The sequence below is a fragment of the Oryza sativa genome, chromosome 3 (genome assembly GCF_034140825.1).
Source record: "Oryza sativa Japonica Group chromosome 3, ASM3414082v1".
NCBI lineage: Eukaryota > Viridiplantae > Streptophyta > Magnoliopsida > Poales > Poaceae > Oryza > Oryza sativa.
The window spans coordinates 26,903,589-27,044,212 of record NC_089037.1 but is presented as its reverse complement, the minus strand read 5'-3'; the positions used below and the strand labels follow the sequence as shown (position 1 = coordinate 27,044,212).

Sequence of the window (140,624 nt, the reverse complement as noted above, 5' to 3'; positions counted from 1 at the left end):
CGGAGCAACCACAACAGCAAGGGACTGCTCTTGCTCCCCTAAACCCTTCTCTTCAGTCCCTTTAGTACTATCGGCCATCGTTTCAAACCTCTAATATAAAAAAAGAGTTATCGTCCACATTTTGAATTACTCAAATTAGTACAAATAACTTTGTACAAAAATAAACTGTATATTAACAATATGTCGTATGAACAAATTTAAATTCTCTGAGATTCCCAAATTTAACTATTATGCTAAATTAATTAGTACAAACAAATTTAAATTGCGAAATATTATTTATTAGTACTTACTATTATGCTAAATTAATTAGTACTTACAAATTTAAATTGCAAAACTAATTACTACTTACTATTATGCTAAATTAATTAGTACAAACAAATTTGTACAAAATTTGATATGTTATTATCAAGTAGTGCACTAATTGACAATTACATTTCCTCGACATGTTTAAAAAAAATAAAAAGGCAAACATATCCTCCACATTTTTTTTAAAAAAAATGTTAACATACCCTCCCACATGTTATTAAATTTTTTTGACAAATTCACATATCCTGCAAAATTGAACATACTCTTCCAATTTCATTCACATATCTCCCACATTCCCAAATTCACATTCACAATCAACATATAACCCCTCATTCACATATCACCCACCCCTCATGCCCATTCACACCCACATGCACACACATATATACCCCCTCACATCCACATGCACACACATACAAAAGAAACATCCACATGCACACACGTCCGTGGACAACGAATGGCCGACGACGAGGTTCGGCCGTGGACGACGAAGGAAGGGCCGACGACGAGGTTCGGCCGTGGACGACGAACCGGCCGATGAAGCCGTTCGGCCGTGGACGACGAAAGGCCGATGAAGCCGCTCGTGGATGACTGCGAGAGAGAGAGATGGCAGTGGCGGCTGTGGAGCGGCCGGCGGCGGTGGAGAGGTCGGCGGCGCGGTGGAGGGGCCGGGGGGGGGGGAAGTGGCCGGTGGCGATGGACGGTGCTGGCGGTGGAGCGCTAGCGCGCGAGCTTGCGCGCGATGGACGGCGGCGGCGGCGCGGAGCGGTTGAGCGGCGGCAGAGGCGGTCGGTGGAGCTCGGCGGTGGAGCGGCCGGCGGTGGGAGCGGGCCGGGCGGCGGTGGAGCTGGATCGATAGCCGGCCGGCGGCGCGGTGGAGCATTAGCGGCCGGCGCGAGCTCGAAGATGGGCGGTGCGCGGAGGACGACGGTCGGAGGGTGAAGGTCGCAGGCGGGCGGTGGAGGCGTGCGGCGGCGAAAAAATTTGGCAGCCTGACGGCGCCAAAATTTCTAGGGTTCCCGCCTGGACATAGAAATTTTGGCGCCGCGGGCTTGCCCTTATATAGGGGAACGATCTTCGCAGGCGGGCGGTCCGACTACGAAGATGATCTTCGCAAGCGGGCGGTCCGCCTGCGAAGATTTTTACAGGAATGACTCTATCTATTTCAGAATTATTTTAAAATCATTTTTGTGATTTGAATATGTCTACAGTAGTTGTAATAAAAATGGTAATTGTACATACAAATACAAATAGATATACCTTAGTATTACTACTTTTCAAATGTAAATATTACTTAAATGTTTCAAACATTAATATTACTACTTTAAAAAAACATATAGTAGCAATTTTATATGTGCACTTACCATTGTTCTAAAACTTTTTAAGATAAGTTTTCAAACAATGGTAAGTGAACATAACAAAATGCTACTAAAATTTTAAACCTCTTTTAAAAAAACTTTTAAAAAATAAAAAACTGTAAATGTTATCCTACAAATGGTAATTGCACATAAATATTAGTACAAACTAATATGCAAAATGTTGGGTGCAATTGTTCGTCAATTTGCGATATGATCACACATCACCTTACATACCACCATTACATAACTACTAACTTCTTAGATGCTTACATGCGACTCAACAATCATTACCCTTTAACATTTTTTTCCCACACCGTCCGTGCGCATGTATGGCTTCACGGTCTTCTGAGTAGATGTCTCGACATTCTTAATCTTCTGTACAAACTGACTATAAAGTGGCATACTATCGTATTGATTGTAATCTTCGACATCTTCAACCCCATCCACTCCCAATATCTTTTGTTTCCCAGGTAGCACTATATCTTTCTTCAAATTTGATGGGTCTTTCACATAAAACACTTGTGCCACGCGATTGGCAAGTACCCAAGGGTCATCCTTGTGACCCACACTCGCCAGGTCAACAACAGTAAGACCAAACTTATCAACATTGACCCCGTTCGGGTATTTTACCCACTGGCACTTAAATATGGGGAATTGCATTGTGTGCCCATAGTTGATTTCCCATATTTCTTCAATAAACCCGAAGTATGATTGTTTTTCCCTGGCTTCATCAATTGCCTCCACACGGACACCGCTGTTTTGTGTACAGGTCTTATTATCTCGGGCTCTTGTGCTAAACGAGTATCCATTAATGTCATATCCCTGCCAAGAATTTACTGTAGTTGATGGACCACAAGCCAACCGCTTCATAGTTATTTCATCGGTAGTTTGTCCCTCAGGTAAGTCTAGGTCTCGCAACCAATCTATGAAGATACGCTTGTGTTCTTTCATTATCCACTCGGTGGTACGACCCTTATTGTTAGCTCGTATTAGTTCGATATGTTGATCGATGTACGGCTCAACGATAGCAAACTGATGAAGCACGCTGAAGTGAGCTTCTTGGAATGATTTGTGATCATGGGTGACGAATCTCTTCTTTCATATCGCTCCCCTACCACTCAATCTGCCCTCATGTCGGGGCACAGGTACTCCAATTGCATTTCCATCTTTGAGGTAATCGATACAGCACTCGACAACCTCTTCAGTACTATAACCCTCAACCATTGATCCCTCTGGATGTGCACGATTTCGGACGTAACCCTTCAAAACCGCCATGTAATGCTTGTATGACCACATTTGATGGAGGTACAATGGGCCAAGCGCAACCATCTGTGGCACTATGTGAACAATGAGGTGCTCCATCATATAAAAAAATGACGGAGGGAAACACATCTCAAGTTGGCACTGTGTATCATGTGCGAATGTACGGAGATTTCCTAACTCTTCGAGACTAATGACTTTCTGTGACACTGCTTTGAAAAAGTAGCACAACCTTGTGATAGCAACCTTTAAATGCTCTGGTTTTATGGCCCTTATTGCAATTGCAAGAAACACGGTGAGCAAGGCATGACAGTCGTGTGAATTATAACCAGATACTGACAAATCTTTCATTGAAACTAGTTGACTAATGTTTGATGAGAAACCTATGGGCACTATGACATCACGGAGTGAGTTGCAAAATGACTTCTTCTCCTCAGGTGTCAGTGTGGAACAGGCTGGTGGAAGATATACTTTGACATTCTTTTCTCCTTCTTGAGGGTGTAACTCTTCCCTGATTCCCATCTTGACTAGGTCCATCCTTGATTACAGACCATCTTTAGTCTTCTTCGGCATGTCCAACAATGTTCCAACTATGTTGTCAAACACATTCTTCTCTAGATGCATGACGTCTATGGCATGCCGAACCTCCAGATCTTTCCAGTACGGGAGGTACTTAAAAAATATGGAATGCTTCTTGAATGGGGAAGGGAGTTTATCATCTGGCTTCGAACTATCATCTTGCTTCTTACTATCCCCTTGTTTCGTATTCTTCTCGGGTTTCTTGCGCTTTGTCCCCTTTGATAGTTTCTTAGTCACTTTTCCAAACTCGCAAACAATTTTCTCTGTCATTGCACACACCTTTTCTTCTGATGTAGGTTTTGGTGAAGGATCAGTCTCTTCAGTGCCATCGAACTCCGCCTTCATCTTGCGGTACTTGTGATTTGTGCGTAGGAACCGCCGGTGCTGCATGTACACAGTCTTGTTGGAACCCGGGAGATACCTATAGTACGTTCCATTCAAGCAGATCACACATCCTGTTTTACCTTTAATTTGACCTGAAACTGAAAACATTGCTGGATAATCATTAATGGTCACGAAGATGATGGCCTTCACTGTGAAGTATTCCCTTAAGTACTCGTCCCACACTTTCAATCCCTCTTTCCATAAATCAGCCATATCTTTCAACAATGGTTCAAGAAATACGTCAATATCAATACCAGGCTGACGAGGTCCATGTATGAGGATACAGAGTAGTACGTATTTTCGCTTTTAACAAAGCCAGGTAGGAAGATTATATATGGTGAGAAGCACTGGCCAAGTACTATGTGAGCTGCTCATGTCTCCAAAAGGATTAACTCCATCAGTACTCAGGGCAAATCTAATGTTCTGTGGGTTTTTAGCAAACTCTCTATACTGAGCATCAAAGTTTATCCACTGACGAGCATCTGCCGGGTGTCGAATCATCCCATCCTTCTTGCGCCCTTCTTCATGTCAGCGCATTAGTTCCGCATCTCGCGGGTTTGAGTATATTCGTTTAATGCGGTCTTTGGCAGGAAGGTACCACATCACAAGCTGTGGGATTTTTCTCTGTCGTCCCTCGGTTGTGTCAGATGGTTCTAGGCCAGTATTGCTATTCGACTTGTACTGGCTAGCACCGCATGTTGGACATTCATCTAAAGAAGCGTACTCTTTCCTGTACAGTATGCAGTGATTTACGCACGCATGAATCTTTTCCACACCAAGTGAAAGGGGGCATATGAGTTTCTTTGCTTGATATGTGCTGGATGGAAGTGAGTTAGGCCTCAGGAGCATTTTCTGCAGAAGTTCTAAGACTGTCGAAACTGGTATCAGACCATCCATGTCTCGCCTTTAACCTCATAAGTTCAAGAACTGACCGTAGTGTTGTGAACTCACTGTCACAGCCCTTTGACTCATCATACAAAACTTCCTTTGCTGCCTTCTGTAAAGCTTCAAAGTTATTTAACACTCTAGCCGACCCCATCAGCACCTCGGGTTCTGCATGACGTAACATTTCCTCTAGGTCGATTTTGTCCTCAACAGAACCATCGTCATGCACCTTGTCTTCAACTTATGTCGGAACTACATTTTCAGGCCCGTCCACTTGTTCTTCGCCATGACGTGTCCATATTTCATTCTCGTCCATAAATCCACGAGTTACTAAGTGCTCCTTCACTTTAAAAGCATCGTCGAAGTCCCAGGCTATTTCATTCTTACAGTCAGCACATGGACAAATTATCTTCCTCATATTGTTCTTCTCAGTGTGTGCCTTGGCAATACTAATAAATTTAGACAGTTCATTTCTGTATGGAGTCAAAAACCTCGGCCAATGATACATCCATTCCCGACTTTCCATATCTCTAAAAAAATGAACATAAAATATTTGCACAATTAATAGGGTTTATTGAAAAAAACTTATCGCTATTCAAAACTAATTAACTAAAGGTTAATTGTAAATTAATAAAAAAAGTTTATTTCAATTTTTTTACACAGACATGCCAAATTAGTACATTAGGAAAATCTAACAAAATCATATCATCGGCATATTACAAACTACTATCTCTATTTTTGATTGCACCAAATAAATAGACATTAAAAATTTTATTCTCTCTCTATATATGACAAGATCTAGATCTAGATCTAGAACTAGGAGGTGGATGTGATAGCAAAAATAAAAAAAATTGAGAATTTATGTTACCACGTTAAACCACTACAACATGAGGCATCAAGTATTACACATACATCTAACATCAACATATCAAAAGAAATTAAATTAAAAAACATGGAGCTTTTCCTTCACAATTTTGCATGCATAAATCCATCACAAATTGAGGTCTAAAAGCTTAAAAAATTACATACCTAGTGTGGAAATGAGTAGATCTAAGCACCGTAGAAAAATCCCCCGAAGATTTGAAGTTCAAAACCTCCTCCTTATCTTTAAGTCACTTTAGGAAAGAGAAACTTCGGGGAGAATGAACAGGGCTCGGGGAGGAAGAAGACTATATAGGGGCATCTTTGCAGGCGGGCCATATAAGCGTCGCCTGTGAAGATCGATCTTCGTAGGCGCACGACGTCTACCGCCTGCGAAGATCTTCGCAGGCGACGCTTATATGGTCCGCCTGCAAAGATTGATCTTCGCAGGCCTCCTCCACCCCAGGTACATTTTTTGCCAGCGGAGTTTTAGCTCCGAATTACATGTCTGTCTGTGAAAATCGAACCCCAACGACACCGAAAATGAGTTTTCTAGTAGTGGCTCCCACCCTCGGCTCCTTCTCCATGGTGGAAGACGATGACCGCCTCCTCCACCTGACGGCTGATGACGACATGGCTACGGTGACAGCGCCGACGGCCACTTCGTTGGCTAGGTTTTTTTTTCCGCTTTTTTTGTTTGGATTTCCTCTATCAGTAACGGCTTGTGGATTTGAGCCTTTACAGATGAAACGAGCATGTACACATATGTAATTAACGAGCCTCCAGCCATTACAAATGACAGTTGACATATGTAACCGATGGTTTGTAACGGTTGGCTGGAGTCGTTCTGGCAATATTGAGCCATTACCCATACAGACGAGGTGGCAATCTTAGGAACTTGCAGATAGGGAGGTGCTAGCGAGAGTACACATGTGGTACTAGCAATATCCGGTACTACTGCTTATATGCGGCAGAGACTTGCTCATACCAAAATGACAAGACAGTGGGATAACCCTGAAGAAGGGAATCTTTCCCCATTTCTCAAAGTGCATCAGTGCTCTGTTGATTGGGGTCATTTTTAGGCCCTGTGATGTGATATCTGATTCAAGTTCTCTCACATCAGCAATTCAATTTTCTATAGTACTCCTACTCCTACTCCAGTGTCGCAATTGTCCATTGGATGCTCCTCCATTCACAGTGCTATACTCCTACTCCTTGGAAGCGATATTTGCATCCATGGTTTCAGTGCAGATGGCCATTCTTGACTGATGTAGTACTGTCTTCATATCCAGGGGGCAGCCTTCATAGGAATCTTTCTACACATTGTTTCAGGGGATGCTTTAGATCAGGGTGTAAAGTTTTAGTGTATCACATCACGCATTATATAGGGTGTCGTATGGGATGTTTGGACACTAATAAAAAATTAATTACAGAATCTGTCAGTAAACCACAAGATGAATTTATTAAGCCTAATTAATTCATCATTAGCAAATGTTTATTGTAGCACCACATTGTCAAATCATAGAGCAATTAGGCTTAAAAGATTCGTCTCGTAAATTAGTCGTAATATGTGCAATTAGTTATTTTTTAGCCTATATTTAATACTTTATGCAGGTGTTCAAACGTTCGATGTGACAGGATGAAAAATTTTAGGGTCGGATCTAAAAAGGGCCCAATACACTGTCCAGTCACATCAGAAATTGATTCATCAGAAGCACACCACAGGCTGTGTTTAGTTCCACGCCAAAATTGAAAGTTTAAAAAAATTGGAACGATGTGACGGAAAAGTTGAAAATTTATGTGTGTAAGAAAGTTTGATGTGACGAAAAAGTTAGAAGTTTAAAGAAAAAAATTTGGAATCTAAACAAGGCCTCAATGAAAAATGTGGAGTAGAGATTGATAGAGGAGCTAGCACAAATTTTGGCTCCGGAATAGTTTGAACTGAATTTTCTTCTCTAGGTCTCTTTTTTTTTTCAGCTGAATGGATGATGGATTATTTGATTTTTTTTTATAACATTCGAGGGCACAAATGAATGAATTGATCATTACAAAACAGAAAAGTTGTTTTAGAAAAATATTGTAAGAAAATTATATATAGAAATTGTTTGTAGGAATCACACCATTTGGAAGTTTGGAAAGCGTACCACTAATAATCCATAATCTGTAAGAAAAATAACAGAGCGATGCAAACCAGTAACCTAGTAGCTCCTAAATCCCATACCCTCTTTAGCTAATTAACTGACTTGAAATTCGCATTTGATTTCGATCGAACACCCGGAATTACATCACATAAGTTTGATAAATTAAACAAACATGTCAATGATCATCGATCTAGAAACATAGTACACATATATGCATGTCAGCATCCTCTCTCGTTGTAACTAGCTTGCTGCACAATGCGACGTCTGGTCCCCATCTCCTCCCCTTGGTTTTGTCATCCACATCTCAATGGAAACAAATGTGGCCTAAAATGGTCCTCTAATTCAGCATCTCCTCTTGCTCATCGGCATGGCTTCAAGAGATGTCCATCTCCTCGATCGATTCTTTCACATACGTACATTTCAAGTTATTTATTATTTTGATGCAACAATAATATTTTCCAAGTTTTCAACAGCTAAATGTATCAGTTAATCCATGCTGAATTGTATGTTGAGATCATGACGTGGTGAGGTGACCAGCTAGCGAAAGTTGCACCCATTGCGCTTGGTCGGGTGTACGTACCCATCATCATATCGATCGATTGCTAGCTATAGCTAGAGTGTGGAGTCCTGAATTTTACAGAGCCCATGGCCTGAATACTAGATCGATGCTGTGGCAGGCAGCAGCATATATAGCTGGCTAATGCTAAGCTACTCCCTTGCTAGTACAAGTAGACAGTGTCTTAGGAATACCCTCTCTCGTTCATATTCATAGTACTAGAATATTCAATTCAATTATACTCCCTCCATTTTAAGAAAAACGAATTTAAGATTGGATATAACACATTCTAGTCCTAGATTCAAAATACTAAATATGTCATATCCGTTATTTTTTATTCACGGAGGGAGTAAGTTATTATATTTTAGGATATAGGGAGCGTAGGCGTACGTAAGTACGTACAAAGACGCTGAACGTAGTCCATGCATTATTGACATGCATGTACTAGCTAGTGCAGGAGTATGGTGTTGTTTAGATCCTACCTCAAAATTTTTTATTTTGTCATATCGAACGTTTTGAACACCTGCATACAATATTAAATATAGACTAAAAAATAACTTATTGTACAGATTGCGACTAATTTTGTGAGATGAATCTTTTAAGCCTAATTGCTCCATAATTTCACAATGTGGTACTACAATAAACATTTGCTAATAACGAATTAATTAGGCTAATAAATTCATCAAGCGGTTTACTGACGGATTCTATAATTAGTTTTTTTTATTAGTTCCTGAACACCCCAGACGACACCCTATATAATATCTGATGTGACACGTTAAAATTTTACACCCCTGATCTAAACACCCCCTATATATGAAACACCCCCTATATATGAAGTAGTTGGCAATAGAACATGTGCGATGACTGATGCCTAAATACCGTGGCATTCATCAGCTACGTAGTAGTACTAGCTTTTAATATTTTCTTACTTAGAGCAAGTTTAATAGTGAGCTATAAGCCTACTATAAGCTTATGTGGAGGAGAGATGTGATAAAAAGTTAAGGGTGTTGGCTCTCATGCAAGAGCTAGCTTAACACAAGCTTCTAGACAAATACAATTAATGTATAAGTGAGAGATAGAGAGAGGAGAAGAAAATTGTAGCCAACCTTATAACTAATCTATTATATGTGTTGGCTTTAAGATTGGCTAATAGCAGGAAGTCGGCTCTATTATTATTATCCTTGCTCTTACGAGAGTTCAGAAGAATCGCATGCAATTAGTTTTCTTAATTAATTACTGTAGGAGTAGGACATAATCCACGGATGGAATCATGGAATTAATGCTCTCTGGTGTGATATAAATGTAAGGACCATATATGCACACGCCCTAATTATAACGATGTCAAGACCGAACCCTCATTTGGTTGCCGACTTCTAACCATTCATGATGTATGATCATTAGGAAACAAGGGTGCTCACTAATCCTAGGTTGTGACAACAAATTAAGGTATAAGATAGAGCTAGCTAGCTACAATAATTCAGGTAGCTGTCTGATTCTTCGTCCCGTGTACTGATTGGGACAATTTATATTAACAACACTGTACATGTACACTGATCACTAAGACAGCAAACTTATAAATATATGTATATATAATAGTAAGCATTAAGGATTACTCTCATGATCAACACATGACATCATGACAAGTAATTAAGTGCGTTGTTTTACTGGGTGCTCACCTTAGTTGATCTGTGGGTCATGGTGGCGACATTTTGCCTCATCTTTGACTTACTAGAGCACTTTGCACATATAAGTTTACTTTCTGGCCAGTGTCATGAGCCATTGGCATGCATGCATTGATTGCATCTACTCATCCTTCAACAACATGAGACATGTATATGCAGGCATATTCAGTAAAAAGATAGCATGATTAATCCCCATGCATGCATGCACCTTCATAGTTTCTCCATGGACCATATGCATGGTTGCATGTGGACTGAAAGATTTGGCTACATAGCTTGCTCTGTGCCTTTGTCCAAGAAACCTTTTACCACTGTGCATCCATTCATGCAACTATATATGCAAAACCACCTTTTTAGTCAGAATTACCTTTTTAATTTCTTGGCATCTTAATGGCATGCATTGGGTGGATTCTTGTGATAGGTTTGTTCATATGTAGGCTTAAGGTTGTATGCCCCTACCTCTGGATCATGTGGTGTTTGCTTGTTGTGCATGGTTTTTCTTACTTTTTGGTTGATATGGCTTTTTGTTAGCATTAGACATCAGTAGCCATATTGATCCTAATCCACTTGACCTAGCTTTTGTCCTTGCTGGCCCTACCATAAAGCAGTAAGCAAAAAACACTAGATAAGACACCACTTGGTGGTAGTCACTGTATGGTGCCCTATCCCTTTTTTGCTTCCACTAGAAAATAAATAGCTCATGCTAGGGCCATAGTACCTTCAGATCAGCAGCAAGATGTGCAGCATCTTTCTATTTCCTACAGAATTGTTGGGTCTCACTCTTGCTCTCTGTTGTTGGAGCTATTGCATTCTTGGGGTGGAATGATGTGGAGAATTGATGAAAGCCCATCACAGTGCCATCAGATCTTACAGATCAATAAGATTCAGCTCTTTGATCATTATGGTTTTTTACTGAAAGCACTGGTTAAATTAATTACATCATGTTAGCTAGCTGTTCCTTAATTATGAGTTTAATTAGAGCTGCTAGCTAGCTGGGAGTATATATACGAGCATATGCAAATGATCTCTTGTTTAATACTACTATATGGAACATTTTAATCAATTTGGTAACATGCATGCAGGCATAAGACGAGGAAAAGGTGCTGATATGACAACTAATGCGCTAGCTATTCGTGTATATATTAGTACATAATTTAAAATATGCAGAAAATGCACAAAGCTAGAACAAAACAACTAGCATCCCAACAGCATATGAATTGCTAACTTTCTGCGGCACAAAGCATGTGAGCTTTTCCATTTAGACAGTGCATTGTGTGTGTGAGAGAGTTATAATAACATGTCTGTATATAGGCTATACTAGTGCAATTATATAAACCAATGCAACAAGCACTGTGCCGATAAAGTGGTTTGCAATATTTTTGTTGCTGTATAACCTACATTAAAGTGGTACAGCTTAACCGCATATCTCACTGTAATGAATAATCACATTAGTTCTTTCATAAAGAACCAAGAATAGTTAGTTCACTAACTTGTCAGTGTCATTCTCTGAGAAACAATAATTGATAGTACTACTTCATTTTCGAAAAAATAGTTTATGCCTATAAGCTTGTTGATTATATAGCCCCAATAGAAATGATGTTGCCCCCTATATATACATACTACTCCATTCACCTTGCTAGCAGTAGACTAGTACTAGCGTTAGTCACTACTCCCTTCTCGTCCAGAATCGTTGTACTAGGATGTGTCACATCCAGTACAAGGGCCCTGTTTGGATTCAAGGGATATTTTTTAGCCCTCCCTCAAATAGCCCAAATAGCCCCAAAAAAATCCAAAAGGGTGAGCTATTTGAGGGTTATTTGGAAATAGCCCACCCAAAAAAACTATCCCACCCAAGAGATGCTAATTGGAGCTATTTTGGGTGGGGCCCACTAAAAAAGGTGGCTTTTCTCTCTCCCACAGTCGCACGGGATCAGAAAAAAGGCAGCGCATCCTCTCTCTCCGCACGACCGTGCGCGCAGGCGTGTAGCATTTTCGCCGCCGCCTCCTCCACTCCTCGTCGGCGCCGCCTCCACTCCTCGTCGGCCCCCACCAGCGCCGCCGCCCCCCTACCAGCGCCGCCGCCTCCCCCCACCAGCGCCACCGCCCCCACCTCCAGCGCCGCCGCCTCCCCCCACCAGCGCCGTCGCCCCCACCTCCAGCGCCGTCTCCTCCCCCACCAGCGCCGCTGCCTCCCCCCACCGGCCCCCCACTGCTAGATTTGTTTTCTTCTCCATGGAGGGTGGTGGCTTCGATTTCTTCTCCGAAGATCCAAATCCAAGCGTCTGGCCGTCGCAGCCGTCGGCGACCGGCCCCGGCCACGCTCCTCCTCCCCGTGCCGGCGTGGATGCGTTGGACCTCAACTCTCAGGTGGCACCCGGCGAGGATTTCCCTCATCTGCACGACTACGGCTCCTACCTCCAGGGCGACGGCGAGGATGGAGCTAGACGCGGCAGGGGCTTCGGTCTCCCTCCCACTCGCGCACCGCGCACTCTGGGAGTGCCGAACTAGCGTGGGGGAGGGTCCGGCTGGGCGGCTAGGGGTGCACCGCGCGCCCGCCATCTGAACTTCGGCACTTCGTCGTCAGCGGCAGGCGGGTGCGGTGGACATGGCAACGCCATGCCGTCGTGGCCTGCCCAGGGCGGAGGCAACGGCGGCATGGTAGATGCAGCCGGCCATGCAGAGCACTGTCCATGCAACCGGCCACACCAAGACACATGCGCAAAGGATCCAGTGGAAAAAAAGAGTAAAGGGGTAGTTATGATTGGGAAAGTGTACTAAAGGTCAAATAGCTCTTGCATCCAAATACCTCAAGGGCTATTTCATTGGAGAGCTATTCCTTGAGCTAAAAAATAGCTCTCAAAATAACTCTTGGCTACTTCTCTAAACAGGGCCAAGGTTGCTATATTTTGGGACGGAGAGAGTAATATAATGTTTAGGAGAGTGTAGCACACATTAGTCCTAGTATAATCTCTCTTTTTTTGGTGGACATCAGTGCCTGGGAGTTAAATGAAATGCTAGCTACCATCTACCTCTACTGATGGTAATGTGTGTATTGTCCGTACTTGAGATGTAGTAGTGTGTGCAGCACTTTATGCTGTCCTTGCATAAACAGAAGTCTATTTAAGGTGGTTAATTAGTATAATCATCCTACTTTGTCTACCTGCTCTCCCAACAGTATGTATGTGTCCTGAAATTCTTCATATATACAGCGTGCATGCGTGCAATACCCATGGCAGTTCTATCTCCCAATTATCGTCCTAATTAGTACCCCCTCCGTCCCAAAATAAGTGCAGTTTTACACTATTCATATTCAACATTTAACCGTTCGTCTTATTTAAAAACTTTTTATGATTAGTATTATCAAACCATTGCAGTTGACGCCACATGTGCAAGCTTTTGGTCATAACCGTCCAAAGCAGTGCTAAGGAAAAATTCCTCCGTTATAAATAATTGAGGGTGTAAAATATTTGGTATTTGAGTTCATGGGGTAATTTGGTCGACCGCGATGTTTTAGGGGTTGATTTGTATTTTTTTCTATATTATAAAACATCCGAAATGGCCGCGTACGAAAATATAAACCGAGGTAAAGCTCGCCGTCCGCTTGTGAAAATCAATTTTTCTAGGCGTACCTCTTAAGTGGTCCGCCTAAAAAAAATCATATCTTATCCGCCTGCAAAAATAATACCTACAGAAAAAATCTAAGCCCTATCCCATTCTTATCTTCTCCTCCACATCTTATCCTCTCCAGCACCACTCCTTTCCCTCACCCTTCTCTCTCTCTTATTTCCAGCTCCCTCCCCTCCCCTCCCAGATCCGGCGGAGGGGAGGGGCGTCGGTGGTGGCGCGGGCAGAGGGGTCGGCGGCGGCGTGGGCAGAGGGGGTCGTCGGCAGCGGCGCGGGCAGAGGGGGTCGTCGGCAACGGCGCAGGCGGAGGGCGTTGGCCGCACGACGACAACGGCGCCTACCGTGCGGGACAACGATGGCGCCTACCGCGCGCGACGATGACGGCTCCAACCTAGCGCGACGACGACGACTACCGCCGGCCGCATCGTTGCCCCTCCCCTCCCAAATCCGGCGTAGGGGAGGGGCATCGGTGGCGGCGCGTCCGGAGGGGAGGTGCGGCTCCGCTCCCTCTCCTCTCCCTCAGCTCTACTCTCCTGCGCCGCTGGCCGCGATGATGACGACTACCGCCGGTCGCATCGCTGGCTCGCTCCCCCTCCCCTCCCCTCCCAGATATAGACGGAAGAGGGGAGCCGTCCGCCGGGGCGGCAGAGGTGGTGCTCCCCTCGGGCAGCGGCTGCGGACGGAGGAGGAGAGCCATCGAGGGGAGGGGAGGCCGGCGGTGGCTTTTTTTTGTTCACTGAAAATATTTTCGCAGGCGGGTGGATCTACCGACTGCAAAAATAGATGTTGTCTGCAAAAATGATTTTCGCAGGCGGGCTATGGACCCGCCTAGGAAAATCATCTATTAACGCAGGCCTTTGCTAGCAGGTGGAACGCTCGCCCGCCTAGAAAGACGGATTTGGCCCGCCTGCAAATACCTTTTTTCTAGGAGTGCATGCTCATAGATCCACACGAAGAAAGTCCATAATTTAGTACTATCTCTGTTTCAGGTTATAAGACTTTCTAGCATTACCTACATTTATATATATGTTAATGAATCTAGGCATACATATATGTCTAGATTCATTAACATATATATGAATGTGGGCAATGCTAGAAAGTCTTATGATACGAAACGGAGGAAGTAGTACACTTCTAGTAACTATTGTAATCACTTTACTTCTTCAAGGTATTTAATTAGGGAAATTTAGTAAAATAGTAGTAGAAAAATTGTAATGAGACCAATTTTACTATGTGACTAGAAAAATTAGCGCGCCAATTGGTGTGATGTCTTTTTAGCCTGTATATATAGAGCACATAGTTTTGTATATTTTCTTAGAACTTCTTTATTTCCTACTAATATTTAAACTTTTACAAAGATCGACATTTGAAAGAACCATTTAGTGGGAGTATCTTGTGTTAATTGACATACATGTTTAATTTGTAACAAAATGAATATTACATGCATGTGTATTTTTTTATGAAATCACTAAAAGAAATTTATGTTTTCTAAGATATCTAACTAAATCTAGAGCTAGCAAACCGATAATTTCCATAAAAGAATATTTGTGCCGCTAATTTTGTAGTGCCTGAACCTGAAATTGATTATCCTTTTTCCCCTTCCCCATTTGTGCCTATTTAGCACTACAAGTCCATCCACATTGCTTCTCGTGCCCGAGCTAGCTGCAGGTATCACGTAGTGGGGCGCCAGATGCTTCTGGATATGTGGATATATGGTTTTGGATTTCTTTTCTTTTTCATGATGACTCGAATTTATCTTTAAAATCAAACGTCACATGGACTAATCAGATACCGGCATAATAGCTACTACCCCGTTTCAAAATATAGCAGTTTTTAGCTATGAATCTAGACACATATGTGTCTAGATTCTGTTAACAACCAATTTTAGTAAGCTATGAACCAGGTTTTGATTTATTAGGGTATCTCCATCCAGGCATCCACCTCCTCGTCCTCTAACCCATCATATTTCTTTTATCTAAATTACCTATACACTCCTCAACCACCTTCCTATCCCACTTCCCATCCTATATTCAGCTCCCTATCCACGCCTTCTCCCTCCTCAAATATAGGGAGCTGAAAGTTGTTCTTATGTGATGGTTTCATTCTCTTTTTGAATTGTACAATACTATAAATGTAAAATACCGATGGGATATACGAAGAAAATTTAGCAGCTCGCTATAACACACGAGAAGATATGAATACCGTATTGATAGGCCAGAAGGCTCTATATGTATAGTCCTCCACAATAATATAGAGCTGGGATGGAGATGATCTTACTTCATAACTCAATTAGGGCCTGTTTAGTTCGTGAAATGAAAATTTTTGGATGTCACATTGAACGTTTGACCGGATGTCGGAAAGGGTTTTCGGACACGAATGAGAAAACTAATTTCATAACTCGCCTGGAAACCGTGAGACGAATCTTTTTAGTCTAATTAATCTACCATTAGCACATGTGGATTACTGTAGCACTTATGGCTAATTATGGACTAATTAGGCTCAAAAGATTCGTCTCATGATTTTCTCCCTAACTGTGCAATTAGTTTTTCTTTTAATCTACATTTAATACTTCATACATGTGTCCAAAGATTCGATGTGATGTTTTTGGGAACTAAACATGGCCTTACTACTAGGACTACTCAACCATCCATGTTTTATTATCTAAAAAAACAACAATGTTTTAAAAATTCTCAATTTCAAGGGGGAAAAAAACAAATCTCAAACCATGTGGTGCAGTTACTACTCCTCCATGCAACAAGAAAGAGATGGACGGCGGGCAAGACCACACTAGGCGATGTGATGAGATGGGAGGCGGCCACTCTAGCCTGCGATGCCTCCTCACCTCACCTCCCTGTCTCGTGGACAGGCAGCATTTGCCCTCTCTGGGACGCATACTTAAACCCCCCCCCCCCCCCCCCCCCCCCCGCGGCGCTGTTTAATCTGCTCCGGAATACTACGTACTACGCGCTCCGGCAGCGTCTCCCGTGCCACCCCATCCTCCTGCACGGATCCAAACACCCAACACCGCATCCCGCCCAATCGCCGGTCTCCACGTGGACCCCTTATCCGTCCGACCCAACGGCCACTGACATGTGGGACAGACGTCTGTGGGGCCGAGGTGTCTGTGGGAGTAGTACACGGTGGGAGGGAGTAAAAGATGCTGCGCTGCTGCACGGGGGCCCGCTGTCTTGCTTCCACCCGACATGGGATATTTTGCAGGTGAAAGCAGGGGGCTTTAACTGAGGACGACGCAGTGCTCTTTTATCACGACTTAACTCTCGTGTACTCCCTACGTAACATTTTAAGTGCGGCTATAATTTTTCACGTTTAACTTTGACTGTTTGTCTTATTTAAAAAATTTTAAAAAAAATAAAAACATAAGTTAAGAGTAAAGTACTATTTATGTTTTATCATCTCATAACAACAAAAATAGTAATTATAAAAAAAATAAATAAGACGAACGATCAAAGTTGGATGCGGAAATTTATGGTTGCACTTAAAATGAAACGAAGATAGTAGTACGGGTTCCATTGTTTCCTTGATGGCATGGAGTATTTCCTCAGTCTTAAAAAACCAAGTCCTAGCTATCTATCTGGATATGATATATGTACAGATATATAGTCAGGAGTTGGTTTTTTTTTTTTTTTACAGTTGGAGTAAGTCAAAGCTAGGACTTACTAGTCAGGAATCGATTTTAAACTCGGGTTACAGTTTGCAAAATACTAGGCTGAAGCGGTATAATTTCACCTATTACTACTACATTTTTGCCAGATTCAGTGTAATCGATGAACCTACTTCATCTTTATGAATTAATCCCATTTCGGTTAATACTCATTGTCGGTTGGTTAATTGGCTTATCCGGACATAACTATAAGAGTGTGTAAGATATTATATTTTGGAGTACAATAACTTAAAGTTGTCATTGATTGTTTTCTTCTATTTTCAGCCTTGGCTTTTCAATAATTGATAGCATAGTATAATTATTTTATTGCTTCGTTTATTTTTTATTTGCTTATAAAAAATATAATTTGTAGCTCCACCATCAAGAACCCCACGATCAAGTCTTACATAAGAGAAAATATATTTTTAAAACCTAATATAATTACAAAATTATAAAGTTAATTTTCATGGCATATAGTTTACGAACTTCTATGAGTTCAACTTGATAAATTTTTTTCCCATAATATGGTTACTTAAAACGATGTGTTTTTTTCTCCAAAAGGGAGAACCATGTTTACGGGATCATTGAAATAATTATTTATTTTATCCTTTAAAAATATGTTCTCTAAAAATACTTTTGTTGTAATGCTCGGACCACTTGTTTCAAGGTAATATTATTAAGTTTGTTTCTAAAATATTTAATATATCCCTATAATTAAATAAATAATTCTCAGCAATAATCCACTTGATAATCTCACTCAAACAGGGCAAGACTCGTTCGGAGCACATGGATTTTACAAGTTTTCCTAATGAACTAGTGATTTAGTTCCCATAGAAATCATTTAGAGAAAAAAGGCCAAGCGAAAGCACACCACCGGAGACGGAGCTAGAGTATACGAGGGGATGCCTAGAAATTTGGTCAAGAAAATTTTTAGCTATAGCTTAGTATCTATTTTTATCATGTGTGCACCCTCTCAATACAAACTTAGTTATCCGTGTCAGCTTAAATTCGATTCAAAATAGAGTAAATTAAGTAAGTGACACCCTTCTCCCTTCTCCATTTCGTTTTAGCTCCACTCTTACACACCACTGGACCATCCTGAGGGTGTGTTCGCTAGGAGATATTCCCAGCAAGGAACACGCGTAAAACGGAACAGTCCATTAGCACGTGATTAATTAAGTATTAGCTTTTTTTCAAAAAATGGATTAATTTGATTTTTTTAAGCAACTTTCATATAGAAACCTTTTTGCAAAAAAAAAACGTATCGTTTAGCAATTTGAAAAGAGTGCGCGTGGAAAACGAAGGGAGGAAGGGAGGTTGGGAAGAGGAGGTGCCGAACACACCCAGCCAGCTCCACTGTAGTACAGCTACTGTCTCTGGCCATGCAGAAGGCGTACACTAATAATCGTTCATCCCAACAGTGTATAGGTCTCAGTAGCCGTGCACGCTGAAATTTCAACTTTCCAACACACAACATCCAAATCGAGCGTAAACAAGGAAATGCGCCTCCAATTATTGAAAACGAATCCCTGCATGCATGCTGTACAAGTTTGTGGCCAGTAAATATCTGACATGGCCAGTAGTAATAATTTGTACTCCTCCTACTAGTACTATACTACTCCTACTCCACATACTACAGGAAGATAATTGCTCGCCTGTTGAAGACGTCGAAAAAAATTCCATGCAAAATGGCAGAAAAAATGATCCATCATTGTCACTGTTCATATGTTTCTTTTATCGCCGTGTGACGTCAAATTAAAACGAGGGGGATGGGCGAGGCACGGTAAAAACGTGGCGTTTGATTCCTCTAATTACCGAGGTGTACTGTAGCAAAATAAGACGAATTTATTTTTAGTGGCACTGTTTTTTCGATGTGCCTGCTGATTGTTTTTCTTTTTGTTGCTTTTTCTCAGATTTTATATGGTGCTAAGCCCTTCTTTAGTTCCAAATTTTTTCTTCAAACTTCCAATTTTTTCATCACATCAAAACTTTCCTACATACAAACTTCCAACTTTTCCGTCACATCGTTCTAATTTCAACCAAACTTACAATTTTAGCGTGAACAAAACACACCCTAATTTGGACATGGTTCTCATACATATGACACAAACTTTTGCAACATCTCACATAGTGACTGAGAGTGAGAGGGATTGTAATTTGGAAGCTGAACGCTGATCGGCTCTGATCATTTGATCTATGAATGATAACTGTGAAAAATAAAATAAGCAACTTAAAGCTTTTATATTTGTATTGTTGATGGTATAAAAGTAACTGCTGAAAAAGAGAATACGATAAACACATTAAAATAGTATTAAAAATCAAGTTTTAAAATTGATATCTGGCAGTGGTTGATAATACAAGAAGACAGTGACAAGCTAAAATTTTAAATTTTATCTTCCCCCAGAAATTCGACATATATAGATGTCAGCGACCATGTCTCTCTGACTTATATAAATGATCTCGTTCCTACACAGTTATCCTCCCTGATAAGTATATATAAAATCCACTAGTATTTCTATTTCTGTAAAGCACTAAATGCGTGAGATCGTTTTATCAACAAGCCGAGCCAATAAATTTGATCTGTACAATTCATGTTTATTCTTGCCTACTGACATTTTACTTTGTTTCATGCAAATTTTAGAATGAATGCGTGGGGGGTATCAGATAGTTCTTAACATCTACTCCATCCGTCTCAAAATATAAAGGATTTGGGGTGGATGTGATATAAATTTCGGGAGTATCGTTTTTTTGATTTTAGATTTGATTTTATGATATTTTTCTTTTATAGTTTGGCTTTGAAATCAATGAGAAATAGGACATGTTCACTTTGCCGCCAAAAAAAACCTTACCATTTCTTGGTAGAGCCAAATATTGGCATTGCTAATATTTGGTAAGATAAAAATATGTGATGGTGTTGTTTGCTTTGATACCTTACTAAATTATGGTGGAGTTTATGTGAGTGGAAGGTCCCGGAATTACCAAAATTTGGCAAAAGTGCAATGGTACAATTCTATTTATTTGTTACGCAATCAAAATTTGGAAATGCTAAAATTTGGTAAGGTTTGTTTTGGTAGAAAAGTGAACAAACCCATAAATATAAATGTTTTACTCATATTTTTTGGTTTAATTTTTCATGGCTTTTATCAGGTGTAGCGCAAATGGTCAGATGCGAGATGCTTAGGGTTTGTTCGATGCCGAAATTAACCCTTTCAAAATTTGGTGTTTGATAATGTCAAAATTTGGTAGGGTAAAATTGTATGGGTGTTGTTTGTTTGTTACCTAAAAATTGGCAATGCCTAAGTTTGATACGGATGAAAATAGTACAGTAGCAAACTGAACAGCCCCTTAATCTCCAATACCAATTTAGAATCAGCTAGGAAGAAATAGATTTGTACCAGTATCAGATTAAAGCCAGCCAATGTCAGTAGAGGCAAAAAATAAACAGTGTTGTCACTTGTGATACATGTGTACCACACTAACGGACAACATACTTCCTGATCTACTCCACCTGGCATTCCTACATTTTTTTTCAATTGACGCACACAATCTTTCTATATACTCCTACTCCGTTTTCCCTAATTATATATTCCGAGGAAACTTGTTGCATCACCATCTTTCTCAACTTGCAGCAGCAATTTGATAAAACTTGTCTTTTTTAAAAAAAAAAACTGCACAATCATGATCACAACCATGACTACAATTAATAACTTGGCAGCAGTAGTAATACTGCACTTCCATCATCAAAGATCACATCAAACTGAACTTTAAAAAAAATTCACACCAAATTGACACACATTCAGAGAGGGAAAAAAAACCAAAATCAAAATGCCAGATCAATTATTATCGCTCTGATTAAGGCAGTAGTACGTACAAGTCCCTCTCTGCGCGTGTGTGCAGGTTTTTAAATAACCGCGGCGTCTTCTCCCCCCTTCCTCCGGAGGAAGAACAGTTCTTCCCGTTTCCCCCGGGACTCAAGAGAGAGAAAGATAGAGAGAGCTCCATCACTCCCACTCGCATAAGTACCCACCCACCACCACCACCACCACGCAAGAACCGCAAAGGAGAAGAGAAGGCGGTTTCCGGTGAAAATTTTGGCCTCTTTTTCGGAAGTTTTTTTTTTCTTCCCCTCTCGTTCTCTTTTTATTCCACCGCTTTGTCGTTCTCGCAATCTCGCTGTCCACCTTCCCCACCCCCCCCCCATTTACTCGATCATCACAACGTGCCAATCAATTAATCGATCGATCAGTTTTGTGCGTACGTGAGCGTGTGGAGAGGGAGAGAAATGGACATGGAAATCGTGGTTTTTCTGAGGTAATGTGCTGGAGGAGGAAGAAGAAGAAGAAGAAGAAGCAGCTATTGTTGCTGCTGCTGCTTTCTGGTGAGTTTTTTTTTTTTTTTTTTTTTTTTTTGCATTTCTACTCTGCTCATTCTTTAAAGCTTCTGCAGAAGTTGCCATATTTTTTTTTCATGATTAATGGTGGCCTATCCTACTCCTATCATGCACAGGGATTCCGAGGAGGCGATATGCTTCGCAACAGATCGAGGAGATCAGTCGGTGCCAAGCAAGGAGGCGTCACCGCCATGGCGCAGCCTGAGCCGCCGCCGCCGTCATCGCAATCTTCGTCGTCGTCTTCCTCCTCTTCTCCCGTGTTCCCTTCCCCGAGGCCGTTCATGGCGCTCCCGCACCCGCCGCAGGCTGGGTTCTTGGACGGCGCCGCCGAGGGGCCCTCGTCGTCGATGAGCCCCACCTCCATTCTTGAGACCAAGCAGTTCTGCTGCTCGTCCGCCATGCCGCCGTTCCTGTCGGAGAGGAGCCTCAGGAAGGCCCACGTGGAGATGGCCGCCGCACCGCCGGAGCCGGCCGGCGTCGGCCTCGCCGACGTGCTCCGGGAGCACCACGGGGGCGGCAAGGCCGGCGGCGGCAAGGTGGTGTTCGGGTCGCAGCTCAGAATCCAGGTGCCCACGGGGAGGGCCGTCGAGCTGGTGTCCTCCCCGATCGAGTTCGGCGTCAAGAACCGGGACGCCCACTTGGCGGCGATGTCGCCGGCGAGGAGGTTCCTGCCGGAGGTGGTCAGCTCGCCGTCCGCGCGGGTGTTCGCCGCCGCCGTGGTGTCGCCCGGGGAGATGGCCATGTCGGAGGACTACACCTGCGTCATCTCCCGCGGCCCCAACCCGAGGACCACCCACATCTTCGACGACTGCATCGTCGAGAGCTGCGGCGATGTGCTCGTGGAGAAGGTGGCCGGCGGCGGCGGCGACGGCGACGGCGACGCGGTGCGAACCAATGGGTTCCTGAACTCTTGCTACGCATGCAACAAGCAGCTTGGACATGGCAATGACATCTTCATCTACCGGTGAGTTCAGAAAATAATTGCTTATGCTGTTTCAGACTTTCAGTTGTTCAGAAAAAAAATTAAATGCTAGTACGTATTTTTAAATGATTTGTTCATGCTGAATATGAGATGATCTCAACTTCTGAAGTTGGTATATCAACTTTAGCTGTTTGGCAACCTGATTTGTTGTACTTAAACTGCAAAAATGAGCTAGTGATTACTCTGCAGTTGTTGAGAAGTTTAGTGTTCACTATTCAGGAATAATTATACATATATATGCTGAGAGAAATTAGGCTGGTGAGAAAATAGATTCTAGTATAATGAAACTAGTAGCACATCACCATGTCATCAAAAATGCTATTTTCAAACCAGGGGTGTAGAAAACTAAAGTAGGGTTGATTGATTGCTGAACTGCTCATTAGATGATAACGAATATATGGCAGATGCAGAGTTGCTTTAGAAGGCACAAGTTCTCGGTTTCTTGTTTACTGTTATTTGGCATGAAGGTGGCTTCCATCATTGCAAGCTTATGTCATCACCAATTCTCTGTTGATTTATGGATGGCTCACATGCCTGGGACCTTGATGAGCAGTCCTGGTTTTAGAATCATTTCTGGTTTATGATTGAGGCATGGAAACTGTGACACCTTGGTATCTGTCTTCAGGATCATGTTAATCTTTTATTAAACCAGTATTTGCTAATGAATTTGATCCCCACCTTTATTTCTCTAGTTCATAGTAGAGAAACATTTTAAGTACTTGTTTATTTTGGGATTGTGATGTTTGATACCCTGTTATTTTCTATGTGATGCTTGCCCCTTGTTTTAGCATGTACATTCACATTACAGTGCCATTATGAACGAAGAGGTCCTTGGTTTTCACTTGGATAGCTTCTATAGTATTTATAATGCTAAGAATGCGACATTTCAATTCCATATTGCTTTCACATAGAAAACTATGCAAAGGTGCTGAATATCCTAATGCAGAGGGTTGTGTTAACAATTTTCTAGGGACTAAATTATTTGGCACCGATTGATGTTTTTGAATAAGGTTCATGTCCCGAGCCGTGCTGGTCTCGGTGCTCCTACCCCCGACCATGACCAGGACCAGCTATCATCGCCAAAAAAAAAAAACAAAACCTTTCGCATCATTGTTGCTAGTTTGACAACCTTGAAGTTCCTTGATGCCAAAAGAAATGCTGAGTTTGCTTGAATATGACGGCAAAAGGGATTCGTGCCATGTCTTGTTCTCGGTTTTTCTTCCTTGCTGCATGATCCACTGATCCATGGGAGTGCTAAACTCTAGCTTTGAGATATGTCCCCTAAAACGTTTAGCTACACGCCTTCTGATGCTATCCCTCGATCACAGCTGCCTTTTGCTTCGTGTGCTTTGGACAGAGGAGTAACATGAACAAGCAGAAGAGCAATTATCCCAAAAAGCTCTGTGCTTTTTTATAATTCTGCAGTTAGGCCATTACTGTTCTTCTATGATATAATTGGTCCTTTTCTCTATCTTTTTCAGAGGTGATAAAGCATTCTGCAGCAGTGAGTGCCGGTACCAGGAGATGCTTTTCGACGAGGCGGTGGACAATTTGCGCTAGGCTGTTGAACGAAATGGTCGTTCCACATGAGTATTTCTATGGAGGAGGAAGAAGACAATAGTCCTAAATAACTGAGATGAGATTTGTTTTCTTTCTTTTTTTGTTTTTGTTTTCTCCACTTTTGCGAGATTGGATGCTGTTTTTGGCCATGGAGAAGGGGGAATGATTTATTAGTCTTTTTTGCGGATTAAAGACCTTTGCCCACTTTTGTAAGATGTTGATTATTGATTGCTTGGGGCATCATGTTTTTGTGACTTTCGAGTTAGTTGCAATCTGATGCTTTGCTCTATCCTTGCATGCAAGCTACTTTTGGATTAGATATGATGTGGAGCAGTATAACCTGTTGTATTGCATGAACTTTCAAGTGAAAATATTCTTCAGCAAACTATCAGGAAAGGAGAAGTTTCTGTTCTTCAGAAACTATCAGGAAAAGAAAAGTATGGTGCCTATGTAAGTATGATCACCATCAAATCTGGTCATCTTATTTACTCATCAAAAGCGAAGATGAACAATGGAGAAAACACAAACTTTTTTCAGTGTCAGGGGACAAAAGAAGAGCTAGGATCAGTAGCTATCTTGAAAAGGCTCAGAGGCTTTGGGTGGAGTGTGTTGTGGTAGCAGCTTTGCCATGGCCCTATTTTCCCTTGTACTACTACCAAAGTCCCCACATGCAAAGAATAATGAGAGCTCAACAGCTCCTAATCATCATAGTGTTTCTGTAATTGGTGAGTGTTTTGGACCAGTATGATTATGATTGTCATGTCATTGTTCATGAGGTCTCTACTAGCAGTAGTAGTATCATCTTTTGCCCTGTAGTTCTGCACTGTAGGTGATTCTTTCCCTCCCTTTTCTTTTCTTTGCTTTCACTTTTTTTTTTAAACGCACACACGCACACCCTACCCCTATGAGTACCTTTGGAAGACTGGACCGGCACGTCTTGAGATTGACGAAGTCACCATAGACGCCTCGCTCCTACCACTGAAAAAATAATTAGCCATAAATGCGAGCACCCGTGTCAAATCTAGGATTTGAACCCGGGTGGGCTGGTTCCACCACAAGAAATCTAACCAGTTAAACTATGCTTACTTCGCCTTTGCTTTCACTTTTTGGTTGCTGTTACAGCACAATTGATCGATCGGTGTACTACACATCAATTAAGAACCTGTACTTTGGTAGTGAAATCACGGGCAAGAGCATTTAAGCATTGACCCCTGAGCTACTGTTCTTGGAGACGTTCAGATAGTACGATCTTGTGGTCATTTTGACTGACTGCTTGTTCATGCTTTGTCTAAGCTAGTACTCCGTATTTTCTAAGTTTCGACAAATAATGTGTTCCATCTATGATGAGACAATAATATATATATTTGTGCTCAGAAGTCATATATCCCATTATCATGTGCAGTACAAAATTAGCCTGGAAGATTCCATAAAACCAGGCTTGACTTAACCAAAAATAGTTTAATGAGTCAAATAATTCATCATTGTCGTTGGTCGTTCGATATGAATATTCTTACTCGAAAGTCAGATTATTCCTGCGTATTATTGGAATGTATATTTATAATTCCTATGACATCAGGGGCGGGCCCACTATTGATTCAAGGGTATTCAGACGTATACCCAAGATTTTTGGATAAAAAATAAGTATATGTACTCTATACCTCGTATATGTATTAAGAAATTAAAGAAAAAGGCTAAAACTACTCATTTTGGGCCCTGTTTCATCGTTTCTTCTCTATTGGGCCTAAATTTCCCACTTCCCTCCCCTTTCATCTCAGCCCACAATCAGTTTGGGCCACAACTAGTTCATTTCCCCTCCTCGCCTAGGCACAGCAAACCAAAGCCCTAATTCCCAAATCGGCCAAATCCTAACCAGAGGACCGAGGACGTGCGCGGTGTGGCGGCGAGGACGTGCGGCAGTGCGGCGGCGGCGACTTCCGGCTGCGTCGGCGGAAGGCGGCGCCAAGGCGGGTAGGAGCCTAGGCGGCGCGTCGGGCGGCGGCGACTGCAGTCTAGTCTGCAGCGTGCTCGTCGGCGGCTGCGGCGGAGGCTTCCGGCTGCGGCGTGCGCGGCTGCGTCGGCGGCAGGAGGCGCCGAGGCGTGCAGGCGGCGCGTCGACGGCTGCGGCCGTGCGGCGTTGGGGCTCGGCCAGGCGTGCAGGCCGCCAGTCCGCCAGGCCACCACACAGGTACGCGATGCGGCGGCCGAACGACCACGGCTCGCCGGCCTGGCATGGATTGCGTGAGGGGCTTGATTCATTGATTCATTGCATTGATTTGTTCTAGGTAGTTCAATAGTAGTTATGTTTTCTGGTGGCGACGGCTTGTTTCATTGATTTGTTCTATAGTAGTTCAATAGTTCACTAGCACCGAAGGATTCAACTTCCTCAGTTCCTGTCTTCTTTATTTTTCAGAGTGTTAACTGTTAAGTGTATATTTATTGATAGATTGATAGTATAAAGCTGTAAATATTAGGAATTTAGATAACTTAGAACCATAATATTTAATTTTCAGTGTGTTAAATTTATATATATGATGATAGTATGAGGCTATATATGAGCTGTTGTTAGGAACTTAGAGAATTTAGAGAGGGTGTTTTCTTCGATGAACTATATAAAAACAAGAAGCAAGATGAGCAACAATCTGCATTTATTGGAAGAGAATTTTTTGTACAAGTTAAAGGATGAGGACATCATCACTCATTTTTAAAATATCAAGCATTGAAAAGTTCTCCTCTAAATTGTAAGTTTTTTTTATCATTTTACCATTTTCTATCCTTTACATGTTATATATGTTGCCACTTTCATATGTCGAACAATTAGTACTTATATATGTTAAAGAATTTGGACTTATGATCAATTCTATCAATTTATAAAGTTATGGCCAATTTTGTGTTCTATATGCTATAATATTATACAATTAGTAATGTGTAATATTATACCAATTAATTATTGGACTTCTGGAAGTAAAAAGAATTTTGTTTTACCCCTACCTATTTCGAATACCTAACCTCTAAATCCTGGGCCCGCCACTGTATGACATACTCTAACAAATATACACCCTCCGTCCCACATTCACCCAGAAGTGTTTTTTCCCCCTTTGACAGAGAGTAGTATGCCATTATACGAGGCCATCTAATCCGTTTTCTTCAATGGGGAAATATCTGCCCCAACATGTGACTAGTCAAGAGAGATAGTACGCTGTTCAATTTTATATATATATATATATATATATATATATATATATATATATATATATATATATATATATATATATATATATATATATATATATATATATATATATATATATATATATATATATATATATATGACACCACTACTTTTATATATAACGTTTAATAATTCCTCTTATTAAAAAACTTTATAAATATAAAAAACATGTGCAATGCTTACAATACCTTTAATAATATAAAATAAGTAACAACAAAATATATACAATAAGATCTTCCACCGTTCTAAATTACTTGTCTTTTAAGGTTGTTTGCCATATTCTAAGGTTTGGAACAAAACGCTATAATACTCTTAAAAAATAATTTATGGTTAAGGATAGAAGATTAGTTGAGGGATAGAATAGGAAGAAATTTGAATGTGATGTGATTGATGGGACATGTAGTACTTGGGAGTGACAAGTATTATCGGACAAATTTTGAATGATAGAAAGACAAGTAATTTGAGACGGATGAAGTATATTTTATTAAGACGAATAGTCAAACACAATTAATCTCAAAAATCAACAACGTTATACATTTAAGCGGGGATAATAGTTATTTTTAACAAATTAATTACAAATCGAAAAATCGGTTGTTCATCTTTTATTTTGATGCCTGTGAGAGACGTATATCCTCACTCCAATTTAGCTGCAAACCGTTTAATTAGAGCATATTGATAGAACTAGACATCATCTGACAGCCATGGTAATCATCCTCTTAACAGATTACTACTACACTAACACAGACTTCCCGTAGAATGTAATGGGTGCTTCTCCTCGCGTCGCGCCATGGGCGGACGGTCGATCGGACGCCAAGAAGCTGTAGATGACGGCGTCCATCACCTCGCCGCTCCGGCGGACGATGTACCTGCGCAGCACGCCCTCCTTCCTGAACCCGGCCTTCTCGAGCGCCCTCTGCGACCGCACGTTCTCCACGTCCGTCACCGCCTCCAGCCGCTCCAGCCCCGGCAGCTCGTCGAACACCCTCGCCACCACCTGCATCCCGGGCCGCCGCCGTGCGTGGACACGGCGATCGACGGTGACCAATGTTTTAAATAGCGGGTTAATGCATTTAGCGGTTAGCTTCTCAAACAGTTATAGTGGGTTAAATAAAGCTATAACAGCTAAATTGTACATGAGAACAAATAGTTAGAATCCTTCTCAAACAGTTATAGCGGGAGATAGCGTAGGTATATAGGGATATTAGAACCCTGACGGTGACTACTACTTCAAGTCCAATTGATGTGCAAGAACAAGGGACTAGATCGAATAAGGCGTTGGGTTATTTGGTTATACCATTGTGATGGCGGCGGTGGCGATGCCTCGGCCCCAGAGGCCGTGCGACAGGGCGTAGCCGAGGTTGGCCCTGTGGCCGCCCTCGTCGGCGTACGGCCAGACGGAGACCTGGCCGACGGGGCGGCGGCCGGCGCCGGCGTCGTCGTCGTCGACGCAGATGGCGCGGAACCACGGGTGGCCCAGCACCGTGTCCCTGATCTGCGCCACGGCCTGCTCCCGCGCCGCGCACAGCGGCCGCCTCAGGAACCGCATCACGCGCTCGTCCGACGCCCACGCCATGAAGTCGTCGGCGTCCGCCAGCCCGAGCGGCCGGAGCGTCACTGCCACCGCCGGCGGCGAGCCATCCTTCCGCTGCTGTACGTCGACGTCCACCTGATCCATGGATGTCACTGGCTTCTCCTTCGTTCAAGGCTCAAAGTTGATTAAAGCCTGTTTGAGCGAGTTTATGCAAGCTGTACCTTCTACTTAGTATCTTCAGGTGTCAAAAGCTCTCTTAAACAGCTTATATTTTTAACTAGATTTTGAGAAGCTATAACCTAGAATATACAAAATAAACTACTCACTCCGTCCCATTTTAAGTGCAACCATAAGTTTTTGCACCCAATTTTGATCGTCCGTCTTATTTAATTTTTTTTATAATTAGTATTTTTATTATTATGAGATAATAAAACATTAATAATACTTTATACATAACTTATGTTTTTAATTTTTTTAAATAAGATGGATGATCAAAGTTATGCACGAAAAATTCTGACTGCACTTGAAATGGGACGAAAGGAGTAGTAGCTATATTCTCACCAACTATTTTAGAAAACTTAAGGTCCTCCGTACAAGAACTACGATTGGTATAGATTAGTGAGCAAGCAGGGCCAAGGGAGTCGTGGTCATGGATAAAAACCTGACCTGATTAGCTACAACTAATCACCTAATGCTCACTCCGCTTACAAAAAGAATGTCTTCTCTCAAGATGTGTCCAATCAACACGAACATTTACATGTCGATTTTGGACATATAAAAAAAATTCGAGTTTGTATAAAAAAATATTTTGCAACCAGTGTGATTTTTCTTAGTTTTTATATGAAAAGAAAAATAGGTAGTCAAGTATCGAAGTTGTCTGTTGATTTCAAAAGTCTAGAAGGACCTTTTACGATGGGAGCGAAGTAATAAATAAAAAACCTTATCCCAACTTTGCCGGCCACCTATTATTTTCAATTCATTAGTTTATTTTCATGATGTCATTGTCGTAGTTAAGTAGTTAAATATTACTCGGTTGTTTACCCCTTTGAACGCACGCACAACGCCTCAAGGTACGTCGCCTACCACTGAAAGTACAATGCCGTTAAATCTTTCAAAATCAAACCCTGGACCTAAGGTGCTACTAAGCCTCTTATAACCGCTAGGCTACATGCCCTTTCGCTATATTTCTTAATATTTCTATATATACTAGCATGGTGGCCCGCATAGATTGCGTAGCTAGCATAATTATATTTTCTCTCATATAATAGCATATATGTTTTCACATTATATTATTCAATACATATTAAAATAACAACATAATTTTAAATTTTGCAATAACTTTATGAAACTACTAATGTATAATATTCATATTGTATTTTATATACGTGTTAGTTATTAATTATTTTTAATATCAAATTTTAGTTATTTGTAAATTATATATATTCATATATGGACTCTAGACTCATCTTTTAATATTTCTTTTTTAATTCTGAATTTTTATTATTTCTAATTGTATTTCTATGTGGACTCTAAACTCATATTTCAATGTTCTTTAATTTTTAATTTCAAATTTTAGTTACTTCTAAATTGTATTCCTATATTGACTTTAAACTCTTCTTCCCATGTTTTTCTTAATTTCTAATTTTAGTTATTTGTAAATTGTATTTTTATACGGACTCTAAACACTACTTTTAATTTTATTATGTTTATTCCGAATTTTAGTATGGATTCTATACTCTACTTCTAATATTCCTTATTTTAATTCCAAATTTCGGTTATTTCCTAATTGTATTTCTATATGGACTCTAGTGTCTTATTCTAATATTCTTTATTTTTTAATTCCGAATTTCAATTATTTCTAAATTATATTTCTATATGGACTCTAGTCTCCTCTTGTAATATTCATTTTTTTTAATTCCGAATTTCAGCTATTTCTAAATTGTATTTCTATACTCTACTTCTAATATTCATTATTTTTTAATTCCGAATTTCTATTTTTTTCTTAATTGTATTTCTATATGGGCTTTATACTCTACTTCTAATATTCCTTATTTTTAATTCCAAATTTCTATTATTTTCTAATTGTATTTCTATTTGGACTCTATACTCTACTTCTAATATTCCTTATTTTTAATTCCGAATTTCAGTTATTTCCTAATTGTATTTCTATATAGACTCTAGTCTCCTCTTCTAATGTTCCTTATTTTTTAATTCTGAATTTCAGCTATTTGTAAATTGTATTTCTATATGGACTCTGCCTTTTCTTTTTCTTCGATTAATGTGAGAATTTCTAGGCCATGAGAGCGAACGTGGAGGCTCCTTTTTCTATTCCTTTAATAATATAATATATTGTAACAAAAAACATGGTCAAATTTGCTTTTTTAACACTATTCTTGTTCAAAATGACATATATTATTAACCGTGAGGTAGTAGAAGGTCTCTTCATATTTGTAGCTCGTTTTACACAGTTCTAATGTTTGTAACCAAGAAGCTCACGTTCTCCTCCCACTACTCGCCTGACACTATCATTCAGTCGGGAATCCTCGTTGCCCGTGATCTCGTCGCCACCGCTCAATCGCTGATGACCAATACAATGACCCATGCGGACTCCCACGGCCATGATGATATGGCAAGACGAGTAGTGGTGGTATCAACGGGTTACAGGATCTGCTCTTTGATTTAGTCCATCGCTCCATCTCCTTCCACCCCAGTGTTAAGGGCAATGCTGTAACCCGAGGGAGATGGAATCGTATCTTCTGACATTAAAGAGTAATGTCACGGTTCCACTATGGAGATATTCCATCCCACGTACAGTTCCAAGCCCAACTTAAATTTTCTTTCACTTAGAGGGGCTATTTCCAACTGAGTATTTCTCGAGTGAACCATTGGACATGTACTCATAAAGGAGAGCTCCAAGGTTTCTCTTACCGCCGGTTACCGCGGGGCACTTATCGGCGGTAAGAGTTTGGTGAATTTTGAGCAAATTCAAAAATTGCAAAAAGAAATCGCAAAAAATGGAAAACAAAATCATGGATGTAGTTCTTGATTTGTAATTAAATTTTTTGAAAAATCATAAGATAAAATCAAATTTGAGGGCAAAACCAATAATAATTTTGGAAATGAAAACATAAAAAAAATATTGGGCCTTCATTTGCTCTGTGTAACCGGCCCATTAAGGCCCAATAGTTGAGAAAATATCTTCCGGCTGCTCTCCTTTCCTTCTTTCTGTCGACACGAGGTTGAATGTGCTATGAATTCTCATTATTAAGCTATGAAATCCATAATATAAAAAAGGTTATGCTAAATTTTTGTATTTTACATCCACAAGTTAGGTTTGCAAGTATCTTAAATATTCTTCTAATTATCCCTAGTTTCTACACATATTTAAATGTTTTCCATTTCTAAAGCATTTTTCATTTTTTTCATGTTTCTGTCAAACATGTCGCGGTTACCGTGCGAATATTGCGGTTACCGCATCAAACCGTGTGTTAACGTGAAACTGTCAATTTTTGAATTTAAATTTTTGAACACGAAATTTCACATGGGGGCCAATAACCCCCTCCCAAACAATAAGGTATACCCTGGAGGACTCTCTTTGAACCATGCAGGCAAAATCCTAAAAGGGTAACAATGCTCACGTGAGAAGTTTGCTGATCACAGTTACCTCATTTAGAAATCCCTCTTCATCGCCCTTGTATCCTCTAGCATCCTGGCGGCTACCTCGGTCATCAGACATGACACCTGGATCTATAAGCAACACCTAAACCGCCTTGTCTGAGCTTATGAGCAAAAGATCCTGTAATTATTCTCACTTCTTAGTAATTGTATCTCTTGAGGTGTGAATTTCCTTCCTTTCGCAAGAAAGACTCAATTTTTGCTACACTCCTTGACCCCTTTTGCCATGGCTGTATATTGTGATACTTCTTGTAAGAGAGGAAAACATGTGGAGAATTATGCAAACCCCCGATAGGCTACCAGCTATAACGATACCAAATAACATACTACATTTGTTTCACATTATAAGACATTATGGGTTTTAAATAGAACAAGAAAGGCAGCCCGCGCACATGCGCGGGCACCTATTTAATGTGTTTATAACAATAAAAATATTTATGTGTGAGTGACTTTTTACTGAAATATTTTTTACTCAATTCTAAATCTGTTTTCTTGTCAACACTTCATTTTCGATCGTTTTGAATGCTCATTCTGATTCCCTTCTAATTACCCTTAAAGCACATAAAGTCTAAACTAAAATTACTTGAATACTTGAATTTATGAATTTATAAAAGAATATTGTGTCATAATAATGGAGTTGGTTACCATATATATATATATATATATATATATATATAGTAAATTTGTTTGGTGCTCCATGGTGCCCGGGCACCATTGTTGAAATTGAGTATATACCCAATTCAAATGAGTATGAAACTTTTTCAATTACTTAGGTATTAACATTAACTACTTTACTAACAAGTTTAAAGCAAGTTTGAACTGAATTTGAACTTGTTTTTGTTAGATTTTGATTCTAGGTATATAGCATCCATATATATAATTAGTTAGGTATGTAATCATGGATTGTGAAATAAAGTTAAATTTGAGTTGTTTTGTTGATAAGTATAGGTATGAATCAAATTATTATAATTAGGTATATACTCACAATTTGAAAATTTTGAAAAATTTGAGTAATTTTGTGCATTAGATACCATGGTGCCCGGGCACCATGGTGCCCCATATGATATATATATATATATATATATATATATGAAAATGCAGATTATATTGTCAAGCTCACATGCACACACAATCTACACCATTGATGTGTTCTAAGATTCGTGCTGCAAAATGTATCTAACCTTGACCAAATGAATTCTTACTATAGAAAGAAAAGATTAGGTTGGTACACAACACATATAATAAGTATGTTGTATTTTTTTTACCAAATATTTTTTTCAATAACAATCATATATGAAATTTGTGCATGGTATTTCTGTAACCCTTATTTTTTTTATAACATGATATTTAGCCAACATGAGAAAATGTTACATCTATTATATCACCAAATTATCATCTTGCAAAAATGATATATCCTACCATCCAAAACTACATAAACGAGGTAATGATATAAACAAGATAATTTATATAAACAAGGTAAATTTGATCTGATAATTTGATAACCTCAATGTTTTACATATAAGAAAAAAAATTACATCAACAAGGTATTTTGCACTTGTAAAAAATATTTTATAAAGTAAACATCATGTATGGTACATTTTGTTAGGACCTAATGTACCTGCTCTAAGATTCGTGCAACCTATATATAGGGTGTAGATTGTGGGTGCATGTGTGCTCGAGTGCAAAAAATACAACTCCTATATATATATATATATATATATATATATATGTGTGTGTGTGTGTGTCTTTATAGATTTTAGGACATATTAATTGAAGATATTTTCTATTAAAAAATATGACTAATAGACCGTTTCAACTAACTAAAGATAGACTTCTATTTACTTCTACTTCCTCTGTCTCATAATTCCAACTATTCAAATAATATCCCAAAATATAAAGAGTTATAAGGTACTACATGTCTCATCAAACCACCCCTCCTTTATTTTGTACCTAATCTTACATCAACCATCTTTATTCTTTAACCAATTTTATCTCAACCGCCTTCCCACTATCTACGTATCCTTTATTTAATGAGAGTTGTCATAGTTTTTTTTCCCTCCTCTTAATTCCTCCTAAAGCAGTATGATCCCTTACATTATAGGTTGGAGATGATACAAAGAATCAAGAGAACCATTTATAGATGGATTTGTTTGGTTTGTTTGTACTTATGTAGATTAATTTAGCCTTGCATGTTTATAATAATGTGGATACTTAAACTATTGATTTAGTTGTAGCGACTCAATATGGATATTTGAACTATCCAAAATCAAGGGTTCAAATATGGTTATTTAAAGATCGATCAAATATTTAGCAAGTATGGTCATGAATTTAGGGTGGTCAATGTGCACACAAATTGTGCTACGCGCATATGGACATGTGAAAAAAAATAGGGCCATGTGCTCTACGTAAATTATGTTCATTCCCTTCCATCCAACAATTAAAATTTGTTTAAAATATGGGTCGTTAATTTAAATAGAAATTCTTAAGAGTTGTATGCTTTCAAATTAATTTCATTGGCTAGCTATTTTCATGTTATCACTTTTTCTTCAATCTCAGAGTTATAACGGTAAAGGAAATCTGGAAGTAATACTTTATAAAGATAAGCTATAATAACCTTCAAAATACTGCTGGAAGAAAAACATGCCAAAATAATTGGCTTGGCGTATAAGATAATATATATACCTTCATCCCGAAGATCAAAATTTCAAAAGTACCATTGTTATGGGAACAAATAACTCAAAATATGCATAAACATATTCAGAAAACCTGTAATGTTATGAGGAGGTGATTATTAATTTAGCATCAAAGAGAAAAGTAAAAAAGAATGTGAACAAACCATATTGGACCATACTAAAGTAACTAATATATTTTATAATTGTATAACTGCAAAAAAGATTATGTTCTTTGTTGCAAAAATATGTCACTAATAAATGATGAAGGATATTGGTATTGTATCCTCTCTGCAAAACTTATTTTGGAAAAAGCATATCCGATATTTTACAATATCTGCAAATCACCTAGGGAGAACAAATATGGAATTTGCTTTCAGATTGATGAGGAGATGGTGTCTTGCTAAGCATTGTGAGGCTGAATTTAATTTTCACATGAAGCTTCCTGCTCATTTAGCGGATGCTGCTCATTTAGCGGATGCAGATCAATGCCACGCTTGACTGCTTACTATTATAGACGTATATTATATAAAGATTAAATTACACTCACGGTACAACAACTTGGCAGGTGGGATGCGATATTGTGCAAGAACTTGAGAATTGAACGTCCGATTACAACAACGTGATAAGTGGGTGCATCCTAGTACAAGAATTTAACAATTTAATATTTTGGTGCATCAACTTGGCTAAGCATAGTAGTGAGTTTTTTTTTCACGATGTCAATATGATATTACATAGTAATCATACGAATATTATCTTATAATATTAAATTTAATCTTTAAGAATTATACTGCACATAGTAGCACAATTTATATCCAATTACCTTTAACATTTATTTTCTTCACCTTCTCAAATATCAACCAAATATATAGTAATTTCTACATCCAGTTTAATTGATTTCCAGTTATTAGTTATTAGGATAAACATATAAATATACTTATACAAACCCGCGCTAGTATATTGTCAAAATAAGTACTTAAAAATTAAATTTATATTAAAAAAACGCTCCAAATAATTAAGTTGTTGTATAACTTTTTAAATTGTACCTACATTGCAAGTTGTTGCATTTATACGACCACTTATAAAGTTCTTATGTTAAATTGCACCTATCTGCCAAGTTGTTGCACTAGAACGCTCATTTCTCAAGTTATTGCACCAAATTGCACCCACCTACCAAGTTGATGTACCGTGGATGCAATTTACTCATTATATAAATACCCAAAAGAGCTACAATACATAAGCTACCGCATACAATTCCCAATGCATGCATCTATGTGTTTCAATTTCATTCACCGTTGTTATTTCGGCTGCAATGATGATGGCATCAATCGAATTCGAATGCAGACGCCTTGTGGCCTCTCAGACAAAGCAAACCTCTATTATGATTCACTAATTACTTAAGAGAAGGAAAAACATAGATGAATACCCCGTCGTGTTGCTGCGAAAAATTAAGTTGCATAATATGTACAAATAAGATATAATTTGATTATCAAAACTAAAGCAATTTGATACAATTTTGAGCCTAAAAATAATTAAGATTACATGTGTCGGTGACATGGGGCCGGGGGTATCGTGACTAGAGGCTTGGGTAGCCGCGGTCACCCACGTGGCCTGACGCCCTCGGGGGGGGGGGGGGGGGGCGGGCCCGAGGATGACGTGGCCACCCCTCCCTCTGTCTCCCCGAGAGGTCGGACCGCTCCCGTTTCGGCCCCGAGGGCTGGGGCGCCCCCGTTTCGGCCCCGAGGGCTGGGGCGCCCCGACCCCCTGTGGTTTTGGCGCCACGTGTGTGGGTTAGGTGAGCACAGCGGGGCTCACCTAACCGCATTTATAGCAGGTTGGACGAGCGCGCCACGCCGCATTTAATGCGGCGCAGCGCACGCTTATCCGGTCCGTGACCAGTCGCGGTGTGTGACCGGTCATAGACCGGTCAGATCGCGGGTTAGGTGGCAACAGGCGGCCTGTCACACGCCTCGCCTCGTCCCGTCGGAATGATGAGAGCTTCCTGGCTCTCGTCCCTAGCCGGAGCCGGCGTGCTAACTCCTGGAGTTGGTATGTCAGTCCCGGTCAGATCCATTGCAGGCTTCAGCGCAGGTATGGCAAGGAAGTCGCTGGCCATTAAATGAAGGTTGAAATGGGCGTCCACCGGGAAAGCAGGCGAGCGGGGCAGAAGGCGTGTGCTCTGCTTGTCAGAGGTCACTTCCGGCTGTAGACTAGCCCTCATTGTAAAAAGCATGTTTCCCTTCTTAGGCAGCTAGAGGCCCATGTGGTGACCCCTGACCAGATAAAAAGGAGGCCCAGGCCTAGGAGAGAAAAAAAAAAGAGGAAGGAGGGTTGGGACTCTGGGGAAGGGGTTCTAGAGCCTGAACTCTCTCTCTCTCGCTCTCCGGCTCTCTGTATTCCTTCACGCACAGATCCACCAGAACACATGAGTAGGGTGTTACGCTTCTCAGCGGCCCGAACCTGTCTACGTCGCCCGTGTCTTGTGCACTTCCTCTCTCGCTGACGTTCCTCAGATCGAGGGCGAAGAACCTCACTTAGCGCCCCCGGCCGAACCGGCAAAGGGGGGCCTGCGCGGTCTCCCGGTGAGGAGCCCCGCGCTCCGTCATCTGGCGCGCCAGGTAGGGGTTCGTTTCTTTCCTCTCGCCACTCTTCCCCTTGCCTTCGCCACTTGTGCTCTAACTCTTCGTTTCCTGTGCCCTACCCTTGCCGCACTCGCTCGCTCTCAAGCTCCTCCTCCGCCGGCGTCATGGCACGGGGATCCGCACCGCTCGACGGTAGCGTGCTACCGCCTTCCCGCATCGTGAGCGAGAGGCAGGCCGGGCTGCCGCGCCGATTCATGCCGGAATCTGCCACCGGCCGGGAGGTGGTCGCGCTGGGCGAGGGACGCCCGGCGCCACACTACCCGGGGCGGTCCGTCTTCTTTCCCTTGAGGCTCGCGCCACGGCGCTGGAGGAGCGCGCCCGCACCCTGGACGCGAAGGAGAGAGACACTACACCATGACATGGAATTACCAGCAGACATCTGTTGGCAAAAATAAACAATTAGTGATAACATATCTGTCGGTAAAGGTTTTTGGCAAACTATATGTCAGCAATAGTGCATAATTAGACATGGTATATGTCAGTAATTCTAAATATATTTTTGGTCAAAATATCTGTCAGTAATTGTAAGAGTACGAGCTAATTATATGTCAGCAAAACTTAGAGGGTGTATATTAGACTATTAATAATACTATATTGCAAGCCCAAAAAGCCCATCTAGCCTATCATATATAAACCAAACCCTAATTTCCCCACAACCTTATCCTTTTCTTCCCTACCCAGCCGTCACGCACTCACGCTTCCTCCGGCGGCGGCAAGGCGACGGCATCGGCGGCCAAGGTGCGGGCGGCGGCGGCGAGCAAGGTGCGGACGACGGCGGCGGCGGCGAGCAAGGTGCAGGCGACGTCATCGGCAACCAAGGCGCGGGCGGCGGCGGCGGCGGAAGCGGGAGGCGGAGGAGTGGGAGAGGCGGAAGAGGGGGAGGAGGAGGAGGAGGCGGCAGAGACGAGAGGACCCCGTGGATGTGCTCGGGGAGGAGGTGATGGGGCGGGTGATGGAGCTCCTGGACGCACGCAGCACCTGGCGCTGGGTCGCCGCCGACGACCGCCTCTGGGCACCCAAGGTCCCCCCCCTCTCTCTCTCTCATTACAGCCTGCACGGCTCCTGTTCGACGAATTGCCTGCGAGGGGCACTCGATTCCCCCTCACGAGCGGTTAATCGAGCAGTGGCTACTCTCGTGTCTTCTGTTAGGATCGAGCATACCGTATTCGGGAGTGGTGTTGATTAGGAGCTTTTATAGAATTCTCATTTATTGATTGTCCAATCATGGTTGCCAAAAGAGAAAGAGCGCACATTCGGCTAGTGTGTTCTAAACTGTCTAATTTTCATTGGTATTTTGCAGGCTTATTTGATGAGAGCTGGGGCTGTCATTCATAGCCATGGGATGGAAACTTGCATTGCAACCATGCTTAATACTGGTGCAAAAGAGTTTAGGGTGAACCTACTTGTCTCTTTTCCCCATGAATCTTAGCTAATGCTCCAGTTCTGCTTTATATTTCTCATGAAGTTAGCTGTAATGTTTACAGAAATGTGGTAGTACTAAGAAAATGCACTATTTCTCATGTAGTGTACCACATTATGGACATTTTCTGTCTGATCTAATGTATCAAATTGAAAAACGGATAATTGTTCATATTTTTAGATTTCCGCTTACTTTTCCATTACAAGAACTTCAATGGTATTAACAATTAAGTGCTAATCTTCTATATGATGCACTATTCAATAAATTGGAGATTATGTTTGCTCCATTTCCTTTTCATTTCATGGCAGACATTATTATATATGTACTAGAAAGAGTGGTGAACATTTTTTTTTAAGATTTGATCTATTATTGATTTCACACAGACATGCATCAGCTATCAGGACCAGTTGGAATAATTGAAATGCTAATTGAGAACTTTGCATGCACCACATAGTACAGCAACTACTCAAGCCAAGTTCTATTTACTAGTGAAGCCATTTCCAACTTATATCAATCCATTTATTAGAAATATGCATGTACATTGTGTGTTTACTGAGTTTTTACTTGTAGAATGTACCATCCTAGTATAATTATTTTAAATAAAACTCCCTTAGTTGATCTCTGCAAATTAGGTGGCTAGCTGTCCTTGCAGTGAGTTGTCGTAGTACAAATTTGAAACAGTCTTCGGGCTTCAGATTTTCCATCTACATTAATTATGAAAATGTCACCTACATACATCTCAATTCTAATATAAGTTAACATTTGCAAGTGGGAGCCAATTAAACTGTACTTCAGCACTTATCTTCTTTTTATTTATTTACTAGCTATGATTTGCGACCTGTGGGTGAGCAATCAACTTCTTGCTGAAGTGTCAGAGAAGGGTACCTGAAGGAACAGAAGATCAACACTAACTTAAAGGCTCATACATCATGTAAGCTAAAATCAGTTTGTTCCCATAGTTTGTGAGATAAATTGCAATCCTTGCTGCTTGTAAATTGTAATTGAATCTGTTACGATTGCAATTATACTGCTTCAACATAAATTTCTCATAAAATGGAACTGGTAATTTAATATTGGTGGATTGTGAGAATATCGAAGCTATGCTACAGATTGAATTAAATGGAACTACATCAGTTATGTTATTGACACTTATCCTGCACATTTGACACTGATCTTCAATTCTGTATTGAAATAGTAGGTGTTGCATAGATTACTTATCATTGAATGGAGTATTATTATAATCTATATATCTGACCCTTAATACTTTTGTCTTTCTGATAATCTGATTCAAGTTTTTAGATGCTCAACTTATCATGGCGGTCACAAGATATTTTGGAGTGGCATTTCTCTACAAGGGAAATGCCTTGCCTGTTGTAGATTTGCCATCGTTTTGTCTCATTTTGTAGATTGTATAGGAGAATTTCTCTTTTTGTACAACTAACCTATGTACATGGCATTTGTAATTAAATGGAATTGGTATATTCAGTACTAGTGGAATGTGGATGCATGAGAACTGTTGGTGGTATATTCAGTTCTAGATCAGTAGGATTTGATTCCATGAACTATATTTTTTTTAACCCAATGCAGGGCACACTAACAGAATATCTGTCAGAAAAACTGATATATGCAAACTGCGTATCTGTCAGTAATCCGTTAACTGTCGGTAAAGGACCATCTGTCGGTAACTTCCGTCTGTCGGTAATTCATTTGTAGGACTGTCGAGTTATCTGTCAGCAAACATTTATCTGTCGGAAAAGACTTTGCCGGCAGCACTTGGCCTGACAGACCCTATCTGTCGGGAAAAGTTATGCTGACAAATAATTTGACAGCATATAGGTCCTTTCCTGACAGATATGTAGTAAGCAAACTTGGGGCATGGTGTAGTCAGGCCTGGCGGACCGCGAGGCCGCTGTCGCCACCCGGGAGGCAACACTGGCGGCGCACGAGGCCGCCTGGGCCGAAGAGGAGTCCGCACTCCGCCTTCGCGAGGATGCGCTCACCGAGCGGGGGCGAGCTCTCGAGGAGGCCGAGGCCGCGGCGCAGCGGCTGGCGGACAGCCTGTTCCTCCGCGAGGCAGCGCGGGAGGAGCAGGCGCGCCGCAATCTGGAAGGCGCCCACGCCGAGAGGGCCGCACTGGATCAGCGGGCCGCTGAGCTTGAGGAGCGGGCGAAGGAGCTGGACGCGAGAGCGCACAGCGGCGGGGCGGCCGCGGGCCACGGCGACCTAGCCGCCCGCCTCGCAGCCGCCGAACACACCATCGCCGAGCTGTGGGGCGCGCTTGACTCGTCCGCCGGGGAGATCGAGGCCCTCCGCTTGGCGAGCGAGGTAGGGCCCGGCATGCTTCGGGACGCCGTCTCCTGTCTAGACCGCGCCGGGCGGCAGGCAGGCCTCTGGGGCGGGCGGTACACGAAGTACGCCGCCAATCAGGGGGGCCTCGCCCAGCGCCTCTCAGAGATGGCCGGGGCCCTCGAGCGGCTCCCCGAGGAGCTCGAGGAGACGATCAAGTCATCCTCGAGGGACCTCGCCCGGGGGGCGGTGGAGCTTGTACTGGCAAGCTACCAGGCCAGGGACCCTGACTTCTCCCCGTGGGCAGCGCTGGAAGAGTTCCCTCCCGGAACTGAGGACGGCGCGCGTGCGCAGGTCCGGGACGCCGCCGACCACATCGTCCACAGCTTCGAGGGTACGGCCCCTCGGCTCGCGTTCGCGCTCGACTCCGACGAGGAGGGCGGTGACGACGGTGCGGACGACAGCGACGACGAGGCCGGCGACCCGGGCGCGTCGGAGTGAGCCCCCAGGCCCCCGCCAATCTTAATAACTTTTCCTTCTTCTTCCGAGGCCTTCGGGCCCCCTTCTTGTATAGACTGACTTAATCTGCAATCAAGTAAAGAGAAAATTTCTGCGTCAGTTCTGTTTGTTGTGTGTATGAGACGAGGATGGTCTGTGCCGCGGTCCTTCTGTGTTTTGGCTTGAACAAGGGCTCGTGCCCAGGTCCCAGCCTCAAACGGCGCGGGTCGGGGCTAGTGCCTGGGGAGATCCTCGTGTCGAGACTGGCCAGGCCAGGAGCGCGGTGACCGAGGGTTATGGATGACCCGATTGTGGGCCTTTGCCGATTCCCCCCCCCCCCGGAGTTCACCACGCCCCGGGGCATGGCTCGGTTCTGGGCCCCGTTTGGCGATTTTAGCCGGCTCGGGCCACCGAGGGCAGGGTCGAGCACGAGCGTGCTAATTCAAGCCAAGATTCTTCAAAAGGAAACGATGGCACAGACACAGTCCTGAGGAAATCGAAAATGCTTTTATTGAAATACGGAAGAGAAAAAAGGTAAGTATATGCATGTGGTAGCCCCCGGCCAACCCTGCACGCCCGGGGGGGTGCGGGGTTGGCCCGAGGCCGAGACATGACACCCGACCCCCACTAGGGGTAGAAGCGACGAAGGTGTTCGATGTTCCACGGGTTAGGTAGCTCTGTGCCGTCGCCCGTGGCTAGCCGAACGGAGCCCGGCCGGGGGACACCGATCACTCGATACGGACCCTCCCACATTGGTGAGAGCTTGCTCAGTCCAGCACGTGTTTGGATGCGGTGTAGGACGAGGTCGTCGACGCAGAGTGATCGGGCCCGGACGTGGCGCTGATGGTAGCGCCGCAGGCTCTGCTGGTAGCGCGCGGCTCGGAGGGCCGCGCGCCGTCTTCGCTCTTCCAAATAGTCGAGGTCGTCTCGGCGAAGCTGATCTTGATCAGCCTCGCAATACATGGTGACCCGAGGGGACCTCAGGGTGAGCTCAGATGGGAGGACCGCCTCCGCGCCGTAGACGAGGAAGAAAGGCGTTTCCCCGGTTGCTCGGCTTGGCGTGGTTCGGTTCGCCCAGAGCACCGCTGGCAGCTCCTCGATCCACGAGTCGCCGTGCTTCTTGAGGATGTTGAAGGTCTTGGTTTTGAGGCCCTTGAGGATTTCCGCGTTGGCGCGCTCCACTTGGCCATTGCTTCTGGGGTGGGCGGGGGAGGCGAAGCAGAGCTTGATGCCCATGTCTTCGCAGTAGTCACCGAAGAGCTCACTAGTGAACTGGGTGCCGTTATCCGTAATGATACGGTTAGGCACCCCAAACCGAGCAGTGATGCCCCTGATGAATTTAAGTGCGGAGTGCTTATCGATCTTGATGACCGGATAAGCCTCGGGCCACTTAGTGAACTTGTCGACAGCGACATACAGATACTCGAACCCGCCCGGGGCCCGCCTGAACGGACCAAGGATATCGAGCCCCCAGACAGCAAACGGCCACGAAAGAGGTATGGTCTGCAGGGCCTGGGCCGGCTGATGGGTTTGCCTGGCGTGAAACTGGCACGCCCTGCACCGCCGAACCAGGTCGACCGCATCGTTGAGAGCCGTCGGCCAATAGAAACCCTGGCGAAAGGCCTTGCCAACCAAGGTGCGTGAGGCAGAGTGGGCTCCGCACTCGCCTTCATGGACATCGGCGAGAAGCTCGACGCCTTGTTCCCGAGGAATGCACTTCAGGAGGACTCCGTTAGCCGCGCGCCGATAGAGGGTCCCTTCCACCAGCACGTAGCGCTTGGAGATGCGCCGGACGCGTTCACTCCCTTCGCGGTCCTCGGGTAGAGTCTTATCTGCGAGGTACGCCTGGATCTCAGTGATCCAAGCAATCAATCTAGGGGAGCTGGGAGCGCTCCCCTCGGGTCCCGAGGCCTGGACTCCGACGGGCCTCGGGGGCCGTTCAGGCGCGTCCGTCTCCCCTAGGGGGTCGGGTCGCGCCGACGGCTGGGCAAGCCTTTCTTCAAAGGCGCCCGGTGGGGTCTGGGCTCGCGAGGAAGCGAGCCTTGAGAGTTCGTCGGCGACCGCGTTATCCCGTCTAGGCACGTGCCGAAGCTCTATCCCGTCGAAATGGCGCTCCATACGCCGCACCTGGCGCACGTAAGCGTCCATCTGCGGGTCAGAGCACTGGTACTCCTTACAGACCTGGTTAACGACCAACTGGGAGTCGCCTAATACCAGGAGGCGGCGGATCCCTAGTCCAGCTGCCACTCTGAGTCCCGCAAGGAGTCCCTCGTACTCCGCCATATTGTTGGTCGCCCGAAAGTCGAGGCGGACCAGGTATCTGAGGACGTCTCCGCTCGGCGAGGTCAACGTGACCCCCGCACCGGCGCCCTAAAGAGACAGGGAGCCGTCGAACTGCATCACCCAGTAGGCGGTGTGAGGCAGCTGCGAGGGGCCCGAGCTGGCCTCGGGGGCGGAGACGGGCTCGGGAGCTGGGGTCCACTCCGCCACAAAGTCGGCGAGGGCCTGGCTCTTGATCGCGTGGCGTGGTTCAAAGCGCAAATCGAATTCAGAGAGTTCGATTGCCCATCTCACCACCCGTCCAGTACCCTCTCGGTTATGCAAGATTTGGCCGAGGGGGTAAGACGTAACCACCGTGACCCGATGCGCCTGGAAATAATGGCGCAACTTCCTCGAAGCCATCAGAATAGCGTAAAGCATCTTCTGGGCCTGAGGGTATCGGGTCTTGGCGTCCCGGAGAGCCTCGTTAACGAAGTAGACGGGCCGCTGCACCTTTCGGCGGGGCCGATCCTCTTCGCTAGGGGCCGCATCTCCAGGGCGCTCTTCGTCCGAGAGGCCACGCGGGGCACACTCGGCTTCTGTGCCGACGACCTCGGGGTCCGAGGGCGACAGGCGCGGCCTTCCCGCAGTGGCCCCGGGGCCATCCTGGGGGTCGGGGGCGCCTGGCACCGTCGGACAAGCAGGCGGAGGGCCAGCTCCGGCCGTCGGGGGCCTTGGGCCGCCGTTCGGCTCGGGGGCCTCTCCTCCCTGCTCTCTCCCGGGTCGAGTCGACACAGGGTGGGGATGCGCGGAGTGAGGGTTGTCCTCATCGCGCTCCACGACCAACGCCGCGCTGACCACCTGCGGGGTTGCCGCCAGGTAGAGTAGCAACGGCTCATCTGGCTCCGGGGCGACCAGGACTGGGGGAGAACTGAGGTACGCCTTCAACTGAGTGAAGGCCCGCTCAGCCTCCTCCGTCCAGGTAAACGGCCCGGAGCGTTTGAGGAGCTTAAATAGGGGTAGTGCCTTCTCTCCCAGCCTCGATATGAACCGACTTAGGGCGGCCATGCAGCCGGTGACGCACTGCACATCCCTAAGCTTGCTGGGGGGGCGCATCCGCTCTATAGCTCGTATCTTCTCGGGGTTGGCCTCGATGCCTCGGGCAGAGACCAAGAACCCGAGAAGCTTGCCCGCAGGCACGCCGAACATGCACTTATCGGGGTTCAGCTTTATGCGGGCGGAGCGGAGACTTTCGAAAGTTTCCGCTAGATCCGAGAGTAAGGTCTCTTGGTTGCGCGTCTTCACAACCAAGTCATCAACATAGGCCTCAACATTGCGTCCTATCTGGCTACCCAAAGAAATTCGAGTAGTACGTTGAAAAGTAGGACCTGCATTCTTTAACCCGAAAGGCATTGTCGTATAACAATAAGTTCCTATGGGGGTAATGAATGCAGTTTTTTCCTCATCCTCCCTAGCCATGCGAATCTGATGATAACCAGAGTATGCATCTAGAAAACACAAAAGGTCGCACCCCGCGGTGGAGTCGACAATCTGATCTATGCGTGGCAGGGGATAAGGGTCCTTAGGACATGCCTTGTTAAGGTCGGTGTAGTCGATGCACATCCGAAGCTTGCCGTTCGCCTTGGGAACGACGACCGGGTTCGCCAGCCACTCCGGATGGATGACCTCACGGATGAATCCGGCCTCCAGAAGTCGCGCCACCTCCTCGTGGATGAAGGCTTGACGTTCCGGGGCCTGCCACCGCACTTTCTGCCGGACCGGCCTTGCGCCTGGCCGCACGGCGAGACGGTGCTCAATCACCTCCCTGGGGACCCCGGGCATGTCCGCCGGTCTCCAGGCGAAGACGTCGGCGTTTGCCCGCAGGAAGGAGACGAGCGCGTCTTCCTATTTGTCGTCCAGAAGACCACCGATTCGTGTGGTCTTGGACGGGCCGTCGCCCAGGGCAACCTCCTTGACCGGGACCTCGTCGCACGTGACCATCCGCTGCCTTGGGGCGGCCGGGACGGAGGTGGCGAGCCTCTCGTCGCCACCCGCGGGCCTGGACGCCGCGGCGAGGTGGTCCGCGCGCTGCTCCATACAAGCAAGCGCGACTTTGAGGTCGCCATGGACGGTGATGGGGCCACCGGGGCCCGGCATCTTCATCTGGAGATAGGCGTAGTGGACCGCCGCCATGTACTTCACCAACGCGGGCCTCCCCAGGACCGCGTTGTAGGGCAGACTGAGGCCCGCCACATCGAAGTCCACCCGCTCCGTGCGGAAGTTGGCGGAACCACCGAAGGTGACCGGGAGGTCGATATGACCCAGCGGCCAGGTGTGCCCCGGCGTCACACCGATGATCGGCTGGGACGGCCGGAGCACCATCCCCGGGGTCTTGATGGCGTCAAAGGCTGCGGGGGAAAGGATGTTGAGGGCCGCACCCCCGTCTATGAGGACACGCCCCAACTTCACATTGCAAACGGTGGGGGAAACCACCATCGCGATCTGTCCTCCCCGGGCAACGCACGGCGGGTGGTCGGTCTGGTCGAAGGTGAGGGCAACCTCCGACCACCGCGCCTGCCGCGTCGCCTCATGGGTAGGGGCCGCGGCCAGAAGCTCTCGCTTCATGGCCTTGAGGCTCCGGCGAGAAGCGTGAGCGCACGCTCCCCCATCGACGGTGGCGACGGTGGCCTCAGGCTCCTGGAACCCCAGGTCATCGTCGCCATCGTCGATGTCCTCGGCGGTGGCCTTCTGCTTGGCCTCACCTCGCCGGTTGCCGGCGGGAGCCGCCGGGGTCTTGCCCTCACGGCGCTCCTGCCTCTTCTCCTCCGCCCACTTCCTCGTCCGCTCAGCCAAACTTTTGACCGCGCGGCAGTCCGCGAGGTCGTGGAGGGAGGTGTTGTGCACGGTACACCACTTGCCGGTCGGGCGCTCCCTGCTGGGAGCGCCGGCCTCCTTTTTGTCGCTCGCAGGCCTCCCCTTTCGGGGGGCCCGCGAAGCGCCCTCGACGGCGAGGACATGACCCTCGTCGTCGGAACGGGCCGAGCCCTTCTTCCTCCTCCTGTCCCGCCGCCCTGACCGAGCGGCGGACCCGGGGGCGGCCGGAGCTGCCACACCAGAACCGGAGGAGTTCCAGGTCCAGGCCTCCTCATTGCGAGCCACACGGTCCGCGAGCTCAAAAAGCTGCGCGGTGGTCTGGGGCTCCTTGGAGGCGATCTTCTCGAGCATGCGGTTGTGCCGCACGCCCCCCCTGAACGCGTAGATCACCGCGTGTGCGGGGATGCACGGTATGGTGTTGCGGACTTGACAGAACCGCTGAATGTACGAGCGAAGAGACTCATCGTTCCTTCGCTGTACCGCATGCAAGTCCGCTTCTTCGCCTGGGCGCGGATATATGCCCTGGAAGTTCGTGGTGAATTGCTGGCACAAATCCTCCCAAGAGTGGACCGACGCGGGTGGCAAGTTCATTAGCCAACCCCGCGCCTGACCCTTCAGGGCCATGGGGAAGAAATTCGCCATGACCCTGTCGTCACCCCCGGCGGCCTCGATCCCGGTCGTGTAGATTTGGAGAAACTCGGCGGGGTTGACGCTTCTGTCGTATTTTTCGGTGATGGTGGGCCGGAACCTTGGGGGCCAACGGACGTTCCGAAGGCTCGCCACAAAGGCTCGACAGCCGGCACCGCCAACCGGGGACACGGGGGGCCGGCCCCCGTGCCCGGACCGAAGTGGCGCTCCGGACGAGGAAGCGCCCTCCGTTGCGTGGGCGGCGCGACGAACGTCGCGCCGGCGCTCGATATCGAGGCGGGCATCCGGCCCCCCACGCACATCTTCTTGGGTCGGAGGCGTTGACGAGGGAATGGCGGACGAACGGCGGGTAACGGCCGCCGCTCGCCGCGCCCTCCACCTCGACGATACGGAGCCGGCGGCGGCTGCGCCAGAGGCCTCGGTGGCGGAGGACCGCCCGCCGGCGCCTAGGCGCTGCTGCGCCGTCATGACCAAGTCGGCCACGTCATCCAGCCAACGTCGGCTGGAGTCTCTGGATCGGGGACGACGGGCGGGTGACGCAGGAGCGCGCCCGCAGCCTGGAGCGCGCCCTGGGGCGTGCCGCCATCGCCGTAGACGAGGCGGCGACGCGCCCCGTCTCGCCATCCTCCCCCGTCGCCCGCGGGCGGCGAAGTCGCGGATCCTCCGACCTCCCCGAGCGCCTCCCCCCGCCCAAGATTTCGGCGAGAGGGGGACGGTGGGGTGCGAGCCCGACGGCGCGGGTTCTGCTCCCCGTCGTCACTGCTAGCGTTCGGAGAGAGGCTGTGCGCCACTGCCCGTTCGGCCATTGGGCTGAGCGGGAGAGGCTTGGTACACACGAAAGAGGACGAGGGCTTAGAAAGACACGCGCGCCCCCTACCTGGCGCGCCAGATGACGGAGCGTGGGGCTCCTCACCGGGAGACCGCGCAGGCCCCCCTTTGCCGGTTCGGCCGGGGGCGCTAAGTGAGGTTCTTCGCCCTCGATCTGAGAAACGTCAGCGAGAGAGGAAGTGCACAAGACACGGGTGACGTAGACAGGTTCGGGCCGCTGAGAAGCGTAACACCCTACTCCTGTGTTCTGGTGGATCTGTGCGTGAAGGAATACAGAGAGCCGGAGAGCGAGAGAGAGAGAGAGAGTTCAGGCTCTAGAATCCCTTCCTCGGCGTCTTTACACCCTTGCCAACGCTATGCCCGGCTCCTCGCTTCCCGCGCCCACTACCTCGCCCCCTCGTTTCTCGCGCCCACGCCTCCACTAACCCCACTCGCCCGTTTGCGGCGCGCGCGGCAGATGTGCGGCCGTGGCGGTTGAGATGGGGCAGATTGTGCGCGCATTAACTACGGTCGCCAACCGTGAAAAGCGCCATCATCATGTCTCCAGGTGAAACGAACCGGCTCGTCTCGAGTAATGTAGCGGTCTTAAAGAGGCCGCTCATTATTGTCGGTCGGTTTTCCCTTGCCGATGCGCGCGATTTGCGACCGCTGGGTTTCTGCCCGCCTGTAGGGACCGGCCCCACCTGTCACCGGGCCTAAGGAGTGGCGTCACGCCCGAGCGCTTCCCTCGAGGGGGGCGATCGCCCTGGCGTAACGCCGGGGGCTACTGTCGGTGTCATGGGGCCGGGGGTATCGTGACTAGAGGCTTGGGTAGCCGCGGTCACCCACGTGGCCTGACCCCCTCGGGGGGGGGGGGGTGTCGGGCCCGAGGATGACGTGGCCACCCCTCCCTCTGTCTCCCCGAGGGGTCGGACCGCTCCCGTTTCGGCCCCGAGGGCTGTGGCGCCCCCGTTTCGGCCCCGAGGGCTGGGGCGCCCCGACCCCCTGTGGTTTTGGCGTCACGTGTGTGGGTTAGGTGAGCACAGCGGGGCTCACCTAACCGCATTTATAGCAGGTTGGACGAGCGCGCCACGCCGCATTTAATGCGGCGCAGCGCACGCTTATCCGGTCCGTGACCAGTCGCGGTGTGTGACCGGTGACAGACCGGTCAGATCGCGGGTTAGGTGGCAACAGGCGGCCTGTCACACGCCTCGCCCCGTCCCGTCGGAATGATGAGAGCTTCCTGGCTCTCGTCCCTAGCCGGAGCCGGCGTGCTAACTCCTGGAGTTGGTATGTCAGTCCCGGTCAGATCCATTCCAGGCTTCAGCGCAGGTATGGCAAGGAAGTCGCTGGCCATTAAATGAAGGTTAAAATGGGCGTCCACCGGGAAAGCAGGCGAGTGGGGCAGGAGGCGTGTGCTCTGTTTGTCAGAGGTCACTTCCGGCTGTAGACTAGCCCTCATTGTAAAATGCATGTTTCCCTTCTTAGGCAGCTAGAGGCCCATGTGGTGACCCCTGACCAGATAAAAAGGAGGCCCAGGCCTAGGAGAGAAAAAAAAGAGGAAGGAGGGTTGGGACTCTGGGGAAGGGGTTCTAGAGCCTGAACTCTCTCTCTCGCTCTCCGGCTCTCTGTATTCCTTCACGCACAGATCCACCAGAACACAGGAGTAGGGTGTTACGCTTCTCAGCGGCCCGAACCTGTCTACGTCGCCCGTGTCTTGTGCACTTCCTCTCTCGCTGACGTTCCTCAGATCGAGGGCGAAGAACCTCACTTAGCGTCCCCGGCCGAACCGGCAAAGGGGGGCCTGCGCGGTCTCCAGGTGAGGAGCCCCACGCTCCGTCAACATGTTTTTAAGAGAGAAGAAATAAGAGACAATTTAGACCATAAATCTATCATCCAAATGCTAGAAATAATTAGGGTGATCTGGCTTAACGGGACAAGAGATAAATAGCATTAATTACACTTAGTGAGGATGAACTATATAAGTATATAGGGTATATAGCACCATGGATTTACCTAGAACGGAAGGGGCATCACAACAACTCGATCGATCATGATGATCGGTGGCTCCTTTCAGTTAGCACCTTGCGGAGATTAACGATAGGTCCTCTTTCCAATCTATTGAGAGTTTCAGATCGATACGGAAATATGATCGCCTGCGGGCCTAGCTAAGAGATAAATACGTAGATTGGAAGTTTTTTCTTTTTCCTTAAAACTTCTATGATGTTTCTAAGTTATTATTTATTAATTTCCTTAGCATTAGAGTGTCACGTGGTGGTTTAGAAGCATTCGTAGGAGTGCCATGTGGCGACATAAGAGCGTTTGTAGAAATTTTAATGGACTTTTAGTAAATAATAGATAATAGATAGATAGATCATGCATGCATCCATGTATGTGGTTCATATGTGTGTCTAAGATTCATATGGATTGTTAGTGAATATAGATGAGGGATTGAGGGGCCAAAACGTCTTTTAATGTGGAATAGATGGAGTAAAAGATCAGCAGTCAGCGAGCGCCATGTACCATGTCTAGTGCATTTTCAACCATTTTTAATGAAAAACTTGGTTCGGATTTTAGAATTTAGTATACGACGAAATGGAACAAATCATCTTTCATCAACGAAAAGACACATAAGAGGGCAAATAATTTTTAATTACATGTTATTCCAATCTTCTTTTTTCGCGATGATCGAGCCCTTGATGTCACCGGTGAATCCGACCGAATGGATCGGTGGTGGTGCAGTGCCGTTTGGTGGATGCTCTGTAGCAAGGTGATTGACCAAATTGAAGACATAATATATATGGTTAATTTTATCTAGTGTTAAATATAGTTAAACATAATGTGGCATATTTTCATCTAGCATTCTAGCTTGTCCCCACCACATGGCAGGGTATGCCGCCGCACTAGTGGCATGAGACAACTTTTGCTGGTTCATGACTCAGAAGCCATTACCATGGTTGCATCTCAGTTTGATAGTCCTGACGCACCCGCCTGCACTGCTTTGAAGGCTCGAGTAATCCTTTGGCGATTGGTATTTGAACCCCAGGAGGCTGTTGTAGAGACAATATTTGTTGTTGATGTCACAGGTAGCTGTATGGCCCACACATGACATAGGAGTCGCATTGGTCAATTGGGTAATACCACAAGTTGTTTCATGCCCCGGTGCTCCACACCGCGCGTTGCACTTGGCGTGTTGTGTCATCCACGACAAACCAGGACAATATAGACTAGTCGTTGTTGGAATAGCTATAAGATATCTCGTCGGAGCTGGAGATGACCTTCAAGGTGAAGTCTGTAGATTCAAGGTATGGCACGCCGGTGAGCTTTTTTGCTGTTGAACAACTCGTTGTCATATATACTCATACTGACCATGACGAGGAAGAATTTTGACATCCCGCCTTAGACAAGTTTGAAAGTGTAGTCTCCTAGCAACGGGTCAATTGGGCTCTTCCATGAGGTAATGTTTTTGGTGATGCCAGCCTTCATGTCTACCCCGAGCTTCATGTCGACCAATTGAGTTTCTATCGAATAGTTAAAACTCTCCACGCAATGCTCTGGTTGGAGAAGCTTCCGTCAGTGCTGAGGATCAAGTTGCTATCGTCCCGAAGCTGTGCGGTCATGTTCTCGGCGTTGTTGAGGACCACAATGTGGTGCGTTGCTTGTCTAGGACAACTAGGTGGCCATTGGCGGAGACGCAGGGACTGAGAATCCTAGCGTATCATATGCCAAGGTATGTCCTTCCGTTGGTGGTGCTAGGCGGCTGAAGAAGCCAAAGCTAAAATCATGGTGGTGCTGGGCGGCTGAAGAAGCCAAAGCTAGAATTACCTCGTGCCGAGACGAGCCTCTCGTTGCCAAGCTAGAATACACTTTTTCTAAGATTTTAATATTGGAACTAAAAATTGATTTTGGGGGAGGGGGGCATTTGTCTTGTGCGATTTAGAATTGATAGGGGCCAAGGCCCCCACTAGGTACATATGCTCCTATTTTCAGGAAAGAAGACCAGAATTTAATTACAACAACATTGATTGTACCTGTTTTCAGGAAATAAGACCATAATTTAATTACAACATATCAATTGTATATTAGATAAATGTTGCATGTTAAGTCTACGTGGGCTTGAAAATTAACAATTCGAGTGGCCGCTGCTGTAAGTCGAGTGGCCAAACCCTAGGACCTTGGCGTCATGGATTTTGATTCTTTATGGCGTGGAGTGAAATTTCAACATAATTTGAAGATCTTTGTTATAATTTACAAGCTCCTACGAAATGTAGGTGTTTAATCTTTTCGGGAAAGAATATAATAATTTACTACAACATCGCTTGTATGTCAGATATATGAATGCAAACCAGCAGCTATTAGCTCTCTTCTATTTAAGCAGCTAGCAACAAATATCAACCCTAGAAGGAGAGCTTTTCTTTTAATATCAACCCTAGAAGGAGAGCTTTTCTTTTTTATTTCTTTCTTTTTTTATATTAATCGTTTCTGATTATACATTCCTGGTCACTAATATGGATGTGGCAGTTTTTCTCCTTATTATTTCCAAAATTATTCTCCTTATTATTTCCAAAATTTAACAATTAAAAAGATGGATAAGATTTTTTTTTTGAAAAAAAGTAGCTCTTATTTGTGAAAAATTGAAAGCTCTCAATAGAGTTTTATGATATTTGGCTAGCTAGTGCATCAGGTGAAGACTGAAGAGGCATAATGGAAGTTTTTCGTAAGAACATAGTGCGACTGATATGTGGGGGTTCACCTTTTTTTAATTTATTTTTTAATTGAAATATAATGACATTTGGGTCCACATGAGTACCACGCTGACTCAGTCAGGTTAACCATAGTCAACTTATCATATTAGCCGAAATCGGGTACAGTACTGCACTGGTGCCTTAGAGCATCTCTAATAGATGACTAAAACTAGAGTCCCAAAAATCCTGTATTAGGGACAACCAAAAAATATTGGATCCAAAAATCATCCACTTCACCAAGAGGTGCCTAAAATTATATCCAGAGAAAATTCCCTATATACCCCTGAAAATTTACTCAATCCCTTCAATACCCCTGAATTTGACATTATCCCTTATATACCCCTGAGTTTTCATTTTGATCTCCTCTATACCCATCTCCGTTAGTTGACCATTAGTTGACCGTTAAATATTTTAAAATGACTATATTACCCATCCTATACATATGTGTGGTACCTACCCAATAAATTTTCATATGAAAAATAAACTTATACAAAATACAAGCAATATAATCATTTAATGCCCAACTTAAAAAATAAAACTTATTATTTTTTATTTTTTAAAAATTATGATTAAATCCATACATTAGTTTCACCAGAAAATTAAGAGCAAAAACTAAATGTTATTTAGGTTTAAATTTTTGGGAAGATATACGAAATTCATCAAATTTGATCTGAAATTTATTTAAAAATTTTAAATTTGTTTTCTAATTTGTGATAAACTAATTATATCCCCTTTGTTTTTTCACAACGAATCTTTTTTCACTAAATATTTGTTGAAAAGTAATTTTCAAATCTTATGCAGAACTTTTTTTTACAATAAATCTTTTTTTATTTTAATGAAATAATGTTTTATTTTCAAAAATTCATAACAAATATTTAGTAATTTATTCCTTATTGGTTTTCACAACTCAAAAAATTTACACATAAAACATTTCTAGCTTTTAACAATATAACAAGGACAATAAAGTAATTTCTACAATAACTAACGGTCAAACTAATGGTCAACTAACGGAATGGGTATGTAAGGGATCCAAATAAAAACTCAGGGGTATATAAGAGATCAAACAAATTTCAGGGGCGTAGAAGGGATTGGGTGAAATTATATGGGCATATAGGGAATTGGCCCTTCCTAAAACATTGAAATTTGCCACGTCATTACGTGCGGGACCTTTTTAACTAATTTTTGACGGTCTCATTTGTCATTAGCCGATCGCGTGCGGGCGCAGAGGCGAGACCACGACTCAGCATCCTGTAGCGCCGTATCTGCTATCCCGATGACACGAGAGCGACGACATCTGCACGCAGGACACAGGAGTAAGCGGTGCACGCAGGACGCAGATGCAAACGCAGGCGCAGGTGAGGTCGCTTGACTGGCGGCGTAGGCCGATACACCAGGTGTCCAGTGTCCTCGACTCAATGAGATCTTATTGAAGTAAATATCCGTCTTTTTGAATACTTCAAATGTCGACGACAAATTGATGATAGCACGACAAATTCAGACATATCAGTAAATCCCCTGAATAATACTAGTCTAAATATGACTGCATCTAGTTCTAAATCCCCTGAATTGCAAATATAACAAGTTTTGCATTACACAATCTGAAAAATAGACCTCTAAATATGACTGCATCTGAAATTAGCTGCAATAGCACCAAGACCAATATCACCATTTCTTTAAGCAGCCAGCAACCTTCACCCCATCTCCGCAAGCTACAGATTGAGTTAACATCAAATGAAAAAAAAATGAGTTAATCATGTTACTGATCAATAAGCAACAACAATTAAAAGGCTTACTGATCAGGGTACTGATCACACTATTATAAAGGCTGAAGTTAATTATGTCATGCCACTAGTACACTGTTATGAAAAAGGCTGAAGTTTGGCACAATAATCTGAATGCCACAGAATTGCCCATAAGTTGCATCTAAAATATCAGGCGATTTTTAAGCTCAATCATTGCAGGCCAGATAGATTGATAGGGTATTTGTGTATTAACTCACAACATGTTTATTGCTCACTGATCATGTGCAAACCTCAAGATGGTGTAGGTTGGTTCACTGATCTTGTTATAATGCACCTAGCAATGCTAGTTCTACCATCGAAAAGACTAAATTCCCTTCCCATAACAATGCCATATAGAAAATTTCAGGCTGAGCTATCAATCTCAGTCATTGAACCTATTTATGTGCCTAATCACACAAATCAACAGTATTGCCCACCCAAGCTCTCAATTGACTACTTGAGTCCTAAACCACCAAATCACAAGCTCCCACGATATAAACCAACTTGCATAATCTTACCCAAATAATCTTGGGCCCCAAGCTCTCAATTGACTACTTGAGTCCTAAACCACCAAATCACAAGCTCCCACGATATAAACCAACTTGCACAATCTTGCCCAAATAATCTTGGGCGCCGTCGATTGACTCAAAAGGAGCAGAACGATCAATGGAGAGCGAGCGAATGATTAATCTAAAATCACCTCAAACAAGTTCAACAAATTTAGTACCAAGTACATGTCGTCAAGCCAGCGTGCTGAACGGAGGGGTAGAGAATGAAAACAATGAGGACGAAGCGGACGACGACGGCCCCCGAGGCGCTCAGGATGAACAGCCGGCGGTGCCCTGAACAGAACGCCCTGGACAAAGGGGAGGCGGCAACCTGGCCCGTCTGACGGAGGTGACGCCATCTGAACTTATTTCTTACAATCACACGCCATCTGACGGCCCATGGGCCTGAGCGGGCTTTTCCTCGAGGTCGGCGCGGACGCGGCTGAACATGACCATGTCCCTGGGCCTCCCCTTGAGCACGACGTACCGGCGCAGCACGCCCTCCCGGGCGAACCCGGCCTTCTCCAGCACGCGCTGCGACGCCGGGTTCTCCACGTCGGCGACGGCCTCCAGCCGCTCCAGCCACGGCCACTCCGCGAGCACCGCCTCCGCCACCGCCCTCACCGCCCGCGTTGCCACGCCGCGGCCCCAGTGCGCGTGCGCCACCCGGTACCCGACGGAGGCCCTGCAGCAGCCGGAGCGGAGGCGGCCGGTCTCGGACTCAGGCTCCGGGAGCGGGAGGTCGTCCGCCGGCTTGACGGAGATGGATCCCACGGGGCGGTCGGCGCCGGCGACGCAGATGGCGCGGTACCACGGGTGCGGCAGGACCTTGTCAACGATGTAGCGGCGTGCCTCGTCGACGTGCGAGTAGGCGTCGCGGCGCTGGAACCGGACGACGCGCGGGTCGGACGCCCATGCGAAGAGCGCCTCCGCGTCAGCCTCGGTGAACTCCCGCAGTGTAACCTCCGCCGCCTCCGCCTCCGCCTCCATCTCCGTCGCCGGGTCAGGTCTCGTCTCTGCCTCCCACTTATACATCTCGACAAAGCAGCCAAGCTTGACCGGAGAAGAAAGCTGCGGCGGCGAGCCGATCGAGACCATGGGTGAGTCACCGTCGTTTGGTTCGGTTTGACTTGACCAGCTTGAGGCCCACAAGGCCCATACAGCAAATTGGGCCTAGAAACTTCATGGGCCAAAGGCCCAACGAGGGTCAAAACCCAGAAGCGGCAGCTCGCTTTTTCCCCAACCCGGAGGAGGCCGAGGAACACACAGATCCAGCCGCAGAAGCAAAACCCAGGAGCAGCCATGGATCCCCTCGCCGTGCTCCGGGACTACGCCGCCCGCGGCGACCTCGACAAGATCATCTTCTCCGGCGACGAGGTGCTCTTCGGGTCGGAGTACACCTTCCCGGCCAACGCCCCCACCGCCTTCACCAACAAGCAGTCGGGCCGCCCCTACCCGCTCTCCGCCGCCGTCTTCCTCGCGCAGCACAACGACCTCAAGCACACCGACTTCATCCAGGCCGCCCGCCTCCGCCGCATCCCCCCCGTCTCCCTCCCCGACCGTAAGACCTTCCTCGACTTCCTCCGCCATGGCCACCACTCGCTCCCCACCGACCCATTGCTCCCCTCCGCGCTCCCGTCCTTCGCGCCGGAGCCCCAGCCGGCGATGCCCGAGGAGCCCGAGGGCGACAAGGCCTCCGGCGCCTACATCCGCGCCCTCGAGCGGACGCTCAAGGACAGGAACGCGCTCCTCGACGCCCGCGGCCGCGACTTCCTCGCCGTGCTGCAGAACGCCACGCGCCGGGAGGAGGAGCGCCGGCGGAACAAGGACAGCGCCCCCTCCTCCGCCCGCCACGAGCCCTCCTCCGCCGCCGCCGCGGCCGCCATGGCGAAGCCCAAGGTGGAGAGGTCCTTCGGGGACGGGTTCGTGCCCATCATCCTCGTGCCGAGCGCGTCGCAGACGCTGATTACGATCTACAACGTGAGGGAGTTCTTGGAGGACGGTGTGTTCGTGCCGAGCGACGAGAGGATGCGCGCGATGAAGGGGAGCGGGAAGCCCGAGTGCGTCATGGTGCAGAAGAAGCTGATTCGTGGGGAGAGGGCCGGTGCTGGTGGTGGCGCGACAACGTTCGAGGTGAGGGACAAGCCGGCTTCGCTTAAGGCAGACGATTGGGCGCGGGTGGTGGCCGTGTTTGTGCTCGGCAAGGAGTGGCAGTTCAAAGACTGGCCATTCAAAGATCATGTTGAGATCTTCAATAAGGGTAAGGATTTCATGCTTTTTCACTAGTGCGTATAAAGTCAACCAAATCACTTTAAGATTTTAACATAATGACACCTATGTTCTGTTCTTGCGAATTCTAGTTGAGAAAATTTAGCCATTGAACTTAGGTTAGTTTGCTATTGTTCTGTGCAGCGAGAAGTAATAGACGCTTTGTTTTTGTACTAGTTAAAGTTCTTCATTTGGCCGCCTTGTAGATATAAGGTTAATGTTGTTACCTAACAAACATGACTGTTGATGGTTCCTGCTAAAATTCATGCAATCATTTGCCTGTAAGGAGTATGCTTTACTCTATTTGTAAAAATCTGCATGATAGAATTACTAATATTGTATTTGTTTTGGCTAAGCATACTTTATATAGGTGCCAAAAGTTACTTCAAATTAATTTAATTATGCTAATTGTGTTGAGCATGTTTAATCATTTAGATCGCATGCTTTTGTTTTTTCATTTCATAATACAGTTAACAATTTAATCAGAAAATACTGGTTTGAAATTTGAAAGAAAGCAGTCTTTAGAATGCTCTGTTCCTAATCAGCATGAATTTTTTTTAGAAGGCACACAATATGTTGATTATTGTTTCTGCGGCATAACATCTTGAAATTTGTGTCAGTTATTGGTTTCTATGTGCGCTTTGAAGATGATAGTGTGGAGGCAGCCAAAGTGGTCAAACAGTGGAATGTTAAAATCATATCTGTGAGTGTTAGATGCATTTAGTTCCCATGTTTTAAAGTTTTTTTTAAAAAAAATCCCTTGCTAACAATTACTTGATTTGCTGAGGAGCAGATAAGCAAGAATAAAAGGCATCAAGACAGAACAGCAGCCCTTGAGGTATGGGAGCGGCTAGAGGAATTTATGCGGGCACACACATAGTTGAAGTATCATGTACACCAGAACGGCAGGATCATGTAAGCGGTCTATCTTATTTTTATTTGAAAAGAAGATCCTGAGTTCTTTGGAGTTCTGTAATGTTGGACATAATGGTTTCCTACTCCATGTTCTAGTACTGCTGCCTTCGTGTATCATGAATGGTTTACTAATCCCTATGGAGTATGGATTGACCAATCATAGATAATTTGTGATCTAATCTGAATTGCACTGTAGCTAGTGATTAGTCAGCTCTGCATATAACTGATCCTCACAAAGAACATGCATGATGTTTGTGACTGTCAAGGCTATCATGCTAATTCTGTGAACTGAAGTATTTTTAGTTGCCTATGCAACCTTTTGGATCTTTACAGTAGAACTTTTGTCCCGTGTCTCAGTAAACGCAAGGTGTGTAATTTGCATTGTCAGTAACGGTAGTTGCTGCCTGCTGCTATATTAATTATAGAGCCCTGGCAATGTTATTTGATTTCGGAATTATTGGCATTTGTGTACATAAGTTCATGTTTTTTTGCCATCTATTGTTTCAAGGACTGCTCAAGAGTTTTGAAGTGTGTGCTATTGCCTTAAATTATTTACCCATTCTGACTGCCTGCTGCAGCTGTCTGGGTGAAATTGTTAAGCTATAGTTTTAATAGGTAACTTTTTAAACCTTTTATATATAAAGAATCAGAGTGAAATTGTTTGCAATGGGGCTTCCCCAAGCATTTCAGTTTGTTTGGTTCTTGCTAGTGAGGAGGTCTTTGGAGTTTGACTGGGGCCAAGGGGCTATCGCTGATTTTGCATCCCGGCTAAGTGGTCTTGTGAGTCAGGACATCGCAAGGGCCTTGTTGGGGCGCCTTTGCTCGTTTTATTTTGTTGTGTTCTGTATTTTGTGTTTTGTGTCATTTGTTTTGTTCCTTTGTTTTCTCTTTTCTTTGTAACTGTGTCAAAATGGTATGCAGCTGTCACGTGTATTCGAGAAAAATAAATAAATAAATAAATAAATAATGAGATACTCCCTTCATCTATTTTTGATAGTCATATTTCCAAATCTGAAAAATTTATTTTTGATAGGCATATTTCAATCCAACAACTTATCATCTTAATGTCTTTCTTTGATTTAATGCGTGACTCTCCATTCTTCCACACAAGATTGGCTACATGGGTATAGAGAAATGTAAATATTAATGAATCGCTTGTTTACGAGGAATGACTAGTAGCATGTTTAAATAGATGATAAGTAGAATCACTTATACTTGGTCTGTGTGCCAAGATGAAATATGACTATCAAAAGTAGATGGAGGGAGTATTATTTATTGTTCCATTGCCTGATGGTGGCAACTGGGATTGCAATTATTCATCAGATTATATTTGGCAATGTATTTGCCTGCATTTTGTCATGGACCTGAACTCTGCCGATTCAAAAAAGGACCTGAACTTTGCCTGTTTGTAGTTGGGGGCTTGAATACTTTTGTATGATCTCAATGACATTGCTTCCTCACTTTTACAGATAAGTTTCACGCTGAGCGATAGAAGTGGATGCTATTCTGGGTGAATTATTGACAGGTGGAACAGCCATCCTTGATCTTTGTTTCTTTAGTGACCTTAGATATGTTCAAATGCGATGGCAGGCAGGAACCTCCTTGCCTACACCCATGAGCATGTGTAACCTGTGTACAATCAGTCGCTGAGCTATGGCGCATGGGCATGTTTAATTGCAGATTGCTGACATGTGCCTTGTTGACGCACGCATTTGTCGTGCACTTGTCATATTTTAAGCAAGTACATGAACATAGCAAATGTATGCTAAACATAGTCCAGAGGTATGAAATGGACTATTTAGAGTTTCAACTAGTAGCTTTCTCACGATTATTTCTTGTAACGTGCAATCACAATTTATGCTTTACAAGATGGAGACAAAATCATACATGCGTGGTGATAACTGAAAGTTACTAACGCTGCTAATTAAGCAGATTACACATACATGGCTGAAACATAAACAAGAAACAGAGTGATCACAGCGGCAGCAGCCATATTTCTGGAGTTCCGTACACCTGCTGAATGCAGCAATTCTGGCAGCTTTGATGCAACTTGTGAACCAGCGCTCGATCCAGCGTCTCCCGGCGCCGTCACGGTGGCAGCAGGAGAATCGTCGGCTGGCACCGGCGGTGCTTCTGACGCCTCCGGTTCAGCCGGCGCCGCAGACGGTGTCATCGCCGGCGTGTCCGGTGCAGCGGCCGGTGCCAGTGCCGCCGGCGTCGCGGAGCGCGGCTCAGAGCTTTTCGCGGCCACATCTGCATATGCATCACCACGAGAAATGGCAACAACTTATATCAATTATTACACCCAATTTTCTTTTCAAGATTAGATGAACTGTAAATGCCGGTGAAGACGTGAAGTGCACAGGGACAGGGGGCGTGTACCATCGCAGGGGTTGCTGGGCAGGTTGCACACGTTGGGGACGATGGCCTGCGCCTGGCCGAGGAACAGGCCGAACGGGCCGGCGGCGGCGAGCCTGGACGCGGCGCAGAGGCACGGACCCTGGGACCGTAAGAACGCCCGGAGCTCGGAGCAGCACGACGACAGCGTCGCCGACCCGACGCCGAACGCGTAGCCGATGCACGGGGACAGGCTGAGCGGCGCCGCCGGGCAGCTCGGCATCGTCAGTGCCGTCGGCTGCACCGACGCCGCCGCCGTCGTCATCGTCGTCTGCGCCGCGCACAGCGTCGCTGCCGCCGCCACGACGACGGCGAGAGCGAGACCCACGACCCCGTGCCCGCTCCTTGCCATCAGTGACACGAGCAGACGACGACACGATCAGAGGTGAATTATTAGACGATTATAGTTCGCGTACGTAGACGAGAGGGACCGGGAGATGCATGGTTTCATATACCATGAGCTGTTGGGGAAAAAAAAAAGGAAAACGAGAAGTAGTGGAGGATTTGGAGGGAAAAAGTAGCAAGCTGTTGAGTGAGAGATACAGTATCAGTTACAGTGGCGGGTTGATGGGCTGGTTGATCTACCGAGCTTGTTGCGCTTTGCCAGCGATCGAGCTAGGAACCGGGGCGTGTGCACGTTGCGATGAGCGCGACGTGGCCTCTTTTGGAGGTTTTTACCGGTGAACCGATCGGAGAATGTCGTGTGTGCGTGTGCGGCATCGCGCTCGTCATGCTACATGCGGTGTGATTGTGATTTGTGGACGTGAGTGTACCAGTGGTCGTGGTCTGCTTTGACATCAGTTTGGTTGGTGATCAGCCTGGTTACTTTCCATGCTTTGTGCAGCTACTTCAGATTATCGTACTATAGGATGTCATCAGCGGGGATTTAAGCCTTTTTGGGACTAGGGAGTAGCTGGAAGCCTGGAACCGGATAACAGCAAAAACCATTGGAGTGGCATTGGTTAGGTGCAGCTCTGTTTGAACTTATAGTTTGGTGTACGTTGCCACTGGAAAGTACTATTACTAATTAACGTGCTTGATAGGCTTGACATGATTTTACTTGGGGCATTAAGCTTGATATGTTTCTACTTAGTGCATGTCATGTCTATTTTTTTTATCTAATTGGGATTTACTTAGTGCATGTCATGTCTATTTTTTTTATCTAATTGGGATTTTGCATCTCATTTAGATTATTTTTAAACTCAAACTTTATGGCTGTGCGTGCATCCTAAATACAGAGGATAGGGATGCAAGCATGTTCCTTATCTTAAAAAACTGTAAAGTAAATGATCCATGGCGTTCGCGAAAAAGAAAATGATCCATGAAAAATAATGTACTAAAATTTAATCGAAGTAAGCACGCTAGCTAGGTTTGCTTTTGCTTAGATCAGGCCGGTGGCGGGCGCTGGCGCAAGCTACCTGTTGTGCCGGATGCGTTGATCACCCGCATGAATCTCGGCGAGGATTACGGCTCCCCGCAGCGACAGAGGGGCGAGGGCTGGTCATGCCTGAGGCCTTCGCACCGAAATCCGACCGTGTGGCGGCGAGGTGCGCGCGGCGGCTGAGACGATTGGGTTTCGCGGCGGCCAGCGCGTCGGGACGAGAATCCAGGCATGGCGGCGGTGGCGCTTGGGTCGTCGACGACGTGGCGGCCGCACGGGAGCGCGGACGGTGGCCGGGCCACGCGGGGATGCGGACGGTGGCGGTGGTACTTTGGGGGACGTGGATGGCGTGGTGGCTGTACGGATGCGCAGGCGAGGGCGAGTCTTCGAGCAGGTACAATAGCAATAGCAAACTATAAGAGCAAGGTTAATAATACAGCCGACCTGTTGACTATAAGGTTTTTTATAGCATTTTCTTAGCTTACCCATATAATAGTTAGCTCTTTACGATTAATACATGGCCCACTTGTCTCTCTCACATAGTTTTTTGGTTCTTGTGTCCAAGCCGGCTGTAAGTTTACACCCGCTTCTCCTCTCTCTCCTCTCATCTCTCCTCCACCTCAGCATTTAGCCGGCTTATAGCCTACTATTATACTTGCTCTAAGTCAGCTGTAAATATATTTTAAGAAAATAAAATAGAAGAAAGAAGAGTAGCGGAGCACAGCCTCTAAGATGTAATCTGTGTATGACAGGTGGAATCAGGTATTAATATTGTACTTCCTTCGTTTCAGAATGTAAGAATTTCTAGCATTGCCCACATCTATCTATTTTATAATACTAAAAGTCCATTAAACTTCCTATAAACGCTCTTAAACCGAGTGGCATCCTATAAACGCTCTCAAGTCGCTAAATGACACCCTAATAAATAAGAGAAATTTAACCATTTATTTTTATTTAAATTGATGGACCCATTATTTTGGATGGTTAGATCTATTTTGTAAAAGCAAAAATCACATCCGAAACCAACGACGTAGAGGCATCATATATACTAACGAATAAAAGTACGTACTATATGAATGTAGGTCCTGTACGTACTTCCCTTCTTTTCCTTCCTATGTTAGAAATTAAAATTAAAATTATTTTTACATGCAAAAAAAAATCACAAATAGACCAATTACTATGTCTAGCAGCTCTCCCTCCGTCACAGATTTAAACATCCTACGAACTATTCTAAGTCGCTACGTGGTGCAATTAAATTAGAGAAAGTACTAAAAATTCTTAAAAATACATAACAACTAACCATTGATTTCTACTTAAATTGATAGGTACATTTAGGTGGTTAATTTTTAATTAAAAATATCCAAAATCTCTCTCCCTCCCTCCCTCCCTACCTCCGTGTGGTGTTAAAGTCCATTAAATATTTTTTAAACACCTCTATGACAGTCTTAAATTAAAGAAAATCTTAAAAAAATTAAAAAATAACTATTACATCCTATATATACTCCTAAGTCGCGAAGTGACACCTTACAAATGCTTCTATGTCACCAAGCCGTACTCTAATCCGATCATCGATTTTCATTTAAATCGGTGCATCTATTATTTTATTTTATTTTATTTCAGAAGGTTAGATTTTTTTTAAAAAAAACACGCACACATCCAGAACTTCCCCATCATGTACGTACGAACAAGCTATCTTCATGAAAAATACCACAAAATAGGTCTTCCCCTGCTAGGTCTAACCGCTCTCGCTCTGTCACGCTAAAGATCCTATGATCGCTTCTAAAATGCTACGAGGTGCTATTAAATTAGAGAAAATACGAGAAAATCTTTAAAAAGAAACAAAGCATCAAGCTATCGCTATCGATTTGTTAGGTTTTTGTAATAAGAAAAACCCAAACTTCTCTACGTCCCTCCCCACCCCCGTGCAGCGTTAAAATCCATTAAATATGTTATAAACACTTCTAAGCTGCTATATGAAAAATCTTAAATTAGAGAAAAATCTTAGAAATTTTGGGGGAAAAAAAATCCAACCATCGAATTTGACATAAATCGATAGACACATAATTTTCAATCGATTAACACATTATTTTAAGTCATTAGATCTATAATTTTTTTAAAGAACAACCCAAACCTCCTTCCCTCCCTCCTTTGCGGCATACGGTATTATAAGTCCATTACACATCTTATAAACACTCCTAAGATATTATATCGTTCTCTTAAATCGGAGAAAATACACTCTTGAGATATTACGTTGTTATCTTAAATCAGAGAAAATCCTAAAAATTATGACAAGAAAACAAAACATTCAACTAAGTTGTTAGATTAATCATTTAGAAAAAAAATCCCAAACCTTCCTCCCTCCTGCCCGTTTACCGCGTGCCCCATTCTTTTCTCTCTATTTTTTTTATCTCCTAATCAACGGAAGTTAAAATTATCTATATGGGCAAAAAAAATACAAATGGAACTTGTCACACCCTAAAAAATCTTAAATTTATAAATTGTTGTTTAATTGGAATTATTAGAATTGAATTTTAAAAGCCTAGAAGAGAAGATCTAATTTTAAATAATAAATTCCAATATAAAAATGGGCTAGATAAAATTTTATTAAATACTTCACTTGATTTTATAGTTCCTAGATTTTTCTGGGATTTATTTGAGCCAAGGAAGTATTTTTAATCAATGGAATTGCATTTCATGAATAATTTAAAAAGAAAAAGGTTTTATAATCCTCTTTTGGCTTTGGGCCGAAAGTCGGCCCAAAACCTTCCTCTCTCTCCCCAGCCCAAGTCAGCCCGCAGCCGCCCGCTCGCGCTCTCTCTTCCGCTGACAGGTCTTCCTCGCGCCGCCCGGCCGCGCCCCAGCTGCCCGAGCCGCCGCCGCTGCCCTTCCAAATTCCGTCGCCCCTTTCCATCTCCGGTCGAATCAATAGAGGGGAAATGATCCTCGGGATCCCCTCTTCCTTTTCTCTTTTGGAATCGTCGTCTAATTTCCTTTGGAAATCGCCGGATTCGATCTCGAATCGGATTCTATTTTCTCCCCGAACCCTAATCTTTCCTTCGCCGTCGCCGGCCGCCGTGGGCCTCCGTCGCCGCCCCCTAGCCCCTTTAAAAGGACCCCCGGGACCTCCTCTCTCCGCCGCCACCCTCGCCTTAGCTCGCCGTCGTCTGTAGCGCCGCCTCCGTGTTCACCCGTGCGCCGCTGTCGCCGCCGCGAGTTCAGCCGAGCACCGCCGTCGCTCTGGTCGTCGTCATCGCTCGGGAAGGCCACCATCGGGATCGCTAGGTCGTCGCCGTCCTCGTCCACCCCTCCGTCGTCGCCGGAGATCACCGGAGCGCCGTCGTCGTCGAACCGATCGCCGCCGCCGCTTCGTCCTCGTCGCCATCGTCGTCCGGTTGCCGTCCGTCGCCGTTCGTGCCTCGGTAAGGTTCGCCGCGTCGCCCGCTACCCGTAGGTGCCGTCCGTTTGCGCCACCGCGCCGTCGTTCGCCGGCGAGCACGCGAGCCCGAGCCGTCGCCGGTGGTGACGTCACCGCTGACGTCATCGTCGCCGTTTCCGTAGACCCGGGGTGGATCGATTCGATCTCGGCCGTTCGTTCCGTAGACCGCCGCCGTGCACCCGGTCCACCGTGAGCCGATCCCGCTGACGCAATAAACCCTTTTTTCTTTTCAAAAATAATTCATTATTGCGTCGTAATTCAATTAAAATCTATATAAGTGATTTAATCCGATTTAATCTTTAAAAATTCATAACTATATCATCTTAGCTCGGATTTAGTTGGTTCAAGTCTCTAAATTTTTCTAAAATTGAGATCTACATGTTAAAAATATCCACATGTACTGTTTATGATTGTTTATGTACTGTTTAGGTGATTTTGCTCTTTTATGCTTAGATTCCGACGTTCCCGGAGAGTCCGATTTTGCAGGAGAAGACTTTAAAGAGTTCCAAGGCCAGCAAGGCAAGTCACACAGATCCCAAACAACCCTTTGAGCATGTTGATCCCGTTTAAAACTATTGTTTCTATTCAACTATTGCATTTATTTTTGAATGTCATTGGGTGGAAATAACCTATTGCCTTGTTAAAGCCCTTTTGTTATTGATTCCCTATTCTTTGTCACATGGTTAATAATTTGATTAGCTAGAACATTATATGGTTTTAGCTAAAGTGAATAGGATGCTTAGCCATGCTTAGAGACACTAGCTCATATAAATGGGATATTTATGATTCACTATTATTTAATGATGGCTTAATGATATCTCACGATGGTTAATCATGATGGGTTAATTAATTAATGTGCCAACTAAAACTTGCTAATGGTGGGTTATGAGCACATGGTTTTGATGGTCGTGCTCATGACAATTAAGGACCGGTTCATGATTTTCGGTTGTGAAACATTAACCGTGCCAACCACAAGCCAGCGTGGGCAACGGCTTTACCTTTTGTATAGTATGGTTCATTGTGGGGCACCAGACTGAGAAGTGGCGGAGATAAGCCCACGGGGGTCGCTGGGTAGTCCATGCCTTGTTTTATAAGGGGGTGATTATGATCCAGGAATGGTGCTCTGTTTTGAATTGTATTATGCGGAGGGTATTGTCACAATCTCTATTCGGGTACTTGTTAAGTATCGCGACGCATGGTTGACATGATGTTGAGGTTGTGTCTTGTGGGTACAGTGGTACACCTCTGGCCAGAGTTTAAACTATTCGAATAGCCGTGCTCGCGGTTATGGGCGGGTCTAACAATGTCTTTCGTGATTAGTTTCACACTTCTCACCTTAATAAATGATGCTGTAATTGGTAATAACTTGTTGAGCTCCTGGTTTGGAATGGTATATTCCTGGTTTGGAGATAGAACTGTGCAACCGGGGTTGGTTGTTCAGAATGGTTGGGCCTATGCAACAGGGTATGTTGTATAGCGTTGGATTAATACTGTTTAATTAATACTTTACTGTTTTATTAAATTCTAAAATATTTATTAAAGGCTTTTTATGCAAATGAGACTATACTATGCCATCCTTTGTTATCATGTGCACTTGCATATTTGCTGCGTGGCTTGCTGAGTATGTCATATACTCACCTTGCAATCATTTATCAGAGGAGGAGTTCTACAGTGATGCTGATGGTGTGGATGATTAGGCGTAGCCTTGGTCAAGCTGCCTGTGGAGTGGAGTCGTTTGCGCCGTTTATCTTATTTTTTCCGTTGCTTAGATCTTTATTGATTGAGAGGAACTATTTACCTCTGTATTGACACTTTATTCGCTTATTAATTAGAGTAATAATTGTACTCTATTATCAATTTATTATTGTGTGCCACGGCTGATTTCTGGACGAGGGTTTATACACATGTAAGCGTTTGGAATTTTGGATAGAAATTCTGGGCGTGACAAGTTGGTATCAGAGCCTCATTGACCCTAGGTTATGCCAGATGGTTACCTATAGAAGCCCTCTAAAAATATTGAAAAAATAGAACTTTTTTCCTCTCTTTCTCTTTTAATTAAACCAAGCTAATGGCACATGCAGATTATAGTCTTTTTAATTCTTTCATCCAAAAATTATTTATTATTCCTATGTTGTTAGTACCGTACATCTATTACTGTACTAATGGCCCATTTACCAGCAAAAGTTTTACAACATTGTTTTATTCAATCTTGCTGCAATGTAATAAACTTAGCATGTTGATTTTATAACTCTATTTTATTTTATATCTTTTTGAAACTTTTTATTCAAAAGTTCAAAATTTTATGATCCCGTTTTCAACTGTTTCAACTTATCTTGTAAAGATTGGTTTACTTTATTTATTTACCTTTTACTTTGATTTTCTAACTTTATTCAAATTAATCCAAAAACTTGTGCTATTAATTGGATAAATGTCTTAACTCCCTCCTTTCACTTGTCTTTAGATGCCGCGCTACAAGTCTGAGTACTTGTTCGGTACTGAGGGATTTGTCCAGGAGTTGCGTACGATGTCCTTCGCCATAGGATTCGGGACTGCCCCTTTGTATGCCTAGATTCCTCATGATCGTGATGAAGAGAAGTGCCGTGTCAAAGTCACCTTGAACAGTAATCGTGAAGATATCCCATCGGTGATGTTCGAGGCTGGAGGGGGAAGCTACATTCATGCTTGTCAGGAGGTGGCAAGGATCGCCATAGGAGAGCTCCGCGAAAGCTACAATGACCAGTTGGCCGACACTGAGTATCGCTACCATCCTCATCAACCCTTGGGAAGTGACCGTGGTAGCTATCTTGAACCTGTAGGGATTGAGAATGATGCTACCACAAGGCATTTGGTTGAGATCCTGCGGGCCATGGATGAGACCCGCGCTGAGATTGTGTTAGCCGCTCAAGATCGTGAAGACCGGAATCGCGGAAAGATCTGTAAGCTGGAGGACTAGGTGGATCGTTTGGAAAAGGAACTAGCCGCATTGAAGGGAGAAGCACCATCACAAAAGGCCAGGGTTCGTCTTACCGCAAGGAAGAGAGCTCTATTTGTCCCTCGCTACCAGTTGGCGCCTAAGGTTCGTGTGGTGGAAGAAGAAGAAGCTGCCCCAGTTCCAGCGGATCCTCCCGTCGTTAACGTAAGTGATGATGATGGAGAAGATTCAAAGCACACCCATTCAATGGTCGAGTGGGGAGCTACTCAAGATGATGAGGATGAGCCGAACGAGCCTTCAATCAACTCCGATGCCCGGAAGACCTAGGCGTCTTGTTGAGTCGTTGCCTTAGATCGTTGTGTTAGTTTGCTTGTTTAAGATTGGTTGTGTGTGTGGGTCTTGCATGTGGTTTACATCGTTGGTGGGATGTAAATGCATGCGTTTGTTTGCTTTCGAGTGTTAGGTAGTTGGTGAGTTAAGAGGTGTGAGAGTCTTCAGTTTTGTAATAATGAAACTTAGTTAAGATCAATAAAAGTCAAGTTAGTAGAAATTAATTCCCTGTCCTAAGTTGTTTTCTCTCTTGTTTCTCTTCTTGTGCTCCTGTCTCTGTCAAATGGTGAACACCCGCAGCAATGGAAATGGGCCCAACATCAACATCAACAACAATGGAGAGAATCCCATGCTTGCCCAAGTCCTAGCTCAACAGACTCAACTCATGAACATGATGATGCAACAACTCCAGAACCAACAGAACCAGGGGAACAATAATGCACCTCCCGAGAACAAGTTAGCAGAATTTCTTCGTGTGAGGCCACCCACTTTTTCCAGTACTACCAATCCAGTTGAGGCTGGTGATTGGCTACACGCCATAGAGAAGAAGTTGGACCTGCTTCAGTGCACTGATCAAGAAAAAGTCTCCTTTGCTTCACATCAGCTTCATGGCCCTGCCTCTGAGTGGTGGGATCACTTCCGTCTCAACAGGACCACTGCTGAACCAATCACTTGGTTTGAGTTCACCGCTGCTTTCAGGAAGACGCATATACCATCAGGAGTGGTGTCTCTCAAGAAGAAGGAGTTCAGAGCGCTCACTTAGGGATCTCGCTCTGTCACTGAGTATCTGCATGAATTTAATCGCCTGGCTCGCTATGCTCCGGAAGATGTACGCACAGATGAAGAACGCCAAGAGAAGTTCCTGGAAGGACTGAATGATGAGCTTTCTTACCCGCTGATGACTGGAGATTATTCTAATTTTCATAAGTTGGTGGATAAGGCCATTCGCCAGGAGGATAAGTACAACCGAATGGAACAGAAGAAACACAGGATTGCTCACTTCAAAGCTCAGCAGTGGAATAGTCAGAGACCGCGTCTTGCTATGGGACCTCAGGCAGCATCACAGGGTGGATCTTCATCTGTTGTTCGTCCGCAGCGTCAGTTCTTCAACAACAATGCTGGCCACAACAACCGCAGCCAAGCTCCACGTCCTGTTGCAACTCCAGCTCAGCATCAACTTGCCAAGAGGGAGCAGGGAAACAAGCTAGGAGTGTGCTTCAACTGTGGAGAACCATGTCATTACTTTGACAAGTGTCCGAAGCCCCGACGCGTGAAGGTTGTCCCTGAACAGAACAACTCCACCGCATCAGCGACAAAGGCTCGTGTCAATCATGTTGCTGCTGCAGAAGCCCAAGGTGCTCCAGATGTGATTTTGGGTACGTTCCCTGTTAACTCCGTTCCTGCAACAGTGCTTTTCGATTCTGGTGCTACACATTCATTTTTGTCTATGAGTTTTGCGGGAAATCATGGGATGGAGGTAGAAGATCTTAGACGTCCTTTGATGGTTAGTACCCCAAGTAATCAAGCACTCTCATCACAGCGTAGCCCTTCTGTCAGAATAGAGATTCAAGGTGTCCCATTTCTGGCCAACCTTATTCTGTTAGAATCCAAAGACCTTGATGTCATCCTAGGGATGGACTGGTTAGCCCGATATAAAGGTGTGATAGACTGTGCCAATAGAAAAGTAACTCTCACCAGCAATGATGGTCAAGTTGTAACTGTTCACGCATTGACTTCTGAACCTTTAAGGTCAAGTCTAAACCAAATAACTTTGGAAGAGATTCCCATAGTACGGGACTACCCAGATGTGTTCCCGGATAATTTACCTGGTATGCCGCCGAAGAGAGATATAGAATTCAGAATAGATCTGGTACCTGGGACAACTCCGATCCATAAGAGACCTTATAGAATGGCCGCCAATGAATTAGCAGAGGTCAAGAGGCAAGTAGATGATTTGCTTCAGAAAGGATACATTAGACCAAGTTCGTCTCCATGGGGAGCTCCAGTCATTTTTGTGGAAAAAAAAGATCATACCCAGAGGATGTGTGTGGACTATCGTGCACTAAATGATGTGACTATCAAGAATATATATCCACTGCCTAGAATTAATGATTTGTTTGATCAGCTTAAAGGTGCCACCGTTTTCTCCAAGATCGATCTTCGATTAGGGTATCACCAGTTAAGGATCAAAGAGGAGGATATACCTAAGACGGCTTTTACCACTCGGTATGGGTTGTTTGAATGTACGGTTATGTCTTTTGGACTTACCAATGCCCCTGCTTTCTTCATGAACTTGATGAATAAGGTGTTTATGGAATACCTAGACAAGTTCGTGGTAGTCTTTATTGATGACATTCTTATCTACTCCCGAACCAAAGAAGAGCATGAAGAACACCTTCGCCTTGCATTGGAAAAGCTACGAGAGCATCAATTGTATGCCAAGTTTAGCAAGTGTGAATTTTGGTTGTCTGAAGTAAAGTTCCTTGGTCACGTCATCTAAGCCGGAGGAGTTGCCGTTGATCCTAGTAATGTGGTCTGTAACCAATTGGAAACAACAGAAGACAGTCTCAGAGATTCGCAGTTTTCTGGGTCATGCAGGCTATTACCGGAGGTTTATAGAGAATTTTTCCAAGATTGCTAAGCCCATGACACGACTGCTTCAAAAAGATGTGAAGTACAAGTGGTCAAAAGAATGTGAGCAGAGTTTTCAAGAGTTGAAAAGTCGCTTAATATCAGCACCCATTCTGATTTTACCTGATCCAAAGAAGGGTTTCCAAGTGTACTGCGATGCATCTAAGCTTGGGTTAGGTTGTGTTCTGATGCAAGATGGGAAGGTGGTTGCCTATGCATCTCGTCAGTTACGTCCGCATGAGAAGAACTACCCTACTCATGATCTTGAGTTAGCTGCAGTGGTTCATGCGTTGAAGATTTGGCGACACTATCTCTTTGGTACTCGTACGGAGGTGTACACAGATCACAAGAGTTTGAAGTATATTTTTACCCAGCCGGATCTGAACATGAGACAACGAAGATGGTTGGAATTGATTAAGGATTATGACATGGGAATTCATTATCACCCAGGAAAGGCTAATGTTGTAGCAGATGCTCTTAGCAGGAAAGGCTATTGCAATGCTACGGAAGGACGACAGTTGCCGTTGGAATTATGTAAGGAATTTGAAAGACTGAATTTGGGAATCGTTAGTAAAGGTTTTGTTGCAGCTTTGGAAGCGAAGCCCACTCTCATTGATCAGGTTAGAGAAGCTCAAACCAATGATCCTGATATTCAAGAGATTAAGAAGAATATGAGAAGAGGAAAAGCTATCGGGTATTTGGAAGATGAGCAAGGAACCGTATGGTTGGGCGAGAGAATCTGTGTCCCAGAAAACAAAGAGTTGAAAGATGCAATTCTGAAGGAAGCTCATGACACGTTATACTCCATTCACCCTGGTAGTACCAAGATGTACCAAGATCTCAAGGAAAAATTTTGGTGGGCAAGTATGAAGCGTGAGATAGCAGAATATGTAGCTGTGTGTGATGTTTGTCAGCGAGTCAAGGCAGAACATTAGAAACCCGCGGGTTTGTTGCAGCCTTTAAAGATACCAGAATGGAAGTGGGAGGAAATAGGGATGGATTTCATCACTGGTCTACCCAGAACGTCATCGGGCCATGACTCTATTTGGGTGATAGTCGACAGACTTACCAAAGTGGCTCATTTCATCCCTGTGAGGACAACATATTCCGGAAGCCGTTTGGTGGAATTGTATATGGCAAGGATTGTGTGTTTGCATGGTGTTCCTAAGAAAATAGTATCCGATCGAGGTAGCCAGTTTACTTCAAAGTTTTGGAAGAAGCTTCAGGAAGATATGGGTTCTAAGTTGAATTTCAGTACCGCATATCATCCACAGACAGACGGACAAACTGAAAGGGTAAACCAGATTTTGGAAGACATGTTGAGAGCTTGTGCTTTAGACTTCGGTGGAAGTTGGGATAAGAATCTGCCTTACGCGGAATTCTCGTACAACAACAGTTATCAAGCAAGTCTTCAAATGGCTCCTTATGAAGCGATGTATGGTCGGAAGTGCCGCACTCCGCTTTTGTGGGATCAAACGGGAGAACGTCAGGTTTTTGGGACTGATATCCTAAGGGAAGCAGAAGAGAAGGTAAAGATCATTCAAGAAAGATTGCGTGTGGCTCAGTCTCGTCATAAGAGTTATGCCGACAATCGCCGCAGAGATTTAAGTTTTGAGGAAGGAGATCATGTGTACCTTCGTGTCATGCCTCTTCGGGGAGTTGATTGTTTTCACACCAAAGAAAAATTGGCACCGCGTTTCGTGGGACCTTTTAAGATTGTCAGTCAAAGAGGTGAGGTTGCTTATCAGTTGGAGTTACCTCAATCTTTGGCAGGTGTCCATAATGTGTTCCATGTGTCATAGTTGAAAAAGTGTTTAAGGGTACCCACTGAAGAAGCTAATCCTGAGCAAATAGAAATCCAAGAGGATCTGACTTATGTTGAGAAACCAATCCGTATCTTGGAGACAGATGAGAGAAAAACCAGGAATCGAGTCATCCGTTTTTGCAAGGTCCAATGGAGTAATCACTCAGAGGAAGAATCTACTTGGGAACAAGAAGATGAATTAAAGTCAGCTCATCCGCATCTTTTCGCCAGTTCTTCCGAATCTCGAGGATGAGATTCTGTTAAAGGGGGGTAGGTTTGTCACACCCTGAAAAATCTTAAATTTATAAATTGTTGTTTAATTGGAATTATTAGAATTGAATTTTAAAAGCCTAGAAGAGAAGATCTAATTTTAAATAATAAATTCCAATATAAAAATGGGCTACATAAAATTTTATTAAATACTTCACTTGATTTTATAGTTCCTAGATTTTTCTGGGATTTATTTGAGCCAAGGAAGTATTTTTAATCAATGGAATTGCATTTCATGAATAATTTAAAAAGAAAAAGGTTTTATAATCCTCTTTTGCCTTTGGCCCGAAAGCCTTCCTCTCTCTCTCCCCGGCCCAAGTCAGCCCGCAGCCGCCCGCTCGCGCTTTCTCTTCCGCTGACAGGTGGGGCCCACCTGTCAGGGCTGTCGTCTTCCTCGCGCCGCCCGGCCGCGTCCCAGCCTCCCGAGCCGCCGCCGCTGCCCTTCCAAATTCCGTCGCCCCTTTCCATCTCCGGTCGAATCAATAGAGGGGAAATGATCCTCGGGATCCCCTCTTCCTTTTCTCTTTTGGAATCGTCGTCTAATTTCCTTTGGAAATCGCCGGATTCGATCTCGAATCGGATTCGATTTTCTCCCCGTACCCTAATCTTTCCTTCGCCGTCGCCGGCCGCCGTGGGCCTCCGTCGCCGCCCCCTAGCCCCTTTAGAAGGACCCCCGGGACCTCCTCTCTCCGCCGCCACCCTCGCCTTAGCTCGCCGTCGTCTTTAGCGCCGCCTCCATGTTCACCTGTGCGCCGCCGTCACCGCCGCGAGTTCAGCCGAGCACCGCCGTCGCTCCGATCATCGTCATCGCTCAGGAAGGCCATCGTCGGGATCGCTAGGTCGTCGCCGTCCTCGTCCACCCCTTCATCGTCGCCGGAGATCGCCGGAGCACCGCCGTCGTCGTCGAACCGATAGTCGCCGCCGCTTCGTCCTCGTCGCCGTCGTCGTCCGGTTGCCGTCCGTCGCTGTTCGTGCCTCGGTAAGGTTCGCCGCGTCGCCCGCTACCCGTAGGTGCCGTCCGTTTGCGCCGCCGCACCGTCGTTCGCCGGCGAGCACGCGAGCCCGAGCCGTCGTCGGTGGTGACGTCACCGCTGACGGCATCGTCGCCGTTTCCGTAGACTCGGGGTGGATCGATTCGATCTCGGCCGTTCGTTCCGTAGACCGCCGCCGTGCACCCGGTCCACCGTGAGCCGATCCCGCTGACGCAATAAACCATTTTTTCTTTTCAAAAATAATTCATTATTGCGCCATAATTCAATTAAAATCTATATAAGTGATTTAATCCGATTTAATCTTTAAAAATTCATAACTATATCATCTTAGCTCGGATTTAGTTGGTTCAAGTCTCTAAATTTTTATAAAATTGAGATCTACATGTTAAAAATATCTACATGTACTGTTTATGATTGTTTATGTACTGTTTTGGTGATTTTGCTCTTTTATGCTTAGATTCTGACGTTCCCGGAGAGTCCGATTTTGCAGGAGAGGACTTTGAAGAGTTCCAAGGCTAGCAAGGCAAGTCACACAGATCCTAAACAACCCTTTGAGCATGTTGATCCCGTTTAAAGCTATTGTTTCTATTCAACTATTGCATTTATTTTTGAATGTCATTGGGTGGAAATAACCTATTGCCTTGTTAAAGCCCTTTTGTTATTGATTCCCTATTCTTTGTCACTTGGTTAATAATTTGATTAGCTAGAACATTATATGGTTTTAGCTAAAGTGAATAGGATGCTTAGCCATGCTTAGAGACACTAGCTCATATAAATGGGATATTTATGATTTACTATTATTTAATGATGGCTTAATGATAGCTCGCGATGGTTAATCGTGATGGGTTAATTAATTAATGTGCCAACTAAAACTTGCTAATGGTGGGTTATGAGCACATGGTTTTGATGGTCGTGCTCATGACAATTAAGGACCGGTTCATGATTTTCGGTTGTGAAACATTAATCGTGCCAACCACAAGCCAGCGTGGGCAACGGCTTTACCTTTTGTATAGTATGGTTCATTATGGGGCACCAGACTGAGAAGTGGCGGAGATAAGTCCACGGGGGTCGCTGGGGAGTCCATGCCTTGTTTTATAAGGGGGTGATTATGATCCAGGAATGGTGCTCTGTTTTGAATTGTATTATGCGGAGGGTATTGTCACAATCTCTATTCGGGTACTTGTTAAGTATCGCGACGCATGGTTGACATGATGTTGAGGTTGTGTCTTGTGGGTACAGTGGTACACCTCTGGCCAGAGTTTAAACTATTCGAATAGCCGTGCTTGCGGTTATGGGAGGGTCTAACAATGTCTTTCGTGATTAGTTTCACACTTCTCACCTTAATAAATGATGCTGTAATTGGTAATAACTTGTTGAGCTCCTGGTTTGGAATGGTATATTCCTAGTTTGGAGATAGAACTGTGCAACCGGGGTTGGTTGTTCAGAATGGTTGGGCCTATGCAACAGGGTATGTTGTATAGCGTTGGATTAATACTGTTTAATTAATACTTTACTGTTTTATTAAATTCTGAAATATTTATTAAAGGCTATTTATGCAAATGAGACTATACTATGCCATCCTTTGTTATCATGTGCACTTGCATATTTGTTGTGTGGCTTGCTGAGTATGTCATATACTCACCTTGCAATCATTCATCAGAGGAGGAGTTCTACAGTGATGCTGATGGTATGGATGATTAGGCGTAGCCTTGGTCAAGCTGCCTGTGGAGTGGAGTCGTCTGCGCCGTTTATCTTATTTTTTCCGCTGCTTAGATCTTTATTGATTGAGAGGAACTATCTACCTCTGTATTGACACTTTATTCGCTTATTAATTAGAGTAATAATTGTACTCTATTATCAATTTGTTATTGTGTGCCACGGCTGATTCCTGGACGAGGGTTTACACAGATGTAAGTGTTTGGAATTTTGGATAGAAATTCCGGGCGTGATAGACCTCCATCTATTACTTAATCCCGTTAAACATCTAACGACTTTCGACCAACTTAATTAATTTACCTTAACATGCATATGAGGGCTATGTACCTATACAAAATGACCTTGATACTTTTAAAATGATCTTTTTAGGAGATAAATAAATATTCATAAAAAAGATGATCATAGCATCCCAATTACACATTTGATTTATGAAGTCACTGATTATAATAGGTATTCATCTAGCAATATAGATAATAGGTTGAAAAAATAGGTGTGGCCGGTTGAACATCATACCGATAAGCATAAGGGTTTGCACCTAGGAATCTTAACAATGAAACAACCTTGAGATGGCCTTAGCAATAAATCAAGTCAATTCCATATAGGAATTAAAGACCATGTCCATTTTTTTCATTATTGGTAAAACTTGCTGCAATATATTGTAAAGTCTTGAGGTAGAACAATCTAGAAATGTGTATTTGTTACAAGACACTCCACTTTAGTGATGATTCGTTAAACACACTATGACCATTACTTCAATATTTCTTGAGAGATAAAATTAGAACGTATGCCTTTACCCATGCCATGTTATATGCACTTATATTTTTATTCCAAATTGCAAAGATCAAATCTTTTTAAGGATGATCCATAGAAAGAAAATCTCCAAGAAAAAACAAAAATAAAATAAAAATTGAACGAATGTTGCTGGATTTAAAACCCATTCTGAATAGAAAAATTCAAACATTTTACGAGCATTGTTAGAATGAAAAAATATATAAAAGATTAAAATACAATCAATCAAAGAATTGATATTATTGGATTTCTTTTTGGGTTGTAAGATATCCTTATGTGGAGTTAAAATATCCTAAATTTTCTTATAGGAACCATCTCCATTGTTTCAACAAAATATTTTCTCATCAATTCAAAACCGCATGATCTCATGTAATTTTATTTTAGAATTTATATGTTGCAAGGGTAATTATAAGAAAATAACCAACGTTCAAAGCACACAAAATAAGTTTAATTTTAGTTTAGAATATAATAAAAAAATATTTTAATAAAAAGTCATCCGCACATAAATATTCATAATAAAATTACACTCACTTATATAAGAAGATGCCCGCGCATGTGCGCGGGCTACCTTTCTAGTTGATATAGATGTTAATAAACCTAAGAATATATATGTGTCTAAATTCATTAACATCTATATGAATGTAGGTAATGCTATAAAGTCTTACAATATGAAACGGAGGGAGTAGTAAATAACTATGGTATGAATTGGCTATTAAATTGAATATAGATGATTTGGAGCTAGTAGTTGTCTATACTATTAAACTTGCTTTTAAAGGTGAGTTTGAGAGGAGAGGAAAAGAGAAAAATGAGAAGATACGCAAAACGAGGTGAGCCATTAGCGTATGATTAATTGAGTATAAACTATTTTAAACTTTAAAAATAGATTAATATGACTTTCTAAAGTAACTTTCATATAGAATTTTTTTTAAAAAAAAACACACCATTTAATAGTTCGGGAAGCGTGAGCGCGGAAAACAAAACAAACTTTCTCACAATCAAACGCTGCCGACAGCGCTTTGCAGCAGTTGCCGGTTCTTGGGCCTTAGCACTCATCTTATCTCTACTTTCCCAACTCACCTATCTCGTTTTCCGTGCGTACGTTTTTCAAATCGTTGAACGGTATGTTTTTTGAAAAAAAAATTCTATAAGAGAGTTACTTTAAAAAAATCATATTAATCCATTTTCAAATTTATTTTAGCTAATACTTAATTAATCATGCACTAAAAGCTGCTTCGTTTTGCACTCCCGAACACATCTACACCACCATGCGGCCAAGTGAACGGCGCTGATATGGCTCATCGTCTCTGTCACTTGACACTGTATTTGGCCTATTTCTTGATCGGCACTAGGGGCCGGCGGCGGAGGAGCTGGTGCATATGCTATGATCTTTGAAGTGGGCGGCACCAGTTGCGGTGCTTACAATGGCGATGGTGCGGTGGTGGAGGTGGTGGTCGGTGGCTGGTCGGCTGGTTTTGGCTCGGCAACGACCTTGTTTCGTTTGCCAATTCGGCTTCGGCATGTGTGTGGGTATGTTTCTTCGACGGATAGGTGGATGGCTCTTCGCGTCCATAAATGGATTTGGAGACGATAGGCAAAGGATGAGTCTGACATCAAAGTTTCTGTAAAATCAGAGTTTTTAAGATGAGTGGTGTGATGATGACTACAAGAAAAATTAGCTATTGCCATGAAAGTATTACCACGAAAAATTATTGGTGGCAATATATCATACTATTGCCACGATAAAACTTTTCGTGGCAAATAAGTATATTCTGTTGCAACGATGTATAATCATTGTAATATCTTTTATTTCCGTTGCAACAAAAATAAGCTATCACCCAAAAAAAAAAGTATCGTTGCAATAAAAACTAAACTATCGTAAAAAAAATCATTTTCCAACAACTCATGAGTTGTTGTTACACAAGTTCAGAACAAATTTGAAGCAAGGACATAGTAGAAGTTTCGAAGCTTAATCTTCTTTTTTAGTCTCTAGTCGTTTTCTTATTCTTTTGTGTTCCGTTACTGTGAGGTGCGGAGTTTAAGTACTCTTGTTTGTAACTTTGTATGTTCCCTTGTGGATATAGATGTTGGATTCCGATTAATTTTTCGTCATCACGGATATAACTACTATCTTATTATGTCGAAATACTCCATAACAATGTTGTTACAAATTAATTACATCCGCAAATGGCATATTAACTCAAAGTCTTCTAACCTGAAAAGCAAGCTAATAACGATGCACATGTGCTGATGTGCATATACCATCACGATCACAAATCACAATGGACGTGTGTATATAAGACCAGCCATGCATCTCAGATCATACAAGCATAAGCAAGCATGGAGGAGATCAAGACGGCGACGGCAGCAGAGGCGCCACCACCATGGACTCCGGCGGCCGCCGAGTACGGCATACCCGGCACTGACTTGGATCCACCACCTGCAGTCATCGCCGGGTCCATGCCAGCGGGCTCCATGGCCGGCGCGGCGGCAGTTGCCCCCGTGGACGGCGTCGCCGACGAGCCGCCGGCCGGAGCAGAGCCCGACGTCGACCCTGTCGCATCTGCAAACACCACGCCCGCCACGGCGATCACTCCATGCGTACGCGAGTTCAGTCCACAAGTAAGTATTGGCACGGCACGAACGAACGGCTTACCTGCGCAGGCATTGGGAGGCAGGTTGCAGGCGGTTGGGAGCAGCGACTGCACCCCGCCGAGCACCGGCGCGAGCGGGGACGGCGCCGACGCCACGGCGGCGCAGAGGCAGGGCGCCTGCGACTGGAACATGGCCCGCATCTGCTCGCAGCACGCGTCCGACGGCGTCGACGAGTTGCCGATGAAGTAGCTGACGCACGGCGACAGCGAGGCCTGCACCGGCGGGCAGCTCGGCGCGTTCGCCGGCTGACCGGGCGGCTGCGGAGGCTGCTGCTGCTGCTGCTGCGGCTGCGCCGAGGACGCCATGATCGCCGCGACCACCACGGCGAGTCCCAGCTGCCAGCTCGCCGTGAACGAGGTGCCGCGCCGGCGCCGAGCCATCGATCGATCCATCGTCGTGTTTGGCACACACACAATGTCACGTACGTGCCGGTTCTCTTATATACTGGTGCCGGGTTCGAGGAAAATTAGGTGATCATGCCAGTAGGTGCACTGCTCTATCTAACACAAACGACACCTTACATCGATTGATCATAAAGTTCACAGGTAGATTCCACTTTTCGATAGGACGTAGACGTACACTAATATCTTTTCCCAGCGACTTTGGTGCGAAAATATTACACTGTCCAGTTGGAGAATGCATGGATGGAGACATGCATGTCACTGCATCTACATGAATTAGCTGACAAAAGTCTTCCAAATCATAGTCAGAACATTAATTTTTTTAAGGAAACACATTACAAACACGGACACTCACATCGTGCATACATATCCCTATTCATATACACGGTGACGATTGATAATCCATACTTAGAGGTCATTTCATCATAGTGATTAATTTTAAGAAGACAAAAATTTCCAGTTGCAACAGTACTACAATGTTACTCAGTTAAGTAACACTTCAGATGTTCTAAATCAAAGCATAGTGGCAAAGGAACAAATGGATTTGTGTGTGAGCTTATATATGTAACCAGGTTTCATATTAGTTCCAACTTGTACACTTAGTTCAGAGAAAGCTCATAGGAACTAATGTAAGCAATTAAAAAAAATTGTGGAAATCAAACACCAGGAGTATACGTGTCTCTATGCATGTTGATACTCTAATTCCGATAGAGATGATCTTCACTACTTATTTCAGGGAACTCTCCAATCCAGCATGGTGTGTATGGAAAAGAAGCTTCTATGCCGCCCCCGACTTCCGAGACCTGATTAAAATTTTGAGGGAATATGCTGCCCAAGTCTTGCATCTTTGAGCTGTTTAAATGGTAGGCCACTCCTCTCTCGCATGACAAACTCAAAAATACAATTTCCCTATAAGGATGGAATCCAAGAAGTGAAATACTAACATGACTTTGCTCTTCAACACCATCTTGTGTATCATGATCAACATCATCGTTATCAGAGTACCATTCATATTTATCTTCCACCGGCACTTCATTGTTACCCTCTAGTAAGAGATCATCGTAAGTAACATTGTAGAACCACGGCCCACCAAAATTTTTACGATAGAGATCATAGTTAACATCGTGAAGTATCCAAGGTCCATTGACTTGATGATATCCCCAGCGTGACAACAAGGGCTTAAGGTTGTTTCTATGTTTTAATACCCATTTGGCCTTAGCACATGACTCATTAAGGATCCAAACCGAAAGTTGAAGGTCCAGCTCTTGCTCAAGTGATGCTAAGTATACCCCATTCTCTGATTTTCCAAGATAAAACTTTAGACACTTGCTCATGTCAATATCTTGTGGATTCTTGATTACTTTGTACTTTCCATCAGTCAATGATAGTCTATATAAAGTCCAAATAAAAGGGTGTTAGTAAATAATATACAGTATTGAATGACATTATTTTAACAGCCAAAGTTAAACAGAATGCATAGTTTACGTATGTATACCTTGTCACATAATTGCACCTATGCACGTAAAGTGCACCATGCCAGTAGGCAGCATAGTGTTGTCTAGAATAAAGCTTCACTAAGTCGCCGATGGTGCCTGCAGCCTCCCCTTCCCTGACAAATAACCGATCCTCCCATTGCTTTGTCGCCGACGAGAAGACATTCAATAGAAATGGTGATGGTGGCCATTCCGACTCCCTTATGATTGGGTCAAGTCTCATATTGCACATAAGGTAAGAGATCCTGATCACCTCGTAGTGCGGTGATACAGTGGGATCGAACACGATGTAGTTATCGCTAAAGGTACCCCGAGACGGTGGCAGTAGGGGCAAGGTCACGCACCGTCGCGTGGCCGGATTAACCACGTGGGTGTATAGCAGGAGGAGACCGTTGCAATGATCATTCACGGCGTAGAGCGCATATTTGTTAGGCATGTAGTCAAGCTTGCCGCTGATTGCAGGGGTCGTTGGCGTCGACGGGCGGGAGAAGAATTCTGGGAACCTGAGGTCATCGAAGTGGATGAAGATGCCGGCGAGCGAGAGCGGGAGGAGATCCGTGCGCAGCAGGCGGCGGTCGTCGATGGTGGCCCGCCAGGCCGCGCAGACGCACCGTGCGGCGGCGAGGCTGCGTGGTGGGAGGCGGCCGAGGACGTCAGCGAGCACGTCGTCGGGTAGCAGATAGTTGATCGTCATGCTTCTTGCTGTTGTTGGTTCCATTGGAATTGGAGATCGATCTGTGGTGGATCAAACATACGGCTATTGAGGTGCCGTTGTCGGTTTGGTCTGCCGTTTTTTCTCTTTTTAAATCTGTTTATCGAAACCAAATAGGCTTCGATCAGTCCGATCACAGGGCGAATCCGAGTCGAGTTGTCGGGTCCGTAATTCCGGACCGAATCAGACCGTTTGATTCACTATAAGATTCGTGCCGGATTCCAAACAAAAAATTAAACATCAACTCCAGGAGGGGATCCGAACTCTAGATTTCACCACGCAGTTTGATTCACTATAAGATTCGTGCCGGATTCCAAAAAAAAAAATTAAACATCAACTCCAGGAGGGGATCCGAACTCTAGATTTCACCACGCATGCACTACCACTACACTGCTAAATGGATTAGTACTCTATGTGCGAGTTACATGCTACTTATAGATAATTAAATGTAAGTTTTATTGTAAATATATTAGAGTTATATTTGACGGATTTTGAAGAAATTTTTTGTCGAAAGATATATAGATACTTCTACTTGATATTAGGGATAATTATTGCTTCCCAACTGTTGTTTTGTCCCTATTTTTTAGGTCTGAAATTTTACCTCTTTTTTTAAAAACGAAGCTGAGTTCTACCCTAATTTAGACTGTTGGTTTCACAGTGTTCATTTAAGAGCAAAAGGATATTTATGTCCATGGTTGTTGTTGCATTTTTATCCTTATTCTTTTTCATCTCCGGTTATTTTTTTCATAAAATTTCTTACATCTAAGTGCCGGTTATTTTTTTTCATAAAATTTCTTCCATCTAAGCGCCGACGACGAACTACGCCACCACCGGTGGGATGCTGGAGCCACCCGAGCCACCGCTTTCTCGCCGGAGACCCGCCGCCTCCCCTTGCTTCGATGTGCCAAGGACGAACAACACCGCCGCCGCTAGGCATAGTACAAATAACTGGACCGGAGGTCGACCCGCTCTAATTGTCGGTTCACCGGTCGAACCGTTGGGTCACCGGTCGAGCCACCGGTTTTTTATTAATTAATATTATATTTGATTTGCATTATTTTAAATATAGAATCAGCACAATTGGTAAAAATATGCATAAATAAACTAATGTATCTATTATTATATGGCCACAACATAAAAATATAAATGTAGCGTGGTAGCATAAAAAATTCATAAGGCCATAATGCTAGGACAAATTAAAAAACCGCTTCCATTTCACCGGTTCCCATAAAAACCGTCCAATTCACTGTTATTTTTCCGGTTCGATTGCAGGGGCGGTCTTTTTGTTGAACAGAGCCACCAAGGTCACCGGTTTTGGTTTTTTCCAGTTCAACCGCCGGCCTGATCCGGTTTTTTGTACTATGCCACTAGGACACTAGAGCCACCCTCGTCGTTGCTTGCTAGCCAGAGACCAACCGCCACCTCGCGTCCGTGCCTCTATGCGTCGGGGCACGGTGGCCGCCGCCTCCCCTTGCTTTGACGCGCCGAGCACGAACGCCGTCACCGCCGCGACGGTTGGTCGGAGAGCCGTCACCTCGCCTCGAGTGCCTACCTCGGCTCACCGGAGTGCTTCTGTTGCCGCCACCAACAGGACATTGGAGCTGCCTTCGCCGTTGCTTGCTTTCTTGCAGCCTTGCAAGAGACCCACCACCGCCTCGTGTGCGTGCCTCGATGTGGTTGGGTGCGGCCACCGCCACCTCTCCTTGCTTTCATGCACCGAGCGTGTACGCCGCCGCCAGAGAGCACCTGCCGTGCCAACTGACTGGAGAACCGTCGTTGTTTCGCGTACCTACAACGACGCGTAGGAGCGTCGTCCTTGCCCCTGCCGCACGCTCTCGTCATCGCATGCTGCTGCTGCATAGGGATTTTGGGGAATCGAATGGGGATGGGAAAAATATATGGGTAGAATGGTAAGCTACTAAGTCATTGATCATTTTTGTATTTGTATTTCTTTAACTCTTTAGCGTGGGATCCACCTAACAGCCATCCAATCCAGGGGTAAACGTCTACTTCATGTTCGGAAAGCGGGGGTAAAATTACAAACCCTAAAAAGTGGGGGACAAAACAACAGTTGAGGCTGAAAGTAGGAGCATGGATACAATTGTCCCTTCATATTATGTCAGTTTGGGTTTTACTAACCCCATTGAAATTTGATGAAGTTTATATAAAAATATATCAACATTTATATCACCTAATTAGTTCCAATAAATCCATCAGCCAATATATTTTTGTAATATATTTATTTTATGTTGGAAATATTGTAATATTTTTATATAAACTTGCTCAAACATGAAGGATTTGACTTAGGACAAACCTAAAGTGACTTACACTTATAATGTAAAACAAAGGGAGTAATACAAAGGCATGGCACGGTCGTTCTCCTTCTCCTCATGTTCCCACCCATAAAAAATCCTATCCGGGCTAGCAGTTCAATCGTAAAAAAAAAAGATGGTGAAATGGTGATGATTTGGGACTAATGTGCTTAACTAGTTGTAGATAAGAATAGTCCCAAGGGTGAAATGATGATGACGTTGGCACCCCTCGAGGCGAAGCAAGAAGATGGCAAGAAGGCATTCCTAGTGGTATAGTTTTTATATTTGCATTTGAGTATAGGAATTCCTAGTGATATGTTTGTTTATGTCTCGGTGCTCAAAGTGATCTATGCAAGTGCTACCTTGAGAAAAACCAAAGCCTTAACCTAACCTATGAGTAGTTTTAGAGCTTGTTTCTGGTTGAGTTGGGTAGCCCTCTCAATAAGCTTTCCATAGAGTCCAAGTTTACCAAAAACGGACTCCGGAGCAAGGAGTTATGACTGTTGTTGTGAAGTGCTGTCAGTGTAGCTCGGAAGTTCTGGGCCCTGAGCCAGGAAGTTCCGACCCGATCTCTCTGTTTGGGCGAGGAGGGTGCCAGGAAGTTCCGGGTCTCAGGGCAGGAAGTTCCGGGCCCTGTTATGTGAGTAACGGCTAGTTTTTTGGGGGCTTAGGTTTTTAAGCCCCTCCACTCTCTCCTTTGTTGGCTGCTGACTTTGGGCAAGAATAGACCTATCCAAAACCAAATAGCCCCTCCCAAACCTCCTACCTTAGTGGTAGATCTTTGTGAGTGAGATTTGGGAAGAGATTTGAGAGATTGAGAGGTTGCAAGGTTGAGAGCTTGAGAGATCCACTCCATCCTTCGAGCACTTGAGTTCATAGCAAGCAAATCATTGTTTGTATTTGTTACTCTTGGAGGTTAAGCCTCCTAGACGGATAGGTGTTGCCCGGTGAGCTCCCAAGCTTGTGGTGAGTCACGGGAAATTTGTGAGGGCGTTATTCCACCTTCGAAAGGAAACGGAATACTCGGTGAGTGGAATCCGAGGTGAGGTTTAGGAGGTCGTCTTGGTATAGCAAGCCTTACTTGTGGTGTTCTTTTGGTGTTCAAGTTGGGGATCTTAGTGGTCACTTGAAACCAAAGAGAAGTACCTAGGGGTGTTGGCTTGAAGACCGGAGACCTCTTCCTAGGCCTTTTCTTGGTGAGGCAAGGGGTTAATCAAGATCCGGCTCTTTGGAGCTCCTCAACGGAGAAGTAGGATTCTCGGTGGAGAATCCGAACTTCGAGAAACAAATCGTTTGTCTCCTCTCACTCCCTTTATCTTTGTGATTGTGATGATTATCTCCTTATTTGCCTAGTTGTGCTATCATCTCTCCCCTTGTATGATCATTGTGCTATCTTATGTAGTTTCATGTCTATTACTCTTGTTTGATACATGTTGTACCTCTCTATGTGTCAGGGTTATGGATACCACATAACTAATAGTAGTCGATTAAATCTCAGCAGGACCCACCACATACCATGTCTTATACGGAAACAACCTTCGAATATAGGAGGAGTTCCAGATAAGGAAAGACAACCGGAGTTCTACATGGAAACGATAAGAACTACTCGGATTGTATCCATATTGGTTTTCCTAGTTCTACTTGGACAAGGGGACACCTATGGGTATAAATACAATGCCCCCTAGGAGGAGAGGGGACAATCAACATACCGGAACAATAGATCAAGACACAAGATCAACATACAAGCCAACATACACCAAGACAAGATGTCACCAGCTATCGATATCAGAGATATGCCTGGATCGACCCTATCCGGTACCTATAGAGGCCGGCCGTAGGGATATAGCGTTGTCTCTGATCTCGCCGGATGCGGATTCAAGGAAGAAGGCTACCCTGTTGTCGACTATGAGTTAGATCTTCAGACCGCCATGTCGACAACAGTTAGATAGGTTACCCCAAATATTGTACTGGTGTGATTATGGTGAATAAAGCGCAACACCGGCTTCGGCCAACAGGATGTAGGGCTATTACATGACAATTCAGGGGCCTGAACCTATATAAAAATCCCTGTCTCCATCTCTTTTATCTCAGTCTCGCATATATCCTAGTACCAACGATCCCCATATGTCACATCCTGATTTTTGTTTCAGGATTTATAAATTATTTAATAAATTATTATTAGAATTTATATTAAATGTTCATTAATTTATAAGTGAAGTTAAATGTGGGAAATAAAATTTCCTAAATTTAAAGCATGGATGGATCTAATTTTTATTAAATTCTCCATGATTAAGTATACTCTCTGAAATTTTCTCGGATTTTTCGGAGCTCAATTCCTAAATGATACAAAGAACAGTTCAGTAATTATTTGATCATTAATGATCTAATTATAATTGTTAAGAGCTTTTCTTGTTTAAAAATCCTTAAATTATAAATTGTTGTTTAAAAGGAATTATTAGAAATGATCTTAAAAGCCTAAAAGAGAAGATCTAATTTTAATTTGCTAAATATCAATATAAAATTGGGCTAGATAAAATTTTGTTAAATACTTCTCTTGAATCTTTAGTTCCTAGATTTTTCTGGGATTTATTTGAGCCAAGAAAGTATTTTTAATAAATGGAATTGCATTTCATGAATAATTTAAATTGAAAAAGGTTTTTAAAAGTCTCTTTTGGCTTTGGGCCGAAAGCCGGCCCAAAACCTCTCTCTTTTTCTCTCCCTCCCCGGCCCAGTCGGCCCAGCCCGCCGTCGCTTCCTTCTCTCTCTCGGTGCCGCTGACAGGTGGGGCCTACCTGTCAGGGCTGTCTTCCTCCTCCAGCCGTCGCCCGGCCGAACCCTAGCCGAGCCGCGCCGCCGCCGCCTTTCCAAATTCGCTCGCCCCTTTCCCGATCCGGTGAAATCAATAGAGGGGAAATGATCTTCTCGATCTCCTCTACCTTTTCTCTTTTGGAATCATCGCCTAATTCGGTTTGGAAACTCGTGGATTCGATCTCGAATCGGATTCGTCTCTCTCTCCGAACCCTAAACCTTTCCTTCGCGTCGCCGGTCGCCGTGGGCCTTCGCCGCCGCCTCCTTGCCCCTATAAAAGGACCCCCAAGCTCCCCTCTACCCGCAGCCACCCTCGCCTTCGCCCGCCGCCGTCTGTAGCGCCCTAGCCCCGTGAACTTTTGCGCCGCCGTCGCCGCCGTTCGTCCAGCCGTGTGCCGCCGTCGCTCCGGTCGTCGTCGTCGCTCGGGAAAGCCGCCATCGGGATCGCCAAGCCGTCGCCGATCTCGTCCGCCCCTCCGCCGTCGCTGTCGACCGCTGGAACACCATCGCCGTCATCAAGCCGAAGGTCGTCGCCGCTTCTTCCTCGTCGCCGTTGCCGTCCGTTGATCTTCCGCCGTTGTTTTGGTCACCGGTGAGTCCGCCGCGTCGCCCGCATCGTTTTAGTGCTCTCCTTTCGCGCCGCCGCGCCGTCGTTCGCCGGCGGGCATGCGTGCCCGAGTCGTCGCCGGTGATTGCGTCACCGCTGACGTCATCGTCGTCGTCTCCCGTGGTCCGGCCGTGGACCGATAGATCTCGGCCGTTCGTTTTGGTTGGATAGATCTCGGCCGTTCGTTTCCGTGAGCCGCCGCCTTGCACCCGGTCCACCATGAACCCGACCCGCTAACGCAATAATCCTCTTTTCCTTTTCAGAAATAATTCATTATTGCATCATAATTCAATTAAAATCTATATAAAGGATTTAATCCGATTTAATCTTTGAAAATTCTTAACTAATTCATTGTAACTCAGTTTAATGTGGTTCAAGTTGCAAAAGTTATATAAAATAAAGATCTACATATTAAAATTATCCATAAATAGAATTAAATTTATTTAATTCTTTTTAAATGGGCTTTAATTAGATTTAATCTTGTAAAATTCGTAATAAATTCATATGAAGTCAGAATGAGGCCGTTCAAGTCTCATAATTCATCTAAAATTATGATCTACATGTTTGTTTACTTTATATGTACTGTTTATTTGGTTTTTATTAGTCTTTTTCTTCGTTTTGCGTGTTAGCTTGTCGTTTCCGTCGTTTCGAAGGTTCGTGAGTGCGTCGGGAGTGTTCAGAAGATTATTTGAAGACCGATTATTGCAAGGCAAATCACACAGATCCTAAACACAATCCTTTGAGCATGTTGATCCTATATTTAAATTCTCTATTTATTTCAACTGTGCATTTATTTTCGAATGTCACTGGGTGGTGTGAATCTATTCCTTTGTTATGGCATGTTTGCATTGATTACTTTATTCCTTGATACCTTGGGTTATTATAACTTGACTAGTTGAGCTTTATATATTGGTTCAGCTAGATATTAGATATAATTGCTTAGCCATGCTTAGAAACATTAGCTCACTAATGGGATGAATCATATATACTACATTATTGTTTATGGTTATATTTAATGGTAGCTCACGATGGTTAATCGTGTTATGATAATTAATTGGTAATTAAAATATGATTAATGGTGGGTTGTGAGCACATGGTTTTGAGAGTCGTGCTCATGACAATTAAGGACCGGTTCGCGAGCTACTGTTGTGAAACATTAACCGTGCCAACCACAAGCCAGCGTGGGCAACGGCTTTACCTTTTGTATAGCATGGTTCATTGCGGAGCACCAGACTGAGAAGTGGCTGAGATAAGCCCACGGGGGTCGCTGGGGAGTCCATGCCTTGTTTTATAAGGGGGTGATTATGATCCAGGAATGGTGCACTGTGGTGAGTTGTGTTGTGCAGAGGGTATTGTCACAGCCTCTATTCGGGTACTTTCCAGTATCGCGACGCATGGTAGACATGATGTTGAGGCTGTGTCTTGTGGGTACAGTGGTACACCTCTGGCCAGAGTAAAACTATTCGAATAGCCGTGCCCGCGGTTATGGGCGGGTTGAGCAATGTTTTTCGTGATTAGTCTCACGCCTCTCACAATAATTATTGATGCTATAACTGGTAATAATTTGTTTAGCTCCTGGTTTAGAGTTAGATCTGTACAGCCGGGTATGGTTGTTCAGAATGGTTGGGCCTGAGCAGCATGGGCGTGTTGTTCAGTGTTTATTAAAATTAATGATTAAAGTACTCTACTGTTTTATTACTCTTAAATGTTTGCTAACTGCTGCTTTTGCAAATGAGCCTATATTATGCCATCCTTTGGTATCCTTGTGCACTTGCATATTTGTTGTGTGGCTTGTTGAGTATGTCATATGCTCATTCTTGCAATAATCAATCAACCTCAGTTGAAGAAAAAGGATCCAGAAGGAGAAGACGTTTGGCTTATACCCCAATTGAGCTGCCTGTGGGAGTGGAGCTGAAGCCATCGCTAGACCGTTATTCCGCTGCTGTTTTCTTTTCTTTTGTAAGTGTGTAACGTTATTATTATTGATGGATTTATATATTAAATTGTCAGTTTGTGTACCTCGGCTGATTCCTAGACGAGGATTTTATGCACAAATAAGTTCGGAAATTACTAGTGAATTTCCGGGCGTGACACCATACTATGCAAATACCGGAATCGCGACATCAAACGTCGACGCTATGGTTTAGGTTTCCTTGTGAATTAATTTACTTGTTGTGAGGTGCTTGAAAGAGCAACTCACAACTGCCCGGAAGTTCCTAGGAAGAACCCTAGAAGTTCCGTGCAGCTTTCTCTCCTCGGCAAGAAAAGCTACCAGGAAGTTCCGGACCTTTTGCTAGGAAGTTCCAGGCCCTGATTTTAACCGCTGCAATTTGAAGTAAATTTCAGGAACGCCTATTCACCCTCCACCCTCTAGGCGACATAAAGGTCCTTTCAGGCCTGGAGACACCCAACCTACGTGATACTATCCGAGTTTAAATCCGAATTCGTTAGGAAAATATGGGTTAGGATATGGGAAGACATGTTTCCGCCCGTATGTCCCGCATTATAAAATATTTATGAAAATTTATTATAATCCACCTAAAAACATGAGAAAAGATTGGTTAATTACTAATTTACGTGCTCACATGTAATATTGTATATTTTTTCCTTGATGTATATGTTTTATTATTTTAATTGCCTTATTATATTTAATATCTATGAATTAGATATATAAATTAATATCCGTTCCCGAATCCAATTTGAAAGAAATAATATGGGACAGGATATACGGGATGAGTGATATGTTATCCGTTATTACCCGTACCTGGCTCCAAATTTAAAAGACAATATGGGTTAGGATACGGGTGTCAGGGTTATGGATACCACATACCCAATAGTAATATACTAAGCTCGGTGGGGCCCACCATATAACAAGTCTTATACGGAATCTGGAATCATATCTTGTATATAGGAGTTCCGGATGAGAAATGACAAGAAGAGTTCTATATGGAAACTATAAGGACTACTCGGATTGTATCCATATTGGTCTCTCTGGTTCTACTTGGACAAAGGGACATCTATGAGTATAAATACATGAACCCCTAGAAAGAGAGGGGACACAGACACACAAGCCAAGCCAGACATCGATATCAGAGATTAGCCTAGACAAACCTAATCTGGTGCCTGCGGAGGCTGACAAGAGGGATCTAGCACAATCTCTGATCTCGACGAGTTCATATTCGAGGAGGAAGACTACCATGTCGTTGACTACATGTTGGTGTTCGTGCCGCCATGTCGACGACAGCTAGATAGGTTATCTCAATTATTGTACTTGTGTGATTTAGATGAATAAAGAGCAACACCGGCTATGGCCAACAGGAGTAGGGTCATTACCTTCCTGTTAAGGGGCCCGAACTTGTATAAAAATCTTGGTATATGTCTCTTTTACCTTAATCTCGCATATACCCTGGTACCAACGATCCCCATACCATGCAAATACTGTAGTCGTGACCTAAAACGTCAACAATGGGAATGTCATAATCCGACTGTACTCGCACGTTTTCACCCCTACCCTCCACCCCTCAAGTCGGCGTTCCCTCTCCTCTCGGTTTCCACTTTGCTCTAGTTTGACTCCCTCCCTTCGGCCTTCCCTCTAGATTTCAATCTATAATGTGACACCACATACACTTTGGTGAAAAATTTTCAAGTGCCAAGTTGGAGATCTGTTTAAAAAACGGAACCGATGAGACGAGAGCATTCCATTTTTTATACTTCTAATTTTTATGGTTTGCACTTTTGCATTTGAGCCCAGGGTGCCACATGCTCTCGTCATCGAGAGGAGTCCTTTGCCGACTCACCTAGGACCTCGGCAGGCAATTGTCTACCCTCAAATCTTATCTCAAGAGGTCACCGGGGGGCAAGCACATCAAGGAGCGCACGACATCAAGTCAACCTCATCGTGACTAGTTGGTCGGCGATAATAACCACCACAATGCCTGCCATAATGATCGCCACAGGGAACCCCACCGCCCCGACGGTCGTCCACCCAGGGATCTACGGCATACACACAATCAACGTCATCATGAACAGGAGAACCGTGCACGCCACGAGGATCATCGATGTTCTCCCAACTTTTACTCGAGAACTGCGTCGAGTAAATTGGCCGACTGATTTCAATCCAACAGGGATTGAGAAGTACGATGGCAAAACCAACCCCGAGTCATGGCTCTCCATCTACACCTTGGTCGTCCGCGCAGCAGTAGGAGATAGCAAGACCATGGCGAATTATTTGCATGTGGCGCTTGCCGATTCAACAAGGAGCTGGTTAACGAGGCTTCCAAGGGGGTCTATTGATTCCTAGAGTGAGCTTTGAAACCTCTTCGTCGCCAACTTTCAAGGACCTACAAGAGACACGGTTCTCACTTTGACATGTACCACGTCGTTTAGCATCTCAATGAGTCCCTCTCGGATTACATTCGGTGTTTCTCGGTGGCCCGCAACAAGATCCCAGAGGTCCCTGACGATGTTATCATTGCTGCTTTCCAAAAATGCATTCGAGATGACTTATTAGCAAGTTCAGCCGGAAGCCTCCGCAAATAGTCTTGAAGCTATTCAAGACTGCCAGATCCGAAGTCGTTGAAGAGTTTTTCGTCGGAAAATCCACTTCTTGATCCCATCTCGTCAAAAACCTTTTAGCATCGAGTCATACCTAGTGCGCCACTGTCGACGGGAACCGTTGATACCAAAGTATATGCGAGATTACGGTAAAAAAGACAGGAGACAAGGATTTTTATACATGTTCGGGGCCCCGAACTTATGAGTAATATCCCTACTCCCGTTGGCGGAAACTGATGTTGCCTTTATATATCAATATCACATGAGTACAATATTTGAGAGTGACCTAACCTAGTCTCTGTCAGCCTAGTGGTATAAAGCTCTCACATGTGATTGACGGCTAGCGGTAGTCAACTTCCTTGAATACGAACTCGGCGAGATTGGAGTTGTCTTATATTGGCTTATATAGAACTATGTTGGCGTATCTCTGTGTGTCCCCTCTCCTCCTAGGGTCTTATATTTGTACCCTCGGGTATCCCCATATCCAAGTAGAACTAGAAAATCAAGTACTCCCCCCGTTTCAGGTTATAAGACGTTTTGACTTTGGTCAAAGTCAAACTACTCTAAATTTGACTAATTCTATAGAAAAAAGTAGTAATATTTACAACACTAGCATAGTCTCATTAAATCTATAATTGAATAAATTTTCATAATATATTTGTCTTGAATTAAAATACTACTACTTTTTTCTATAAAATTAGTCAAACTTAGAGTAGTTTGACTTTAACCAAAGTCAAAACGTCTTATAACATGAAACGGAGAGAGTATATATAGATATGACCCGAGTAGTTCTTATAGTTCCCGGTAGGACCCTGCTTCTCTTTTCTTATCCGGAAGACCTTCCGTGTATCAGGTTTTATTCCATATAAGACTTGGTATATGGTGGACACAGCGGAACCTGAAACAAAAGTATTTGGTATGAATTATCCATAACGTTCTCGTACCTTCGGCCTCACCGGCGCCCACTGCCCGGTCTAAGCGGCATCACAAAGCCAAATACACTATTCCCTCTCACTGTGCAGTCTGACCGGTTGCACCCAGAGACAAAACAATTTCAACACTACTACTTACCTTTGACAGTTATTAATCATTAAGATTAAATCATCACGTAATTTATATATTTACATAACACAAATTTTACGAACAGGGGATATATGATACATATCGATAGAGGTGTTGTTCATTACTTATTTCAGTGAACCATCTGTAATCCAACAGGGTGTGTACGGGAAAGAACTTATTATGTAGAGAAAATTTCCTATCTAGCATAAAAAAAATTGCTCTTCCCTCTATAGCACCTAAACTTCAAAAGTTCTCTATCTATGCACCCTCAAAATTTTTGTTCCCTATATAGCACTTCCGTTAGTTTTGAGGGTGACGGTGTTAAGTAGCACGAGGAAAGACGGTTTTGCCCTTATGTATTTTATACTTTTTTTCCCTTTCTCTGTTCATAGTTTTTTTTGTTCTTTATTTTTTTCATTTAGTGTCCAGCCGTCTGCACGTCTTTTTTTCATTTTGTTCACAGTTTTTTTCCCTTTCTACATCTAAAATTTTTAGAGATATTTGGCAGCATGTCTGCAACAACAGCATGTATGCAACCTATGATGCACAGATACGGCACTTTGTTGCCATTCCCGTATGGGATACGTATCCGATACAGGATACGGCCGATACTCGCGTGATACGGTATCGGAGAAGTATCGGCGAATAAACAGCCAAAAAAAATAAAAATACAAGGAACTATAATTTTTAGAATTCTCTAAAAAATTTTAGATGTAGAAAGGGAAAAAAATGTAAACAAGGCTGGACACTAAATGAAAAAAATAAAGAACAAAAAAACTGTGAACAGAGAAAGGGAAAAAAAGTATAAAATATAGAAGGGCAAAACCATCTTTCCTCATGCTACTTAAAACCGTCACCCTCAAAACTAACGGAAGTATTAGAAAGGAAACAAAAATTTTGATGGTGCATAGATAGGGAACTTTTAAAGTTTAGGTGCTATTGAAGGAAGAGCAGTTTTTGTTGATGCTAGATAGGGATTATGTACCCATCCAATCTTTCCCCAATTTTATCATATTTTTTTGGGTATAGGTTGCCTATGTCATGTAGCTTCGAGCTATTCAAATGATAAGCCAATCCTATCTTTAATGATAAACTTGGGGTCTGTTCACTTTGATGTAAAAAAAACCTTACCAAATTTTGGCAATTAAATTTTGGCATAGTTGCCAAAATTTTGGCAGGATTTCTTATATAGTTACCAAAATTTGGTAGCAAACTAAATGTAGCCACTTTTTTGGCAACTTTATCAAAATTTGGTAAGGTTGAAAATGGCATCAAAGTGAAGCCCTCAAAAAGATGATCTCTTTATAAGGATGGAATCTTGAAATCTCATTATCTTCATCGCGTTCTCTCCACCTCCCTGTGCCTCTACAACATCATCGTTATCAGAGTACCATTCAAACTTATCTTCAAGTAGTGCTTCAGTGTTTTCCTCTAGTGAAATATCCTCACCGTCAGCATTATAGAACCATGATCCCGCAATTTTTTCACAATAGAGATTATAGTTGACATCCCGTAGGATCCAGGGTCCATGAACTTGCTGGCCATATTTCCAACTTGGCAGCAAGGGTTTAAGGCCATTTTGATGCTTTAATACCCACTCGGCCTTATAGCACATGACTCATTAAGAACCCAAACTGAAAGCGAATAGTCATATGTAAATGATGCTAAGTATACCCCTTTCTCTGATTTTCCAAAATAAAAATTTTGATAATAGCGTATGTCAATAGCTGGCAGAAGTTTGATTACTCGATATTTTCCATCCGACATGGATAACCTACATGAAACAAAAAAAAATAAGCAGACGTTAGTAAATACTTCCTCCGTTTCATATTATAAGACTTTCTAATATTGCCCACATTCATATATATGTTAATGAATCTAGACATATATGTTAACATCTAGAGTTTTGCTCCCATCCAGCAGGTACCATCGGTACTGTCCGGTATCAAATCTCAGCCATTCAATCAGCGAAATCGGACGGTGGAAAATAAGTGGTATCTCCAGGTACAAATTTGCCCATGAGGAGGTACTGGAATATTTCGAGTGGTGGAAGGGTAAATTTGTCTTTTCGCGTAGGAGTGTCCAAGGGGAGGAAATAGGGTTTTCTACCAAATCTCAGTCATTCCCTTCTGATCCGATCCGTGGGAGGCAGCGGCTAGTTGCTTCGTGCTTCGTCGGCGGCAGCTTGCTTCGTGGGAGGAGGCGGCATGGCGGCGGCTGGTCCGTTTGAGGCGGCGGCGAGGTGCTACGTGGGAGGCACGGCGATGAGGTGCTCCGTGGGAGGCGAGGCGGCGGTGGCGGCGGCGGGTGGTTCGTGGCGGCGAGGTTATGGTGGGCGCAGTGGTGGTGGGTGCGGCAGTGGCCTGGTGCTGCTGGTGGCGGGCGTGGCGGTGACCTGGTAGTGGCCGCGGTCACGAGGTGGTGGCGACGGGCACGATGGTGCCGGCCGCGGTGACGAGGTGGTCGTCGGAGCCAGCGTTGTGGCAACTGCAGCGGCGAGGTGGTCGTGGAGTCGTCTTAGCAGGCAATGTGGCAGTGTATGCATACTGGATCGATTTCTTTTCATCCGATCGAAATCATTAGCTTCTGTTGGTTGCAGCAGTAGATACTTTTATTTTCTGGGCTGCATATGCTCTTCTTCTTCATTGCTTATGGGATTTGTACTGTACGATTTATTGATGTTTTGATGAGCTCAATCGTTGCTTGTTCTCTGTGAATGTTCAAATGTTCAATACCGTCCCATATCAAAACAGAGAAAGAGCGAAAAGGAGAAGGCGAGGGCGCAACTCTTTTCTCTGTTTCCCGATCGTACCCTTCTAACATGAACGGATGGATTTATCTCAGTACCTGCCAGTATAAGTTGCTGGATGGGAGCAACGCTCTAAGATTTATATGAATATGGGCAATGCTAGAAAATCTTATAATCTGAAACGGAGGTAGTATGAAGGATTAAAATTAATGTCGTTTTTAAGAGAAGTGCGTTAAAAGAAAATACGGTTATGTGAGTGTACCTTATAACATAACTAAAATGATGCACGTAAAGAGCTCCCGGCCAGTAGACAGCACGGTATTCTCCATATTCCGATAATTTCTGTAGGTGGCCGACGGTGCCCGCAGCTTCCCCTTCTCTCACGAATGGTCGATCCTCCCATCGCTTTGTAGCCGATGAGAAAACACGTGTGATCAATCGCGATGGTGGCCATTCTAATTCCTGCACGATTGGGTTCAACTCCCTATGTTGCAAATAGATGGGGGATATTGATCACCTCTTAGTGCGGTGATATGGTGGGCTCGAACACGAGGTAGTTTTTGCCACCGAATCCATAATATTCGGTGAACGTATCGGACAATGACGGCAAGGGCGACCACTGTTGCGTGGCTGGATTAATCACGCCGAAGCCAACCAAGAGGAGGCCATTGCAGTGATCACGGACGATGTACTGCCTGTACATGGAGGGAAAGGAAACTAAGCTTGCCGCTGGTCGCAGCTGCAGAGCTCGTTATTGTCGACATCGGCTGGCGGGAGAAGAACTCCGGAAACCAGAGATCTCCGTAGCAGATGAAGATGTCAACTCACGAGAGCGGGAGAAGGTCCGTGCGTAGCAGCCGGCGGTCATCGATGACGGCCCGCCAGTCCGCGCAGACGCACCGCGCCGCGGCGAGGCTGCGCGGCGGAAGGCGGCCAAGGATGTTGGCGAGCACATCGTCGGGTAGCAGCAGCTGCTCCATTGAATTATAATGTAACTAATATGTAACTATACTATAACTTACACTGTAACTCATACGTAATTATATTGTAAGTCGTATGTAATAAAAAATAAAACTTATAAAAAAACATATGGTGAACTCAAGGGCATGAAGCCGAATCTCGGCTGTTGCACTTGCTAATTTTTTTTTCTCATACTTACTGGCATGAATCTTAGAGCAAATCTAACGGTCCAAAAATAAAAACTTTTCTTAAAAAAAAAACTATCGACGGTAATCCAGGAATTCCGTTTTCCTTTTTTTTTTTTGACATGAATCCTTCTTTTCTTTTTCCCGATATATGATATGTGGGCTTTTTTCAAGTGATTTTTTTCTCATAGCTGGGCATTTTTATTAGGAGTGGGCCCAAATCTTAGTGGCAAAGCGCCAAACACAAAAGTCTCACAGCTCACATGCTCTTTTTTTAGTATATATTATTTTGTAAATTTGTTTTTAATGTTTATATTTATAAAAATTGTAGCTCGCACAGAGTTTTTAGAGTTTTTATGCATATATGTATATGCCAGTGTTAAGGATAAGGCATACCTTATATACTTGGTGTTTGTGGTGTACGTAAATACCATATATACCTAAATATATACAGGAAAGTATCCTTTGATTGAGAAAATACATCGGATTAAGAAGAAAATTATTTTCGCGGGTTAGGTGTCAAAGACGGGGAAAACAAGTTTTAGTTGGAGAAGAAGTTGATTGTCTCAATAAATACCAGGTCCCCCATGCAGGGAGGGGCATCGAGTTACATGCTGTAACCAAAGTCACATCAAGATACAATCTAAAGGAAGCCTAAACCCTAGTTGTCGAATAGATCTTGTGGGCCATTCTCGATAGGTTTTAGTCAGAGGACTAGATCAGCCATCTTATTCTCCTATTGTAATCCTTGTGGCATTCCCATCCATATATACATGTAAACTGAAGTAGGATTATTACTCATCTTGAGAGTCCAAACTAGTATAAACCCTTGTTCCTTGTCTTTTAGACTACTCATCTTGAGAGTCCAAACTCGTATAAACCCTTGTTCCTTGTCTTTTAGATGCAGTCTTGTGTATACCTTGGTTCCAAAGATACTCATACTCTACAAATAACGTAGGCAGGTATCGCCTGTTGACAATGGCGCTCTAGGTAGGGGGCTTGGTGCTATATAAGATAACACAAAAATTATCAGAGGTATTTTTTATACCTCCATTTTTTTCAGCAAATAATCGCCCTAGTCCTCCCGTGAACAGTGCACTGGTTGGGATAACAAGAAGTTAGAAATTGGGCATATATATAGAAGGGTAAGACACCTCTAATGGATAGGGTGGACAATCCATCAAAGATGACTATTTTGGCACCTCTGAGGCCGTGACAAGTTGCCTATCTTCGCACCCTTCACAAGTGACTCCCTACTTGTGATGGGTCGTGAGATGTGAGCCGGTGATCTTTCTCAGATGTAAATTTCGGCCTCTCACAAGTGACTCCTTATCTGTGATAGGTCTTGCCCTCACAGCCTCATCTGTAACGGCCTCTAATTCAATCCGTTACAGATTAAATCATTCATGACAAGACACTTTGACCCATCATAGGTGGGTTGTTAATGTTGAACCGAGGTAGCGTGGTGGTGGCTTCTTTGATTGTTGAGCGGGTTGTGTTCTTCATCACTTGGTAGGAAGTAGGAACCCAAGAAGGTTAGAAGCCCACAACTATTATATCGTCGGCCTCATTGGTAAATGGGCTAGAAGCCTAGAGGCAATCTGATTCAATAGTGTCGGAAATTTGTGGATGGGCCAGAGACGTTGCGTCGTCTTCGACTCTTCGAGTGCCTGGCCTACGGATCTGCACGAATCTTAGAGCAAGTAGAAAATCGCATATCGTCGTGTAGAGCGCAGCACAAATTCGAGTTGCTTTTCCCTTTTTCGCAGCCAAATCTTACCTGCTCACGTGCCGTGCTGCCCGGTGTGCAGAGCCCACGCGCCACGGCGCCAGTGTACTACACCGAATCGGCACCATCCATCGCCACAGCTGGCCGGTCCCCCCTAAGACGGACGCTCCGGATCAATCCACGTTGGCATGGCTTCCCCGCATCGCCTTCTCCGCGCCCCCGCCTATATAATGGCGCTCTCGCTTCTCTTCCCCATTTCGTCTTCCCCTTCTCTAGAGCCTTCCTCTCACAGAGCACACACAAAACCCTAGAGTAGGAAGCGAGCGAGAGAGAGAGAGAGAGAGAGAGAGACCACACCCATGGAGCGCTCCCACCTCGCCGTCCTGCTCGGCCTCCTCGCCTTCGCCGCCGGGGTCCCGGCCGCAGCGGCGGCCACCGCCGTGGAGGGAGCGCAGGCGGCCACGGCGGAGGCGTCGTGCGAGCCCTCCATCCTCGCCACCCAGGTCTCGCTCTTCTGCGCGCCCGACATGCCCACCGCGCAGTGCTGCGAGCCGGTGGTGGCCTCCGTCGACCTCGGCGGCGGCGTACCCTGCCTCTGCCGCGTCGCCGCCGAGCCGCAGCTCATCATCTCCGGCCTCAACGCCACCCACCTCCTCACGCTGTACGCCGCCTGCGGAGGCCTCCGCCCTGGAGGCGCTCGCCTCGCCGCCGCCTGTGAAGGTACGTACATGCATAACCTCCTCCTCCTCCTCCTCCTCTCTCTCTCTCTCTCTCTCTCTCTCTCTCTCTCTCTCTCTCTCTCTCTCTCTCTCTCTCTCTCTCTCTCTCTCTCTCTCTCTCTCTCTCTCTCTCTCTCTCTCTCTCTCTCTCTCGGTTGGGGTTGCTGCCTTGCGTTTTTGGTTGGTTTTTCGTGGGTTGGGCGAGATCCTTCGAGTTGCTTGTGTTTTGTGGTATGCTAGGCTTCGAACGAGTTGCCGGCGTTGCTGTGTCGACCAACTCTCGTATGCTTATCTTTCAGCACATGAGTTTTGGCCTCGTTTTTACTCGGTTGTTGTATGCTACTTCTGAGATTTGAGTTCATCCACTGCTAAACTGACATCATAGATGAAGAATAGCAGCGGCGTTTGGTCGATTTTGATTCCTTTCTCTGGATGTTCGAGCTGATCTTGTGGTTATTGCTCGAAGCCTCGAAACGCTTGCGCACATGCAAGATCCAGCAACGTATAGATCTATAGTGGTGTTGTGCTTTTATTCGGATTTGTGGTTCAGTGTTTACGTGCGAAGTCACGCGTTCGATGTTTCCGCTTGAGCTCCATATCTATAGCACAAATCAATCATGTGCGTTGCGCGAGTTCAAGCTCGAGAGAAAAGAAAAGCATCAAGGCCACGGGGGGTTTTTGGGCCAGGTCGTGATTCTCCCTTGAACTCCGAATATACCGAGTTTATTATCTTTTGAGCGGATTTGGTGTTGAACTGGCAGGACTCAAAACCCACCCGTGGGACGATCGTTTTCTTTTCCTTTCGCTTTGTGTTCTCTGTCTCCTTTCCGTGAAATCTCTGCGTTTCCCTTCTGGTGCTTGTTATAGATGATTCTGGATCGAGCCGTGTATGCTCGTGCAGTGGTACGACTTGGCGATGAACGTGCTTGCGGAGCTAGTCGCAGTTCATCTTTCTTTTTTTTTTCCCTCGTTTCTTTTCTCGGCGTTTCATTCTCTACACCTCTTCTACTCGCCATGCATGTTCATCTCTCTCCGTGTTGGTCCTCATTTGGAGCCGATTCGAACCGGGCAGCACAGTGCTTTTTTTCTGTTTCGTTTTGGAGGTTTCCACTTTCGTGAAAAGGAAAGGGTCAAATCGAATCGCCCCCTGAACCATCCTTTGCAGAGCTTTTTTGGACGTTTCCGCCTTTCGTCAGAGACCATCTGCACTGCGCGTTTCTCCCCAACTCGATCGATTTTGCAGCTTTTAATCACTTTTTAGAAAAAGTTTTTAATCACTCGTCATCGATGTGATCTCTTGCTCTAATTGCATCTTCTCCGTAGGATTAGCACTTCCATGCTTCTTGTTTTGTCTGTTCAATTAGCCAAGAAACGAGTCAGTATACCTTCAAGATGCATGCAGATTTAAAATCGGCACTGCTCTTTATCTTGTTCTTGTTTTTGCAAGTTTTGGTTGGTTCAAAACTTATCTCTTCTGCAGCATTGCCTGCTGTGTACAGAAAGTTGGCAGGGGCATCGTGCAGCTTTTTTGCCTGCTGTGTGTAACGTTTTCTTTCCGTACGTTGCGTTCCGTTTCACGTCGCTTACCTCTGTTTCTTGGGGCGCAAGTTATGGCAGTACAGCCGTTGTTTCCACGTTGGAAGGACGGTTTTGCCCCTTCGCTTCCAGAAGCTTCCAGAGATTTTTCGAGTTTTTCTAATGTGTTTGTTATTGCTGTAACTCGTTCTAACGTGCAGGTCCCGCCCCACCGGCCTCCATCGTCACTGCCCCGCCGCCCCCGGTTGCTTTTCGCCGCAAGCCGCCGGCACGTAAGGCTGATTGATTCCCCTTCATCCACTGATTGTTAATGCGCGTGTAATCTTTGTGATTACTAACTTGCTGCTGGATGCTTTGCAGGCGAGGCACCTCCCCCACCGCCGGCGGCCGAGAAGCTCTCCCCGCCGCCTCAGCAGCACGACGACTCCGACCACAACAAGCGCGTCGGCCCACTCCCGAGAGGCTCTCCTCCCCCGTATGCCCAGTCCGTCCCGGTCGGCCCCGCCGCCGCTCCCCCGCCACCACGCTCCGGCGCCTCCTCGTCGCTCCAGGCGCCCCTCGCCGCCACCACCACCATCGTTGCCATCACCCTCATCGCCGCCGCCCAGTACTGAGGACACGCCGCCGCCGGCGCCCGCTCCCCAGAGCCATGATTCGTTCGCAGTATTTTTCATCCTGTTCTTTTGCTTCTCTCTCTGGCTACCCATGTATATGAGTTTGGAAGACGATGATTTGATCTAGTAGCGCGTTACCAAGTTTGCCTAGATTCGAGTAGTAGCTGTGGTACTATGCTGATGTCTCTTTGATCGCGTCGTCTCTAGAGCGTCCGCCGTTTTTGATCGATCACTAGCATGGCCGATGTGAGTCCAGCATGAAAAGTGGTCGAGGAGAACATTGTTGCTAAGTTTTTTTTTTGCTTTCTATCTCCAGTAGCTGAACAAGTATGTCAACTGAATGCTGCAATGAAGTGAATGGATGCAGTCTTAAATTTAGCCTTTCTGTTGCCAACTTCTTCCTCTGTTCTGTACGGTTCAGATGCTGCTTGTTCTGTTTATGCGATGGTGTTGCATTGTTGTGATGTGTGAAGTGCGCCCAATTCTGGGTGAACTCTGCAGTATTGGCAAGCTCTGATCGATACATAAAGAACTGAAATGTGCCGGCTTCTCCGCCTCCCGTTGCATGCTCTTGTGCGCGAGCTGCACAGCGCAACCGCGCCCTCCTCTGCACATCCATCGACACAAAGTCTCAAGTTGTTGCGCGTGTGCTCTACCAGGCACCGTGGCTCCTGCGGGCGTGCACGGGTCACATTCACATCGCACCCAAGTTGCGGACGTTTCAGCTGAGCACCTACCATCCGCAATGTTTGCCCACAGCTTGCTCGATGAAATGACTGGTTCATGTCAAAAGGTAAAAACTGACATTCTCACGCGGTAAATTCCCCTAAGCTTCATAGACCACCGCACTGTCATCCACTCGACCTGCCACGACACCCGCCACCGCAGAACGCGACACCCTGTGCCCACGGCCACCTACCCTGGCACGCACCGAGCCGAAGCCGGATAAGCACCCGAGTTGATCCCCATGAGACGTGGCGACTCGGCTGCCCTCTGCCACGGCAGACTCCCTCCACGTAGCCGCGCCCCCTCGCCACGTACCACCGCGCGGCGCCACTATAAATTGGCGCGCCAATTCCTTTCCTTCCTCATCGCTCGCAGCACAGTGCACACCGCAACGAGCGACACGGTAGACATGGCGACCCGAGCCAGAGCAACGATCCTTCTCCTCCTCGCGGCTGTCCTCTTCGCCGCGGCGGCGGCGGCCTCAGGTGAGGATCGCCGCCGCGAGACATCACTGCGGCGCTGCCTGCAGCGGTGCGAGCAGGACCGGCCGCCGTACGAGCGGGCCCGGTGCGTGCAGGAGTGCAAAGACCAGCAACAGCAGCAGCAGGAACGGCGACGAGAGCACGGCGGGCACGACGACGACCGCCGCGACCGCGACCGGCGCGGCGAGGGGTCGTCGGAGGAGGAGGACGAGGGCCGCGAGCGCGGAAGCCGGCGGCGGCCGTACGTGTTCGGCCGGCGCAGCTTCCGGCAAGTCGTCCGCAGCGACCAGGGCTCCGTCAGGCTCCTCCCGCCGTTCCACCAGGCGTCCAGCCTCCTGCGCGGCATCAAGAACTACCGCGTCGCGGTGCTCGAGGCGAACCCGCGCTCCTTCGTCATGCCGACCCACACGGACGCGCACTGCATCTGCTACGTCGCCCAAGGTACGCGCGCTCGCCGCCACGCGCCGCACGGCGCTGCGAGGTTGATTCGGTGATTTGTGTTCGAAGCTGGCGGCTAACTTCGGTTGTTTGATGCCGTGGCGTAGGCGAGGGAGTGGTGGCGATCATCGAGAACGGCGAGAAGTGGTCGTACGCCATCCGGCAAGGCGACGTCTTCGTGGCGCCGGCGGGGACGATCAATTACTTGGCCAACACCGACGGCCGGAGGAAGCTGATCGTTACCAAGATTCTCCATACCATCTCCGTCCCTGGCCAGATCCAGGCACGAACACGATCGATCAAATCACTATTCATAAACTCTAATCAACTCTCTACGCACAAGTAATCAATCAATCAATCAATCAATGTTGCAGTTCTTCTTCGCCCCAGGCGGGAGGAACCCGGAGTCATTCTTGTCGAGCTTCAGCAAGGGCGTGCAGAGAGCTGCTTTCAAGGCACGTAGTAGCATTAATCCGATCAATCTGTCACTTAAGTACTTGATTAACATATTGGTTATACAGCAAGGATAATAAGTTAATAACTAATTAAGTTGATATCGACGTACGAGTTGTGTGGTGCAATGTTTAGATTTCGGAGGAGAAGCTGGAGAAGCTGCTGGGGAAGCAGGACAAGGGGGTGATCATCCGCGCGTCGGAGGAGCAGGTGCGGGAGCTGCGGCGCCACGCGTCGGAGGGCGGCCACGGCCCGCACTGGCCGCTGCCGCCGTTCGGCGAGTCGTCGCGCGGCCCCTTCAACATCCTGGAGCAGAGGCCCAGGTTCGCCAACCGCCACGGCCGCCTCTACGAGGCCGACGCCCGCAGCTTCCACGACCTCGCCGAGCACGACATCCGCGTCGCCGTCGTCAACATCACCGCGGTGCGTTTGCTTCGTCGTCCACGCGCCATGGCGGCGCGTGACCGTGTGTACATTGGACCGATTGGTATATGATTTCGTCTGCGTTGCATGCAGGGATCCATGAACGCGCCGTTCTACAACACCCGGTCGGTCAAGGTCGCCTACGTCCTGGACGGCGAGGGGGAGGCCGAGATCGTGTGCCCGCACCTGTCGCGCGGCGGCCGCGGCGGCGAGAGCGAGGAGCGCCGGCGCGAGCGCGGCAAGGGCAAGTGGCGTGAGGAGGAAGAGGAGGAGGAGGAGCAGCAGAAGGGGCAGGAGGAGGAAGAGGAAGAACAAGTCGGCCAGGGGTACGAGACGATCCGTGCGCGGCTGTCGCGCGGCACGGTGTTCGTCGTCCCCTCCGGCCACCCGATCGTGGTGACGTCGTCCCGCGACAGCACCCTCCAGATCGTCTGCTTCGACGTCCACGCCAACAACAACGAGAGGATGTACCTCGCCGGGATGAACAGCGTGCTGAAGAAGCTGGACCCGCAGGCCAAGGAGCTGGCGTTCGCGGCGAGCGCGAGGGAGGTGGACGAGCTGCTCAACGCGCAGCAGGAGTCCGCGTTCCTCGCCGGCCCGGAGAAGAGCGGCCGCCGCGGCGAGGAATCGGAGGACGAAGACCGCCGCCGCCGCCGCAGCCACCGTGGGCGCGGCGACGAGGCGGTGGAGACGCTCCTGAGGATGGCAGCCGCTGCGGTGTGACGCGCTCCGCGGCGACGAGCGGCGTGGCGAGTGCGTGAGCGGTGAGCCATCCAAGCTGCCGGGCGAGCGAGATGCGGGAGTTTGGCCTCGACGCGTGTGTTGTAGCTTTTGTAATTAGGCGGGAACGAGTGAAATAAGTGGGTGGCTCCCTCTGTGCGACTATCTCCATATAAGTAAATACTGCTACATAAGTAAGAGTTTGCAAATGTCGTTTTTAAATTTCTCCCAATTCCTCGTGGATTAAATGATAAAATATTGGACTGGTCTGATACAAAACGATCGTTTAGTTGGGAGTGGGTTGGAGACGTGATCAACAATAATTGCAACTTGAATTGATTTTGAGTTATACAAGGGAAATGTGTGAGGTCGTGGAAACTATGCCACTGCCTCATTCGTGTCGCCTCACGTGGAGCAACTGGCATCAGCAAAATGGCCCAAAACTACTACGAGCACAAAGATGGGCCATGGCAACCACCAAGATGGGCCTAAGCGGCCGGCACCCCCACCCCCACGTACGCTGGGCCGGCTGTCAGCCCAAGTCGCGTCACGAGATCTAGCTCTCTCCGCTGCCGTCTTGGCAAGCCGCGCGACGCTAGCGCGAGCAACACACACCTCGAGCCGTCGAACCGCCGCGGCGCGCGGCGCGCGGTGCGGGATGGTTTCCGCAACCTGCCAACGTCGCGCCGTCCGATGGGAGGCCGCGGAGCACGGGAGAAGCATAGGGAGGTGGCGCTGGCTGGCGCGCGCGTCTACTACCTGCCGACGCGGCGTCCGCGAAACGACGGGTACGAGATCCACACCCAACCCATCGCCCTTTTCCCTTCCCTTCACCAAAAAGGTAGTAACGGTCAAGGGATGAATTCTTCTTCTGTTACTTTCCAGCAGTAACATGCTGCGTGATGGTAACTACACGCCACACCTCGAGATGTTCTTCTGCCATGCCAGCAGCCCTGATTACTGCTGAAACCGAGGTGTTTATAGCTAATCCCGATGAAATGATTTCACCACCAACTGCTCCTCCTCCCTTGCTGTAGAAGCTTTTCTCTTGGCTTGACAGACCGGGTTAATGAAAAATCAGCCGGTGAAACAAACAAAATGGAAAAGTGGTGGTACTGGGGTAAAAGAGAGGAGGAGGAGAAAAGAACAGGAGTGGTCCAAGCTCGGTTCCCTACTGAGATGCTACTTGGACCTTGGACCAGGGGGTGGTCTCTCTCCCTCTCTTTTTGTTTCCATTCTTTTGAGAAAGCAGCAGCAGGTCTCAGTGAGACATGGGTACTCCTGGCCTGGCCTGGCCTGGCCTGGCCTGCTATTACCAGTACACCAGGGAAGGCATGGCCATGCGAGGCCAAGCCATGCTTGTCTTCTTGGTATGCCATCCTCACCTTGATGAGAGGAGAGTGTGTGTACCGGCATCTGCATCTGAGCCTTGTGCTTTTTGGTGGCTTTGGTGTCCCCACTGCTTTCATGTCCCCTAACCTGCCCACAGTGATTCCTCCCCTATTGCTGCTTTTCCATGGCTTGTTTTCCCCTTCTCATGGTAAAGGAAAAGGATGTGTAGCAAAAAGAAAACGGCTATAGCATACTGCATGGTTGCAGCAGCAGAGGCAGGCAGGCAGCTTCTGTGTGACACCTTTTTCAGCTCCTTGCTTTGTGCACAAGCCTGAGTGAAATGCTGTGTTGTGGTGATCATTTCTTGCAAGCATGAACCATGCCACACTGCAAACACTGCATGATAGCATCAACATTATGCTGTACAAATGATACTGCACTGTTTCTACTTCCAATTAAATATCAGTGCCCAAGGGGCTCTTGTTACATCAGAAGACCAAGAACAAAAAAGAAAGAAAAGCAAAAGAGGAAACAAAGCCTTTCAAGTAGTACAAATGGTGGCGAAGGAAAAAGGAATTCTGTATGATGAAGGGGTATCCAAAAGCACACTGCAAATCAGCTTCAGTTGTTAGTGATTAGCTTATTTCGGAACTAAAACTCTCCTCTTTTTTTTTTGGTTGCTGTTGTAAACTGGTACTCGCGGATTGTTAGATTCAAAACTTTGCTTGACTGCGCAAATCTTCCTGTTGACAAGTGCAAAGATATCTTAGTCATTCAATTTATCTGTACTAATCACACATATGGTAGTGATGTACAAGCAGTCTTGTAGAACATACCTAATTTTACAATTAGAAAGCATCTCCTTGAGTATCTGCATGCACACAAAAGGTCGGAATTGACGTATCAGTCGCAGTAAATTTGCCAAAAGATAATTAAAAAACATATCATGTTCATCATACATTGTGGATGTACTAGGATACATGATGAGGCACAAACACTGAAGGGGGCAAAAGAAACAATAGTTCAGGAATCACCTGTTGGCTGACAATATTCCAATTGCTGGAATCTTGGGAGAAATGAAGTTCATCTGGTGTATTCTGGGACTGAAGAATGTCTGCAATGAACAGATGGAAGTTATGATGAATAGAGCACTTTGGCATGGAATTCAGAGAAGTGGTCAGACCAACAAGCCCAAACAATGCGACTACATGGGATAAAGAACACTAACCTTGGCTCCATCGAGATACACAATCAATAAAAATTGATATCTGTGTAACTGCGTGGATAAGTTGGGTATGGTAGTTCATCCACCCCCATTAGAGAGGTAGAACGAGCAAAGCTGCAAAATTGGGTTTGGCTCGGTATCTGAACCTCCGCAGTGAAAATGCTGTATACAGGCCTGTGATCTGAGAATCTAGACTCGCCGCGAACATAACATAGTTGATTCAGGCCTCTCCCATACCATAGAATCCGGTCGCACCTTCAGAAAAACCATTACAATAAGCACAAGCCAAAAAGGTGAAGGTGTAAACTCTGAAGAAGGGTGAATGGTTTGCTGTAATAATATTTTAACTTACCATGCAGGTGTTCTTCGCTTCTCATTCGGACGCATATCGTCGCCTGCGTATCTGTCAGAATTGTAGGAGTATTTGTATGTGGGAGGAAAATAAATCCTCCCTTCTTTCCAGCCTGAAAATACCCGACCATACCTTTGCTCTATTCGAAGCTGTTACAAAAATGTTCTACATGAGAAGAAAAAGAAAAGGAGACCACATTTTTCGTAGCTACACTAGTTTATTGTAAGAGGCATGACACTGTTAGCAGTTTTTGTAAGAATAGCTAACCTGGTCCTTCTCTAGTAACTGTTTCCAATTGTGCATCTCAACTAGAGCCTTCACCGAACGGTATGAAAGAGCTATTCGGTAATTAAGATCCCCAAGCCATATTATACGACTGAAAAAACAAAATAAATGATAGGCTAAGATTGTTATATCCAATAATTTCAAATTTTGTTCTATTCAACGTGTTTATCCAAGCTGAAACTATTGCAACATGAGACTTACTCATGGTCAAGAATTGTCTCCGGTGACTTCTCGTCACCTACACCATGGACATGTGGGAATCTGGTCTTCCTCAAAATTTCTACAACATCTGCATTTCTTCTAAGTTCATCACCGTCCTTTTGCCCTGAGGTCAAGTGAGTGCAAACAAAGCAGAAGCTTGTCTGATGCAGAGACATGCTGATTGATATCGATCCCTAATTAATATAAGAGAAGAAAGTGAGGACAAATGGAGCTACATAATCATATGTAAACAAACATATGGATGCACATGCAAACAGGATGTCAGGTGAAATTCAATAAGCATAAATGATAAATCATCTACACTTCTTGACAGAAAAGACTAACGTATCTGCAAAGATTGATGAGTATAAGATTTAAGTAGCACACAATTACGAGAAATGGAAAAGCGGAAAACGATACCTTATTTCCGAGATATCCCATCAAACCTCTGCCAACACATGAAACCTTCAAGTTCTTCACATGTTCCCTTATATCACTTCGTACCCAAACCATGAGAAAAACACCAACCATTTGCTTGCTGGCAACTAGGCAATATCTGCTATATTACAGAAAACTCTATTTTCAGGGCAAATATTTGTATCATTCCAGTGATGAAGGATGGAAGGAATTTCAGTGAAATGTTAATAGTATAGAAGTGCCAGCTACAACAGCTAGCAAGTTTCAGAACGACTGTATCTTCAGAGTCTCATGGAAACCTACCTAGTGTTTATCAACTGTCTTTTGTTATCATCATAGCATAGTGGAGCACCATAACCGTATGGCATTGGTGAGATGTATATACCACTAGGTGATTCCTCGTCAATATTCTCATCATCAGATGACCCACCATATCTCATACTGGTGTCAACATCACTTGGCCTACTCCCAAAGCTAATCCGGTCACAAACACTGAAACGACGATCCACTAATGAGTGGGGATCCATCATGTCAATTCTTGAGCTTCGGTTGAAGGACTGGAATGAACGTCGATGGAAGAAAGATGAATTCCTTGGTCTTCTTGATGATCGTTCAAAATCAACATTGAGCTCAACAATAGGATCTGGAACCGGCGAAGGGGTGTGGTAGTTGTACACAACAGAGCCTTGGTCTATATTGTTTAGCGTTTTTCTAACAAGTGCGACCCATTTCTTTGCTGGACCATTGTCTTCGGTCAATAGGACATTGCCAGCATTCAAAGGAACAATTTCCTGTAACCTGGTACGATAAAAAAGTGTTAATAGTTTTCTTTTTATGCATGCTAGATCTTTTTTAGATGAACAATATTTTGTAAAGAAAACACAATATGATTTAAGTCACTGCATGAATCTGGATTGTACCCAATGACATATATATCAGCAGCCGGAGAAGTATGAAGCCAGTCTTCCAAATTCAAATGACTCGATGGTGACCTTCCACCCACATTCCATGTTGCAACAAAGACCCTGTGCATACGAGCATACGGAATGTCAAATCAGAGAAATTCCCTAACAACGACTACTGGATCGATTAAGTTCTAAAAAGGCACAATCTATTTACCTGTAGTCTTGTGTATTTGTGATATAAGCACGGTCAAATCCATTTCCTACCCGGGAATCTCGATCCACACTCTTCCTAGGCAACCTCTCTGAGTAAACACATCACTAATACAGTCAAGCATAGGACAATGTTGACTGGAGGTTCCAGTTCAGTTTTTACTCAAATACAAAGGTAAGAGATGTGAGAATACAATATTTACTGTGATGAGGCAAGCAAAATGTACCTGTTCTGCTTTTCTTGGATTTGCATACATCTCTCTCTGAGAAACTGGTTCTCCACTGGACACCTACTGAAATGATCAGAAAGAGGTTTTTAGCACCACCACGCCAAAACAAAATTCTTTCTGTAGGTCTCAAGCATGCTATGGCTGTTTCTGAAACAATAAATAATATCTCACTATACAAGAGAACTGGAAGCAAGTGCTCAGACTTGCTTCTGGAATTCGACACACTGTTAGTACTGAACACCAAAATACAACAATTTACGACTGTGAAAAGGATACCAAAGAATATAAGGAGAAAAACAAACACCTGGTAACTCAAGCTCATTAATTCAGAAGTGAGAGTGGTGGTATTAAGTCAATAAGTTGTACCTTCTTCAACTGCATAATCTGAATGGAAGTCCTTGGCTTTTGTTTTGATGTTGAACCACTTCCTAACAAAGGTCTTGGACCAGGATAGCTTCTTCCAGGCCAGTTCAGAACAAAAACAAGATCAGAAACAATCAGGACAAAAACAATATAAATATAGATATTATGAACAGACTAGCTCTTGCTCTGTGGCACCCTTACCTTGGTCTTGATTGAATTCTCATCTCTCATTGTCTCAATGCCTCCTCATACAGCTCCAGGGATGCTTCTTCCCTCCTCAAACCACCAAAATCCAAACCATGCCTCCAATTGCTCCTCTCAGAGCAGTATATACTAGTGGAATGAAAGGGGGAAGAACAGGATTCTGTTTCTCCCTATCCCAGAGAACTTTTTCCCCTTGCTTGGAAGATTCCAAGCCAGCTCCTGATATTCCAAACTGTGAAAAGAAGAACAAAGGAATCCCCAACTCCAAGAGTTCCTCTGCTAACCGTGTAATGAACTAATGATCCAAGCAGTATCTCGAAGGGGAGCAAAGAATCCACCGCAGCAACCCAAAACCGAATTGATGGAGAGCAAGATAAACCAGTCACTTGGGCAGGAACATCAAGAACGGCAGCCACCGAAGAAGAAAAAAACCGCAAGATTTCAGGAACTAAACCAGGAGTAGGATCAAAGATAGCCGAGAGACTCCGGGAATGGTCAGCCCCACGCAGTAGCCAACAAGCTCACCATGACAGGGATCAAATCAATGCCAGTGGAAGTTAATGCCTCCGGCCTGCTGAAACGACCAGGGGGGCAGCAGTAGTAAATGGCCGTAGCACCTGAATCCAAGGAAAACACGCGGTGCCGAGGACACACACACACGGATGCGACCACCTCAAGCAATGCAAGAACCCAACCCGGGGCAGCTCAGCTCAGGATTTGAAGGACCGGAGAGGGAAAGAGGGAGGAGATGCAAGGTGGCTGGCGCAGAGGACAGTGCAAGGAAGGACACACTGAGCTGTGCAGCTGTGCCTGTGCAGCTGTGCTAGTGTGCTTGCGCTCTCCGTTGCCCAAGGAGACGAGCAGCTGGAGAGAGGAGGGAGTAGAGTAGCAGCAGTAGGAGTACTGAGGAGTGAGGGCCTGAAGGGGCAAAGGAGGGCCAAAATATGAAGGGGAATAAAGCGAAGAGGGCTGGGGGCCTGGGGCTTGCCTCCTCTTCGGTTACTGCTGCTGCTCCTTGCTTTCACTTCTCTATATGCCTTTGCTCTTTAGCTCAAAATCCAAAGCAAAGCCTGTGGTTTTTGGCTAGGGTTAATGGAGTTTCCAGGGGCTTTTCTTTCTCGTTGTACGCTGGAATTCGTTTGCTAATATGAGAGTTGTTATCTGAACGTCTAAGAAAAAATTGATGGTGCCATTTCAAAAAGGAGGTGATGAGACCGTGGAAAAATGTATATATTTAAGATAGTTTATTGGCTAATACTTTTCTCTTCTCAAGAAGACGCGTAATTGGATAACAGTAAGCATGGAGTTATTATTCGTCCAATAATAATTTTCTTTCTTGGTACATACTGAAAATAATGTGTTAATATGCGAGTCGTCCTTTTAATATCTTAAAAGAATTCCAATAGTATCATTTTAAGTATGAAGGGATGAAATTGTGGAAAAGAAGTGGATGAAAAAAGATAGGTCGTTGGCATAATATTTTCAGCAACAAAACATATCATAACTTATTTAAAAGTAACGGTAAAATTGTTATTCGTCTAACCAAATAATTTGTCAGGACTTGTATGTCCTTATTGTTTTACAGGTTTTTCAACTGTTTACATTATCTAACAAAGACTTATACAACAAAGATTAAAATATTCCACATATATGATGTTGACACAACAAATAAGCTTGAGCCTCACTCTATTTATAAAAGCACACTCTGCTCTTGAAAAAACACGTACGTCATCGTGAATTATCGCCAAACACGTATATATATCATGGCATAGTACCAACAATAGATAATGTAAATAGTTTTTTTCTTAATGGCTCTTAGTTTCCTTTTTAATTTGTGATAACCATGGCTTACTTGTAAGAGTGCCAAGACGTATGCAAGCGATGGTGCTAGAATTTGTTAGATCGTATTTATAATTATTCGTACGGTAAAAGTACATGAGAGACTACATGTTGTCATCTATACTGAAATTTTTACAATTTGGTCCTTTTTGAAAACTTATTTTACAAATAGACCCCTGGAAAAATTTAAACCGGAAATGGTCCTTTTTGGGGCGCCAGAGTGGCTGGCGCCGTACCCCAACATAGCGGCGCCAGCCACACTGGCGCCGTGCCCGTGCCACCGTGGCACTAGGGCTGTCGTGGAGGTGCTGACTGGGCAGAAAGGGGGCGCCAACCACACTGGCGCCGCCCCTCATACCACGGCGCCAGCATAGCTGGCGCGCCCCTCCTCTGTGGGCCGACCCTTAAACCCCGTGGGCCCCACCACCTTTCTCCTCCCCACTCCCATTTTCGCCATTCCCAGCCCGAGCAGCGAGCTGCTGTTCTTCTCCCTCTCTCTCCCCCTCACCTCTCCACCTCAAATCCACTCAATTTGAAGCCGTTTTTCGCGGGATTTTTTGTGGAAATCGAAGAGAAAGGTAGACTCCTTCATTCTCCCCTCTTTTTTTTCGTTTTTATTGGTTGAATTTGTAGATCGGTGGGTAACCCTAGAACCCCTTTTTTACCCAAATTTGTGATTTTTAGCATTTGTTCTTAGGATTGGCTTGTTGTAGTGCTACATGTTTGCATTGTACTCATTGGTGTCATGATTTTTTTAACCATATATGTGGTAATGTTAATTTTTGGATGGTTTGGTTGGATGGATGGATGAAAAATTATGGTTGAGGCATGACGGAGGTTTGGGTTGTATGATGGAGTATTTGTAATATTTCGATGTGTAATGCAGTAGTAAACTTGTTGATAGTTGTAGGTGGATTAAATATTTTTTTGGAGTAGTAGCTTTGGGACAATTTAAGTTATGCATTGGTTATAATATGTCGGTTTGGACTACGTTTAGGAATGAAGATTTAATTTTTGTTGCAAAGTTACATTTGATTTTTTGGTGTAGATGGATAGACTTGTTAGTGTTTACTACGGTGGTAGAGTGGTGGAACCTTATGTTGGTGGACATGTTGAGTTTGAGGATATGTCATTGAAGACCATTTTGTTTCCCACCCACCCAACTCTAGATGAACTAAGGTCACGAGTGAAAGAAGTTCTTGGATGGACCGAGGATAATGTGGAGATTCGTTTTTATGGGAGATACGATGTTGGTCAAGGGCATAAGTATATATTAAATGTGATAGGTCAGTTGGAATGGGAAGTTTACTTTGATTTGGTAAAAGAGTCTCAGTTTAGATCTCTAGAGGTGTTTGCATCAAAGTTAGTTCGTACCGTAGAAAATTTGGATCTAAACAAATCTCCTTCTTATCATTACGTTGAGAAGAATTTTGTGACATATTATTCTCGTCGTGGAGGGGGTGCAAGTAAGAGTGAGTTGGTACGAGAAGACTTGGAGGGGGAAGGAGAGAAGAAGAGACCTTTGCTTGGAAATGATTTATGGGAGGCAGGACCATCAAAGAGACATTGCGGTACTGATGATGTGGATGCAGCGAGGGTGATGAAAAGGGAGTTAGTACAAGAGGGGCTTGATCTAAGTGAACATTTGTCGGCGAGTGTTCATTGGTCGTCGTACGGAGTCAACCCTGAATACCCGACAGAAGTAGCAGGCCAATATATGAATCCAGATGATTACTTTGATGTCGAATTGAGTGGTGGTCACGATTCTGTCTCAGTAGAAGTCAATAGAGATGATGTTGACGAGGAGGCAAGTGTTGAGCAATATGATGTTGAATTTGCTGAAGACTCTGATGATGACCGTCCATTCCCTCCACTTACTAATAATGACAAGTTAGCATTAGAGGAATGTCGTGCGTTTGAGAAGGTGTTTGGGAGGAAGCCGGACATTCCTGAGTTTAGAGACCTAACACATGCCCATGGTGCACTACTAGATGGCGGTATCAACCTAGATCAGTTGCCAGAACCATTCCAGGTGGATGGTCTCAGAAAGGGTTTAGAGTTCCCATCCATGGTCGCATTGAAGCTATGGCTCCAGGAGTACGCCATCGTGCACCATCGTCCATACCGTGTTGTCAATTCTGCCGCAAATAGGAGGTACACTGTTAAATGTGAAAACCCACGGTGCAAATGGAAGGTCCATGCAACTAAGAGGTCTAGTGGCACGTGGAGGATATCACGGGTAGGTAAGGAACATAGTTGTGCTACTGCCGAAGGTTCAGGGAGCCACCGGCAGCTGACATCAAAGTTCATAGCAAATAGGTTATGCAATGCCATAAAACTGCAACCTACACTCTCTGCTTCTGCATTAGCTTTGTATATATTTAAGGTTTTCCAGTATAGGGTGAAGTATGGCAAGGCTTGGAGGGCACGAGAGGAGGCTATGAAGCTCATTTACGGTGAATAGGGTGAAGCGTATGTCCGTTTGCCCACCTTGCTGCAAGCCATTAAGCAGAGGAATCCCAGTATGGTCTACCACGTCGATACTCATCCTGATAGGGTTGTCAACGTTGATGGAGTGACCAAGAAAATTTTTATGCGTGCATTCTGGTGCTTTGGTCCTTCCATTGAGGCTTTTAAGCATTGTAGGCCAGTACTAGCTATAGATGCAACCTTCCTAACTGGGAAATACGGTGGTGCCTTGATGACTGCATTATCAGCTGATGCAGAGGACCAACTTGTACCTTTAGCTTTTGCCTTGGTGGAGAAAGAGAATTCACGAGACTGGTGCTGGTTTATCGATCTTGTCCGACGGGTTGTTGTTGGGCCGCATAGGGAGGTTTGTATTATCTCAGATCGACATGCTGGTATAATGAATGCCATGATGACTCCTGTTCCAGGATTGCCATCGGTTTACCACCGGTGGTGCATGAGGCACTTCAGTGCTAATTTCCACAAGGCCGGTGCGGACAAGCATCAGACAAAAGAGCTCCTAAGGATATGTCAGATTGACGAGAAGTAGATATTTGAGAGGGATGTTGAGGCACTAAGGCAGCGTATTCCCGAAGGTCCTCGTAAATGGCTTGAAGATGAGTTGTTGGATAAAGATAAGTGGTCTCGTGCATACGATAGAAATGGCCGCCGGTGGGGTTACATGACAACCAACATGGCCGAACAGTTCAATAGCGTGCTAGTTGGTGTTCGTAAGCTTCCAGTGACAGCCATCGTATCATTTACGTTCATGAAGTGCAATGACTACTCTGTGAACAGACATGATGAAGCTTTGAAGCGAGTCCAGTTAGGGCAGCGTTGGTCCACCAAGGTTGACAGTAAGATGAAGGTGCAAAAAAGTAAGGCGAACAAAGCTTCAATGAGCCGGTTGGAAGGCCTAAGTGGAGACAAAGCTTCACTCCTTGGCCCTACAATGAGCCAGACATGGAGAAGACAGTGGCCTACCTTTTTGAGAGTACTGCCACTGCACATGCTCACCGGGATGTGGCATACAAGCATTATGTCAATGAGATGGACTGCTTGCAGCCTCAACATGTAAGTACTTCCAATATCACTTCTAGTTAGACATTTACTTCTTTAATTGAGATACTAACCAACGACATCTCTTCAACTTTTGCAGATTGAGTGGTTACCATACCACACAAATGAGGCTTCAAGCCTGACCCTGAACTCGATGTGCAATCGAGACTCTGACTATTTCATGTACCAGTGCCCATTGATTTGTTTCTGGGCAGTTGAGTACCACCTTCCGCACCGTGTCATGCGACAGTTCGGAAAGAAACAAGATTGGCCGGTTGAGGACATCTCAATTGGAGTTGAATTACACAAGTAAATATTTCTTATCTTTGTTTGCTTTCATTGTCAATGTTCAATTTTGTACCATTTAACCCTTGTCGATGCTCACTATTGTTTCATCACCTTCTACTTGTCTAGGTATGACAGGGTGAGAACAAAGAAGGTGAAAGACTGGGGGCTAGAGCATAATAGATACATTGATGAATGGAGAACAGCCGGAAGGAACGATAGGTACATCGAGACTATACACCAAAATCATCTTTTCTCAGAGTACCTTCGTTGGCTGTATAGGACATATAGACTGTTCCTCCGCCCTACTTGGACGGAAGCCGACATAGAGGATGACCGCGACTCCGATGAGGGGCGGAATCCCTATGATGTCCGGACTAGAGTTGGATATCAAATGGAGCACGTCCCACTTAGAGACAGAGTCGTAAGTTTTCTTGCATTTGTCAAAGTTACTTCCATTTGCACCCTAGACCCTAACATATATCTTCTCACGCTTTCAGTCGAGAGAGCTCCTCAGGAGTGTGAATGAAATGGGGCATGCCCTCCAAGCTCCGAGGGGTGGTGAGGACACGGAGAACACGCTCCGCAATGTTTTAGAGGTAAAATTTATTTAGCACTTTGCATTACTTGAGTTATGCCTAACAAACTTCTTTTTTTTTTGAAATGCAGAAAGTTCGTCAAAGGTGCCGGAAACTTGCAGCAAGATTAGGTTGCAGGTCGGTTGGATTGGACGACGTGTACCAACCGGGGAGACTACCACCACCACTACCTCAATCCGCGCGTCCAAGTACTGCTCGACACTCCATCAGAATAGAAGAGCGTGAAGGAGTTGGTGGCTCGTCGTCGTCACGCATTAAGCAAGGGAGGGGAAAGGGGAAGGCGCCGGCTCCACCTAGCGACGACGATGACGACGAGGACGAGGAGGATGAGGACTACGTCGCACCAGACGCCGAGGAGATAGACATGTCACAGCTTCCCGACGCGCCTCAGGGGACGCAACCCACGCAATACAACTTGCGATCCACTCGGGCAACGAAAAAGAGGTAAAATGAGCTTACCATTCTCAAATGTTATTTGATTTCCCTTATTTTGTTTTTAAAATGTTTTAAACATTGGATTTTCAAATGTAGGTACACTCCGGGCTCGCAAGCAATTCGGCGCCAACGGAAGAAGTAATTTGTATGAAGTTAATCTATTGGTTGGTAGTATGACATATGTGGTGCACTATGTGATATAAAATGTGATGGACTATGTGAGGACTATGTGATGGACTTTTGATATTGTTTCATGTGTGGAATATAGGATGGACTTTTTGCATTGTTTGATGTGTGGGATATGTGATGGACTTTTGGCATTGTTTGATGTGTGGAATATGTGATGGACTATGTGAGGACTATGTGATGGACTTTTGGCATTGTGATTTGTGCAATTGGAACCTGTTTTAGTCTGTACGAATCTGTGAATTGTGATTTGAATTGCGAACTGTGAATTGGTACATTTGTGCAATATGGATCTTCAATTTGCAGGGAGGCAGAGGGCGGCGCCAACCACCCTGGCGCCGCGGTTGGGAAGGGTGGCGCCAGCCAGTGCCGCGAGGCAGAAGGGTTTCGGGCTGGGGGATGGCGGCGCCAGCTACCCTGGCGCCGTGGTCCATGAGGGCGGCGCCAGCCGAGGCCCGGAGGCAGAAGAGCTTCGATGGGGGGAGGAGGGGGGCGCCAGCCACCCTGGCGCCGCGGTCGGGGGGGGGGGGCCGCCAGCCGTTGCCTGGAGGCAGAACAGACTTGGCGAAAATTGGGGGGGGGAGAAAGTTGGTGGGGCCCGCAGAGGAGGGGCGCGCCAGCCATGCTGGCGCCGTGGTATGAGGGGCGGCGCCACTTTGGCTGGCGCCCCCTTCGGCCTAGTCAGCACCTCCACGACAGCCCTATTGCCACGGTGGCACGGGCACGGCGCCAGTGTGGCTGGCGCCGCCATGTTGGGGTACGGCGCCAGCCACTCTGGCGTCCCAAAAAGGACCATTTCCGGTTTAAGTTTTCTCAGGGGTCTATTTGTAAAATAAGTTTTCAAAAAGGACCAAAATGTAAAAATTTCAGGTCATCTATAGCCGTGTTTAATTATCTGTCCGAAATATTTTTAGTATACGGACACACATTTGAAGTATTAAACGTAAACTAATAATAAAAATTTCGCCTATAAACTGCGAGACGAATTTATTAAGCATAATTAATATATTATTAGCAAATGTTTACTGTAGCACCATATTGTTAAATCATGTCGTAATTAGGCTCAAAAGATTCGTCTTGCAATTTACATGCAAACTGTGCAATTGGTTTTTTTGTCCACATTTAATGCTCAATGCATATGTCAAATATTTGATATGACGAAATTTTTGGAAATTTGAAGGAAACTAAACACAAAACACAGCCTATATATGGCTAGGTCATCACTCATCAGATTACTACTACACGGCTAGTTGATATCCTATCGATGAGAACCTATTTATGTTGTCTGTTCCAATATAAATACTACCTCCATTTTGATATGTATTAAGCTCTCCCAACCCCTCCTCTCGGCACGTAAAACGATGTTCGCATTAACGCGTGATTAATTAAATATTAGCTATTTTTTTAAAAAAAGATTAATATGATTTTTTTAAGCAACTTTCGTATAGAAACTTTTTAAAAAAACACATTGTTTAGTAGTTTGAAAAGCGTACGCGTGGAAAATGAGTGTGTGGAGTTGGGAACCCTGAGGAACGAACATAGCATATATTTTTTTCCATGCATCTGAATAACGTACCTGAAGATTGGTTTTTTATTTTAAGTCCAGTGGTATTGAAAAGCAGGGAACCACTAATTCGATCACTTCGAGACAATATCTATCAGAGATTCATGAATTTCCCTCAAACTCGATCTAATTGAGGTTCTGTTTATTTCAGCGGTGAAAAGTTTTAGCGTATCACATCGGATATACGGACACACATTTGAAGTATTAAACGTAGTCTAATAACGAAACAAATTATAGATTTCACCTGAAAACTGCGAGATTATTTTTTTAAGCATAATTAATCCGTCATTAGCAAATGTTTATGGTAGCACCACATTATCAAATGATGATGCAATTAGGCTTAAAATATTCGTCTCGTAATTTACACGTAATTTGTGTAATTAGTTTTTTTCTATATTTAATACTCTATACATGTGTCCAAATATTTGATATGATATGGTGAAAAGTTTTTGCGTGGGAACTACATGGGGCCTGAGTGTTTTGTGTCAAAGCTCGTTATTGCATTTTATGTTCGATCATGCACCCTACATCTTCGTTGCAAATCGAAATAAAGAAAATCACAAAGACCTCAGCGTGCATTCCGTTTACACACATGAGAAATTTTATTATTCTTGAGATATTTCAATAAATAAATTTCCGTACCTGCTAACATTGAAGATATTGACAAGTACCAAATTTTATATAAAAAATGTGATACATCCTAATACGTTTTGAATAACCGTGAAATCACCCTACAAACATACTCCTCTCACACGCTAAAAGAAGAGCAGCAGCACGGGGCGTGACTAGCTACGCACTCTACTACTCCCTTCGGGCTGATAATACCCCTCCAGGCTGATAATACTTGTCGTTTTAGACAAGAGTAAAGTTAAACTTTAAAATCTTTGATTATGAAGCATTTTTAAAATATTTATCTTTCAAATATGGTTACTACATGTATAGAATAGTCTTAAAACGTATTTCAATAAAATCATATACTCCCTCCGTACTCGTAAAGAAAGTCAATTATGATAATGTTTAAGTCAAACCTTGAGAATATAAATCATAAATAACTCTTAAGTTATTAAGTTTGAAAATATAAAAATTATATAAATAGATTTGTATTAAAAAATACTTTCATAAAAGTATACATATATCATTTAAATATTATAGAAACAATAAGTTAAAGTTGTGTTTTGGAAACCATATCGTTGTTCAAAACGATTTCTTATACAAGTACGGAGAGAGTATTTGTTAACACTTTTATATATATTATAATAAAAAATAATGGTTAAATTTGTTTTTTCAGATCGTGTCCTTATCTAAAACGACAAGTATTATTAACCGAAGGAGTAGCACGTTGCACATCTCGGTCCGAGCATGTACGCGTACTCCAAGAAATCCAGTACTCCTTCGGTCGGACGCACATGACACGCGTGGTCCCGTGACCGGCGTCTTTGGGCCCACGCGGCAATGACCTCCGAAGTACACCCGCACACACCACACCGGCACACTCCGATCCTTCCCTCCCTTGGCCCTTGCCATCTCCGAGACAATCCGAGAGCAGCGCGCGCCACTGTACGCGCTTTTGTCCCTGTGCCCGCGCCGTGCGGCAGCGCGCAGGGCTCGCCACTCCACCCTGCCGCCGCGTTATTTATCATCAGTCACCAATCTGCTGCCCAATCCCTCCTGCCCCGCTGCCCCGCTGCCGTTGACACACCCAGTACGTCCTGTACCTATACGTACGCACGCTGCATGCTGCCGAATCATAGCATATCTTCCTCTTCTTCATCGACATCTCCTCTGCTGCGACAACCAACCCAAGAGATCGACCAGGCAAGGCAATATACACCGCACACCGCGCGTAGTATCAACCATACTGTGCAGTGTGCCTGTGCAGCTGTGCGTGCGTGCGTGTTTGTATCTGTACCGTGTTACTACTCGTGTAGGTAGCTCGGAGACCCATGCCATCGCAGCTGTCCCCTGCGTACATGTACGCCACATCACGTTGTTTACTTACCATCTGTGCAGCTCACTCTGTTCCCTTCCCTTCACGAAATTTGTGGTGCATCACACGGCCACTTCATCAAGCCCCTAGAGATCATTCATAATTGTGGCCTAATTAATACCAGATTCCCTGGCACATGAGGAATAGACATTTTGTTTTCTTGATTTTCTATATTGTTTTTTGAAACTCATTATTCTTAGATGGTCCATGTATAATATGACCTTTTCTTCATGGTGTAATGTATACATACAGATGGTGGCATGTTCACCACGTCTGCAAATCCGGCCGTGTGTTTATGTAGCCCCATCTGCATGCCATCTGGTATCATACAGCGATAGCAAATTAAAATCTTGATTGATAATATATCCACCTTACGTCCACATCGCAATTGCACGAGTGGATGGAACGACTACCACGAGCATATATATGAAATAATTATGCATGCGTATTTATGTCTAATCAATGCCAATTATTTTGTTGATTATGCTCCCAGTAATAGTAGCGCCTGCGCAATATCGTCGAGCATGTGTGCTAAGCTTTCTGTTGCGCATTCGTTTTCATCAGTAATTTTTGAACCTTTCCTTTTGGGGCATTTCTTCTCTGTTACCACTGTCAGGTCCTGTTTAGATTCCAACATTTTTTTTCAAACTTTTAACTTTTCTATCACATCAAACTTTTCAACACACACAAACTTTTAACTTTTCCGTCATATCGTTCCAATTTCTTTAAACTTTTAATTTTTACGTGGAACTAAACACAGCCTCAGCTGGATCTCAACAAATTCAGAATCCAAGCATCCATGGCTCGATAAAAGCAAGAAATGCCGTCTCAAAACATGGACATATAATTCAATCCAGTCAAATACCTTATTTTCCAAGTATTTGACATTGGTTACCAATGACATATCTCAAACTTTACAAAATTATAATGGCATGGTTCCAAATTACCCTTTAATTTTAGAGTAAAGTGCATTGGCGGTCCTTAATCCTGTAAGGTTGTGTCATATAGGTCCCTAAACTCTCAAATTGCATATCCGGGTCCCAGAACTTATCGAAGTGTATCATCTAGGTCCCAAATCGACACATCCACTTTAGGATCCTACGTGGCGATGATGTGGCATGCCACATGGACGTGACGTGTCCTTTTCTTTTTTTTTTCTTCTTTTATTTTTCCTTTTCTTTTTCGTTTTCTTCTCATTCTTGTTTTTTTCCTTTCTTCTGCTTGGGTCACAGAGAAAGAAGAATCACGGGGAGAAAGAGAAGAAAAAAAGAAAAAGGAAAAAAAATAAATGGGTTCCATTTGTCAGTCAAATTAATGCCACGTCATGTCCACGTGGCATGCCACATCAATACCATGTAGGATCTTGAAGAGGTTGTGGCGATTTGGGACCTAAATAACACACTATGACAAGTTCTGGGACTTGGATATGCATCTTAAGAGTTTAAGGACCTAGATGACACACCCCTACAAGTTTAAGCACCGTCCGTACACTTTGCTCTTAATTTTAAGCTAACCAACATTAAAAAAATTAAATGGAGGTAGTTTTTTTTTGGCTTTGAGTAATATAATCTGAATCTTTTTTCTCTGGTGGGTCTCCCTCTCCCTTTTGGGAAAAAAAATCAATACGCAGTTTAGCTTTTTTCGAGAAATGATGAATGGAGTAGTAGTGAATCATATGCATGGGCGCACAACTGCACAAGTACCACCATAGTGCCGACTCCAGTTGTTGCTTTCGTTGTCATAGGCCTCGCCACACCCATATATAAATAAATGTATCCAAATGTTATTGAAAAGAATCGAAAGATCCTCACTTTGTGGCGCCTGAATGATTTACTTTCCCAAACATTAGCCTTCCAAATCCAATCCCATCGAAGTTCGTTGGATGCATAGGAAGTAATATAAACCTGTAAAAAAAAAATCCGTGCTTTCCTGGAGATTAGAGCTACTAGTAGTAGCAGAAAGATAGAGGTGTATGCGTTTTTGGGAATCGCAAGAATCGATCTTTCGGCAATACTAGCTAGGCTACTGAAATCGATCAGGTAGGCGATGTTAGTGCTGCATCTGTTCATCAGAGATTCAGACAACATGTTCGAGATGCATCGACATCCTAGAATACAAAGCTGTGGGCTAAAGCCGTAGGCGAAGCTACGCTCGAGAGCGCACACATAAACACAACGCGCTGGCCGGAGGGCCGGCCGGCCGGCCACCGCGCAGCTGGCCGCCGTGCCGAGGGTTTCGGCGACAGGATGAAAAGGTGGGGGTCGAGAGCCGTAACATCGCTGCCCCAGCCTTACGAGTCAGCTCTGCCCCTGCCAAACCCTACTGCCACAGTGCCCGTGTTTAGCTGCTGGAGTACAGCCCGATCCCTCTGCCCTGGCCTGGATCGGATCGGACTGGACCGTGCACTATACCGTGCCAATGGAACAGTGCTCAGGATCGCATCCAGTATACACGCACGCGATCGAACGGTCCTGGTGTGCATATGGGCGTTCGGTTGGTCGACTAAATTAATCCGTTGCACGGCAAATTAAAAGCATGGTCCTTCGCTAATTAAAACGCGGTACAAACACCGGCACAAGTAGTGGCGCATGCTAGCCCCCCCTTTTCTCCCGCGAAAACGGGCGGCCGGGCACCTCTCCGCGAATCGCGAACGCGCCCACGTCGTCCGTCGCGGGCGTACGTGCTGGTCAATGGCGGCGTGCGGGCGGCGGCGCGCCGTGGCACTGGTACATGCTGCCCTCCTCGTCGTCCTCGCGAAACGAGCGTGTCGGCGTCGGCGCGCGCGGCTACTAGAATAAACGGGCGAATCGATCGATCGCGCTGGCCGCATGTGGGGATTTGCAATTATAACACTGCAAACATTAACATTTGTTATAATAACACTGGATCCATATTTCTACACAGATGGACCTATTTGTCATCCACTCAGAATGTCAAAACAGTGAAACCCTCATATTTACAGTCCTACTATTGCAATTTTCTCATCATGACCCGGGCGCGGCCGGCCGGGCCAGGGGCGGGCAGCTTTGGCACGAGCCAAACAAATGATGCCCTCCTTTTGGTGGCCGGCCAGCGAGCTTGGCTTAGCTTAGATGCGTTGCGTGGGGGACGCGACCCGACCCAATCAACCGCGCGACGCGAAGGCCTTTGCATGATACTCCTAGATATGATCGAGATGAGCTAGCGCGCGGCTAAAGCAGCAGCTCAACACCGGGCAAGGGGACCGCGTGCCAGGGCCCTGCACTGCATCTGTATATGCAACCGCAACAACAATGAACAATCCATAATGGAGCCCGGGCACCCCGGGCTGGATCGATAAACAACGACAGATAGACTGGTCACCTCGAGCTAACAGCTGGGGGCTACAACAACGCCAATACTCCTAATAGTATATAACAACAGATCGATCAAGGCACACATATGTACGCACTTATATGCTCCATCTACATATATAAATGTGTCGCGTACTTAGTGAAGCTTCCACTAACTATGAGAGAGGGGGCCCCCAGGAGCTGGGCTGGCTGTACCTTAATGGCTCGAGCGCCTTTTGGGGGCATACCAGTGTTACACGGTTAAGGAACATCTTGGACCATCAAAAGAACGCACGTACATGTGAATTGTGATCGATTCAATTAATCCTCGGTGCGCCTCCTTGCGTTGCGCTTTGATTTGATCCGCGCATCAACTGACTCGATCCGGTCCTCCATTCCGTTGAAGTCCACGGAATGATCGATCGGTCGAGCAATATTGTGGAGATGCACTGTTGGGATAGGTCTTTTTGTGTTCGTGCCACTACTCGCTGGTGACAGTAAGTGGTTCAGGTGTGTGTCATGGATGGAAAATGGTCAGATGTGTCGTCCCTCTATGGTCAAACTGTGCCTGAGTGACTCGTTATGTCTACCACTTGCTTTCTGTTTCTGGCGCAGGGGAAGTTTCAGAACTGTTTCATTTTGTTCACAAGCAAACTGTTTCAGAACATGTACATGCTGCTGCTACTATCTGGTCCTTGCAATTCCATGAGAGCTGTAGTCATGGCTGCTGAGACATTCGGGTCTAATCAGATTATAGCCAAAATAAACCTTATCAAGTTTTGGCAATACTAAAATTTTAGCAACATAGCAATATTGCTAAAATTTTGGCAGAATTTTTTTTATGCATTAACCAAATTTGGTAACAAACTAAATGTAGATTCTTTTTACAACTTTATTAAAAAATAGTATGGTTGAAAATAGCATCAAAGTGAACAGACCCTGAGGTTGTAGAGTAAAATAGTTATTGAGTTACCAATGGTGACAAGTGTCAAAGCGTGTGCAAGTCGATGTGGCATGTTGCGAACAATATAAGCAACTGTAGGGCCAGGGCAAGTAAATGAAAGCTCTGTGCTGCCAGAGTGCTATCAAAAACAAGATTAGATTGTCTGAACGAGACATCCACATCAGGCCGTGTTTAGTTTTAAAATTTCTTCAAACTTTCAACTTTTCTATCGCATCAAAACTTTCTTATATACATAAATTTTCAACTTTTCCATCACATCGTTTAAATTTTAACCAAACCTTTAATTTTGACGTGAACTAAACACACAGTCATGTGTCGGCTGACCTCAACTTGGAAATGGATTAAGGATTAACCACCACATTGATCTGAGCTTACACTACATGCAATTAGCACGTAATCTTGCTTGCAAAAGCCGTCGTGTACTCATATTTTGCTGGCTAAAGCAGGGGGAGTATATTAATTTGCTGGGTAAAGCAGGGGAAGTTGGGAAGCAGAGCGGCGCAAAATCGCTTAACGCTTTACATAAACTTCTCGTAATCTAATGATTAAAAGCGTAAAAGGAGCCAGGTCGGCATCCTATTTGCCTTAGCTCCACATTTAATCGGTCGCATGCTTTTGTAGACTCCACTTGATATACTCTGAAAGCTAGTACTAATACAAAATAATATGCATTGACGAACTTGGTAAAGTGAAAGCTCTGATCAGAATTGACGTCTCATACGTGGCTTGCATATATATGGTGATCCAGTATTCCAATAGCAATACGGGCACAAAATAGTGATTACGTACTTGAAGACCTCGGCACTTTAATTCGTTAAAAAGGAGAAATCCTAAAGCAGGTATGATGTAGTAATGCAGTACATGCTTTTCTTGGATTAATCCAACATAATCCATTTATCATGTCTGAAGGAAGCTTATCATATACATATTTCTATGCTTGACAGTTTAGTAGTTTACACGTAAATAACCACTTAGAATCACTAAATTTTACGATGAATAACCACTTAGAATCACTAAGCTTAGCTTCAGCCGCTCGATGGAAGCCAGAGAAACCTCTAGCTGCTCCGGTGATGGCCGGTCGCCACCAAGACGAAGATGATGTACACTGACCACCACTTCGAGTTGCACAAGGAAAAGGGAAAAGAGAGAAAACTACAAGATTAACTCGACAACGAGATGAGCCTGACCTGATGACCCTCACCCCGCAGGCGATGTACGACCGCCACAGACAGAGGAACATTTGAAACATCTCCTTTTTCACCTCTCAGTCCGCCAACAAACAGTGCTGGAGAAAGCATCTTTTAGTCCTGATTTACAATCCCTTTAGTTTCGGGTTGCAAACCGAAACCTCGAATCTAGGATTAAAGATGGCGCCACATGACGCTGCTACATCTTTAGTCATGGTTTTCTTTTTTTTCATTGTTTTTTGATGTTTGCATTCCCCACGTCAAGTTGCTCCACAAATTCACAAATCATCCAATATACTACTGTTAGCAAATTCATCCACAAATTCACATATCATACTCAAATCATCCACAACAAAATCATCATAAATTCATTAAAAAAATCATCAACAACAAATTCATCCACAACAAATCGACTTAAACAAAAAATCTAAGAATCATCGCTGTCGCCTGCGGTCGCCGTTGCCAGTTTCGCATAGGGGAAGGGGCCGGGAGGAGGGGGAGGAAAGGGGATGTCATTGCCGCCCCCGCTGTCTCCCCTCCTGCCGGATCCGGCAGAGGAGAGGGCGCCGCCGCCCGCCGTCACCGTCGTCGGCTTCGCAGAGGGGAGGGGGAGGAGAGGGGAGGGGGCCGGAGGAGGAGAGGGGAGGAGGAGATCGGGGGAGAGGAATGAGGGAGAGGAAGGGAGGAGGAGATGGAGATAAGGACTGTAACTTGTGGGGAGGACAAGGCGGCTCGGCACAACTTTGCAAAAAAATTTTAATTTTAGTCCAGATTGTTTTTTTTATTTTGGTCCCGGTTGTTAAACAACCGAGACTAAAGATAGTGGAGGGGTCTGACACCACCTGCTATTTTTTTAACTGGGACTCAAAAATATCTTTTGTCCCGGTTTAAAAGTGCCGTCGGGTTTTTGAACCGGGACTAATGTGAATTTTGTATGATCCAGTAAAGATCAGTATCTTGCAGTTAAGGTGATTGATATGTGCTATCTCCATACGTAGATGATCTTGCCCCTGCCAGATAAATAGTCTAAGGTCATTTTCTTTCTCAGATTATCCATCCAATTATTAGAACACATTATTTACTCCACGCTTCGAAATACCTTTTTTTAAAAAAGATTCTTCTACTTAAACCACTTGTTTAAAGCTATAAGTTAAGTATATTTATTTAAATCTTTAAAGTATCTTGATAATCAAATCGATAATTCATTGTAATAATTTACATAGTCTAAACAGCTCAGGCATCACACAGACATTCCACCCTGCATGCATGCTCTGCTTACCACACCTCCACATGATTGTTGGACAGGGAACCGGCCGGTCCATCGGCCGATCGATCTGCGCACAACGCTGTATCCCAACTCGAACGAGATAGATAGATCATCTCATCAGTCATCACCATTCATTAATCCCATTAATTCCACACCATGTGATTGTCGCCTCATCAGTCAGCTGTGTGTTGATCGCCCAGCTGATCCGCTGTTCTGCCGGCCCGCACGCACGTACCACACTCGATCTTGACTCCGGTGTCAACCTCAGCTTAATTCTATAGTTTTTTTTTCAATAAGCACATGATGATTCCACCCTCTCTAAGCACTCCATGGCCACAGGGCGGCAATGATTTTGGAGGTGTCTTGTCGCTGAGACCGGGTCCAGTGAGAGGTGTGTGCCGGGACATGATCTCGACTGGGATCTGGGCCGTCCGTTCGTCGATCGACAGCGCCAATCGGTCTGGATTTTGGTCTTGGAGCTCGGCGTGTGCGTGTCATGGAGACTGTACGTACTACTGTATGATATGATGCGCGCGCGTGGTGGATGATTCAAGAGATGTGGATGTTTTAGGTTACCAAACTGTTGAGCTGATTAGCGCGAGTAAAGTGGATCACTGATCAGTGATCACCATCACTAACTTGGTGAAAGGCCTTGCAGAGTTGCAGTGTGGATTATATGGCCAGATGATCATATCACCACTGTGAAAAACGGAAGAATATCTGGCCAAGCTGACCAAGACAGGAGTACACGTTAGTTCTTGTCCACTTGCGATGTCTCTAGCTAGCTAATATACTCCCTCCGTCCTATAATATAAGATATTTTGAGTTTTTCCTTACAACGTTTGATCACTCGTCTTATTAAATTTTTTTTAAAATTATTATTTATTTTATTTGTGATTTACTTTATTATCTATAGTATTTTAAGCACAACTTTTCGTTTTTTATATTTGAAAAAAGAATTTGAATAAGACGAGTGATCAAACATTGCAATCAAAAACTCAAAATCACTTATATTATGGGACGGAGGGAACGGAGGGAGTAAGTCACTTTTTTTTTCCTCGATGACTTTGTGATCGATCGAATCGAATCGAATCAACACAAGAGTTAAAGTTCTGTACGGGATTCGTTAGGGGCCATAGAATAAGTCATAGGAGATGTATGGATAATATCTGTGTTACTGTCACATAAGCAAATATCCACTACCAAGTAACTTGTATATCACGAACGCTTTTGCAAGTAGAAAACCTATATATGACCAGTGTCGATATACCCCCTTCGTTTCGAAATATTTGACACCGTTGACTTTTTAGCACATGTTTAACCGTTCGTCTTATTAAAAAAATTTTGTGAAATATGTAAAATTATATGTCTACATAAAAATATATTTAACAATGAATCAAATGATATGAAAAGAATTAATAATTACTTAAATTTTTTGAATAAGACTAACGGTCAAATATATTTAAAAAAATCAATGGCGTCAAATATTTTGAAACGGAGTAAGTATATATATAGCCATAGATTGTGTAGGTATGCATCTTGAACATATCCATGCACAGCGCAGTGGATGTATATATACCCTTTAAATCTGCCTTTATTTCTGATCTAGCAGAAAACAATGTAAGGGTTAACAAGGACCATACATGCATGCTGAATGCAGTAGACTGCTAGCAAACTAGTTGCATGCTAGTTTGCTGGATGATGGGAACCATGCATATATTCCGTACATGCATGACTGTGTGGTGCGCATCATATATATCTTGTGCTATCTAGCTGGGTGATCATGTATTCTTATCACAAATTAAGGCCACGGAATATTCTCATTATTATTTCTCAATAGAGTAAATTTCACAAAACTACATGTTTTATGATTCAAGTTGCAGAAAACTACATACATTTTGACACTTGGCACTTAAGTACATATATTTTGGTAGTTTAGTTTCACAAAACCACACTATCGATGAATGGATTCACCCATGAGATAACGTGGTTGTTCCATCAAGGATGAGGACGTAGCATCCTATTAATTTCGTGCGATGGCTAGTAATAGGATGCCATGTACTCATTCTAGGTGAAACAGTCACGTCACCTCGCGGGTGAATCCATTCATTGATAGTGTGGTTTTGTGAAACTACACTACCAAAATATATGTACTTAAGTGCCAAGTATCAAAGTGTGTGTGGTTTTATGCAACTTAAACTATAAAACATGTAGTTTTGTGAAATTTACTTTTCTCAATAAAACCAGGAATATATATAGGTGAGCTAGATGGAGAAAGGAGCAATCTTCGAATAGTGAAAACCAAGCATATTTACAAACCAAGCATCTCGATTTATCGTCTATGCACCAGTACTGCACCGTAGCTATACCAGCAATGCTAAATTAACAAGAAACATGTTAATGTTGGGAAAGTCCCCGGTACAATCTTTGGGACGGCCGGGAGTTAATTATCACGCATGCTTGTAACACTACCACTCTACTCGTAATTAATCTACTATCTGATAACGTAATGTGATGATGCATATGGCTACTACATATATATACTACGGAAGTGGATTTTTGTCCATAGAGGAGACATCCCCTCGTTTTATACATAGCATTTAAAAAGTTATAAAAAAATTTGTCGAGATAGATCAATATATGATATATTTTTCGCAAACATGCGAGTTAAAATTTGACTTATACAATTCGAAACAAAAATAACAAATTTGACTGTGAATTACACGTTTTATTCATAGTCAAATTTATTATTTTTGTTTCTAGTTGTATAAGTTGAATTTGAATTTGCACGTTTGTAAAATAACATATCACATATTAATCTATCCTACGAAAATTTTTAATTTTTTTTATGACTTTTCAAGTCACATGCAACGATAAGGAGATATCCTTTTAAGGGATGATTTGAGTTTCCTATATACTATCTAGTCTAGAGAAAGCAAGACACTTTCACTACTCATTAGTAATTTTTTTTTACCTTGTGTCCTTGTGGCAACCTGAGATGACATCTATAATCGCCCACTAACGGGCCTGTAGTAGTCGTAGTACTACTCCTGCTAGCTGTGTAACTTTTGTTCCCTCCCTAACGGGTTGTTTCCATTCCATTCCACATATTCCCTCGGTTCTCACCAAGGTCTGGGCCACCCAGCCAGCAGCCATAAGCAGTTCGCGTGGTTTTTTCACTGTGTCTAGACAGCTGCAGAAGGTAAAACCCAACAGCTACCGTTCAAAATTTTCACAGAAGAGAAGACCCAGCAGAGGCAGCCAGCCAGGTTTAACCCCACCGGCCCCTCTCCGGCCTCAATTGGATGGACCGACCTGGATAGCAAACACCGAGCAGATCGACATAGTACAACCACTACACTCTACACTACACTACAAGACACATGTAAGAAAAAGCTATTTTAAACTCTAGAGGGTACATACCTTATTATTTACGTGTCATCTAAATAATTATATATTTTTTAAAAAAAATCAACAAGATAGATTAATATGTGATAAATTACTCTACAAATATGCAACTTAAATTCAATTTCTACGTGCCGCAACGAAAAAAGCAAATTTAACTGCGGATATACATTAACTAACCATAGTTCAATTTATTTTTTGTTGCAACTTGTAAAAGTTAAATTTTAACTTATATCTTTGTGAAGTGATTTATCATATATTAATCTGTATTATTGATTTTTTAACTATTTAAATGATATGTAAATAATGAGGGGATGTCTCTCTCGAGTTTAAAATTCACTCCCCCACATGTAAGAGAGATACTCCTATGGTTAAGGTAGTACGTATGTTTTGACGGGTGATATGGTCAGAACACATCGCTGGCGCCGGCGGCCGTCAGTAGGCATGCAGGTGATGAGAATATTTATCTGCTGATATGCATGCGCAAGCAGTGACCTCTCTGTTTGTTTGATTGTTCACTGCTGCTTTGTCCCAAGGTCAAACCATGCATGGCAGGGCACCGTACGCTCACGGTCTCTCGGGTCGTTTTCTAGGTAGTATAGTTTTCCATGCACGGCACCATCGGGCAGTACAGCACAGTACTACCATACCAGCTTATACTTACGCATCGTGCCAACCGAGTTCGAGTCCGCCATATGCATATATACGCATGTCGCAGCCCTGGCCCTAGGGTGCTAGAGAACGGAGGTCAGGTCAGCTATGCGCGCCCATCAGGGCATCAGGGCAGGTCTCGCAGGTGGCAATGGCTGGACCAGAGATGACGGCGACCGGAGAGAGACCCGCAAAGGCAGTAGTACTAGTGTCACTACTCAGTTACTCCAAAGGCGTACTGTATCACGCATAAAAGTTACCGCTAGCGATCGATAAGCTGCACGCGGAAGAGCTCCCTCCTTTTCCCACTTGTGCTGCGGCTGTGCCGGATGGACGGGGTGATCACATCAAACGGTTGATTCGTGGGGAGACCGGGCGGGGCATGATTGACGAGCTCTAGTCGATCGATCAGGCATTCACAGGCAGCAGCATATGCACAGGCAGCAGCGAGCGCGTAGTTCCACGTAAAAAGGTGCACTTATGATGGCGATCGAGATCTCGTGTGTTACGAGTAGTTTCGCAATGCGCGTGCCGCGCGCGGAGGCACGGAGCGAGTGCACCGGCCGTGCACCACGCATGGGCGTATGCATGCCGATCGATCGATCGATCGATCGAACGCGCGCGCGAAGGGAGAGAGAGCGTGAGAAACGGTGCGCATCATGGATCGGGGAAAGGAGGCCGAGGAGGAGGGGTGTGTGGGGATCGATTGATGGGACATGCCATGCGTGTACCTACGTAAGAGGCGTATGATGGCGTGTCCCCCCCTCCGTCCAGGGACCGGATCGATCGATCGACCGGGTGGGAGGTGATCGAGGGAATTCCTGCAGCTAACTGCAGGCAGGCTGCATGGATGATGGATGGTGTAGCCGATCGAGCTGCAGGATCGGCTGTTGTTATGATGGGGCGTCATGATACACTGGTGCGTGGTGTGTGCCTAGGCATATGCGTCATGCGTGTGGCCGGCCCGTTTGGTTGGATTTTGGTCTATCACGCGCGCGGATGTCTGATAACGTACGAGCGCCCGGCAGGCCAGGCTTTGGGGCTTTGGGGCTTTGGGCACGCGGGCAAACGGGCCAGCCAGCACGGGCAAAGGCGCCTTCTGTTTTCCGGTCCACGGATGTTGCATCTAAATCGGCCATGTAGTACGAGGAGAATGTGCGCTCGGTCGGCCCTTTGCCCGTACTGGTACTGTGTTTGTACGAGGAATAAGTTCTCCGTTCATCCCTCAACTTTACATTGAGTTTGTATGACATCCCTAATCCCCAATACTAGAAATCTTGACCCTTAAACCATACAAAACCGTGTAATTTAGATCCCATAGCAGCGTAGATCTCTAATTTCATTGGCGTAGCATCATAATTAGAAAAAAAAGGGGATCAACATGTGAGTGAGAAAAAAAATATAGGGGATCAACATGTGAGTGAGAAAAAAAATATAGGCCCACATCTCTCCTTTCTTATATTTTCTATTTTCTTTTCTTTGTTCTCTCCTCTTCTCATCTCAGGAGGCCACTGACGGCAGAGGGGGGGCCGGGGGGGGGGAGGAGGCGGCTTGCTGAGTTCCGTTGTGTCGATGACACCGACGACGCACGCACGCGAGGCCCAAGCGGAGAAGGAGTGGCAGGGGGCCGAACGGAGAAGGAGCGACGAGGGGCTGGATGGAGGAGAAGCTGCTAGATGCCGGCTGCCTCCCCCTTTCTCCCTCCCAGGTTCACGACGTCGATCCGGATCCGAGGTTACCTCCTCCACCCTATGCCGCCGCCGCCATGGCTCGGGCTCGCCGATGTCAACGAGGAGCTGAAACGCGAGCGAGGAGGTGGGGTAGTAGGAGGACGGCCGGTGAGCACCCTGAACCTGGTGTTGCCTCGTCGCCCCACAGGCTGGACACCCCCAGCTGAGTTCGCCTCGTCGCCACCCCACAGTCGGTGTCGCGTCGCCGTCGCCTCCTCGCCGCCCTAGCTGATGCTGCGTCCTAGTTGCCCTATCTGCTGTTGCCTCCTCATATGTTGACCTCGCATGCATGGTGGGAAAAAAAAAGGAGAAGCATTGATTTTTTTCACTTACATGTGGGTCCCGTACTTTTTTTTATTTTCTCTTTGCTGACTAGGATATCACATCAGTGAAACCAGCTGTTGATACTGTTATGGGATCTAAATTGCACGGTTTTGTATAGTTTAAGGATAAAGATTTCCGGTATTGAGGATGAGGGATGTCAAACAAACTCAACGTAAAGTTAAGGGATGCCAAATGAACTTATTCCTTTGTACGATCGAGCTGGACCATATCGTCCGCATCTCACGAGAAAGCTAAAACGCGATTAGCCGCGCGGTGAGGCACGTGGCGCGCGCGGAGGGGGCCGAGCGGTGAGCGCGTGCGTAGGGGTGGGGCCCGCCGGTTTTTTCCGTTGTTTTTTTTTGTTTTTTGCGGTTTTCCATTCGTTTTTTTCTTTCCGGTTTTTTTCTTTTTGGTTTTTTAGCATATAAGTATACGTATAAAAAGTTTGTATACGTGTATACAAAGTTTGTATACGTGATTTTTTTGATTTTTTAATATGTACGTATACAAAGTTTGTACATGTTGTATATAAAGTTTGTATATATCGTATACAAAGTTTATACACGTAGTATACAAAGTTTGTACACATCGTATACAAAGTTTGTATGTGCGTATTTTTTTATACATCAAAAAAATATACATATATATATATATATATTTATATTTATAGTAGATAGTGAAAATAAGCAACAAAAAAAATACACACATACAAACTTTTTATACGTGTGTATGTGTGTATTTTTTATACAGAAAAATATATATTTTTTATAGTAGATAATGAAAATATATAAAAATATACGTATAATGCTGTAAAACTCTTGTACGCTTTCTATATAACGATACTTTTCTGGAAAAAAAATCTAAATGCATCAAGATTTTTTAGATATATTAATAAGCAACCAATATAAGCTCATTAAGTATGACCTCATCAATAGATGGACATGTGCAAATCTATTTCGTGCATAAAACTGCGGATAATAACTTTTCCACCAAGTTGTTCCTAACTGAGCAGCTAGCTGGAAAAACGAGCAATTCTTAATTTTCTTTTCCTTCAGGAACGTGCCTCAAGTTTTCTCTTGACTCCACACATACAGTAAGCGACAATACTATGTAGTGACAAATTATTTGGCACCTGTCACAATACATAAGTGTGTTAGGTCTTCGCTACTATGCGTATGTGGGGGAAAAATATAAGAAGAGGCGGCTGTGAAACACTGTGCTTGGGTGGCCAGTTAACATCCATGCGAACTTGCGAAGTTGTAAGCCCTATCTGTACATTTTGTTACCAAGGTCCAAAGTGCATTTATTTTTGAATAAATTTCACAAAACTACATGTTTTCAGACATTCATAACACAAAATTTAGGTTTTGCAACTTGTTTCAATCCCCCACCCCAGATTTTAGGGCAAAATATTTCATAAAATCCCACATTCATTCCTATGTATTTTGTTTGGCTATTATATGCATAATACATGTATAAAAAAATAATGTCATATTTTCTAAGTAGATACACACATTAGCTACTTTCTCAACAAATATCGGTTACCAATTATGTTATGTTTCGAAGAAATTTTACGGTTCTTAAAAAATACTTGAAAGTACCAAGATTTTACACTAAAAAATTTGATACCCCAAAGTACCTAGCAGGCTAGCACTTGGAAGTACTGAATTTTATAATAAAAAATAAGGTACCTTATGATATTTTCTTAAGAACGGTAAAATTACCGTAAGTTTGGGTCTTTGTAATCCACTCACATGATGATGTACTAGCATTTGCATCTCCATCTTTTCCATTATGAATTGGGAAAGTTAGGAAGGAAATATAATAAACAGTATAGAAATGTATATTTTCGGTCTCTAATGCAAGTATATATCGTCTTTTTTAAAAAAGTAAGTATATATCTAGAAATACTATGTTTTATAGTGAAATATAACTATTTTGCATAAAAATGAGGTTTTATGAAACAGTTTGCCCCAGAATCCAGGATTACTTAAAAAAAATTGTAGATCTGACACGGGTGCGCTAATTATTCTTTTAGTGATAGGCATCGTACCCGTCAACAGAAATACGCTCGTGATGACTTTGTCAATCTCAAGATATATCGGCCCAGTCTTTCGGAGGTGCTCATAGAGATAGGGTGTGTGTGCATATTCATAGAGATAAGTGTGCGCATATAGTGAGCGCCTACGTTTGTACTATGTTTCCCATTTTTTTCTATTTTTGTAAAACCAGGGTGGGGGTGAGGAGGGTTATGATATAGATATTGTAGAAATGGCAATAAAATATCAAATAAATCATTTTTCAAGTTTGTCATAATTAGAACTTAAATAACCATGGGTTAATAGTTTTTTTTGCGCTAAATTCATCTTTGTATCCAAAACATGTAATTTTGTGAAATTTACTCTTTCTTTCTAAATTCCATGTCTGAGATTTTGAAGAAAAAATACACTCAAAATCTTCTCTCCTGTTCAAAGATACACCAGAAACGAAGTGCATGGTGTCAAATTGTCAATTATGCCTGACCTGAGGAAGTGAGGAGTGAGGTGTTCACGTATTGTAGAAGAATGAAGACTTGAGGTGTTTCTTCTCTGCCACAATCAGTGGAGACTGGAGAGGTTCACGTGGGCAGTCTATCACGCTTTTGATGACTTGGACCATTTATAACGTCTTCCACCCGCTGTTAGTTGTTAGGAATGAAGAAGATATTGATGTATGGCGAACTAAGCTACACTTTGGTCATGGCTCTTTGTGCGGGGAACTTATCCACTCGATTCTCTTGTATCTAACACCGAACGTTCGCATTTTTCTGTGATTTAATTTCAGGAGATAGTACATGCCTACATGGGTACGGGTGTACATTTAGTGGTAAAGCATGGATAATGTGGGAAAAAAAAGTGGTGCAAACAGTAAAAACCTGAAAATTACGGTTGGATCGAAAAATAGATGTCGATTTATATACCTAACAAAGAGTAAAAAAATTTGAAACAGATACAATGGCAGCCCTTTAAGAAAGGGCAAATTACAATGGCAGGTTTACATGACAACCCCTTGAGAAAAGGCAAATTACACATAGGTCTAGATCTAAACATAAAAGACCAAACAAAAGATGAAAAGAAAAAAAACGGCGAAGTCCTTCAAGCTCTGGCCACAACAACAAGGCACAATACACTAACTAATTATCTAGTTACTGGCTGATATACTAACTAACATAACATAGTATAAATTAAGTTAGGATCGAATAATTTACCCGGGATACTATGACCCCAGGTAGTACTATATAGAAACTAGAAAGGTAGCCCGCGCACATGCGCGGGCATTTTCTTATATAAGTGAGTATAATTTTATTATGAATATTTATGTGCGGATGACTTTTTATTAAAATATTTTTTATTATATTCAAAACTAAAATTAAACTTATCTTGTGTGCTTTGAACGTTGGTTATTTTCTTATAATTACCCTTGCAACATATAAATTCTAAAATAAAATTACATGAGATCATGCGGTTTTGAATTGATGAGAAAATATTTTGTTGAAACAATGGAGATGGTTCCTATAAGAAAATTTAGGATATTTTACTCCGCGGAAAGATATCTTACAACAAAAAGAAATCCAATAATATCAATTCTTTGATTGATTGTATTTTAATTTTTTATGTATCTTTTCATTCTAACAATGCTCGTAAAATGTTTGAATTTTTCTATTCAGAATGGGTTTTAAATCCAGCAACATTCGTTCAATTTTTATTTTATTTTTTTTTCTTGGAGATTTTCTTTCTATGGATCATCCTTAAAAAGATTTGATCTTTGCAATTTGGAATGAAAATATAAGTGCATATAACATGGCATGGGTAAAGGCATACGTTCTAAATTTATCTCTCAAGAAATATTGAAGTAATGGTCATAGTGTGTTTAACGAATCATCACTAAAGTGGAGGGTCTTTGTAACAAATACACATTTCTAGATTGTTCTACCTCAAGACTTTACAATATATTGCAGCAAGTTTTACCAATAATGAAAAAAAAATGGACATGGTCTTTAATTCCTATATGGAATTGACTTGATTTATTGCTAAGGCCATCTCAAGGTTGTTCATTGTTAAGATTCCTAGGTGCAAACCCTTATGCTTATCAGTATGATGTTCAACCGGCCACACCTATTTTTCAACCTATTATCTATATTGCTAGATGAATACTTGTTATAATTAGTGACTTCATAAATCATATGTGTAATTGGGATGCTATGATCATCTTTCTTATGAATATTTATTTATCTCTTAAAAAGATCATTTTAAAAGTATCAAGGTCAATTTGTATAGGTACATAGCCCTCATATGCATGTTAAGATAAATTAATTAAGTTGGTAGAAAGTCGTTAGATGTCTAACGGGATATAAGTAATAGATGGAGGTCCTTTTTTTTTTTTGCCCATATAGATAATTTTAACTTCCGTTGATTAGGAGATAAAAAAAATAGAGAGAAAAGAATGGGGCACGCGGTAAATGGGCAGGAGGGAGGGAGGTTTGGGACTTTTTTTCTAAATGATTAATCTAACAACTTAGTTGAATGTTTTGTTTTCTTGTCAAAATTTTTAGGATTTTCTCTGATTTAAGATAACAACGTAATATCTCAAGAGTGTATTTTCTTCGATTTAAGAGAACGATATAATATCTTTGGAGTATTTATAAGATGTGTAATGGACTTTTAATACCGTATGCCGCAAAGAAGGAGGGAGAGAAAGAGGTTTGGGGTGTTCTTTAAAAAAGTTATAGATCTAATGACCTAAAATAATATGTTAATCGATTGAAAATTATGTGTCCATCGATTTATGTCAAATTCGATGGTTGGATTTTTTTCCCCCGAAATTTCTAAGATTTTTCTCTAATTTAAGATTTTCATATAGCAGCTTAGAAGCGTTTATAAGATATTTAATGGATTTTAACGTTGCACGGGTGTGGGGAGGGACATAGAGAAGTTTGGGTTTTTCTTATTACAAAAACCTGACAAATCGATAGCTAGATGCTTTGTTTCTTTTTAAAGATTTTCTCGTATTTTCTCTAATTTAATAGCACCTCGTAGCATTTTAGAAGCGATCATAGGATCTTTAGTGTGACAGAGCGAGAGCGGTTAGACCTAGCAGAGGAAGATCTATTTTGTGGTATTTTTAATGTAAAAATAATTTTGATTTTAATTTCTCATGAAGATAGCTTGTTCATACGTACGTGATGGGGAAGTTCTGGATGTGTGCGTGTTTTTTTATAAAAAGCTAACCTTCTAAAATAAAATAAAAGATACACCGATTTAAATGAAAATCGATGATCGGATTAGAGTATGACTTGGCGACATAGAAGCATTTGTAAGGTGTCACTTAGCGACTTAGGATCGGAGTATCTGTACGATGTTTAATGGACTTTTAATATATAATAGTTATTTTTCTAAATTTTTTAAGATTTTCTTTAATTTAAGACTGTCATAGAGGCGTTTAAAAAATATTTAATGGACTTTAACACCACACGGGGGTAGGGAGGGAGGGAGAGAGATTTGGGATTTTTTTATTAAAAATTAACCACCTAAATGTAATCATCAATTTAAGTAGAAATCGATGGTT

The 140,624-nt window shown here is 44.5% G+C and overlaps 13 protein-coding genes and 2 long non-coding RNA genes across 24 annotated transcripts; 8 read left to right on the top strand and 7 right to left on the bottom strand.

The window, feature by feature from the left end:
- Window positions 1-21,230: 21,230 nt before the first annotated feature.
- On the top strand, window positions 21,231-24,435 carry LOC4333657 (FCS-Like Zinc finger 8). The gene is given in 4 exon segments (XM_015772522.3): window positions 21,231-21,672; window positions 21,801-22,648; window positions 24,148-24,212; window positions 24,215-24,435. Coding segments are annotated over 3 exon segments (915 nt in total). The 5' UTR covers window positions 21,231-21,672; window positions 21,801-21,818; the 3' UTR covers window positions 24,235-24,435.
- A 1,651-nt stretch (window positions 24,436-26,086) lies between these two features.
- LOC136355897 (uncharacterized) lies at window positions 26,087-28,746 on the top strand. Of its 2 annotated transcripts, none has more exons than XR_010740456.1 (2): window positions 26,087-26,411; window positions 28,211-28,746. It is a non-coding gene; the product is annotated as an uncharacterized lncRNA (long non-coding RNA). The 2 variants fall into 2 exon arrangements; XR_010740455.1 differs by having other exon boundaries at window positions 28,179-28,746.
- LOC4333656 (uncharacterized) lies at window positions 27,915-29,347 on the bottom strand. The gene is made up of 2 exons (XM_015777142.3): window positions 28,750-29,347; window positions 27,915-28,449 (listed from the first exon to the last, which is right to left on the bottom strand). The coding sequence occupies exons 1-2, from the start codon at window positions 29,128-29,130 to the stop codon at window positions 28,186-28,188; spliced, it is 645 nt and encodes a 214-aa protein (XP_015632628.1). The 5' UTR covers window positions 29,131-29,347; the 3' UTR covers window positions 27,915-28,185.
- Window positions 29,348-38,632: 9,285 nt separating this feature from the next.
- Window positions 38,633-40,917, top strand: LOC107280473 (uncharacterized). Of its 3 annotated transcripts, none has more exons than XR_010740188.1 (4): window positions 38,633-38,993; window positions 39,273-39,365; window positions 40,217-40,323; window positions 40,692-40,917. It is a non-coding gene; the product is annotated as an uncharacterized lncRNA (long non-coding RNA). The 3 variants fall into 3 exon arrangements; XR_010740187.1 differs by having other exon boundaries at window positions 40,685-40,917; XR_001544774.3 differs by lacking the exon at window positions 40,692-40,917 and having other exon boundaries at window positions 40,217-40,465.
- Window positions 40,918-54,953: 14,036 nt separating this feature from the next.
- On the bottom strand, window positions 54,954-56,936 carry LOC4333655 (uncharacterized). The gene is made up of 2 exons (XM_015776956.2): window positions 56,018-56,936; window positions 54,954-55,218 (listed from the first exon to the last, which is right to left on the bottom strand). The coding sequence occupies exon 1, from the start codon at window positions 56,934-56,936 to the stop codon at window positions 56,217-56,219; it is 720 nt and encodes a 239-aa protein (XP_015632442.2). The 3' UTR covers window positions 54,954-55,218; window positions 56,018-56,216.
- A 167-nt stretch (window positions 56,937-57,103) lies between these two features.
- On the top strand, window positions 57,104-60,857 carry LOC4333654 (protein CDC73 homolog). Its single transcript, XM_015776953.3, has 4 exons — window positions 57,104-58,098; window positions 58,727-58,809; window positions 58,900-59,021; window positions 60,491-60,857. The coding sequence occupies exons 1-3, from the start codon at window positions 57,141-57,143 to the stop codon at window positions 58,984-58,986; spliced, it is 1,128 nt and encodes a 375-aa protein (XP_015632439.1). The 5' UTR covers window positions 57,104-57,140; the 3' UTR covers window positions 58,987-59,021; window positions 60,491-60,857.
- On the bottom strand, window positions 60,819-61,946 carry LOC107276895 (non-specific lipid transfer protein GPI-anchored 15). Its single transcript, XM_015776955.3, has 2 exons — window positions 61,404-61,946; window positions 60,819-61,274 (listed from the first exon to the last, which is right to left on the bottom strand). The coding sequence occupies exons 1-2, from the start codon at window positions 61,768-61,770 to the stop codon at window positions 60,955-60,957; spliced, it is 687 nt and encodes a 228-aa protein (XP_015632441.1). The 5' UTR covers window positions 61,771-61,946; the 3' UTR covers window positions 60,819-60,954.
- Window positions 61,947-79,798: 17,852 nt separating this feature from the next.
- On the bottom strand, window positions 79,799-80,840 carry LOC9266699 (non-specific lipid transfer protein GPI-anchored 15). Its single transcript, XM_015774547.3, has 2 exons — window positions 80,353-80,840; window positions 79,799-80,259 (listed from the first exon to the last, which is right to left on the bottom strand). Exons 1-2 carry the CDS (start codon window positions 80,741-80,743, stop codon window positions 80,012-80,014), a joined length of 639 nt encoding a protein of 212 aa, XP_015630033.1. The 5' UTR covers window positions 80,744-80,840; the 3' UTR covers window positions 79,799-80,011.
- A 610-nt stretch (window positions 80,841-81,450) lies between these two features.
- LOC107277590 (uncharacterized) lies at window positions 81,451-82,939 on the bottom strand. The gene is made up of 2 exons (XM_066308315.1): window positions 82,248-82,939; window positions 81,451-82,141 (listed from the first exon to the last, which is right to left on the bottom strand). The coding sequence occupies exons 1-2, from the start codon at window positions 82,937-82,939 to the stop codon at window positions 81,451-81,453; spliced, it is 1,383 nt and encodes a 460-aa protein (XP_066164412.1).
- Window positions 82,940-95,585: 12,646 nt separating this feature from the next.
- On the bottom strand, window positions 95,586-98,029 carry LOC136355595 (uncharacterized). The gene is made up of 4 exons (XM_066308357.1): window positions 97,878-98,029; window positions 97,312-97,533; window positions 95,975-96,074; window positions 95,586-95,837 (listed from the first exon to the last, which is right to left on the bottom strand). The coding sequence occupies exons 1-4, from the start codon at window positions 98,027-98,029 to the stop codon at window positions 95,586-95,588; spliced, it is 726 nt and encodes a 241-aa protein (XP_066164454.1).
- Window positions 98,030-100,182: 2,153 nt separating this feature from the next.
- Window positions 100,183-103,177, top strand: LOC4333652 (non-specific lipid-transfer protein EPAD1-like). Its single transcript, XM_026024132.2, has 3 exons — window positions 100,183-100,643; window positions 102,379-102,450; window positions 102,539-103,177. The coding sequence occupies exons 1-3, from the start codon at window positions 100,283-100,285 to the stop codon at window positions 102,790-102,792; spliced, it is 687 nt and encodes a 228-aa protein (XP_025879917.1). The 5' UTR covers window positions 100,183-100,282; the 3' UTR covers window positions 102,793-103,177.
- A 705-nt stretch (window positions 103,178-103,882) lies between these two features.
- LOC9268544 (63 kDa globulin-like protein) lies at window positions 103,883-106,266 on the top strand. Its single transcript, XM_066308616.1, has 5 exons — window positions 103,883-104,441; window positions 104,546-104,721; window positions 104,813-104,893; window positions 105,027-105,314; window positions 105,408-106,266. Exons 1-5 carry the CDS (start codon window positions 103,928-103,930, stop codon window positions 106,035-106,037), a joined length of 1,689 nt encoding a protein of 562 aa, XP_066164713.1. The 5' UTR covers window positions 103,883-103,927; the 3' UTR covers window positions 106,038-106,266.
- A 1,504-nt stretch (window positions 106,267-107,770) lies between these two features.
- On the bottom strand, window positions 107,771-112,663 carry LOC4333650 (type IV inositol polyphosphate 5-phosphatase 7). 7 transcript variants are annotated; one of them, XM_015776753.3, is made up of 14 exons: window positions 111,756-112,663; window positions 111,558-111,648; window positions 111,189-111,254; window positions 110,966-111,053; window positions 110,767-110,871; window positions 110,150-110,644; window positions 109,850-109,988; window positions 109,430-109,623; window positions 109,211-109,319; window positions 108,944-109,092; window positions 108,595-108,846; window positions 108,401-108,480; window positions 108,203-108,237; window positions 107,771-108,109 (listed from the first exon to the last, which is right to left on the bottom strand). In XM_015776753.3, the coding sequence occupies exons 1-11, from the start codon at window positions 111,783-111,785 to the stop codon at window positions 108,618-108,620; spliced, it is 1,695 nt and encodes a 564-aa protein (XP_015632239.1). In that variant the 5' UTR covers window positions 111,786-112,663; the 3' UTR covers window positions 107,771-108,109; window positions 108,203-108,237; window positions 108,401-108,480; window positions 108,595-108,617. The 7 variants fall into 7 exon arrangements, with proteins under 7 accessions (XP_015632239.1, XP_066164711.1, XP_015632240.1 ...); XM_066308614.1 differs by having other exon boundaries at window positions 109,850-109,985; XM_015776754.3 differs by having other exon boundaries at window positions 111,558-111,645.
- Window positions 112,664-116,029: 3,366 nt separating this feature from the next.
- LOC136355675 (uncharacterized) lies at window positions 116,030-117,939 on the top strand. The gene is made up of 3 exons (XM_066308501.1): window positions 116,030-117,140; window positions 117,226-117,434; window positions 117,540-117,939. Exons 1-3 carry the CDS (start codon window positions 117,030-117,032, stop codon window positions 117,937-117,939), a joined length of 720 nt encoding a protein of 239 aa, XP_066164598.1. The 5' UTR covers window positions 116,030-117,029.
- Window positions 117,915-118,788, top strand: LOC136355871 (uncharacterized). Its single transcript, XM_066309053.1, has 3 exons — window positions 117,915-118,009; window positions 118,080-118,453; window positions 118,541-118,788. Exons 1-3 carry the CDS (start codon window positions 117,941-117,943, stop codon window positions 118,584-118,586), a joined length of 489 nt encoding a protein of 162 aa, XP_066165150.1. The 5' UTR covers window positions 117,915-117,940; the 3' UTR covers window positions 118,587-118,788.
- Window positions 118,789-140,624: the final 21,836 nt, after the last annotated feature.

Bases quoted from the DNA above. Each gene is read 5' to 3' on its own strand.
- LOC4333656 (XM_015777142.3), bottom strand. From the start codon at position 29,130: ATGGATCAGGTGGACGTCGACGTACAGCAGCGGAAGGATGGCTCGCCG. The intron at 28,450-28,749 runs GTATAACCAAAT...CCCGGGATGCAG, and splicing joins CCACCGCCGCCATCACAATG to GTGGTGGCGAGGGTGTTCGA.
- LOC4333655 (XM_015776956.2), bottom strand. From the start codon at position 56,936: ATGGTCTCGATCGGCTCGCCGCCGCAGCTTTCTTCTCCGGTCAAGCTT.
- LOC4333654 (XM_015776953.3), top strand. From the start codon at position 57,141: ATGGATCCCCTCGCCGTGCTCCGGGACTACGCCGCCCGCGGCGACCTC. The intron at 58,099-58,726 runs GTAAGGATTTCA...AATTTGTGTCAG, and splicing joins TGTTGAGATCTTCAATAAGG to TTATTGGTTTCTATGTGCGC. The intron at 58,810-58,899 runs GTGAGTGTTAGA...GCTGAGGAGCAG, and splicing joins GGAATGTTAAAATCATATCT to ATAAGCAAGAATAAAAGGCA.
- LOC107276895 (XM_015776955.3), bottom strand. From the start codon at position 61,770: ATGGCAAGGAGCGGGCACGGGGTCGTGGGTCTCGCTCTCGCCGTCGTC. The intron at 61,275-61,403 runs GTACACGCCCCC...ATGCATATGCAG, and splicing joins GCCCAGCAACCCCTGCGATG to ATGTGGCCGCGAAAAGCTCT.
- LOC9266699 (XM_015774547.3), bottom strand. From the start codon at position 80,743: ATGGATCGATCGATGGCTCGGCGCCGGCGCGGCACCTCGTTCACGGCG. The intron at 80,260-80,352 runs GTAAGCCGTTCG...TGGTGTTTGCAG, and splicing joins GCCTCCCAATGCCTGCGCAG to ATGCGACAGGGTCGACGTCG.
- LOC107277590 (XM_066308315.1), bottom strand. From the start codon at position 82,939: ATGACGATCAACTATCTGCTACCCGACGACGTGCTCGCTGACGTCCTC. The intron at 82,142-82,247 runs GTATACATACGT...GACTTTATATAG, and splicing joins AGGTGCAATTATGTGACAAG to ACTATCATTGACTGATGGAA.
- LOC136355595 (XM_066308357.1), bottom strand. From the start codon at position 98,029: ATGGAGCAGCTGCTGCTACCCGACGATGTGCTCGCCAACATCCTTGGC. The intron at 96,075-97,311 runs GTACACTCACAT...TGTTTCATGTAG, and splicing joins CATTTTAGTTATGTTATAAG to GTTATCCATGTCGGATGGAA. The intron at 95,838-95,974 runs GTATACTTAGCA...AAATATGGCCAG, and splicing joins TTGGAAAATCAGAGAAAGGG to CAAGTTCATGGACCCTGGAT.
- LOC4333652 (XM_026024132.2), top strand. From the start codon at position 100,283: ATGGAGCGCTCCCACCTCGCCGTCCTGCTCGGCCTCCTCGCCTTCGCC. The intron at 100,644-102,378 runs GTACGTACATGC...TCTAACGTGCAG, and splicing joins CCTCGCCGCCGCCTGTGAAG to GTCCCGCCCCACCGGCCTCC. The intron at 102,451-102,538 runs GTAAGGCTGATT...GATGCTTTGCAG, and splicing joins TCGCCGCAAGCCGCCGGCAC to GCGAGGCACCTCCCCCACCG.
- LOC9268544 (XM_066308616.1), top strand. From the start codon at position 103,928: ATGGCGACCCGAGCCAGAGCAACGATCCTTCTCCTCCTCGCGGCTGTC. The intron at 104,722-104,812 runs GCACGAACACGA...TCAATGTTGCAG, and splicing joins CCGTCCCTGGCCAGATCCAG to TTCTTCTTCGCCCCAGGCGG. The intron at 104,894-105,026 runs GCACGTAGTAGC...TGCAATGTTTAG, and splicing joins TGCAGAGAGCTGCTTTCAAG to ATTTCGGAGGAGAAGCTGGA.
- LOC4333650 (XM_015776753.3), bottom strand. From the start codon at position 111,785: ATGAGAGATGAGAATTCAATCAAGACCAAG. The intron at 109,624-109,849 runs GTATCGTTTTCC...TATATTAATTAG, and splicing joins TGGGATATCTCGGAAATAAG to GGATCGATATCAATCAGCAT. The intron at 109,320-109,429 runs GTAAGTCTCATG...TTGTTTTTTCAG, and splicing joins GAGACAATTCTTGACCATGA to TCGTATAATATGGCTTGGGG.
- LOC136355675 (XM_066308501.1), top strand. From the start codon at position 117,030: ATGGAGAAGACAGTGGCCTACCTTTTTGAGAGTACTGCCACTGCACAT. The intron at 117,141-117,225 runs GTAAGTACTTCC...CAACTTTTGCAG, and splicing joins ACTGCTTGCAGCCTCAACAT to ATTGAGTGGTTACCATACCA. The intron at 117,435-117,539 runs GTAAATATTTCT...CTACTTGTCTAG, and splicing joins ATTGGAGTTGAATTACACAA to GTATGACAGGGTGAGAACAA.
- LOC136355871 (XM_066309053.1), top strand. From the start codon at position 117,941: ATGGGGCATGCCCTCCAAGCTCCGAGGGGTGGTGAGGACACGGAGAAC. The intron at 118,010-118,079 runs GTAAAATTTATT...TTTGAAATGCAG, and splicing joins CGCTCCGCAATGTTTTAGAG to AAAGTTCGTCAAAGGTGCCG. The intron at 118,454-118,540 runs GTAAAATGAGCT...TTTCAAATGTAG, and splicing joins ACTCGGGCAACGAAAAAGAG to GTACACTCCGGGCTCGCAAG.